At 36.6% G+C, this 144,179-nt stretch overlaps 7 protein-coding genes across 7 annotated transcripts in view; 4 read left to right on the top strand and 3 right to left on the bottom strand.

The window, feature by feature from the left end:
• Positions 1 to 2,532, top strand: part of LOC129753307 (mitochondrial import receptor subunit TOM40 homolog) — an 81,916-nt gene extending 79,384 nt beyond the window's left edge. The window contains 1 exon segment of the mRNA XM_055749109.1: positions 2,184 to 2,532. Within this exon segment, the coding sequence (XP_055605084.1) occupies positions 2,184 to 2,292 (109 nt within the window). The 3' untranslated portion in view covers positions 2,293 to 2,532.
• Positions 2,533 to 35,157: 32,625 nt separating this feature from the next.
• Positions 35,158 to 47,238, top strand: LOC129750980 (apolipoprotein D-like). Its single transcript, XM_055746212.1, has 4 exons — positions 35,158 to 35,480; positions 35,599 to 35,845; positions 45,965 to 46,051; positions 46,657 to 47,238. Exons 1-4 carry the CDS (start codon positions 35,361 to 35,363, stop codon positions 46,893 to 46,895), a joined length of 693 nt encoding a protein of 230 aa, XP_055602187.1. The 5' UTR covers positions 35,158 to 35,360; the 3' UTR covers positions 46,896 to 47,238.
• A 3,481-nt stretch (positions 47,239 to 50,719) lies between these two features.
• Positions 50,720 to 86,889, bottom strand: LOC129753306 (uncharacterized). The gene is made up of 9 exons (XM_055749107.1): positions 86,471 to 86,889; positions 86,168 to 86,406; positions 74,790 to 74,921; positions 66,193 to 66,424; positions 65,895 to 66,123; positions 65,251 to 65,395; positions 51,442 to 51,670; positions 51,158 to 51,377; positions 50,720 to 51,031 (listed from the first exon to the last, which is right to left on the bottom strand). The coding sequence occupies exons 1-9, from the start codon at positions 86,823 to 86,825 to the stop codon at positions 51,013 to 51,015; spliced, it is 1,800 nt and encodes a 599-aa protein (XP_055605082.1). The 5' UTR covers positions 86,826 to 86,889; the 3' UTR covers positions 50,720 to 51,012.
• A 1,499-nt stretch (positions 86,890 to 88,388) lies between these two features.
• LOC129753305 (uncharacterized) lies at positions 88,389 to 106,823 on the top strand. The gene is made up of 7 exons (XM_055749106.1): positions 88,389 to 88,774; positions 88,836 to 89,088; positions 91,712 to 91,933; positions 104,400 to 104,726; positions 105,993 to 106,327; positions 106,392 to 106,617; positions 106,693 to 106,823. The coding sequence occupies exons 1-7, from the start codon at positions 88,414 to 88,416 to the stop codon at positions 106,751 to 106,753; spliced, it is 1,785 nt and encodes a 594-aa protein (XP_055605081.1). The 5' UTR covers positions 88,389 to 88,413; the 3' UTR covers positions 106,754 to 106,823.
• LOC129750981 (apolipoprotein D-like) lies at positions 103,881 to 104,826 on the bottom strand. Its single transcript, XM_055746213.1, has 3 exons — positions 104,391 to 104,826; positions 104,092 to 104,329; positions 103,881 to 104,032 (listed from the first exon to the last, which is right to left on the bottom strand). Exons 1-3 carry the CDS (start codon positions 104,749 to 104,751, stop codon positions 103,957 to 103,959), a joined length of 675 nt encoding a protein of 224 aa, XP_055602188.1. The 5' UTR covers positions 104,752 to 104,826; the 3' UTR covers positions 103,881 to 103,956.
• Positions 106,824 to 114,256: 7,433 nt separating the features above from the next.
• Positions 114,257 to 115,283, top strand: LOC129758737 (apolipoprotein D-like). The gene is made up of 4 exons (XM_055756339.1): positions 114,257 to 114,651; positions 114,736 to 114,831; positions 114,909 to 115,035; positions 115,107 to 115,283. The coding sequence occupies exons 1-4, from the start codon at positions 114,315 to 114,317 to the stop codon at positions 115,207 to 115,209; spliced, it is 663 nt and encodes a 220-aa protein (XP_055612314.1). The 5' UTR covers positions 114,257 to 114,314; the 3' UTR covers positions 115,210 to 115,283.
• Positions 115,284 to 130,013: 14,730 nt separating this feature from the next.
• LOC129755038 (uncharacterized protein DDB_G0283357) overlaps positions 130,014 to 144,179 on the bottom strand; it is a 175,719-nt gene continuing 161,553 nt past the window's right edge. The window contains exon 4 of the mRNA XM_055751337.1: positions 130,014 to 135,186. Coding sequence (XP_055607312.1) covers positions 133,555 to 135,186 — 1,632 coding nt within the window. The 3' untranslated portion in view covers positions 130,014 to 133,554. The remainder of the gene's footprint in view (positions 135,187 to 144,179) is intronic.

Raw genomic sequence — 144,179 nt, 5'->3', positions numbered from 1 at the left:
CCATACAAAATAATTGAAAAGGAGGGTACCGGGTCAATTTAGTGCTCTACCAAATTTAATAAATTAGTTCCATTTTTTGAGTTTAAATGATTTGAAAAATCGAATTTAAATGTCATTTAATAAAACAAAATATATAAAAGAAAACTGCAACACTTTATTAATGAATTAAATGTTATCAACGTTTTTTTTTCTATAAGTAAAATAGGTAATTTTTATATAAAAAATGTATTTTCAATCATTCAAATCTCTACTATTTCCACCGATTTCCCTGCTAATTTCAAATGGAAATGGTTCCGATTATCATAAAAAATAATCACAAAAAAGGGGGTGTTGCGAAAATGTGCACTTTTCGATGGACTATCCTTCAAATATTGCCAATAAAATAGACTAAATGCTTTCTATAGGACTTAAGCAACATCTAAACCCTTCATAATTTATGAGACAATTGTAGATCGTGGCTTGTTACAACTTTGTTTCAAAGACAGCGACCCATTTTATCCAATCTACAACGTGTCAGGTTCAAAAAACTGCTTTTTAAAGAGATTTTTTTTACTTTGTCTGTAACTCCTGAGAGTGATGTGATAGGACTTTGACATATTCAACAAACTTATGTGTTTTGATCAGATAAACAACTTTGTCGAAGACATCAAAGCTCTAATTTGAAGAACAAAAAAGTAAGCATTTTTATCTCGCTATTGGTGGACCCCTTGGCAAAAATTTTTATATTGAAATATGCTCCATGTAAAATTGAACAATGTTGCTAAAGACATCAAATGTCTATCTCTTCATCCCTGGGCGCTATTTATTTCGTACAGCTATATTGATGTTCTGCACCACTGTGCAATGTGGTGAAATATGCAAATAAATTAACGATCCTATAGTGTGTCATAGAAAATCTAAACTTCCCCTTCTACATGCACTTTGAATCCGTTGTTTTTTTTTTCGATAGAATTAACTTTATTGACCCCAAAGATGCGAGATAAAACATTTCAAACATGTTTTTTGAGTGTTATAATTACTGATCGAATTTTGGATACTTCAAAATAGTTTCAATAGTTGAAATAGTTTCAATTTAACATATTTAATTAAGTTGAAAATTCAATAAAATAGCTCTTTTACCATATATGCGCACGTATGCAGTAAAGGTTTAAAACATGGATGGCCAACAATTTAAGCTGGAAGGCCAAATTTTAGAAATGTGATTTGTCAGTGGACTAAAAATTTCTTTTCAACACATAATCTTTTCTTTTCATACTTTCAAAGTATTTTTTCAACCCATTTGAATCAATTAAATTATGAAGAAAATAAAACGAATTAAAAATTGTAAAAATATTCCCGAGTTTAAAGGAGTTGATTGATGGTATTTCTTCTGCTTTATTTCAATATGCAGATGATATGTAAAAAAATATTAAATAAATAAAACAGATTTTTAATTATTGCTGTATTTCTACAGATAAGCAAATTGAATCAATGAATAACAAACATCTTTCAGCACCCAATGAATAATGTTTGAGAGTAATTAAAGTAAAAAACTTATTAAATTTCCCAAATTTTGTATGATATATCCGGGCAATCTGGCAAGCTTAATACAGTTGACCTGCTTAAAGATTTCCTGATAAAAAGTTTACGTTTACCAACTTTTTTTTTTAAATTTTAAAAATCAAAATTTTTTTTTTATCAAGATTCCATATCAGGATATTCAAATATTAGAACAAAGTTCAGCATGCCTTTTGTCTATGGTCCAAAATCACCTTTTTCGCAAAAAACTCTCGCATCCCGAATAAAGCTGCCAACATATAACTTTGGCTTTCGAAACCTATTTGCGGGTGTCATATCCGTACCGCAAACATACAACGAAAGCCCAACGGAAGATGTGTCTGATTCCAATTGGTTTCTTTTTTTTGTGTTCGTTTGAAGCCGCTATTGCCGCTATTCCATTAATTCTAAATTGATTTCTTCTCTTCCGGTTTGTGCCATTTCCCCCACTCCGGCATCGTACGGCTTCCCGGCTGCTGACCGATGGATCTCTCGGAAACGTACTTTTTCCCCATTATTTTTGGCCGGAATCACATACACGTCCGGAATTGAAATCTGCCCACAACTCGCGCACGTCACACACCTACACACGGATTCTCCGCACGTGTGCCGCTATGGGGGTGGCCAAACGTTCGCCACGGCCACAGGAGGTTGAAACAGATGCCGATCAATGCCGGCATCAGTCTATTATTCTGCATCCCGAAAAACACCTTTCAGGGTGGGTTTAAAATTGATTTAGACTCTAATTTGCAGTGACCGATTGAAGTGGTTTCGATGTTCGGGGTTTCTATGGTTCTCTGTTTTTTTTTGGAGCTTTTTGGATTCTGGGAAGCAGCTCGCAGAATGACCGGAAGGACGATCGGATAAGCTGTGAAAAAGTTCGTCATGAGCAGCGATTATCGCACGCCAATCGAACTGCTGATGCTGATGCGATAGCCAAATATAAGGGAATGAATAAAAAATTAAGCCTCCATGCGATGTATGGGCGGCAGTTAATGACGGATTATTTCTTCTATCTTCGATGTACTTTTAAATTTCGGATTCAATAAAGTCGTAGCACTTGTTTTTCTTAATTGATTGAAAATTTCCCATTTGTTTTAAAATAAAGGACAGGTGAGTTTTTTATGCGTTTATTCGACAAAAAAGTTTCATTATTTTATCAAATTTAATAAAAACATGATCTAATACACAACACCAAATAACTTTCTTTTTCACATGAATGCTACATGAAAATATACATAGATTTTTGCCATCATGAAAATCATCTGATTTTTAGATATCAAACCAACCTCGCTTGGCAAGAAGAGTTCACTTAAATTTCATATCAGTTGTAAGTGAATTCTACTTGAAGCGTACGAGGGGGGATATGCTCTGCTACATGCGATTCACGTAGATTTCTAAAAAAATATTGACGTAGTGTGTTTCTTTTTGCATAATTTTTTAAAAATAAAAAGACTTCTAATGACTTAAGGTGGATGTGAGCAGTCGATCAAGCTAAGCTAAGCTAATTTTTTTAAAATAAAAAGACTTCTTTTATTTAGCAGTGTGACTCACATAAATCGATAACTTTTTATCTAAATACACTAACGTTATTTACAAACATCTCACTTCACTTCAACTTCAACTTTAATTTTACTTTACAATTCCGTCAAAAAAATTGTCGAAAAACACCAACAAAGTTTCTTTTTGTGAGCTGATAGCTCTTAAATTCAAGCCATATTAAGAACTTCATTATTCCACATACCTAGATATTACGTGAATGAGCCATTCAAAGTTATGTGCACATTACATATTTAGGGTACACTAGATTTTTCTATACTTGGCGGATCACTCGACATTCACGAAAATTGAATGTGCCTTTGTTTTGACAACATTCAACTATGTAAATTTCAAGTAAAAATGAAGTGAATTTTTATAAGCTCCTAAGTGTTTCATGTAAATCAAGCAAAAACTTAACTAATGAGTGGCTACGTGAAAATCCAGGTGAATTCAACGTTCCTTTTTCGGCTGAGTGTAGATTTCAATTAATTCTCATTCGAAAACTAACTTCATTCTTATTATTATTCCAATTCCTAGAACAAAATGTCACATGTTTTGACTCTCTCGAAAGGCAATTTCACCAAAACAATGTAGATACGCTAATCTCAACGCCAATTATTTGCATACGCATGAATTGATACGCTCCGCTAGCCGCAAAGTTTATATCAAGCCCCAACATTTTCCCGCCAAACCCCGATCGCAGAAAATCATTCAACTGTATGCCATTGCTGCTAGATTGAATCAGCAGTTTAAACCCAACCAGAATAAATGTCCATCCGCTTGTCCACCCGCGCGACGTTCAATCACACGAATGAATAATTGGAAAATCGACTCATGAATCTGATACGACACTGATTTGATTGAATAGCAGCATCCATTCAACCCGAACATTGATATCGGGTTTGTTTTTTGGGATGTTTTCTGTTGCCGCTGAATGGGGTTTATTAGAGTTGAATGAATAATTTTACACTGATTTAACCGAAAAAGGTAGGTATGAAAGAATGAATTTGGAAATTATTTGAAGCGAGAAATGATGAAAAGAATTCCACCTCAGGAAAATGTTGTTCCAGGTACCTTTAAACTCTTTAAATTTGGCTACAATAACCCTTAGGAAAAAATAAAAAATTGGCAAACACCACGTTAAGTGAAAAGATACCTAAATAAATTCCTGTTCACTGTCAGAGGGTGATCACTCAGTCTTAATCAGTACCACTTAAACGTCTTCAACTTAAACATAAGGAGCTGGTTGTAAGCTAATATGGCATTCATGCATATTTTTAGTTAATAGATGATCTACGAAGTTGAAAATTCGGATGAAAACATCTACAGTTGGGGACGATGAAGCTGCATTGAAAAAAAAAAAGAGTGAGGCTTACACGAAGAGCACACGCTCGGCCATATTGAACCATTAATATTTGAAAAATAACCATAATGGCAGTTTTGTGGATCAAGCCGTTTTATGAGTTTTCACTGAAAACTCATAAAATGGGATATCAAGGAGAACTTGCATTATGGTTATTTTTCAAACATGCTCTCGTATCGCAGGTTGAAAAGGTGGAAAAAGAACCGTTTTTTTTTAAAAAAAGGGAACTTGATTCCATCCTCAAGGAATTTTACTAAAGATTTTCAATTAAATTGAATCTTTGCGCAAAATCTGTTTTATCAATGTTACCAATTTTATTAGCTACTTTGTAGTAAAAGAAACCTTATAATTCCGATAATACATTATTGAATACAAAAAAAAATGAAGTTCCAGTCGAAATGTAGTCTTTTCCGAATCGCTCTGAGATCTTTAGTAGGAAAAGCCTCGACGAAAATGTGCATCGATGAACTCACTACAGAATTTCAGAATGACTCCAGGGTGTCGGCAAATCATCAAAGCTCGCTTCGCACTCCTTTATTTCGCACTGTACATCAAACATTGAAAAGTTCCTAACTATTTGGGATGAGCTTTGCGGGGCAGCATTTTTCCACTGCTGGACGAGCCGATGGTTTAGCAGAACAACATGGTTTGTTTATGTTGTTCTCGGGGATTACTATTTCCTAATACCCCACGGTTTTTATTGCGATCTAATCGGGAATGTTTGACCTAGATGACTAAAATGGTTATTAAAGGTCATGTTATTAGCATAATTTGTTGCCATACCAGTAATCACATTTGTTCCGCCGGATCTGATGGCTTCTTGGATTAACTTCTCAATTCCACGATTGTAAACTTGTTCAGATTCAGCGGGTAGATTAAAAGAAGGAAACAACAGATCACGGATGGTTTATACGCTGCCAAATGTACAAACTCTTTTGAAACGTTTAGAAAACAACAAAACTTTTTCCCGTTCTAGTTCAACCGTTTACTGCGATTTCGATTGGAACTTCAAAAATGGATAAAAACCCAGCAATTGGTTATGTTTGAAAAATAACAATTTTAGAAGTTTCTAAAAAAAACCATAAAACGGTTCAAAAAAGGCAGAAATGGTTAGAAAAAATGAGCGTGCATCTATTTCTGAGTTCAGTGGGTAGGTAACCGGGAGAAAGCATAAAGGGTGTCCCATTACATCTAAGCACGATTTTGATACAGCCCTGATCAATACGGATGACGTTTAAACAGTAGTTTTTTGATATGTGTTGTTGTTGTTACTGTTTGGGCTCGGCCGATGGGGGGGTTCGGATTTCGGGGTATTTCTTTCCGTCTTCAGTCGACGGCATCCACCAACAACAGGAATCCGGGTAAGTCACCTACACTTAACGCACAGCAGCTGATTCACCCGATGGGGGAAGAATTTGTTTGCACTTCCTTGCACTTTGTACGGGTACTACGGTGCAACTTGATGCAACTATTTCGCTACCACTTAACTAGACCCGATTTCGGATGCGCAATATAGATAAGTCGCATGATTGGACTTTAACTAATTTATTGGAGAATAAGTAAAACCCGTGCGGTTCGTTGAACTCTAGATTCTGTTCCTTGACCGGTACAGTACCGATCATTCCGACCATCTTGAAACTGCTGTTTTAACAAATTTCGGACCAATTGATTGCGGGCTCCTCAGTCGGTTGGACCATTAGACTGAGTCGATTTGGGGTCATTTTGAAATTTCTCAAACCCTGGGGTCTTAAAAGTTTCGTCTTGCAGAATTTTAAAGTAACGTTTACATGAGTAAATTTGAACTTTTAGGTTTGTATGGGAAAATTGAATATTTTGTACTGAAAAATCAACATCACTGCTTGAGCCTCGCGAAGTGTTGCATGGAAAGTAGTCACGCAATATCTCGCTAGGCACCCTGCAGGGATGTCAATTGAATTTATTGTTTATCAGTGCGAAAAGACATACCCCTGTAAAACAGCTTATAACTTTTTATCCTAATATGATACGAAGTTATGGTCTTCGACAAAGTTGTTCAGCGGAAAATTTCCTTTAGGAATTTTATAAATTGGCACACAAATCATCAGCTGGCTCGGTTCCGAAGACGTAACAAAAATGATGTTGATTTTTTAGTACAAAATATTCAATTTTCCCATACAAACCTAAAAGTTCAAATTTACTCATGTAAACGATACTTAAAAATTCTGCAAAAAATCATGGATGAGTTTTGGACCAAGACGAAGCTTTTAAGACCCCAGGGTTTGAGAAATTCCAAAATGACCCCAAATCGACTCAGTCTATTGGACCATGCGACACGGTTCAGTCAGAGTACATGGTTGGACTAGTGTACACGGTTGGACCAAGAGACACAGCTGGCACGTCGCACATCGAGGAATCTGCTTCGGCACTGGTGCCGAATCTGTGAACACAAAAGAGAACCGGTAGACCGAACGGGCGTAGGGTAAGTTTATAGGAATGCTAATCACCTGTTCGGCGTGCTCTACCGGTCTTTGTAGCTTGAACTGCTCATCTGTGGTTATCGTGTAGACGTCTTGGCTGTTGGCAATGTGAAAGATGGCAAACCAATTCACCGCTCTGACAGCCATCTCGCGTGGCTGTCTCCCGTTCTAAAACCGGAACGATTCCATCTTGACCTGTATGAAGTCTTTTATAGGGACCTAGTGGCAGCAAGGTGGCGGAACTGATCCAGTTTTCCAACGACGACGATTGCCGCGTAGGGTCGTAGCTGCACTGAGCAGTACTGAGGCTTATCGTGTGCCCGTCTGTACCAATATGGATATCCGTTACATGTTTAGCAGCAAAAGTACTTCAACGATGCGGTAGCGGCTTTGACCGATGGAGTATCCGGAACGATTCCGTTGGCAGAACAGGTGCGTATAACTCCAGACAGGTAACAGAGGGCTGCTTGGTCAAATGGACAGCGTAGCCGGAGGATCCACAGACAGCGTCTTCTCCTTCGTCGATGACCTTGGCGGCGCTTAGAGGAGTATTGGACAGCAGACTGTGTTGAGCGACGAGGCCGACGAGCAGCGTATCGTTGAGCGCGTACCCTGTTTTGGGCTCACATGATGCGTTGAATACCACGCTTCCATTGGTGGATTTGCTGGCTTCCTTGAGCACCGGGTGATGTGGCAGATAGCAGTGTGGTTTTTAGTCTTCAACAGGATCGCCGTGGTATGCCATTCCGAATTGGTCGTTAGTTCCAGGAATGTGGTGTGTATCTCTGGTGGAGTTTCGACGTGTGACATTCGCTTCGTAATCTCCAAGGGTGGTTTGTGGATCCTTGGTCCGAGAATGGTGGGCAGGAACTCGTTAGGGATCGTTTCTCGAGTTTTATCAACGGTGGAGAGGAAGCACGCTTGCGGTGCGGTGGTGGAGCTGGAGTCCACTTTGCCGGAAACTGTCCAGCCAAAGAAGGTGTCCACCAAAATCGGTAAACCGTTACCAAGCGAATGACGTACACCTGTGTGGAACTCATGGTAACATTCTCCACCGATGATCAGGTCGATTGTTCCTGGAACGTTATACTGAGGATCCGCCAATGGAACCTTTGATATTCTCCAGGCAATTGTATCGATCAGTGATGTGGGGAGATATGATGTTGGTTTCTTCATGACGAGGAAATCGAGTGTGGTGGAAAAGTCTCTGTTCCTGGATACTATCTTGGCAGCTAACATGTGCTTGATGCGCTTCACTGACTTCCCAATTCCGGCAACTGCGATGTCCACGGGCTTTGACGGGTGGCGAGTCGGGGTCGCCAGCTTCTTGGTGATGAAGTTCGACATTGCTGCAGAATCTAGCAGAGCTCTAGCAGGAATCTTTCTACCGTATCGGTCGACTACTAATAGCGAGACTGTCTCCAAGAGAACGGTTGAATCAGAATGCACGGACAGATTTACCGTTGGGGCCTGGATTCGCTTGTGTGAGCTGTGATCTCTTGAGTGAGAACTCATTGCTGCTGCTGGGTCGTGCTTGGCAAATGCAGAAACTTGGATTTGCAGGATCTTGCCTGGTGGTTTGAGCGAAAGCAATTCCAGCAAAGGCTGTACCGTGTCACAAGCTCTCGCCGTTGGGAGCTTGACAGGTTCGAAAATGCTGGACATTGGTGAAGCGGATGTGTTCTCAAACAATAGTGGCATGGCGAAGTGCTGGATTGAGTTTCGGACGTAGCTGTGTTCACGACAGAATGGATGGGAGCTGGTTTCTTCGGCATTTGTCCAGCCACCTTGGAAAAGCTAGGCACTGAGGAACGATGCTGGAGATCGCTGTCCACGGATTTCAACATCCGGACCTGGTGGATAAGAAACTCGATGAGCTCGTCGTATTTCACCTCGTCCTTCTGTCGAGTATCTTGCTCCCATGCACTTTTTTGAAAGGATGATATGAACTATTTTCTGAGTAGAGAAAACTACATCAAATAATGGATCTTCAAAGTTGTTTATTTTGTTTACTTTTATGCGAGTTTTGATACACTTTGGCAAAGATATTCCAATCATAAGATTTGTGCCAAACATCGTAATTTTCAAAATATTGGAAGTGTCCATCTTACCCGACCCTATGGATTAGACAACCAGAAAGTATAAAAGTGATCGGTAATAGGTAAGATTCAACTGTGTTTTCCGTCGTGTAATTTGATGCTGAAGATTTTTGCTGAATGTGACTACACTATTTTTGTAGTGTTGAAGAATAAAATTTAAAGTTAACGTTTCTGAAATTTAGATTTAAGAAAATATTCCCAAATGAAGTCCTAGTAGATGTTTATTCCAATGGATGAATGCAGCATTCACTTAGCATGATAGTGTCTATGTGCACCGGATTGTCGATAAATTTGCATATACCCGGCCACAGCATAGTTCAATGCAATCATCGGTGCGTTAATGTTATCGGCATTTCCGGACGCCTAAATCGGACGCACGCTTACATACGCCTACAAACGCGGTCACTTAACCGTGTCCGTCCACGCTTGTGTGTTAGTGTATAAGTGTATTATTGGAGCCACGCACTGCATATCCCATGTGCAGCATCGTAATTGAATGCGGAATCGCTTAATGAGGGAGTTGGTAAATGTTTAGCGAAGAGCGGACGGAATCCTGAAGTTGAAGGAGGAAAAGTGGTTCAATGGGAAGGTGGAATACCTAGAGGGGTCAAGATCTGATGGGGACAATCGACCAATAATTACCACTTGGCCAATGATTAGCTGTTAATCGACTGGCGGAAACACGTTTGTATTCGGATGGCCCGCAGGATGTAGAAATTGTACCAAATTAGTTATTTCATTGACATACTTGCAAATGTTTTGCTTGTTCGTGGACTCGCCCCTGTTTAATGAACTAACATTTGCATTGGTTGTCCGATTGTACGTGGTCAGGATTTTTAGTGACTATTCTAGGATGATACACATTGTCTTGTTTGAATAAATTTATTCGGAAAATTCTAGCCGATCTGAGTAATACAGATAACAACTCATTTCGCAATTTTCAAAATATTTCTAAGCCAAAAAGGCGTTGAAATGTATGGAATTGCTCAACCGAATTCTGAGTTATTCAAAATTAGAAACTTTTAGCATCCAACCGAGTAGATAACACGTCTACTGTTATTAAGCTTGGATGGATTGTGATTTTGCCCATTTGAGTTAGCATATACTCTGTAAACATGGGCTCAGATAAAGTGTTCTGCACACTCCCCTTCAATAGTCGTTGAAAGCATAAGCTCAAACCTTGCCCTGGATCCGACAGTAAAAGTTCATGCAAAATTAAACCACTTTATAACCAAATATTCCAGTTTGTCAGATTTCCATAATTTAATCCGTAGATTATGGCTTTTCAACTTGAACCGGTTCCCAGAAGTGTTTGCCCGACTAGAAACTCAATGGTGGGGATAGGGGTGAAACAGTCCCTGGCAGCTATTTTTAGTATACCGCATACATTCCACAAGCTCACAAATTCAGAGCCCATTCGGAAAACCAACATACATGCATACCTATTTGGTACCCGAAAAAGAGTTTTCCGCATCAAAGGAACTAGTTTCCGACTGAAGCCGGCAAAAGTTTTGTCGACAAAAATATGTTCAAATCTGTTCCGGGTTTAATGTCCGTTCTCCCTTTCGGACGGACGATTAACGAAGATGAAACTTAACCTGAATGAAGGTGGAGGGAAGGAATCTAGATTGACCTCTTGGTTTGGCATATTTGAGGGATTGAGGAAAACGGTTCCGTCGTCGGTCGCTCGGACGAGTTCACGTGAAAGAGAACCAATTTGGATCATCTCATAATTGTTTTTCAAACTTCATGGCTCATCACTTTTCGGTTTTGTTTGAGATTCCAATCGAGAATTTGAAAGTGCCAAAACAGACCATGCAGAGCATTATTTGCAAAAAACAGGAAGAAACTTTTGAAGAATGTCATCAGAGTACTCTTTTTAGAATTTGTTTCACACTTGCTGATTCATTTTGTTTTAAGTGAGCTACTGTTCGATCTAAAAGTGGTCAACTTAAACTCGCCGCATTTTTCCTAATCTTTCATATGAAAACCTCAACACCCCTTCGACCTTCCACCTTCGACCTTCGAATGGAATGGTGAAAATCCGAACTACACGTACGCAGAAATAGCAAAATCGTTGAATATGGCGAAATCAATCGTCATCAAATTAATAAAAGTGCTCGGTGAACGTATTTTGACAACTAAAAAGTCGGAATATGGAGGAAATTGAAATTTTTGGCTGCTTAAAATCCATCTTGACGTACGTTTCGTCATCCATGAGGATGCATCCGTTGTACTTCGTTAGAAGCTTGTTGTTTAACTTTCGGGCACGTCCTTTGGCTACTACATTCTGCTTCTGTTGAATCTAAGCAATCGGGCAATCGAGCTGTAATTTTTTCAAGTTCCCCTCTACTAATTTAGTTCTTATCAAACCTCCCAACTGTTAACAGTTGTCTGCGGATACGTGTACATTGCAACTCTAAGTTATGAAACTTGTTTTACTTGTTGTGATGTGAAATATTCCTTTGAAATCAAAAATATTTATTGAATTAGAAAGCGATTTGTATTTTCTTTCTGATGAAATAAAAATTTCGTTGAAAAATCAACGGTGAATGTACTGAAATTGTAGTCAAAGATTATAAAATTCTCCCACTGAAGTGTGCATCACAAAGCGGTGCAATTTAAAGCAAAGTGTGTGGCCGACAGGCCAAAAATCGGCAATGCGATGTCGTCGACCTCGACGTGCTGCGCGTGTGTAAAGCCAATACGGGATGAAACAATGAAAGTCAAATGTTTCGGGACGTGTGGCTCGTTCTTGCACTTGAAATGCTGTGATGGGATAGACGAGAATGGCCTCAAATATATGGAAAAAAACCGCGGAATGAAGTTTGTGTGCAGAGATTGTCGTAATGGGCGATTGGGAAATGAAAACTTAATTGTGAAATGCAATGAGTTGATTCAATCAGTGAATGACAATTTCAATAAATGGAAAAATGAAATTGAACTAAAGTTGAAAGAAAATGAGGAAATAGTGAAAAATATGCTAAAAACTGAAGGAGAAAATATTGTTGAAAATGTTAAAAGTGTTTTAAAAGAAAATTTAACAGTGCAACCAAAAAATGTCATAAATATAGAAACCCCTTCCGGTCCGAGTACTAATTTGCGATCGAGAAAAAGAGCTCGTTTAGAAAAGGGTGATGATAAAAATCCAGAAGATGATCCCGTACAAATGATGTGTGCTCGAACCCCTACTTTTGCTGATTTAATGAAAGGAAATAATCAATTCGTTTCAAAAACACCTATCAAAAAAAGAGAGCCAATGGTCATAGTTAAGCCAAAAGAAACTGATCAGACTTCCAGGACAACTAAAGAAGATTTACGAGCTAAGATCGACAGGTCTGCCGTAAAAATTCAAACCGTAAGAGAAGGGAACAACGGTAGGGTGATCCTCGGCGTCAATGATGAAGCAAATTTGCAATCTGTTATCTCAAATGTACAAAATTTAATGGGTGAAAATTATGATGTCTCCATTACAAAGCCAATAAGACCTCGATTAAAAATAACAGGGTTATCTGAAAAAATGACGGCAGAGTATCTGAAAGAATGTCTTACCGAACAGAATGAGTACTTGTCCATAGAAAGTTTAGAACTTGTTACTATGTTTGCAAATAAATTTAAAGATTTCACACAATATACGGCAATTATAGAAGTTGATGTGGTCTCACTGGAAATCATGTAAGAAATGGGTCGAGTAAATATTGGTTGGGACAGATGTAGAGTCGTAGAAAGTTTCAGCATTACACGTTGTTTCAAGTGTTGTGCGTATGGCCATAAAAGCATAAAGTCACTCTATAAAACGTACAGGAACGAGTATTCATGTAATCTACGAAGAAAAAAGCGAGAATATATACAGCGCTCTATTGACGCGAATAAAACGAATAGTAAGGAGCTATGGAAAGTCCTCAAGAAGCTCGTAAAACCAGCTGCACCTTCAGCTAAATCAATTGAATTTGATGGAGTAGAAGAATATGATCAGTTAAAAATCGCCAACATGTTCAATGAATATTTCATATCAAGCATTGAAGAAATAAGTAGTTCCATTGAAACAGAGCCTGAGCCCATTCAACTTACAGGAATGTACACCCGAAGCCAATTAGCCAATTTCTCCCCTACAACCCTTGAATGTTTGAAAAAAATTGTCTGGACAATGGGATCATCTTCTGGTGCCGATATAGTGAACTGCAGAATATTGAAAGATGGATTTGAATTTATCGGTGATAAACTATTGCAGATCATCAATGAATCTTTGTTGACGGGAATCGTTCCGCAGTCCTGGAAAGAGTCCCTGGTCGTTCCGATTGAGAAAGTCAATGGAACATCAAAAGCAGAGGAGTTTCGACCCATTAATATGCTTCCAGTTTATGAGAAGGTTTTGGAGTTAATAGTGAAGGAGCAGTTATTATGCTACATAGAAGCAAACAAAATACTGGTTGCAGAACAAAGCGGATACCGTAAGAATCACTCTTGTGAAACAGCTCTCAACTTATTACTGGCTAAATGGAAAGGGACATTGGATAAAAAAATGAAAATCATTGCCGTTTTTCTCGATTTAAAGCGAGCATTCGAAACTATTTCTCGCAAAAAACTTATTGACACGCTTTCGAAATACGGGATAAAAGACACAGCTCTTAAATGGCTCCAATCCTATTTAGATGGCCGATTTCAAAGAACCAAATACTCCTCTGTGATATCAAATACCAAAGAAACCACGCTTGGCGTACCTCAAGGAAGCGTTCTAGGGCCACTGCTTTTTATTTTATATATAAACGACATGAAGAAAATTCTCAAACACTGTGATATTAATTTATTTGCCGATGATACTGTGATATTTATTGCTTGTGATAATGCTGGTGCTGCTGTCCATAAATTGAACTGTGATCTCGTGAATTTGAACAAATGGCTGAATTTTAAAATGTTAAAACTAAATGTCTCTAAAACTAAATGTTTGGTCGTCTCTAACAAGCATATGAACTTTGATTCAGTAAACGTTTGTATCGATGGTGTACGTCTCGATATAGTTCATGAAATAAAGTATCTCGGTGTAATAACAGATGAGAAATTAAACTTCAAAGATCACATCAACAATTCAGTGAAAAAAATTGCCAAAAAATTTGGTTTAATGTGTCGTTTACGTAAAGATTTGTCACAGTGGAGTCTAATTTATCTGTATAAAGCAATCATATCCCCGCATTTTGACTTCTGTCCGTCTATAATATGTTTCGCAAACGATCAGCAAATGGCTCGGCTACAAAGGCTTCAGAACAAAATCATGAGGTTGATCCTCAGATGCTATCGAAGGACGCCTGTTCAAAATATGCTAAATGCTCTACAATGGCTATCAATTAAACAAAGAGTAACCTACCTCACATTGATTTTAATTTTCAAAATCGTGAAAGGAATAGCACCAGAATATCTTCAAGAACGGATAGTAAGAGGAACGGACCTGCATCACTATGGAACACGTTTTGCTTGTGAAATACGATCTGCATCATTTTTATTGGCATCTTCGCAAAATTCATTGTTTTATCAAGGCATAAGACTATTTAATAATCTACCAACGGAAATCAAAAGAGAAGAAAATTTCAATCGTTTTAAGATTAAGTGTTTGGCGTTTGTAAAAGTTAATTTTAGTTTATAGTACGTGTTAAATGTGAGTAATTTATTACCAGACGATGATGAAGTCAACTGAACAAACGTCTCTGAGCCGCACATGACAAATATCAAAAGCAACGCGATCTGGGGCGCGGTAAAACCCTGAAATGGACTCATGTGTGTGTGGGAAGGGTTGAATACCCTGTAAATATCCCTTTTCTCAGATGGTCCCTGTTCAAAAGTTGATAATTAATAGCACCAAAATAAAAGGCAGATAAAAAAAGGCAATGATGGACGTACATGGGAATACATTCACAGAAAACCAGCAAAATAAAAAATCGACCAAACATGAGGAGACTGTACAAAATATCTTACAAGATAATCCAGCCCAAGATCCCATGTACGGGGGAAAGTGGAGGGCCATCATCATCAACTGTTCAGTTCAGTATCCAAGCCTCAGTGTTCTTTCTTCTACGGATTACAACAGGTTATGGGCACCCAGAACGATCCGGTTCACGGTATTTCCCAATATACCGGAGGTCCCGGATTTCATAACTGAAATTTTCGTGTTCGAGCCTTTTTTGAAGCGATGGGCGTCGACCACGTGTTGGAACTAGAAGCACCGTCGGAACCGGCAGAGGCAAGTAGATTTGCACAGCAAGGCAAGAAGCTTCATCATTGGATTTCTGGGGGACGATTGTCTGGAAATCGTCCGGGAGAAACGGATGGCGAGAACAATGTGGCAGGGACTGGAAAACACTTTCGCGAAAAAGTCTCTGGCCACACAGAACCTCGTCAGGAAGCAGATCGGAAGCCTCAAGTTGCGAGAAGGTGATTCTATGCGCTCACATCTGGTGGCGTATGAGGATCTGGTCCGGCAATTGCAAGTGGCCGGAGGAACGTTGACCGAAGCGGTAATCATGCTCTTTGGAACCCTCCCGGAGACGTATGATCCGTTGGTGACAGCGTTGGAAAATCTCGATGACGACCAACTAACACTGGAGGTAGCTAAGCAACGGTTGCTAGGACAGGAGGTGAAGGAAAAAACACGTCTCCAATCAAGTCCAAGGAAGCAAATACAGCAGCTGAATGCTCCAAAGCCAGTAGTTGTGGGGCTCAGAGGAGCAGATCGAAGTTAGCGAATGGAAGACGGTTAATGTTCAAATTCGATTCAGGTTCGAGTGACCATCTCATCAACGATTGCGGATGGTTCAAGTCGACAAGCAGCCTCGTGGATCCTGTCCAAATCAACGTTGCCAAAGATGGACAGTCTCTGATATCGAAGTTAAAATGAACCATCGAAGGTCAAAGGTGTCAAAGTTGAAATTCGTGATGTGCTCTACTTTCCTAAGCTCCGTGAAAATCTTTTGTCCGTTAAGAAGTTGGCCAGAGCAGGGATTACCGTTACTTTCTACGATAATAAAGCAGTGGTGCAGAAGCACAACGTAATCGTGGCAACGGCATTTTTGAAAGAAAATTTTTACGAGATGGAAATCGATGCGGATGTAGCAATGGCAAATTTGTGTCAAGCGGAAGGTAAAGTTTCCAGGTACTGTCGGCTAGTTTTCTCCGCCTCGAAGACATTCAACAGCTGGTTGAACACCAAATGATTGTTTCAACTACGTACGAGCCAGAGGGGGAAACTGGCGAATTCAACTCGCCCATAGTTGATTGGCACAAAGAAATTGAAGCTTGTTCTGAATGGATACCTGAAGTCGATGACGAAATAAATGATGGCGAGAATTTTGAACAAGTTCGAATTGAAGTTACCGACGAATCTCCTGCGCTCCCCTCGCACCCAGAACGCCACGCACTGGTAGAGGGCTTGTGATATAGCTCAGTTGGCAAGTCTGTTGTCTTCTGAGCCGATGTCCGCGAGTTCGAGCCCAAGAGTAAACATCGAACACAGTTGTACCGGATAAGTTTTTCAATAACGATTGATAAACTCTGTTGTATAAGCGGCAACACTCGATTCATTAGTCCTTCCCATCTCAACAGCATTTTTGTGTTCTTCGAGACGGACTTTTAATTTACGGCGAGTTTGACCAATATAAATAGCCGGGCTGCTGCTGCATGGAATTTCGTAGATTCCGGATCTACCCTCCTCAGGGATCTTGTCTTTGAGCGAGACTAGACGATGGGGTGCGTCCCATAGATGTGCAACATCGAGCCCGAAACCGGTTGACAAAAAAGGTAATTTTATATCCTTTTTCCGTAAAGTAAGAACGTTATGTGTCGTGTCCTGTAATACGTCATGTGTTATGTGTATAGTTAAAGTTCTTATGTACGTAAGCACAAATCATATAAAAATGAGCAGCGAGAAGCAGCTCAAAGCAGACTGGCTTTCTACGCCGAAGAAAGTGGATAAGGTGACAGTCTCGCCAATTTGGACAAGGTCGGCCGGAATCTTAACTGAACATTTTTTCCGTCTTTTATACATACATGTATGCCTGCCTTGTCAGCACAAATGTTGCACCGTCTTTTCGCTAACATCTGGGATACTGCAACATTCCCGGCCGACTGGATGCAGGGTATCCTCGTAAAGGTCCCAAAGAAAGGAGACCTAACAGAGTGCGGTAACTGGCGTGGCATAACTTTGATCTGTACAACCCTCAAAGTACTCTGCAAAGTGATCCTGAACAGGATCCAGGAGAAAATCGACGCTACACTCCGACGGCAACAAGCTGGATTCCGATCCGGACGATCATGTGTGGACCACATCACAACGCTACGAATAATACTGGAACAAATCAACGAATTCCAGGACTCTCTTCTGCTGGTGTTCGTTGATTTCGAAAAAGCATTTGACCGACTGAACCACGAAAACATCTGGGCTGCTCTTAGACGACGAGGGGTCCCAGAGAAACTAGTCCATCTCATCGAAGCACAGTACGAGGCATTTTCGTGCAAGGTCTAGCACGACGGTGTCTTGTCCGAACCAATCCCGGTAACTGCTGGAGTGAGACAAGGATGTATTTTGTCACCGCTGCTTTTTCTCATCGTAATGGATGAGATCTTGACTGGATCGATTGACTGTAGACCAAACCGAGGATTGCCGTGGAATCCTTCAACCATGGAGCAACTGAACGACCTTGACCTGGCAGACGATATTGTTTTGCTCGCCCAAACACAACAAGACATGCAGAGCAAACTCGACGACCTCACCGAAAGCTCCAAGGCAGCAGGTCTCAAAATCAATGTCGGAAAGACCAAGTCGATGGAAATCAATACAGAAAATCGTTCCAATTTCGTGGTAGCTGGACAACAGGTTGAGACAGTGGAGTGCTTCCAGTATCTTGGTAGCCAGATTACGCCTGATGGTGGTACCAAGAAGGACATCGAAACCCGGATCAGAAAGGCCAGATTTGCGTTTGCGAGTCTCCGAAACATCTGGCGGTCACGCCAGATCTATCTACGAACTAAGATCCGAATCTTCAACTCAAACGTCAAATCCGTATTGCTGTACGGGTGTGAAACTTGGTGCACATATGCGGTGACGACGCGAAAACTGCAAGTTTTTGTGAATCGCTGCCTGCGGAACATCATCCGCGCTTGGTGGCCTGGCAACTGGATCTCAAACGTTGAACTTCATCGCCGGTGTCATCAAAAGGCGCTAGAAATCGAGATTCGGGAACGTAAATGGAGATGGATTGGGCACACGCTGCGAAGAGATGATAACGAGATTTGCAGAGAGGCGCTTGACTGGAATCCAGATGGGCATCGAAGAAGAGGCAGGCCCAAAAGCTCGTGGCGGCGAAGTCTAGCCGCTGAAATCCGCACAGTTGACGAGAACCTTGGCTGGCAGCAAGTGAAGACGCTGGCTCCGGATCGCCAGCAGTGGAGATCTTTTATCTCAGCCCTATGCGCCGGTCAATCGCCGCTGGACCCTTAGGTAGGTAGGTATACATACATATTGAACTTAAAAAAAATATATATCTAGGTACTTTGATTTTTTTATGATCGAAGAATCGATTGACACGCAATTCAATTGGACCACTTTTTGATCCAAGCAGCTTTATGTACTTACTTAATGGTCCAGCGTCGATTCTCCGGCGCATAGGGCCGTGGTTCAAGACCTCAACTGTTGACGATCCGGAGCCCGCGTCTTCACTTGGTTCCAGTCAAGATTCTCATCGACAGTTTGGATTTCGGCAACTAGGCTTCGCCGCCAAGATTTTTTGAGTCTGCCTTTTCTTCGATGTCCCTATGGATTCCATTGAGGCGCCTCTCTGCCAGGCTTCGGACGCTCCTCAGAGCCCTACAAGAGTGGTGTAACTTTCTGCTCCGCTCTTTAAATGATGTTGTGAGCGGAGCAAGAGTGGTCAATAGGATCAGAGTGACGATACACACAGGGAGCGTTTTTCGTCACTCAAACAACACTCAAAATTGAAATGAGTACTCTATAAGTGCGTCTCCCAAAGAGCACTCTGAAAGTGCACACTTAGTGCGTCCAAGTAATGAATTGATGGTGTTGTTCGCTTTGGTTCGTTTTTTGCTGCGTTTTCCGAAGATAAATCAAATAGATAATAATGTCAAATCGGGTTTAATGAATCTAATACACTTTGGTTAAAAAATCGGCATTAAACTACAAGCTTCTTTATTCTTCTAAAATCCTTATTGACTATCCAGACCAGCGCGCTTAGGTCCGAATTTGCAACTTTAAAAAACGCCAAATTAGATTTTTTTTTCATATTTAGATTTCGTTCATTTCATTGCGGGATGACCTGCTTCAATTTTAAATTTTTTATATACTTTTGTGTGCGTTGCAACACATCATATTATGAATTCCATTCAAATTAAATAATGAAAAAAGTCTTGAAATTAAACTTCAACTTAAAATCACTTAAACTTTGCGAAAATCGAAAAAGGTGGTTCGATTTGAACTGCAAGCCAGCCAAGAAACTGGTTACTGCTATTGCATAAATAAAGGCGTTTTCAGCACCTAGATTCCGCCTTTATTTATGCAATATAAGCAGAGCTGCTTATGATTTCCATGAATCAAGAGATCTCATGAAAAATTCTGATTTTTTGCTGTGAATGATTCTGATTTTAAACGAACCAAACTCGCAACCCTGAATTGTGTTAAGATGTAAACGATCAATTACTTTACATTATAATAATTTCATAAAACCCTTGGAATATGAACCTCTGCACGACTGCTTGCGAGCTGTGCTTTCTGTGCGTCTTTATTTTTGTTACGAAAGGAAGGACGGTTGCCTAAAACACACTTAACTTCCCTCAGTGTTAACACTAAGAGTACACTCTGAGAGCGACACTTACGGAGCACACATCACTCATGTAAGTGAGTGTCGAACATTTATTTTCCGGGAAGCTTGAGCAAAGTGTGTGCGGTTTGCCGCTCACAAGAGTGTTGGTTCCACACCTCTTTGTGAAGCTTTGCTCTTGCACTTATGAGCGACACCTCAGGAGCCGTCCGAAGCCTGCTCTCTGCAAATCTCGTTCTCATCTCTTCGCATCGTGTGGTCAATTCATCTCCACTTACGTTTCCGAATCTCGATTTCTAGCGCCTTTTGATGACACTGGCGATGAAGTTCCACGTTTGAGATCCAATTGCCAGGCCACCAAGCGCGGATGATGTTCCGCAGGCAGCGATTCACAAAAACTTGCAGTTTTCGCGTCGTCACCGCATATGTGCACCAAGTTTCACACCCGTACAACAATACGTCCACACATGATCGTCTGGATCGGAATCCATTTTCTCCTGGATCCTGTTAAGGATCACTTTGCTGAGTACTTTGAGGGTTGTACGGATCAAAGTTATGCTACGTCAGTTACCGCACTCGGTCAGGTCTCCTTTCTTCGGGACCTTTACACGGATACCCTGCATCCAGTCGGCCGAGAATGTTGCAAGATCCCAAATGTTAGCGAAAAGAAGGTGCAACATTTGTGCTGACAAGGCAGGGTCTATGAGCATCTCAGCAGTAATGCAATCGATGTCCCAACAACCTTAAACCTTAAAAAATTATTATCTATGAACTTTAAGTTCACACACACACACACCCGATTGTGTATTCACAGTCAGATCCCGGCAATGTTATTCAAACCGTGTGGAGCACATCTCTCAGATTTAAGCTTTTTTTGACAGGTTTAAGCTTTTTTCTTCAGATTTAAGCTTTCATCTCCTATGTTCTCAAGGCAAAAAAGCTTAAATCTGAGAAAAAAAAGCTTTAAAACGAGATTCACGAGCACATATTTAAAAGATGTTGGTCACACGATACATAGAAAAATCGTGTAACGTTGCCGGGATGTGTCTGTTGTATGGCAAAGGCGTACCACCACACTCATGATATCTTCATGCTTTCCAATACAAAAATGCTCTAGACGTACAATTTTCACCACCTATCCTAAACTTTATCCCACGAAGCTCATCTGATGCTTGCCTGTCCGCCTGTTCTTCATTCCTTTACAAATTCTTCAACCTAGAATTTCATCTTGCCGCACGTGTCAATAAACATACTTAAATTAATAAATTTATTGGCGATTAAAACTTATCATCAATTTAAGATATTTTAAATCAGGTTAATAAATATTCTTTAGGTTTAAATATGAAGGTTCTGGCTCCCGATTTTCATCAGAACTAGAGAGGGTAGAAAAAAAATAATTAGAAGTTTTATCAAGTGTTTCACGCAAATCACTATCTGTATGATGATAATTTATGCCCTTCTTTCCTGATTTTCAAGAAGTAGAATAAACGCACTTTAATAACGCAAACAAATTTAGCATCTGGTGAATTTCTCAACCCTATATGTGAGTTTCTCTCGCATCTTAACAATCACACTACTTAACGTTTCTATTGAATCCTTTCCGACAACTGCATAAAAATGGAAATTTGCTGAATATTACACCCCGCAGCATATGACAAATATGATGGTGAAATTTATCCATTCCGGACACTTGTCCCCCGAGAGAACTTTATCCGACTTTGCGTGCTTGGCTACCTGAGATTTTTCACGGTCCGTCAGATCTCTAAATGTCCTGCCCATTTTCTTCGGGAGGATTTTTCCACCGCAGGAGAGCATTCCTGATGCGGGGGGCAGCACTTTTAAATTCATTCTAGTGGAATGGCTTTTATTCCACTTGCGTTTCCGTTTGCGGTTGAGGAACAGGACTCAAGTTATGCTAATGTTGGGATGATTTGCAATTCAAGCATGGCAACATACGAAATTATATTAATAGCGATTCGAGGGGCTTAGGATTGAGCCTTGGGTAGTAAAAATTTGAGGATTCATAATAAAAACAAATTTTAATGAAGAAATCATAAGAAAAAAAAACTTTAATCTAAACTCATTGTATCAAAATCTAAGAATAACTTTTAATATAACTGTTTTTAAGTTTATGGATGTTCCAAGCATTTGTTTTCAGATCTCACAGATTACTTACAACTTTCATTTATTTCTACTTTTACAATTGTTCCGTTATTCAGCTGATGTGAGTAATCTCTGAACCGGGTCCGTTGTTGTCGCTAAAGTTTCTCAATTTCGGGAACGAATGTTTCTCGGCTAAAAGATACACAGCAGCTTGCTCCCGCAGGACTTAAGCTGTGTTGCATAATTTATGGTAAGTACCTCGATACTTCCAAATTGCGAATGACAAAACTGGAAAATCTCTACATTGAATAGAATAACAATGAGGTTTGAAAAGTTTGCACTTGGCAACAGGAGCAGCAATTCAGCAAGATTTTTTGTCCTTGTAAAATATTCTCTCGTTTCGGCTGTTGAAAAGAAAGCGGAGAATCTTTAACTCACAATTTCTATCAACAATCTGGGGCCCGGGAGGAGAAAACGAAAAAAAAAAACTACGACTGGATACAAGCTACAGCAAAAAAGGTGAAAGATTTTAATCTACTTTACATAAATTACGCTTTCCGTCGTAAGTTTTCCTTCGGAGGCGAAAAGTAGAAAAATTGTTTGCCACTTCAGCTGGTGGATACACGTGCTGCTTTTTTCTAAAATAGGTCCTGGAAGGGATCTCTGGATATAGTTTATTTCGGTGTAACTACATATAAAAATCGCTTTGTATATCAGATAAAGGATCTGAATGTATGAATTAAATTTTATCAAAAGATGCAAGTCGATCTGATTATTACTGCATAGCATAGATTTCTTCATATATACAATTCATTATTTCAGCCATAGATTTCAGTAAGGTAAATGTTATTTGTTCCTTTTTTTTAATCAATAAGAAAAAATAACATTTACCTTACTGAAATATGTAAAATTACATTGACAATCCCTTTTTATAGCAAACGAAGATAGGGAGTGAAATCAAACAAAATGCAACACTTTGTTTTGTGAATAACTTTTGAATGCATGAATGGAAATTGATGAAATTTTCAGCGAAGTTACCTACCGTCAAACGGGGCATCAAGCAAAAGCAGAGTTAGATGCAACATTTGTATACGACAACACTCATTCAATTTTTATTTCAATATACTGAATGATAACAAATTGATGATGATATAGTTTTTAACATCGTGAAAGAGTTTTTTAAAGTTTTTTGTTTTTCATAAACGAGCAATAAATAGATGTTCAAATTTTTACATTTTTTCGATGCCGTCAAAAACTTTAACTCGTTGACGGTAGTAACGTAATTTTAACATATGCGAATTTTTGTGATGTTCTGTTAAGTTGTTTTTGAGATAGCGTCTGATGAAGAAATTTTTCGACAATAATTATTGGACAATACGTGCGCCATCTATAATGCATACTTTAAACCACAATTTTTTCAAACCTTCAAAATAACTCAAAATTTTGAATTTGGTCAAAATTATAACAACTTTAGCCGATTTTTCTCCTTCGGCAAAAAACAGCATATTTGACTTTTTAGCACTCCACCACCATTTTTGAGTAACGGCATGATTTCAGATCCAACTGAAACAGAGTTTAAACTTTATGGGACCTATTGAAGAGCCTTGCAGAGAAAACGGTCGCATTTTTCTTTGTATTTTTAGCCATTCATCCTATCAATCGTTATGAAGAATGAGTAATTTGCAGTTTCCGCAGAACGTTTGCCTTCTCAAATATTTAACATTTTATTTTTCATTTTTTATCCTTGTTTATCTCCGGGAAATACAGGCGAGTCAACGAAATGCTTTTGGTTGGAAACCTGCCAGGTGACCGCTAAAGAGTTCGTTTTGCTGTCCATTTCGAAATTTGTCAAAATATCTCTCCAGAAGCATTCCAAATATTCTGCGCACTATTTTACCACCGTATTTTGTTTATTTTGCCGGTGGACAGCTTTTCTACCTTAAAGAAATTTGACTTCATTTATAAGTCAGCCAGACGAACAAGTCGGAAAAAATGACTCTTTTTCATCACTCCCTCATTCGTATCTTCAGATTGAGCTTGAAAAAACCTCTCACATTCCTCTCACATTCCTCTCACTTTAAGGAATCAACTATCTTCACATTTATTCAAATTTAAGTTCACTATTGGATCTTCTAAGATTTCTTTATAGTTGTTTTTCAGCTGTTTTTGAGTCTCCCACTGGGACTGATCTGAATTTTTCTCGATCCTGCTCAAAAAATGTTGTCAATGAATTTCAGTATTGGACGCTATCTCAAAAATCACCTGACAGATTGTCATCAAATTTTGTGCACGTACACATTACATTTATTTATTTATTTATTATTAAATCATTACTAGGTAGCTTCACTGAAAATTTCATCATTTTCCATCAATGCATTCAAAACTTATTCACGAAACAAAGTGTTGCAATTTTTTGAATACACTCCTTATATCGTTGTTACGATTTTTATGCGTTGTTTTGTTCTTCTCGTGAGACCTATATTTCAGAAGATAAAAAAATACTGATTCTATTTACTTAATTTTTAAAAATGAAGCATAAATTTTGAAATTAGAAAGTCAAACTCTTTTTAACGAGCTACGATTTTCAACCTTTACTATCAAAATTTACAACAATCCTTTTCAACCAACTCAACCAGCCTATAGAAAACTCCTTTATATTTTATTTACAAGTTATTTTAAAATTTGAAATGGGTAATAAATTAAACAATTCAAAGTTGGATAGTTTATTAAAAGTTGCAGATATTTATGATTATTTTTAAATGCCTTGTCTACGAAATTGTTATTACAAATATCCGTGTTAAGTATGTTTTTTTTTACAAAATGCAGATAATAAATTTAACATGTAATTGAATTTTGTTTGAAAAATTCAACAAAATGTGATTTGAAGATAGATATTTTTTTTATCATTTTAAAGTGAAAAAATTATAATACAAATATTAATTCAATATGTCAATCGTTAGAAGAGAATATGAACTTCATAATGCCTTTTTCTCAAAACAATAGTTAACTCTCAATTAAAAAAAATATTTATATCGAAATTTCAATAAGATGTGATATATCAGGGAGGCAGACAGTGAAAGTCTTGGTACTCATACAAAAGTAAACTGAAAAATTTTCTATAGAGATGTACTTAGCTTGTTAGTTCAGTTAGTTAATTCAGAAAAAAACATTACTCAGACTCGAAAATTTTGAAGCAAATGAGAATAATCTTATGCGATTTTTTCCGAGACATCGAATAAAGGCTGTTTCAGCCACCGCACGCTTCGAAAAATGGAGTTATGACTGTTTTACCCAAATTTTTCAAAGAGTTCATAAAAAGCACTCAAAAAAATTTTGAAGCAAATGAAACCTACGTTGTGTGATTTTTTCTGAGGAATCAAATCACACAATAAAGATCTACCTTTTCTTAAATTTTTTATGTTCAAATCAGCTTTTTCTGGTTTTTTTTTAAATAAAAATAAAGGAATTATGGGTTTAAAAGATATTATATATATTTGCGGCGCAGTTATCCGGACATGTTCTTTGAGTATTTTCTCATAGATTTTGTACTTGTAGGAGGAAAGATATTGATTTTCTTTGTAGTTTACACAGTTTTTTATCCACTATATGCAGTGGTCACAATTTTATTTATATAAAATGAGCATCGCTAATTTTTGCACCATTCAAAAGCTGGAACTTTCCCCTTTCATTTGAGCTCAAATTTTGAATAATCCATCGGGGGGAGGAATGGTCTAGAAAAATTTATTTTTTTAAAGATTTTTCAGCCTTTTTAATGGTTTTTTCAAAGACAAAACCATACCACGCTTGTCTTACCTTTAGCGTTAACCCAACTCCATATGTAATTGATATGATTTAATAGGAAATTTTTCTGGCTACAACTTTGTAGAAGACATCAAACTGATACAAGTTGAGAGAAAAGATAAATCTATTAAAACTTCTCACTACTGATTGTACCAAGAACAGAAATAGCATTCTACCAACTTAGTTATTGATTGAAAAGTGTTGAAATGGTCAGGATGGTTTATTTACATCGTTTACACAAATTTTATCAGAATAATATGAAGTAATTTGCAATTATGGGGTTTTATTATTCCGGAAGAAATATCAAATTCTTTTTAGTCACTCTGATATTTTCAAAAATCCCGAAAGTAGAAAGAATTAAAGTTTAAGGTATTTTGAACAAAAACTCAATAAATTCTTCAATTTCAAACAGTTGAAAGAGCAAAAACCAAACTGTAGATGGGAATTATATCACGATTTTTTTTTCAAATTTTTGATCTAAATAATCGGAATTTTTGAATTTTGTGCAATGTAGATTGTATACAAGTTTGTTGCATGCCAGTTTTTGTCCAATTTATTGAAAACTTGCATAAATTTTTTTTATTATTAACTGAGAGAATATTTTCAAATAATAGTAGGTATGACATCAAATCAACCAGTAAACATTGTTGAAAACAAAGTAAAGGGTGATACGGTCAAAATTTGGTCAATATCAACTTGTCGTATTTCTTTCAATTTTGCATTTAAGAAACCTGAACACCCCTCATTTTGAGAGTGTGTGTGTGGAATGTTGCTACTATTTTGATTTTGGAATTTGCTCTTCAATTGTCAAAATGCCGTCCAAGGAAGAAGAGCAGCGTATCCAAATTTTTCTCGCGCATCGAAAAAATCCGAGCTACTCGCACGCAAAGTTAGCAAAATCGCTAAAAGTTGCCAAATCAACTGTTACAAATGTAATTAAAGTGTTTGGGGAACGTTTGTCGACAGCCTGGAAGTCTTGATCGGGGAGAAATCGAAAACCAGAAGCCGCTGAGACGACAAAGAGAGTTGCCGGTAGTTTCAAGCGAAACCCTAACCTCTCTCTCCGAGATGCCGCAAATAAGCTGGGTGTATCGTCTACCACCGTGCATCGAGCCAAAAAAACGAGCCGGACTCTCGACTTACAAGAAGGTAGTGACTCCAAATCACGATGATAAACAAAATACGACGGCCAAAGCGCGATCCCGGAGGCTGTACACGACGATGCTGAGGAAGTTTGACTGCGTGGTAGTGGACGACAAAACCTACGTCAAAGCCAACTAAAAGCAGCTTCCGGGACAGGAGTTTTATACGGCAAAAGGAAGGGGAAAGGTAGCAAATATTTTCAAGCACATGAAACTGTCAAAGTTCGCGAAGAAATATCTGGTTTGGCAAGCCATCTGGACCTGTGGCTCGAAAGGCAGCATTTTCATAGATTCCGGGACTGTCAACCAAGAAATTTACGTGAAAGAATGTTTGATTAAACGTCTGCTGCCTTTCCTGAAGAAACACGGTTGTTCCGTACTGTTTTGGCCGGATTTGGCATTTTGCCATTACGGTAAAAAGGCCATGGAGTGGTACGCCGCCAACAACGTGCAGGTGGTTCCCAAGGACAAGAACCCTCCCAACACGCCAGAGCTCTGCCCAATTGAGAAATACTGGGCTATTATCAAGCGGAACCTAAGGAAGACCAAAAAAACTGCTAAGGACGAGCAGCAGTTCAAGGCAAACTGGCTTTCTGCGGCGAAGAAGGTGGACAAGGTGGTTGTACAAAATCTGATGGCCCGGCAATTCGGATTTGGAAAAGCGAAAGCCTAACTGAATATGTTTCCTGAATTTAATACCAAATAAACTTGAAAAAGAAATTTAATTTGATTTTTTAAATAAACGATTTCTCCGATTTACACGCGTTTCCCCTTGACCAAATTTTGACCGTATCACCCTTTAGATATTGAGTTTGTAATCTTTTTTTCCTTTTCATCGAAAAAAAAAATCAATGAAAAACATTAAGTTCAGTTTGTGTACTTTTGACAAAAATTAACAATCTTGAATTTTCGCTAGAAAACTCGAATCGACGAAATTTATTTTTGGTTTTATATATGATAATACCATCTTTGTGGTTACCGTGTCTAAGGTTTAACAATCGATTAACAGTATTTAAGAAGTTTGAAAACCTTCAGAAATCATCAAAAAGGATGATAGATTTTCAACACAGATACTTCATTATGATATCCAGGTGGATTATTCAAAATTTTGGCTTTAATGTAAGAAGAAAACCCAATTTGTTTCCTTATCGCAAACATCGGTTCATGAAGTTTTCATACTAATTTAGCTCAAAATAAAAATAACTAAATTTTCAAGAAAAGCGGGAGACTTTTTTTCATAATAAAACCCCACAAATGCTCATTACTTCAGATTATTCTGAACAAATTTACGTAGGTTAAAGATTAATTTTTAATGTAAAAAAACCATCCTGAACATTCAAACTCTACAATCAATACCAAAGTTTGTAGAATACTATTTCTAGACTCGGTACAATCAGTAATGAGAAGTTTTATTAGATTTTTCAAATTAAAATAATATCACTCTGTTTTTGATATTCCTACTCTTTTCTCTCAACTTGTACCACTTTGATGTCTTCTACAAAATTGTAGCCAGAAAAGTTTCCTATTAATCATGTTATTTACATATGGAGTTGGGTTAACGCTAAAGTTATGACAAGCGTTTTTACAGTAAGTAGAATGATTTTGTCTTTGAAAAAGCCATTTAAAAGGCTGAAAAATCTTTAAAAAATATATTGTTCAGGCCCCCAGATGGATTATTTTAAATTTGGGCTCAAATGAAAGGGGAAAGGTTTTTAATGGTGCAAAAATGAGCGATGCTTATTTTCGAAAAATTAAATTTTCTCCCAGAGACACCGTGGGTTATTTTAAGAATTCTTAATCCTATCTCAAAGTTCTTTTAAAATGAGCCAATCATTGTATCATTGGAAAAAAGAGTTTTGGTATTTGTTTTGTTTGGGAAAAAAACCAATTTTGAATAAAGTTAAATTGGTTTAATCAATTCTATTCTTGAGAAAATAATATCTGAAAATTTATAATTTAAAAGGAAACTTGAAGGTTTAGATTTGCCAGATTCAAGAGGTAAAACTAAGTTGTTTTAGGTTTGACCTTGATCATCATATTCGAATTTTTAAATTAGCTCATTGATAATTGATTGTTCATTACCAGTATAATGCTGATCTACAAATTAAGATTTGGATATTTTGAGGTTTGGATATCTACAATAAACAAATAAATTGGTTAGTTACAATGAAAAAATAAATGACGCATTCCAGCGTGACGTCACAACGATTGCAAAACAATTTTTTGGTATATTGTATGTAAGTTTTACAGGTCATATCGCACATTGTTAAAAATTGCCCATTATAAGGGCAAAATTTAATTCTCTACAATTCGAAATCAAAAGTATTTGTATTGAATAAATAGTTAACAAAATATAAGCAAAACGAATCGTGACGTCACAACGCGCCTCTTTTCCCACTTTTCAGTTTTTTTTTCACAACGCCGCAATTTTCTGCTCCTCTATTTGATCAATTTTATGAAAATTTCAGGAATGCATCGATTCATTACAACCAACAAATTTCAATTTATTTTAGAGCGATTCAGTTTCGTGACGTCACAACGCACCATTTTTTTAAAGCAGGGTTTTGCAAAGCATTGTGACGTCACGAAATTTTATGATTAGCTACATGAAATAAATCACAGTATAATGCTAAAAAACTAAATAAATAATGTGATTTGGTGATGAAATCGATCCATTTATTCCCAAAAATTAAAAGAAATTAAATCTCAAAGGCCCATATAAGCAGATAAGGTTTGCAACACTGCTAACATCAATTTTATTCGAAGTTTTCTTGTGCGATCATGTGAATATATGAACGAATAAAATTAGGAAATATTTATTCGTAAAAGCGTTGAAATGTGTTCCTGAATCTTTTTAATCTTTAATTGCAAAGGAAAGGAAAAATAAATGATAATTTCAAAGCCTTCTTTTAAAAGATAATTATTCGACACTAGATCAGCCATCTAATGAAAATCTTATAAGTTGCAAGCTTAAATAGATCCTAGACCTAACACAAAGTCCAGTGCCAAATTTGGGGATTGGCCCACGGAAATAGAGGGCACAATGAGCCTAAAGTTTGTATGGAATTATGAGAAATTGGGTTTGGAAGGACATTAAATCCAAGTTATGCACCAATTTCTGAAGTCCTTATCGGCTGATTTGTTTTAATTATAGTCATTCACAAAACTTTCATTATGACAAATAGTTCATCTCAAGATCCCGTTTCGACAATGGTTTTTGAGTTTCAAAAATTAGCTCCTGATGGGTCAAATACAAAAAATACCTGAATGATCGTTAATCGACGCTAACTTTGAACGTTATAGCTGTTTTATGATAACTCTAATCGAAGCGCGTTCCTCAGATGAAATATTGTCATAATCAAAGCTTTAAAATACTCAAATTAAAAGAAAAATTTGTTGGTAAAGACCTTAACTATTGACGAAAAACGGTTTTTTTTATCATGCCGAACAAAATCTACATAATTCCATACAAACTTCAGGTGCGTTGCGCAACCCCTTTCCTTAGAATAATCTGACTTAAATTTTGCATGAGACCTTGTGCTAGTACATATTTGAATTTATTTAATTTTGTAATTCAGTTCAAAGTCACTTTTGTGAGATATTATGTGAACACGGGGTTCGATTTGGATTTTCTAGTGACATTCTTTAGGTGGAAATTTCAATAAGGGCAGTTTTCTATTAAAATAATTTAATAAATTTTATTAATTTATTTTCTTTGAAAATCTTATGAATTTTTTTATAAAAAACTTAACCCATTAAGTTTACCATGTTCAAAGATTTTTTGAATCTCATTACATTTATTTCATGGAACTTATTTTATTTCAACATAATGGCAGAAAGAAATAGAAGCTACTAGCGGTGTTTTTCATTCTAACATAGATATATGAAGAACTTGATCTTTTGTCAGATTTTTATTCAAATCACAGATAACTACCCGCTTTATGATTCACAAATATTCTTTTGCGAAATCGATGAGGATTTCATTTGTTTGATAGTTTGTTTATTCTTGAATCAAGCGTTTTAAGCGCTGTTCTATATATATTTTATTAGAAATGTTTAAAAACAACTAAGTTAATGCCAAAAAAAATTTAGTTTCTTTAAAAACTTGATAATAGATTTCTTTTATTGAAGCACATTGTTGTGTTGAACTTGTATTGAAGAAATACTATCAAAGTGTTGAAGTAAAAAGTCTTGAACGTTTTCGAAAAAAAGTAAATAAATTTTTGTGACGTCACAACGCATTCTTTACCCGGGTGCAACTTACAACCTGCTAAACCGATTTTCAATCTAAAAATTGCATTAAATTCAACTCAAAAAGTTTGAAGAGACCTCCAATTTTCGACAATACGGGAAATTTCAGTAAATCATATATTTAAAAACAGTAGAATTTTCGTGACGTCACAACGCTTAAAAATAGATACCTTCATCCAGGCTTCATTTTGCTCATCTTGTTCAAAAGGAAGCAGAGAACTTATTCGCTCCGAATAATTATGAGTTAATTTTTAATGAGCAATTTATCCTCTACTGCTGAGAGAGTGGGGAGAAATTTTTTCTCAAACGAATGATCACTCTTCTACTCATAGAGCACTGTTGGTGTGTGACTTTGAAAACATTTAACCAGGGCTACGTGTGATCAGTGAAATGAATTGCGATCGTTGATTTCTCAGCCAGTTACTGAGAAGCAAATGAAAATTTCTCCTAGCGAGAATGAGATCGAGTGACTGCGTGATTGAAATGCTCTCCAACAAAATATGGCCTGCTTGATCATTTTAAGTGTGAGAAAGCATATTTCTCCCAGGCGTTTGACAAGGAGATGAAAAAAACAGAGCCAAAATCAAGAGATTCAAGGAAGCCTGCCTTCATCAACGATTCTAGAGCGTAAACTTGCAGTAACTGTTATTTATCTTATATCATGCTTATAAGGTGGCTCTTCTACCATCATTTTGCAATAATTTTTTTTGACTTAGCTAGATTTTTGACAAAGTTATGTTATAAAAAAAGAATATTTGCAAAAATCGATTTCATTTCATACTAAAATTTTTAAATTTCAACGCTAACATACTCAATTCTAAAAAAAGGTAGCTGAAAATCTTTTAATGGAAAATGACACTCAAGAAATAACCTTTCTAACGCTATGTAATTTATTTTTGGATAATGAAAATAAAAATCGGTTCTCAAGTTGAGGGGTTCTTGGAATGGGTCAAATAAAGAAAATGCATGCAAATTCGTCCGTTTGAATAGTTTGTTATCAAAAGCTCAATGTGCAAACTCTCCAAATATTCAAGCAGTTTTCCTGGCGGACTTCTCCAGATCTGGAATCGGCATTTCATTTGGATTTCCCAGTGAGACCGTTCCTTTGTATTTATTTTTCACGTTTTTAAGCGTTCTCTAAACGATGGTAATATTTTGCCTCTACTATTTTTATGCCGTTAAACAGTATTAAATGGAATTTCACACAACTAGCAATCATGCATGTTTGGCGATAGATTTTACAGTTTCATAAAAATACGATTTAGGAAACAGTGCAAGTGATAACGTTTTTTTTTTGTATACGGAGTTGACTTCGTATAAGTGGTGATAATAGTTTTCTCTTTTTGATTATTCCAGAGTTGTTCCATACTTTTCAATTATTCTAGAAAGATTGATTTAAGTAAAGAACAATAAAGCTTTATCTATTTGAGTTAAACTTTTCAATAAAAATAGAATTTTCTATTCGTTTTGGAGGGATGGCATATTAATTTAAATCCCGATAAATTCAATTAGAAAAACTTTCCAAAACTAATCACAGTTGGTTAGTATTTGTGATATGATTTTATTTACTTTTCTTTTAGTTTTCTAGACCAATTGTAAGTTTAAAATTAGAAATATCTAAATATTTGAATAATTCTTAAAACTCATAATTTTAATGTTAGAATGTATGTTGTTTTAATTTTTTTTTATTTATGTAGGTGTTGGAAACTTGTGCCCGGAATGGTTATTTTTTGCTTTAAATTTTTACCAACTTGAAAAATTGCGATGGAAATTTAAAATAGGGGATTTTCGAAGTTTTCTTTGCTTTTGAGTTAGAAATTATGACTATTTGACAAGTAAAACATGAATATTAAAAAATACAAATTCTGAGAAGTTGAATTATTTTATGTTTTCAGAAATATTTTACATTCAAACACATTTCAAAATTTTCATCTGAAACATTTCACATTTCAAATATTGTGCAATTTGAAAGTATTAAGCTTTAAAAAATGTCAAAACTCAGGAACAGGTTAAATTCAACCTGATAAATTTTGAAAGTAAAAGATTCGATATGCAAATAATAGGGAAATGTCATATATTTTTCAATTATAAATGGAGAGGACCATCATACTGTTGACTATTATGAATTTTCGGGTCGTGTTTTTGTTCGAAATGTACTACTTTTTCTTTGAAAACAAAACGTGGCTTATATTTTACATGAAACACGATATATGTATGATGTTCACAAAGTGTAAGAAATATTAATGGAATGGCTAAAAAGAAGTTAATTGTCCTTATTCCAAATTAAATTATTATTTTTTCTATAATCACTTCAAAAACCAATCATCTGAATATAAGTTGCTCTTGTCACTCATATTGAAAATCTTAAGAATAAACTTTTTGTGTGACAGATAAGATTGCTGAAACTTGTTGATATTATCATCTGCTTTTTTTCATATAAAGTAGATCATGTCATGTGTGTTACTTTTTTTTATGTCGAATTAATAGTTATTTTTAACTATCAAATGCTGTTTTATTTTCATCTCAAGATCTGCTGTTTGTTCTCCATTTTTCTCATCATTCTATACTGATTCTGCTGCGATGAATCATTCATTGTCAAAATTCGTATATGTGCATCAGATTTATTCCTTAATTCAACAAAACGTACGTAAACGTACGTAAATTTCAGTCACTTCAAAAAACTGTTTCCATGTTATTTCAAGTTTATTTTAAAAAGTCGCGTTTTGTTTTTCTCAAAATAGCCAGCATTTAAAAATAATAAAATGTTCTGTTTGATTAGTAGTTCCTCGAATTGGTAAATCGAAAAAAATATCAGATGTTTTCAAAAATAGCAAATATTTTAACATTACTTTGTACATGCAATGAAGCTCAAAAAGAGGCAAGGAGAAGAAAAAATTAAAGAATTTTCAAAATGGTATTAATCACGAAAAACAGTTTGAGAAGTTTTTGTCGGCATTTTATTAAAAATATATTCAATTCAAAATACTGTTTTTTTTCAACCATGAAAGCCTTTTGATAATTCTTTGATTAAACAGGGATCACTGTTAGGGAAAAAGCTAGATTGATAGGGATGAAATGTGGATGGTAATAATTATATATATTTATTTAATGCTTATCGAATGCCTCGTAGAAGTAGGAGTTTCCTTATGAAATGTCTAGGAGCATAAGAGGTGTAGGAAAATACGATCGCACCATTGACCAAAATGGATCCTGATCTTTACCTTTTTCTAACTAACACAACCCCTTCCTTTGATACTTGAATATAGATTCGCAGACGTACAGACGGTTTCCATAGTTGATGATACTTACTTATTTCTGGTTCTGACTATTTCAAAATTATTTTTGGAGTATGCAGGAGCATGAAGTTGCTTGTTGAACCTAAAGAGTATCAAACTAACATTCCTTCCTTTTTCCCCATTGACTACTAGGACGTGGCCGGCGCCGTTATTAATCATTTCAAAAGCGGAGAGCATGAGTTTTGTACATTGAGAATGAACTGCTAATCCCAAGCACCATTCTTTTGGACTTTGTGCAGAATTGATGGCCTCGATTAATCAAGGAGTTGCAACCATTGGCGACGTGGAACTTGTTCTGCTTAGCCACACCAGCGATCATGAAATTCGAAATGCGCATGAATTGTTAAAAAAATAACAAAAAATCATCTTTTCTCTTGAAGTACGTAATTAAATAGCATTACCATCCCCCGAAACAATTAAATAGCATTTCGAGTTCTATGATTTAAGGTGGATATGAGTAGTCAAACAAGCTAAGCTAAAAGCTCAATGTTTATTTTAATACCTTCACGAAAGCTTACTCATGCTTTTCTGTGCATTCCGGCATTTGCTACCCATACCCTGAACAATCATTGGCTGCCAAAATCTCCCTCTTTCTCTCATATGATAAGGTAGTTGTCATTATCGTCACTTATTTATTGTGCAACCTTCGCGAGCCAAAGCTAATTGCGTTTCTCATTATCAGTGCCACAGCTGGAAAAAATTGTTCTAGTACTGATTGAAATGCAAATTTCTCACAAATCCCGCAAACTCTCGCAGACAAGAAGCGTCCGGATTCTCGCTCCCGACTCCCTGCTATAACGCATCCGATATTTGCTTACAAAGTACTTTTTCGAAGCGGAGCTGCAATTGCCAACTTAGCCACACATGCAGCAGTCGGTATTGTTATTTGGAACTGATCGTATCTCTTAGGGCTATTGTAGAAATCATCCTAAAACTTTGAGGGCGTTTAAGTGCAAAATGAAGTCTTTGCTGATAGTGACACTGGTTCTAGGATCTTCCTTTATTTGGGCCGATGCTGTTATATTTGAGAAGAATTGTATCAAACCAGATGAGTCCTACACTTTCGACGAAGATCGGGTAAGTACGTCTTGGCCGTTTTGCGATCGACAACGCAATGGCCGGTCGTCGGGGGAGATCCCCATTGCATGACTCATGATCTCAAACCGTAACCGCCATCACTGAAATCGTTTTCCAGTTCATCGGCAAGTGGTACGAGATTCGACGTTTCTACGATGCTAATCAGGCGGACCAGGAGGATTGTGTGCAGGAAGTCTACACGCGATCGAAGAACATGATCGATCTGGATATCGTCCGTTCCGTGCAAATCGGGCAGAGTGGACTGCCGCAATACTCCAGTGGAATTGCCTCGCCGAAGGTGTTCGGGAACTCTCGGGTGCCGCAGTTTTATCTCCGCTACAATACCACTAGCCCGGCTGATCCTGGTGAGTTATTCTTCGTATAGATCTAAATTTAAAAGCTACAATAGAAAAATTAAATCAGTTATCGCGCCAATTCATAGTTTGGACCTGATTCGAGTTTCGAATTTCTTCTAACAATCGCTAATGTCTGAGATTACACTAGGGAACAGCATTTTTGGTGCCTATGATTAAATAACTGTTTGGGCCTCCTGAACTCGAATCATTTGCGAGATTTTGTCCATCAGTTCATGTTGTGATATAGCGTGTGAAAATTTTGAAATTGATCGATTTTGAATAAAATTGACAATTGATATCTGATGATCCAACAAACCTACATAAAAAACAAAAACTGATTTCGAATCTTTTTATTATCTTCCTTTCAATCAAGGACTCAGATTTTGTCCAGATATTTTAGATTCAGAGATTAAAAGCTTTAAAAAGATAAACCTACAATTTATAAAAACTTTACAATTCTTACTAACATCGCTATAGAAAGTCTTCGAGTATTTTATATTAAAAATTCTTATTCATTTAAAAGCTTTATTGACGACTGCAATACGATTAGACTTATGTTTCCAAAAATATCTAAGATTCAATTGGAGTGAATTTTTTTAAAAAATTTCTTCAAAATTGCCATATTTTGCCAAATTGAAGAAAATAAAAAATAGAAAATTTACACAACTTTTTTTCAGAAGTCAAAATTCCTCGCGGGAAAGTTGATCATTGAACTGAAACCTTTAATTTCCTAATCTTTGTAATGTTCTACAGTTTGCCCAACAAGTGCTCAAATTCATTAAATAAGTTTTTAACTCAAACAAGATCTTCTAGAAAAAAAAACTAGTTTCATGTTTGAAATCAGGGCCCCCAAAAAAGTCTAAATCAGTTTTTAAGTTTTTTGAACCTCGGAAAAATGTAAATTTTGTTGTCTTGTGTTAAAGCTTAGTTCTTTTAGAAATGGGACACTTTCATTTGCTAATAGCTCGTTAACTAGTTATTGTATATTAAAAATTTTAACAGCATTTTGTTGCCTGTAAAAAGTAATATTCGACCTATTTTTTTCAAAATTTATAATTTACGCGTTTTTGAGATATGAACGATGCAAGAGAAAAAGAAAAAAATAATTTTGCACAGTTTCCTTTAAAATTCGTCATTATCAAATTGATAGCTGACAAAACCGTTGATTATTCAAAGAATTACTGAGTTTTTGTGGTGGATAAGTATGCAAACACTGTCAATAATGTCCACAAAGTTCAAATCAAGCATTGGAGTGAAGCAGATGATCGGCAACAACGGTTAAGGATCATCAAGGAATGCAAGTCTCATACCAGCATTTTTGATTTTCAATAAACGAAAAATTAAGGGTAGATCGCTAAAATGTCCAAAACAATTTTCTCCGATAAGCTAAAAGTGTTGCCTAGTGATAACTCATTGAAATCCAACCTCAAACAACCATTTTTTGATAGTTCCAAAGCTCTTAAGCTGTAAAACCGGTACCGAAAAAAAACGTTCAAAAATGTGGTCAAAAATAATCAAATTTGTTCATTTCGAAACAACTGTATCCACTAAAATGCTTCCAGTTTCCAGTTTCCAGAGAAGTATTGGACCAAAAAGTATCAGAAATTGAAGAAGGAAGGTGAAGCCACCTAAAATATAGATTTTACGAAGTATAAGTTGGAGAAACTGATCAATACCATGACTGAAAAAAGTGTGCGCCGGCCAATGGGAGATAGCAAGAATAAAGTAGAAATTTCTTTAACAAAAAACGGTAAATATTTTTTTTCAAATTTTTTCATGAAAGATCATAACATTGCCTTCTTTTTCTTCATAGAAAGTATTTCGTTCAAACGAATGGTTTTTGAGATACAGGCGTTCTTAACTGTCCCATTTCTAAAAGAACTAAGCTTTATTATATTGAAATATCGATTCCCCAAACTGTTCACTAGTATCCTAATTATTGAAGCTAAACTTGACTCTGAATATTAATTCCCAAAACCAAGAAACGATAGACTCCAGATATAAGTATGTTTTTTCTGAGTTATAATCCGTTATAAAATGTTTTTGTTTATTTGCTAGCTTAGCAAGGTCTGTTCTAAATAAAATTTTGATTGAATTCTTCAGCCTTGATACGAATTGATTCAAGTGATATTGTGAGGCTTCTCTTATTAAATCTGAAATATTTGAATCTAAAAGTTTGTTCACTTTTAAAATTTTCACTTACGCATTTTAATTTTGACTTTTTCTTTAAGAATTCCATTTTTTTTTTAAATTTGTGACTTCAGAACAAATCAGAATTAAAATTGGATAAATAAATTTGCTTATACGAATCCTTTATTTCAGCTCTTGTTTTTATGTATGTATTTGTTTTAAACGGTCGTTAAATAAAATAAACAAAAAAATATATTTATTTTTTCATGGAACTTTACCTACTTTCTACGATTTTATGCTTTGCAATTTAAAGCTTGTATTAGAGAAAATTTAGAAGAAAGCTTCTTTTTAATTTTATAATCGTTAAGGTCGAAAAAAAATTCGCTTTTCGCTAAAAAAAATCTTATTATTTTTTTTTTTAAATGTAAGCTTTTATAAATTTTTAAATTTGAGCACTCACTTTTGAAATAACGAATTCATAAGAACACTCAGTTTTAAAATAAAGAATTCATTTAACAATGTTAATTTAAAGTTCAATCGTTATTTTATAAAATTCATCAACTTTTTTTGACAATTCATCAAATTAACTGAAAGTCTTATATCCATGCAATTAAGTACTAAATACAGATGCGTTCAAAAAAGAATGAAATCGCGTGAAGCTGCGCACTCACTTCCAACTTTGACAAACTGCCATTTCTCTCTCGGTTGATATTTTTTCATGAAAATTTCACACAATCTAGTTTAACTATCCAACTAACATTCCACAAAATTTGAAGTCTTTTCAGTGACGGGAAGCAAAGATACAGCTTTTCCCGTTAAAAAGGGAAATTTGGAATTGCTTCACTAAATTTGCTGTATCTTTGACAATTTTCATTGAAAAATCTTGAAATTTAGTCAAAAGATGTAAAAAGGTTTGATCTAATACCAGGCCAAGTTTCGTCAAAATCGATGAACGTGACCAAAAATTGTGCCGGATTGAAAATGAGGTTCATTATCGCCCAGCAGACGATTTCATTCTTTTTTGGACGGATGTTTGTATGGAAAACATCTTAATCCATGTATTCTTGGTTTTTTCTTTCACAAAACCAATAGTTATCACAAAGAATGTTGTAAATTGCCTAAAATTTCATTCGTACTTTGTTTCGAAAGAGAAAATGTTTCAACAAGGTTCAAAATAAGAAAAACAGAGTTTCAGAAATGACCTGCTAATTATACCGATAAACAAATTTGATCCACAATTAAAGCGAATATTCTATTCCCTCTTTTGTTTTAATACCAGCTTTGTTGGAACAATTTCTATTTCTAAACATAGCAAGGATGAAGTTCCTATCTATTCCTATTCTTTGTAATAAATGTTGGTTTTGTGGAAGAAAAAATCAAGAATACATAGATTACAATGTTTTCCATACAAACATCCGTCCAAAAAAGAATGAAATCGTCTGCTAGGCGATAATGAACCTCATCTTCAACCCGGCACCATTTTTTATTACGTTCATCGATTTTGACGAAACTTGGCCTGGAATTAGATCAAACACTTTTACATCTTTGGACCAAATTTCAAGATTTTTCAATGAAAATTGTCGAAGATACAGCAAATTTAGTGAAGCAATTCCAAATTTCCCTTTTTTACGGGAAAAGCTGTATCTTTGTTTCCCGTCACTGAAAAGACTTCAAATTTTGTGGAATGTTAGTTGGATAGTTAAACTAGATTGTGTGAAATTTTCATGAAAAAATATAAACCGAGAGAGAAATGGCAGCTTGTCAAAGTTGGAAGTGAGTACGCAGCTTCACGCGATTTCATTCTTTTTTGAACGCAACTGTAGGTAGAACGTTTACTAGCAAAAGAAAAATGTGTCATACTCAGTTCACAAGACTTTCGTATTTCAAATATAACTAGTTGAATAATTTTTTATTCAAAAATCAGTAATCTGAGGTTAATAATCTCTTTATCAAAACGTAATGTTATCTTAATTTGTTTTTTCAAAAAAACTTTTTTATGAATTGCTACCTAACCCTGTGTGCTTGCTACATCTTCTTAAAATCACTAAAATGTGTGAAAAAAATTTCATTTTTAATTAATTTTTTGTATTCTAAGTAGCAAAACAAAACAATAACAAAGATTTTTAAAATATTTTTTTAACGTTCTTCAAACGAAACTAATATCTATCCAAATCGCTTCTTTGCAATCTTTGATGGTAACTCTCAAGTAAAATAAATTGATTGTCTTATTACGAGTTGCTCTGTGCTTTTTAACTGATGTTCTACCTTCTTTACTTTATTTTGTTCAAGGAGCATAAGTTGTCATGCAAAATATATTTCACTTAGTAATATTTGTCGGGATAATCAAAATTGCATTGTTTAAATCAATTGAGAAAAAATAGTTAAATTACCGTCTTAAGGTTGAATTGAGTCTTGGGGGTAAATGTACCTAATAATCGTTTTACCACCGGTTATTTTACGGATATTCAATACACATTTTAAGGAGTTCTAATCAAAATCTTTAAATAGAGAAGGTAACGAACCAGATTCAATCATGTAGAAGCTTACAAGTTTTAAACTGGTTTTGGTTTGCATATCATTCTGCAAATATTGCATGGCAAAAAATAGCTGCGATTAAACTTAAATTTTTAAGGAAAAAAGTCGTTACGCAACAATTAGCATACTTCTCCCCTCCCCTATGTCACAATTCGTAACGCCCCGTACCCTCTTTCCCTATAGAAGCGTTACGTAATTTATGGATGTCCCCTTAGAGATCTTTGAAATGTTTTTTTTTTAACTTGATCTGAAATTGTTTTTAAATCATATATTAAGAACAGGTTTTTAGAAACATTTTTGTCACATGTCACGTATGAATCCATTTCCTTGAAAAATTTTCGAATTATAAATACCGCAGGCATTTCTGTAGGGGGCCTAATCCCAATACGATTAGCCGATTGATATTCTTAAAAATCAATCATCATAATCAATCGAGTGATTAAATAAAATGAAGCATTTTTTTTTTAAATTTTATTTTTTTCTTCTCGAAATTGTTTTATTGTCGTTTTCTACTCTAGAAAACCTGATTTATATAGTTGCTTTTTCGGATTTGATTTCAATTTGTAAAATTTTAGTAGTAGATTTCAAGATTATATGCCTAGTTTTAGTTTCAAACTTAAACTTTAAATCGGTGATAGTTTTAAGCACTTCTTTCGATTTTGTCATTTGCCTTTTTATTTTTGGGTCACAACTCAAAATTTTCTCGCATCATTAACACGCATGCATCCATTTATAGTTTATATTCAATTGTTTTTTTTTCTCCTTTCAAGATATATTTCTTCAAGATACGGCGTGGATCTAAAAAAATTTCAGAATTATGTTCAACTTTTGGAAACTTACTAATGTTAAAGTTTACCCACGTTTACCATCTTTCGAGTGTCGAGTTAACCCTCATCCGCATTAATGTGTCAATTTGACACTATTGCAAGTTTGAATGCTTGTTACTTTTTTCAGAAGCTTCAAAAAACAAAAAATTTCTTCGGGGACCCTAAATGAATTCAAAAGTTCTTTAAAATTGCATCTTTACTTTTTTTTATGGACGAACCCTGGAAGCCTGGACAAAAAACTCAATTTCCGACTTAGAGTGTCAATATGACACTTCAAAAGTAAAATCTATCTTAGTCGTTTGAATTATTATGAATTTCATATAAAACTTATGACTAGAAACCTTGTAATGTCAGTAAAATATGTTTAGAATTTGAAAATAAATATAATATTGAATAATATACGGGTTATTTTTATTTACATAGTATTCCGTCTCACGACATAACTTGACGAACATAATTCCTAAAATTCACTCGGTCCATGGCAACCGTTCTCCAATTTCTCGGGCATCCCACGTTCCCCAGATCACGCTCCACTTGGTCTAACCATCTCGCTCGTTGCGCCCCCGCTCGTCTTGTTCCTACCGGATTCGTAGCGAACACCTGTTTTGCAGGACAGTCGTCCGGTATTCTCGCAACATGTCCCGCCCAGCGTATCCGGCCAGCTTTCACCACCTTCTGGATACTGGGTTCGCCGTAGAGTCGCGCGAGCTCGTGGCCTTCGCCTCCACACTCCATTCTCCTGTACGCCGCCAAAGATGGTTCTTAACACTCGTCGCTCAAATACTCCGAGTGTACGCAGGTCCTCCTCGAGCAATATCCATGTTTCGTGCCCGTAGAGAACAACCGGTCTAATGAGCGTCATATACAGGTTACACTTCGTGCGAGGGCTAAGTCTTCTCGACCGCAGTTGCTTGTGGAGTCCATAGTAGGCACGACTTCCGCTGATAATTCGCCTCCGGATCTCACGGCTGGTGTCATTGTCTGCGGTCACCAGGGAGCCGAGATAGACAAAGTCTTCGACTATCTCCAGCTCGTCGCCGTCGATCGTGACCTTGTTATTACTGGACAAGCGGGTTCGGTCGGTCTCAGATCCGCAGGCCAGCATGTACTTTGTCTTGGACGTATTCATCATCAACCCAATCCTTCCTGCTTCGCGTTTCAGTTTGCGGTAGATCTCCTCCACCGCCGCAGATGATCTGCCGACTATATCAATGTCATCGGCAAAGCAGATAAGTTGACTGGATCTGTTGAAAATCGTGCCCCGCATTTCGCCCACCGCTCGTCGAATAACACCTTCTAGCGCCACGTTGAACATCATGCAGGATAGACCATCACCTTGTCGAAGCCCCCTGCGCGATTCGAATGAACTCGACAATTCACCCGAAATTCGCACACAGCACTGCGTTCCATCCATCGTCGCCTTGATCAGTCCTGATCAGCTTCCCGGAAGAGCCGTTCTCGTCCATGATTTTCCATAGCTCGTTACGGTCGATCGTGTCGTATGCGGCTTTGAAGTCGATGAATAGATGGTGCGTAGGGACTTGGTGTTCACGGCATTTTTGGAGGATTTGCCGTAATGTGAATATCTGGTCCGCCGTAGACCGTCCCTTCATGAAGCCGGCCTGATGACTTCCCACGAATCTGTTTGCTTGTGGCGTTAGGCGGCGGAGTAGGATTCGGGACAACACTTTGTAGGCGGCATTGAGGACAGTGATCGCTCGGTAGTTCTCACAGTCCAATTTGTCGCCCTTCTTGTAGATGGGGCATATTACCCCCTCCTTCCACTCCTCCGGTAGCTGTTCTATGTCCCAGATCCGGATTATCAACCGGTGTAGGCAATCGGCCAACCTGTCCGGGCCCATTTTGATGAGTTCAGCTGCGATATCATCCTTCCCAGCCGACTTGTTTCTATTCAGCTGGCGAATGGCTTCCTTAACTTCACTCATCGTTGGGAGTGGCTCGTCTTCGTCGTTGGCTACGCCGGCGATGTACCTTCCCCCACCGTCTTGATCTCCTGCATGTGCACCGTTCAGCTGTTCATCGAAGTGCTGCTTCCACCTTTTCATCACCTCACGATTGTCCGTCAGGATACCCCCGTCCTTATCCCGGCACATTTCGGCTTGCGGCACGAAGCCTTTGCGGGATGCGTTGAGTTTCTGATAGAACTTTCGTGTTTCTTGGGAACGATGCAGCTGCTCCAGCTCCTCGAGCTCCTCCTCCTCCAGGCGGCGCTTTTTCTCCTGGAAAAGTCGGACTCGCTGCCTCTTCCGCTGTCGGTGATTTTCCACATTTCGACGGGCACTACTGCCGCCCGCGCGGCATTCTCTTCGTCCATCACCCTCCTACACTCCTCGTCGAACCAGTCGTTCCGTCGAGATCGCTCCACATAACCGATGACGTTCTCCGCAGCACTGTTGATGGCTGTTTTGATGGTATCCCAACAGTCCTCGAGAGGGGCTTCGTCAAGCTCGCCCTCTGCCGGCAGCGCTGCTTCGACCGATTGCGCGTAGTCTGCCGCGACCTCAGGTTGCTTCAGTCGCGCGATATTTAACCGAGGCGGGCGCCGGTTTCGCGTGTTGTTTACTACGGAGAGTTTTGGGCGCATCTTCACCATCACCAGATAATGGTCCGACTCGATGTTGGCGCCCCGACAGGATCTGACGTCGATGATGTCCGAGAAGTGCCGGCTGTTGATCAAAACGTGGTCGATCTGTGATTGAGTTTGGTACGGTGATCTCCAAGTGTACTTGTGTGGGAGGCGGTGCTGGAAAAAGGTACTACGTACGGCCATTCGTTTGGCGGCGAAATCGATAAGTCTGAGGCCGTTTTCGTTGGTCAGCTGGTGCGCACTGAACCTTCCAATTGTCGGTTTGAATTCCTCCTCCTGGCCGACCTGAGCATTGAAATCCCCGATGACGATCTTTATATCATGTTTTGGGCAACGGTCGTATTCACGCTCCAGCTGCGCGTAAAATTCGTCTTTGTCGTCTTTGTCGAAATTTGCTGTCCAAATGGATAAATGAATAAATATATGTTTCATGAGTTATACTTATGCAGTTTTTAAATTTAAAGCTAAATTCTGAATAGAAAATTGGGGCTTATTCTGCGACTCGAGTAACGTGACTCACGAAATTTCACGTCTCCGTTCTGACTCCAGAAAATGCTTCAGAAAAGAAATGTTTGTATCGATGAGCTCTGAATTCCAATAACAGCTCATCCGATCGAAAATTTCGAGGCTAGAGAGGCTATGTAAGCCAGCAAAACCCCATAGCCCCATTCACTGAACTTTAAGGATTAATAGATTAAATTAAAATTGTCTGTAAAATAGTTTTGAATTTTCATTGATAAAATTTTAATTTTAATTCAACAATGTTCATCATTTGAAATTTGATAATTGTTTGTTATTATCATCTAAAATTTGTCATCATTTGAAAAGTTCATTTTTCATATAAACAATTAGAATTTAAAATACTAAAACTGAATTTGAGTGAAGAACATTGAGTTAAAAATTCATCAAATTTTCAATAGAACTGGTAGTTAAAAAAAAAAATTGACATTTAGTAATTGAACGATTTTTTAAGTCTTAAACTGTGAATCATGTAATTTGTTTTCAAGGATGATTTTCAGACTATTTTATACTGTATTATTTATTTTAAATTTTCAGATTATGATTATTTATTCTCTTTTTCAAATTTAAAATGCTGGTAAAATTAAACAACATTTAAAATGAAAAGTGTTTGTTTTTATTTAACTTCATGTTGCCAGATTGACTGGTTCTATCCTGGTTTGCCAGAGATTAAAAGAAATTGAACTACTGTATTTTTATTCGATATTCCAGTATATTTGTGAGATATTAAATATGGTATGCAAAATAAATTGCAAAAATCTTTTTTTTTAAGTTTTGGGAAATCGAAATTATTTCTTCAGATTTTCGATCGAAATATTTTGTTCCAAGTTTTTTTTTCTTGATTTTTGTTGAGTTCTTGCTGGGTCTTATTGTGGACGTTTCGGCTTCTCAGTCAAATAATAATTTTAAAACAGTACATTTACTTGATGTCCTACGTTTCGGCCATGATCTTCGCCATCATCAGGGAAATTGGAGTGTGTACTGTTTGTGTCTATTGTATTTCTTGTGGCTGATTTTTATTGGATTTTCCGAACCTGAATTTGCAATTTGTTTTTCACTACTTTTTTCAAACAAACTGTAAAACTGTAAGGTATTTTTAATATGTCTGTCTCCTAGCGTTCACTTTCCCTGATGATGGCCAAGATCATGGCCGAAACGTAGGACATAAAGTAAATGTACTGTTATTCTAAATTATAATTTGACTGAGAAGCCGAAACGTCCACAATAAGACTACATTCACCAGTCACAAATCAACCATCGTTTTTGCTGGGTTTTGACCAAATATGCTCGGATATTGCCCAGATTTTAGGTGAACAAATTTAAAAATCAAATGCTCTGATTTTGCCAAGTTTGAAGATAGAATCACCCGGATTTTTTGGCCCGTCTATGTGCTGAAATAAAAATCTGACAACCTTTTTTTAATTTAAAAGGTTAAATATTTACTTTTTTCAATTATTTTTCATGTTTTGAGTGTCAACGATTTTTCATTTTTCAATCTTCTCCCTTCAGATATCAAAATTGATGTGGTCGACACCGATTATCGAAACTACGCCATCCTCTACTCATGCAATGCAGTGAATGAATCTATGGTGTCTGGTAAGTTCGCAAAAATCTTAAAATATGTAGGTTTACGGAATAGTTTTAGAAAGAATTTACTAATCGTCAGTTATGTATAGTAATTATCAAGCATATTAATAATAATAATATTTATTATTATAATTGGTTTATCGAACTTATCGGTGAAAGCGACATCGTTTTCAGTAAAAACATTTCAATATTATGAAATTTTATAGACGGATAGAATGTTAGAAGAAGAAAAAAGTTAGTGAAAATGAGCTATAAGAATTTTAATTAGAAGCATTTTGTTCAGAGTCAATGAGCATTCATTCGCACTGCAAGTTTCCTGTCGTGGGGCAAACCACGCTTGACCTACTAAGGTAGATTCAACTCTATCTGAATCTGCCACTTCATAGTAGGTTGACCCGAGCTGCACAAAAATTTGGTTTGTGATGAAAATGCTTCTAATAAAATTCTACTCGCTCATTTTTACAATCTTCCATCTTCTTCTAACTTTCTATCCGTCATTTAAATATCATAATCTTTAAATGTTCTTACTAAAAAGAATATCACTATCACCGATAAGGCCAATAGACCAACTAACATACGGAATAATTTAACAAAATATTTTCACTATCCCTCAGAAACGGCCATGGTTCTTTCGCGCAACCCATTGGTCACCAAATCGGTAGCAGAAGCGATCAACAAATACATCAGCAGATATTTCACCCATCCGGAGCACAAGTGGCGAGTCACCGAACAATCTAGCGCTTTCTGTAAACCTACCTTGATGGTGCAATCTAAGGCTGTTTCCGTATTTGAATCTGGACTGGTTCTGTTTTACATAATCGTCGGTGTAATTTGTACTAAGATGTTCTCCTAATGGCATCAGTTTGTTCTTAAGAATTGTAAATTTATTCCGTTTGTATTACTGTCTGTAGCTGTGAAAGGAATTCGTGTTGAATAAAATGTGTAAAGATGATTATGATTTTAAAACTGCATAAGAAAGTTCTTCTTCAATTATCCAATGGAGGAACTTGAACATAACGCTGATTTCATTAAAAAAATATTATTGACACTTCGTGGAGGGATGACAACCGGTTTAATTAACGATAGAAGTTTTATGTCACTCATTTTCTTGGTGTCATCGAAAAAGATTTAAATCACAACCTCTATGATTTCCAAAGCCAATAGAATCCACCCAATAAAGATGCACTATTTTCAGTCGACGATTATCGAAAACATGTTTTTGCTGGCTCTCGAAAGACTTTTTCGCATATAATTCGATCACAACTTCTAATGGTTTTTTAGCAAACAAGACGAACGACAGAACAGACAGAATGGGCACAGGATTGGCACGTCGTAGTTTTTCTGCTCAAAGTTTCGTCTTTCTATCTATCTATATACATATAGTTATAAACGTACTTACGTATTTGGCTCGAAAAATTCGCTCGCATCTGCTCTCTCCCCGTTTGGCAGCAAATAATTTTAATTCTTTGGAAAGTTTTGGGAAAGTTTGCAACTTCACTTTTTCCTTGAGGGGTTACCAAAACTAAATTAAGAAGCATGGGAAAATATAAAGGATAAAATGCAAGCAAACTTTATGAACATTTCTCCACAGCTTAATTCATAAGACGTAAGACGTTCCATTATAGTCTTTCTTAAAACCCAAACGTTCGTAACTAGTTTATTAGCTTGAGTATGAGATTTAAATTTTTGGTTGTAAAGCATTTTAAAGATGTTCTTGAGAAGGTTGAGAAAGATTTTAAAAGCTTTTTCGGTAGATTCCTAACGTTTGTTTTAAATTATTTCCGAGTTTTCGCGATCGTTCAGCACTCAAAGTACTCAAAGAAACGATATGTTTTTAAACCGAGTACCTTTTATTCATTTGGCTAGGTATGAAAATTAGAGCATAATACAAAAGATGTACCTACAAAATTTTCGACCGGCAACCATTTTTTTCTAAATTTGGAAACTTATAAACACTGGAAACTGGAAACCTATAAACACTTTTCCATAGCTTTATTTTAATGTAGTTTTTTGTTAAAACTGGCTCCGTAATAAGTAAGATATTTAAACCTGTATGAAATGGAAAAATTTCGCATATTTTTGAATTTGATATCGTACTTTTCCGTCCCCGCCTTTAGACGGGGTTAATGTTTCATCTCTTGTTCCTAACTTAGGACACTCCAGGTCCATTTACAGTTTTCTCATACTTTCTCTTAGCTGCAATTCTTTTCAACTGCTTGCCAAACATATTTCATTAACCCGGATTGATGAAAAAATATTGTTAAACCAACTATTCGATGTGGTTTTACGCATACCTCGCCAAAGCAGGGTGATACGGTCAAAATTTGGTCAAGGGAAAACGCGTGTAAATAGGTGAAATCGATTATTTAAAAAATCAAATTAAATTTCTTTTTCAAGTTTAGTTAGTATAAAATTCATGAAAAAATATTCAGTTCAGGCTTCCGCTTTTCCAAATCTGAATTTCCGGGCCTTACGCTTAACCCCTGTCAACAGATTTTGTACAGCAACCTTGTCCACCTTCTTCGCCGCAGAAAGCCAGTTTGCCTTGAACTGCTGCTCGTCCTTAGCAGTTTTTTTTGTCTTCTTTAAGTTCCGCTTGACAATAGCCCAGTATTTCTCAAATGAGCGGAGCTCTGGCGTGTTGGGCAGGTTCTTGTCCTTGGGAACCACCTGCACGTTGTTGGCGGCGTACCACTCCATGGCCTTTTTACCGTAATGGCAAGATGCCAAATCCGGCCAAAACAGTACGGAACAACCGTGTTTCTTCAGGAAAGGCAGCAGACGTTTATTCAAACACTCTTTCACGTAAATTTCTGGATTACAGTCCCGGAAGCTATGAAAATGCTGCTTTTCAAGCCACACGTACTGTTGGCTTGCCAAACCAGATATTTCTTCGCGAACTTTGACAGTTTTATGTGCTTGAAAATATCTGCTACCTTCCCCTTCCTTTTGCCGTATAAAATTCCTGTCCCGGAAGCTGCTTGTAGTCGGCTTTGACGTAGGTTTCGTCGTCCATTACCACGCAGTCAAATTTCGTCAGCATCGTCGTGTACAGCCTCCGGGATCGCGCTTTGGCCGTCGTATTTTGTTTATCATCGCGATTTGGAGTCACTACCTTCTTGTAAGTCGATAGTCCGGCTAGTTTTTTGGCTCGATGCACGGTTGTAGACGATACACCCAGCTTATTTGCGGCATCTCGTAGAGAGAGGTTTGGGTTTCGCTTGAAACTACCGGCAACTCTTTTTGTCGTCTCAGCGGCTTCCGGTTTTCGATTTCCCTCCGATCCATACTTCCTGGCTGTCAACAAACGTTCCCCAAACACTTTAATTACATTTGTAACGGTTGATTTGGCAAGTTTTAGCGATTTTGCCAGCTTTGCGTGCGAGTAGCTCGGATTTTCGCGAAGAGCGAGAAAAATTACGATACGCTGCTCTTCATCCTTGGACGGCATTTTGAAAACTAAAGAGTGAATTCCAAAATCAAATTAGGAGCAACATTCTACACACAAACACACACCTTCAAAATTAGGATTTTCGCGATGCGCGATCAAAATTTTGATACGCTGCTCTTCTTCCTTGGACGGCATTTTGACAACTGAAGAGTGAATTCCAAAATCAAAATAGAAGCAACATTCTACCCACACACACATCTTCAAAATGAGGGGTGTTCAGGTTTTTTAAATGCGAATTTGAAAGAAATACGTCAAGTTGATATTTTCCAAATTTTGACCGTATCACCCTTTATCTTTTTTATTGAAATGATTTTACGCACCTATTATTACCTATACTATAAACTTAAGTTTTCAGATTATCAAAATTAACCATTTTTTAAGCTTGTTTTAATTTTTTGGTATGTTATAGATAGTTATTTTACTTATTTCTTTTACTACGATAAGCATTCACTTTGTCTTGAACAAGACAGGATTTCAAAACAAATGGTTTTTTTTTTGCTACAACAAAAGAAACATCAAAAACTTTATTACTTCGGAAATTTTATTATTGTATCACGCTCAATCATTAATCTTTGCTATAAATTTTGAAGTTTTGGATTTCAATCTGTATTGAATTCAAATAAAAATTTCTAATGATTTCGAGTTGAATCTGAGTTTTCTGAGTTCTGAATTTTGAGTTCTGGATCGCAATTTCGAAGATTTACAATGTTAGAATTCTGCATATGAACTAGGTTTGATATCTTCTCACTATGAATCAAAACCTCAAGTTGTTTGCTAGGTTTTGAAAATCCAGAATCAAAATTGGCGAAATATCTTTTTATTTCTTGTTTCTAATGATGATTCGTGTAGAATATCAAGAATACAAAACTGGATTTAGAATCCGAAGTATGAAAATAGAATTACAATTAGTTTAAATTTAAAATAACTGAATTTCAATCAACATGTGGGAAAATTGTAAAATATTTCAGCCTTATTCTGGACCTGGGATTTGTTTTTGAGGTTTTGATATCAGGTCTGAGTCGAGATTGTTGCTTTTAAACAACCTTACGGGCTTACGCAATCATCAAAATTAGATTGAGAATTTAGAATTTTAAGTTTAGACAAGAATATCTCGTTTGATTTTCCTTGATCTTCATGGAGGGGGGCAGGGGCTCAACCTCCTAATTCCTCCCCCCGTGGCTTTGCGGTTCTTTCTTTGTACATTTATAGTTGAAAACCTCGCAACAGAACGTAGAAACAAATTTATTGCAAATCATAAAAAAAAACCTTGGTTCGTCACCCTACAGCTTTCCGACATCGTTCCAGTCTAGTGTTCGGATGCAATTCTACAATGAAGATTGGCCGCAGGTCTTAATGCTGACGATGATGCTAGTGATGATGATGATGATGATGCTACAATTTGAAGCTGCTTCTGCAACTGCTGTTGACGGAACTGTTTGTCGGAATTTTTTTTTCCTTCTTCAAGACAGCAAAATCTCGACCAAAGTTTTCCCGATCAATTAATCCAAGTTTTTGCTGGCTAGTTTTCGTATTTGCATCTGGAAGCCGGAGTAAATGAAATAAATAGAGAGAAAGTTTCCGCTAGAACTGAGGTAAAGAAAAAGTGTGCACGAGATTTCATTAAAATAGTTTATGCTTCTGTGGAATTTCAGAAGCTTACTCACATCGATTGGCTCTGCTCGGTGACACGCATATCTGCCCGAGACAGATGCTTATCGACGAGTTCGTCTACGTGACTGCGGACCTCCGGTTTGAGAGTTCTTTGCTTTGACAGGACCCATGCCGCTTCGGCTGACGTTGAGTCAGACAGATTTTTACAGGAATAGATGATGGCGTAGTTGTCGTAGTCCGTGTCCATGATCCAGTAGTTCGAGTCTTTGGGAGCTGAAATTGGAAAATAACAGTATTTACAATTTAGTAAATTTAAAAAGATTGTTAGCTCCCTTACGTCCACCGAAGGTGACGTTCAGTTTTCCCACGATCGTGTCGGCATCGGGAAAACTCACGACGGCCTTTCCAATCGAACAGTGCAGCGTAACATTGGGCAGCCGTTCACAGCAATTTTCCACCTTAATTGAGTTGTTTAACTTTAGCGTGTAGGTGGCAAATCCGCAGTCGCAGCCACGTTCGAAGTACTGATCGTACCGGAGGATCTCGTACCATTTTCCCTTGATGTACTGTGGAAAAGTGAGAGGACTATTATTATTATTATTATTATTATTTATTTGAGACCTTTTAACCACCCGGGTTATTCGGGTCTATTCTTAATTTTTGCATTTCATTGTGTTACAATTAGTTCTTGTCTGAGTTGCTGGTTTTACAAATTGTGTAGGTCCTTATAGCTCACGAAGCAGTTTTGTTTGTTTAAGAAAAGAAATTAATTTATCTTCATTTTCAGGTGTGTTCGAGAGGATCTCGCTGATATCTCCGTTGAAGAGTAGATTTGTTCTCACGTCGTCGTACTTTCGGCAATCCAGAAGAATGTGTTCGGTCGACAGAGATGTCCCACAGACTTCGCAAGTTGCTCTGCATCTTTCTCTGCTGAACAGACCAGAGTGTGTCAATCTCGTATGGCCAATTCGGAGCCGACAGAGGGCCCGGTTTTCTTCTCTGCTTTTTCTGTCGTTCCAGGCAAACGTTGTGCATTTCACCTTTCGAAGGAACTTTTCCTGTTCATTAAACCACTGGTTCTCCCAACTTTTCCTTATGTTCAGTTTTATTGTTCTAGATGCGTCTTGGGCAGGTATTTTCATGTCTATCGGTTCATTAGATCTTCCAGCATTGGCGAGGTGGTCAGCCTTTTCATTACCAGATATTCCGGCGTGTCCAGGGATCCAGCAGAACGTGACGTTTTTCTTTTTAGATTCCATTTCTACCGCCTGAATCCAGGGGTGTTTTGAGGAACCACTTTCGATGGCGGCGATACAGCTTGCTGAATCGGAAAAAATGATGGTTGGGACAATGGGCGACGTGATCATTGTAACGGCCTTTAAGATTCCCCAAGCTTCGGCTGAAAATATCGAGCATTCTTTAGGTAACCGTTTGCTAAGTGCTAGTGATGAAGTCCAAATTCCTGATCCAACTTGATTTCCTACAACTGAACCATCGGTAAATATTTGTTGGAAACAGTTATAGTTTTGTACCACGTGTTCTTTGAAAATTTTCGTTGCTCTTGTAGAAGAGACCCCTGCGTTCAGGGATTTTCTAAATGTCCAGTCAATTTTTGGGGAACGTAAATACCAAGGGCGGTGACCGTGTCTTAGCATAGGCTCGATGGGACGTATGGTTTCTATGTTGAGATTTTCAAGCATATTGTTAGTGCGGCCAATCAAAGGATGACTAAATTTTTCAAGTGTCGTTGCCCTTTGGTACATTTGTATGGCTTTGAGACCGAGTTGTTCTGCGTATGTGTGTCGGAAAGGTAATAGACCTGATTCTGCGTATACGGATAATACAGGGCTCGATTTGAAGGCACCTGTTATACTACGAACGATAGAGTTGTAAGAGGGTTCTAGAGTTTTTACAATTTTTTCCCCACCAAGACTGTACAATCCAATCCCATAAAATAATTTTGGAATTGTCAAGTTACGATGTAGTTTCATTAGAGTGCGTCTATTGGCTCCAGTCAAGCGGTTACCGATCATCTCAAACAGTCTGCTGGTCGTTCCCAGCGATCTTTTGCATTCTTTGGCGTGCGCGCTAAAACGTAGTCGTCGATCAATTAGTGAGAGGACTATGTATCAAATATTCAAAAACCATCGAATGCAAGTCAGGCTTTTATTATTGGCTCGAAAATGATCATTATAAAAACTTTTTTAAAGTCTTTAAGAAAGTTTTTCATTGAACAGGTTGGCAAATTTAATCAAACTGAGCATTCTTTATAACGGGTGACAACTAAAGTTTTGGATTTTTTTTCGCGGCCCCAATTCTTCGAACTGCACAAAAATCACAGTAAAATGCTACAGCGAACCTAGACCTTTAGTACCGTGCTCTTGTTAATTACGTACAGTACAGTGTTGGAAGCTAATGTTTAGGCTTATTCTAGGGAATTTTAACTGTTAATTTTCAAATTTTCTTCAAAGTTTATAGTTTTTGCCAAACTGATACTTATTTTCCAAGTTATGGTTCAATCTGAAGTAAACTTAACACATCTATGCTGTCAAATGTAAAATTTTATGTTCTTTGAAAAATTATCAACGCAAAAAATTGAAATTTTCCTCGTGTGTTTTGTTCACAAATCTTTTAAAAAAATTGTTCTAAATAGGCCCCCCGATTTATTAAATAGAGAGTCTCCTCTCTATTTCAACCTGGGTATGCTGAATTTTTCCTCGAATGATGTTTTTCGTAAGATAGCTGCACTGGATGAATCGAAAGGACCTGGACCTGACGGCATTTCACCACTCTTGGTTAAAAAATGTGCTGCTTCTCTTTCCGTACCAATTTCGATCGTCTTCAACAAATCGTTGGAGGAAGCTGTATTTCCTGGGACCTGAAAAATTGCCTCGATAACCCCAATTCATAAAGCAGGAAACATGAATAGAGCAGAAAATTACCGAGGAATTTCAATTCTGAGCTGTTTTCCGAAAGTTTTTGAGAGCCTCGTTTACGATGTGTTGTATCAAACTGTGCAACATACCATCTCTGAAGATCAACATGGGTTCATGAAACGTAAATCAACGACCACCAATCTGATGACGTACGTTTCGAAATTAGTTGGCAGCAAGGCCGGATTAAAGGGGGGGCAAAAGGGACAATTGTCCCGGGCCCCCCGGCTTAGGGGGGGCCCCCGAGGTAAAAAAAAATTAACATTACTTTAATCATCCTACAATCATACTACAAATTCATGAAAAGACTAGCAATCCAATTTGCAATTCAACAGGCTGATAGAACAACAGCGATATTTACAGATTCAGCCAGCGTGCTTCAGTCCTTAGAAATCGGAGTGAAACATCCAATAGTTCAAAATATTCTGAATCACAAAAATATAAAACACGTAACACTGGTTTGGATTCCGAGCCATATTGGAATAGCTGGAAACGAAAAAGCAGACCAACTTGCTAATCTTGAAAGAGAAGGTGAAATGATCCAGATTAAAACACCCAAAGCGGACGCGCAAAAGTGGGTTCGACAAATCATGTGGAAATCACATGGACAGAACTGGCGAAACGAACAGGAAACAGCACTTCGAGAAATAAAATCTACGACAGGAAAATGGACGGACGTCAAAAGCAGGAAGGAACAAAGGATTCTCACAAGACTAAGAACGAGGCACACGAGGATGACTCACGGTCATATTCTTGAAGCGAAAGAAGAACCAACATGTAGTGCTTGTGGTGTAGTGATATCAGTGAAACATTTATTAACAGACTGCCGAAAATACTCCATCCAAAGACAAAATTTTTCAATAGAAGGTGGATTACAAAAAAATTTGGAAAACAACAAGGATAGTGAGAAAAAACTTATTGAATTTCTTAAACAAAGTGAATTGTTCAGTGAAATCTAGTGGAATGTAAAACAGTAGAAACTTTGAAATGAGGGCGAAAGCAATTGGTTAAACCCTCTATAAATAAAGCGTACAAAAAAAAATGAAAAGGAATCAAGACTAGAAAATCGGAATGAAAACTTGAAATATAAAAACTAAAGGGCCCCCGTGAAATAATATCTAGAATAGTTTTTTGTCTTGAAAAAAGTTAAGGGGGCCTCCTAGAGTAAGCAGTGAAGGAGCTCTTCCACATTTTGCGAGCTGAGAATATCAAAATCTTCTTGACAAAACCGAATTCGAAAAAAAAGAAGAAGGATATGAGCAAAACACCTCAAAATTTTCATTTTTTATCGAAACATATCAGTTACGATATTCTGTACAGAACAGGTAAAATAAAGAAAAAACATCTCCTCATTTTCATTACATTCAAACGTCTTGCACAACAATAATGTTTGTTGTAACGTTAATATATGGTTTACTGCACTTAAAAAGCAGCTAATTTCGCTTTAAGATAAACATTTCAGAATTTTACCCGGGAAGTACCCGGGTTGATACTGCATATTATAATAACTTTTCACCTTTCAATCATTATTATTGAAATTTTTATTGGTTTATGAATTCTAAACCCTTTTTCCTCCCTATTTTTGGAAGTAAAATCTTTAAAAAAAAACAGTAGTTGCTTAAATTGGACCAATTGACAGTACAGGGTTTCTTCATTGAATTTCCAACCTAATCGCTGTCTTAGATTTGAAATTTGTTTTGGAAAATTTTCAACTGATTTAACCAAAATTACCAAACTCATTTGGATTCCTTATCTGTTTTTTTTTCAGTGATAACTGATTCTGTGTTTTAAACATTTAATCTTTATTCTCAATTTTTATTCAACCGACCATTTTTGCACTGATACTTCTTTGGTTTTGAGGGCATCGAATGAAATTTTCTTCACATTTGGAATAACAATTTGATAAAAAAAAATTTACCTGATGAGAATCATATTCAAAAACATTTCATGAAAAGATTTTTTTTGTGTTTCAAAGACATAGAATTGAAATTCACATTTGGTGCAGTTTCTGCTTTTACTCTGATTGTAACTTTGTGTCTCTTTTTTTTTATTTAAGTCATATTTTGTTTCTCAAAACTTGATTTGAAATTATGATTTAGATTTGAAACACCGAGTTTCAATTCTGAATAAAACGTGATTTAAAGTTTTGAATTCTTAAACTCTTATATCTGTATCTCTATGGAATGTGGATTTAATTTTTTTTTTATTTGTTTTCTATGTTTCAAATCTTTATGATACTTCCTAATTGTCACTACATAAATATTTCTCGAATATGCACAAACTAAACGATCAATGATGATATGAAAATCATTTAAAATGTCTATCCGGTCATTTTTTTTTAAATTTGAAAATTTTAGTTGTCAGTGTCCGGCACAAAAACGATAATCCGCTAATCGCAAATTAGTCCGCTAACTTTCGGTTAACGAATTAATTTTATCGCTATATTTTTATTCAGCTAGCGCATAAGAAAGTTCCGCTAATTTTTAGTTCCGCTAACTGATGAACGCTACCTCTTTGAAGTGTTAATTTGGCCTTAGACTTGTAGATCATAAATTCGGCATCATTCAGATTTTAAATTTTGAATCCGATCAGGTATTTAATTTTTCGTTTAAGATTGATTTCAGATGTTATTCGATCTCGATTTTGGCTGGAATCATAGGAATTAGCGTCTTTTGGATTGTCTTCACTTAATGAGTTCATGTCTTTAGCAAAAGCCTTCTTTGAATATAAAAGAGATGAAAAAGTTGTGAGAATTTGAAATTTCCAGACCAAAATAAGTCAATAAATCAATCAATCTTTTGAGCATTAATGTCAAAAAAGACGAAAAACTATTTCGGACAAAACATAACGTCTTCCTAAAGAGAATCTTGCATTAACTGATGTAAAAAATTAATAAACGAGTGAATATTTTAAAAAATTTGATTCATTTTTTTTTCCTTTTACTTTCTACCAAATACGCTTACTGAAACTAAAAGTGGACTGATGGACAGAAATATTACAAAATAAGTTTGAAAACTTCATATCATTTAACAACTTTTCTAGTCAATATTAAAATTTAAGATGGCTGCAAAATTTGTGTTTTGCTTATCATTTTCAAAACTTTCTACTATCGATTAGCGATTAGCGCTTTATTATAGATCGATAACTTTAACGCAACATTTAGCGGTTTTAATTAGCGATCGTTAACTTTGACCGAGATAGCGATCTAATTAGCGCCGCTAACTTTTCAGTTAGCGATGCCGAACACTGTTAGTTGGTGATATAGGTTTAAAAACAAGAGAATTAAATTTTGCATTTTGCAGCTTAAATCAGAGTTTTCATTTCTAAGAAATTTCTAAACTCTTCCGCAATGTTTGCACGTGATTGATTAACAATTTTTATTTGAAGATTCCAGAAACTATTTTCTACGCAGACAATTTGAAAATAGTATACTGAACTCATCTCCAGTTTTTTACACGAAATCGAAAAATAGGGGCCCCCCGAGAAAAATTGACCCCGGGCCCCCCGATGGCTTAATCCGGCCCTGGTTGGCAGGCTAGATAAACGTTAACAAGTGGATGCCGTATACGTAGACCGGATTTGGTAGTAGAAAAAATGCGGCGATTGGGGTTTCCGGACTGGCTCTGCAACTGGATAAACTCGTACCTCGTAGGTCGACTTGCTTTCGTACGACTGGGCTCTGTTAACTCGTCTCCGTTTCAAATAACCTCGGGAGTGCCTCAGGGCAGTCATCTGGGACCTCTGATATTTCTCCTCTTCATCAACGATTTTAATGCTATTCTTGAGTCGGAAAAATTGCTGTACGCCGATGATCTCAAAATTTTCCGAACAATCTCCTCGTTAGTCGATTGCTGCGCGCTCCAAAAGAACATTGACTGTCTTCTCACTTGGTGTTTTCAGAACGGTATGGCTCCCAACATAACCAAATGTACAACCATTACGTTCACTCGACAACGAAGGCCTATTAGTTTCGAGTACAACATGTCAACGACTATCCTGAACAGCACATCGGTCGTCAAGGACCTTGGTATTACTTTGGACAGCAAGCTCAGTTTTTCTCAGCATATTTCCACGACAGTAGCCAAAGTTTTTTCGGTTCTTGGCTTCATACGACGGAACACGCAGTATTTCAGTGATTTCTATAGCCTGAAATCGTTGTATTGTGATCTTGTGCGCAGCATCCTAAAATTCGGAGTGCGAATTTGGGCACCATATCAGGCGGTACAATCAAAGAAAATCGAGAAAGTACAACGATGCTTCGTCAGATACGCATTACGTCAGCTACCATGGAACAACGGATTTGAGCTTCCACCTTACGAACAACGGTGCTTACTACTAAATCTACCGACGCTGGAATCAAGGCGCGTTTTCCTACAACGCCTCTTCATTTTCGACATCATTCAGAATAACGTGGATTGCCCGGAATTGCTGTCGCTCCTACCGTTTAATGCTCCTTTAAGAACGACCAGGTCGCAGGAATTTTTAAGACTTTCTCACCAACGAACTCTATATGGTCAGAACAATCCTTTAGATGTATGTTGTGCAAAATTCAACGATATTGCTAGTGAATTTGATTTTAATTTGTCGAAATCTGTGTTTAAATCTAGGATAAGATAGTTTAATCTCTGTAAATAATTTGAAGCATCTGCAAAGATTGTTAAATAAATAAATAAAATATATAAAATAATAGGGCAGATGCCAAACTAACTCTTGCGTGTGGCTTGCAAATACTTCGAAAAGCGTCTACGCGTCGTTATCAAACACCAAGGTAAAAATTTGAATTCAAGTACTTATCATAATTTACTACTTATAGATGATATTGAAATGATTACGAAGAGAAATAAGATATGGTCCGAGTTTTAAGCAATAAAATTGTGTGTCACTTTAACGTTGCCTCCCTTAAAAGCTTAGAACTAAAGGGTATTAGGATCAAAAAGTGGTCAGACTAAATCGCGTGTAAATCGAATAATTGCTTATAAAAAAAAATCAATGTATCTTTCAAGTGCAATATGAATAAAAGATGAAAAAATGCTCAGTAAAGATTCCGGTTTACCTAGTCCAAATTAGCAAGCCTTTCGTTTGACGGCTGCCATCAGATTTTGTTCAGTCACCTTCCACTTTCTTTGATGCAGAATGTTTTGTTTAGTTTGCAAAAAACGCTTTTGAAGACACTCTTTCACGTAAATTTTCTGGTTGAAGGTTCCGGTTGCAACAAAAATGTAGTATTTCAAGCAACTGGTACAGATAACTTGCCAAACGAGATATTGCTCAGCAAACTTTGATAGATTTATATGTTTGAAAATGTCTGCCACCTTTCCCCTTCCGGTTGCTGTAAAATGATCTTGTCCCGAAAGCAGATCCCGGCAACGTTACACGATTTGTCTATATATCGTGTGACCAACATCTTTTGAATAAGTGCTGGTGAATCTCGTTTTTAAGCTTTTTTCCTCAGATTAAAGCTTTGTTTGCCTTGAGAGCATAGGAGATGAAAGCTCAAATCTGAAGAAAAAAGCTTAAATCTGAGGAAAAAAACTTACATCTGAGAGATGTGCTCCACACGGATTGTATATCGTTGGCGGGGCCTGCCATTACCACGCAATCAAACTTTGTCAACAATGTCGTATACAGCATCCGAGATCTTGTTATTGCCGTAAGGTTTTGCTTTTCATTGCAATTAACAGTAACTACCTTCTTATAAGTCGATAATCCGGATCGTTTTTAAGCTTCATGCAGGGTTGTAGACGATATTCCCAACTTATTGGCGGTATCTCAACGGAGAGATTGGAGTTTAGCTTGAAAGTGCTAGCCACTTATCTGTTTGTCACTGCGGCTCCTGGATTCGATTTCCCCCAGATCCCGGCTTTCTAGTAGTCGAGATAAGTTCCCCGAACACTTTTACTTTGGTGATGTTTGATTTCGCCACATTCAACGATTTTGCTACTTCTGCGTGCGTGAAGTTTGGATTCCCAAGTAACACAGATTATGCCAACTAGCATTAGGAAGTTTTATTATGGTTAAATTATTGCATTTTTTGTGCAGCTCGTTTTAAGGCGGTTTTATTATGGTCATGCAGAATGCTTATAATTTTTTTTCGACCATATGTTTTTAGATGGTTTTGAAAATGCTAATAAAACTTTTATTAAACATGCTGTTTTAGTTATTTTGAAAGAGTTATGATTGCTCTTTTTAAACTATAATAAAACACAAACCTAGAAGTTTGCTCCAAGCTTTCTTTTGCATGTTCTATAATAGCACTCAGTGCATGATTATTAAACCGCCATACTTAGTGACAGTTCTCGATCAAGATGTCAAAACAGGACACGCTCAGATTAGATAGCACATATTTGAATTGGAACTCCCATTTTTACACATTTTTGGTAAGTTATGCGTGTTGGTTTTGAGTTAAAATTAAAAAAATACATCTTTGAAAACTTGAAATCACCGAAAATGGTATAAATATCTTTACAATATGAGTATTGAGTGAAAGGGCCCAAATAGTAGGAAAAAAATTGTTGCTTGACGCCATCATTAATTCAAGATGGCGGCTTCCACTTTTATTTTCAAAGCTGTGAATTACTGAAAATATCGTGAAACCTTCACAATATGGTTATTAGGTGAAAGTAATAAACGATTAGAAGTCAAATTTCGTTGCCCGTCGCCATCTTAAATCCAAGATGGCGGCTACCACTCAACTTGAAAATACTGTAAATGACTGAAAATCGCATAAAACCCATATCACAGACAAACAGACGGGACACTCCGTTTTCATTCTTCGCAAAACTGAATAGCTTGGCCAGGAAGCTAGGCAATGTCGCCACCAGATTGAGCCACTTCACTGTTAGGAGATTCTGATTTTCCATCATGGTAGCCGCAGTAGTTTGTTTATTTTTCTCCTGACAACCAAAATTGCCATAAACAAATTCCATGTGAAAAGTAAACGATGTAGCGCGATGCATGAAGCCATTGCTCTATTCCGCTTAATTCATTGGCCGAAAAACGTAAGTATGTGCATTACATTTCCTTAGAAGCATCATATTGATTACAAAAAATATTTGTTTCTAGAATCTGAATATTTAATACATCATGCTGTGCGATGAAGTGGATCTGTGGAAAAGTGGAATAAATCCTGAGGTGGACTTATCTATTCCTACTACCGGATAAACTTCCTTCAATTCAACAACAAAAAAACAAACAAACCTCCTGTAACTATTGAAACTGTAGTGCTTTTTGAACATTACCAATGCATCGAAAAATTATCCTTGTTTAAGTGGAAAATTTTACTTTTAAGATTCAGTGAGGAAGCTGTATAGACTCAGAAGAAACCCCCCTTCCTCTTGCGCAAATCCCAATTTAAGTTTATTTCATGTTTAAAAACATCCAGAAATCAAATGAAAACTTGAGATGGAATATAATAAAAGAAACATAAAAAATTATGTGTCCTAAAGCTTATTTATTTTTCCATTCTCTAAAAAAATCATAGCCCACAAGGATTTCCTATGTGGCGAGACAACAACTCAACGACGAATAACATGGAATTGGTTTTCGGTAATTGATCAGTAGGGATGGCGGCGTCGTATAGCACAAATGAGCCTTTCGAGGTACAACGTATGGTTTAAGTCCGCGAAATGAAACGCTTGTACTGGTTGAGTCCTATGAGTCCTTTTGGTTTTCACTTGTTTGTTTTTTTACATCATTGAGGCCCACGTAGGTTTTTAAATTACCTGCAAAAAATGATAAATTTATTAGGATAAACTCACGAAATTAGAAAATAGTTTCCTTCCCAAATCCAGAAGCTCTGGGTTTTTTGCCTGGTAGAATAGTAGTTTATTCAGTTGAGTACGAACGATCTTCACAACAGCTTCTGAACTTCCGCAAAACTATTGCAAATACTGATATTAATTACTTTGTACTTGATTTTCTGAACTGAATTTTGGTAACTGAAGCAAAAAGCCCAGCGAAAATAAATATTTGTTTATTTACTTACACATTTGTGGCATCACGATGTCATAGGCATCCTAGATCATTTTATGAAATTCTTTCTAGTTGGTAGGCAATACCGACACCAGATGGCAATGCTATACCTTTGCGAAAAATCTTACGTTTTTTCTTCTAAGTGTCCTGTCTGTTTCTCTGTGCCCATATTATAGGGGTATAAGTTGAAAGAGATCAACCGGTAGAAGTTGAATTTCGCTATCTGACGCCATCTTGAAATCCAAGATGGCGGCTTCCGCTAAACTTTGAAATGTAGTGAATGACTTAAAATGACATGAAACCCAGGTGGTAGTGGGTGGAAGGGCTTAACGAGTAGAAGTCGAATATTGCTATCTTACGCCATCTTGAAATCCAAGATGGCAGCTTTCTATAAACTTTAAAAATGCTCTAAATCATTGAATATCGCATGAAACCTCCAAAATATGGGTGTTTGTCAATTGGGATAAGCTATAAAAAGTTTATTTTTGCATTCTGACGCTATCTTGAAATCCAAGATGGTGGCTTCAGCTGAACTTAAAAATACTGTAAATGAATGAAAATAGCATGAAACTCCCAAATATACTGTATTGGGTGCTAAGGCTAAATGATAGAAGTCAAATATCTCTTTTCGCGTTTCCCAAAAAAACCACCACAATACAGACCCCGTTCGTTTTTGGCAACATTCGATTTTGGCAACATCGAATTTTGCACATGTGCCTAAATCAGACGGTTAACAGAAACAACATAACATTATAGTTTTCGCTAGAATAAGACCAATACAATTTAAACATAATAGCATGATAGGAATAATAGAATTACATAAATGGCAAAAAAAACAAAAACTATAAACAAAACAAGAAAAGTGCTAAATGCATTAGAAACATAATGAAAAAATAATAAAAGTGATTTAAAATGATCTAAATTTTCTTAAAATAGTAGTTTTAATCACTGATGAACTGATGTACAAGCTAAGCCTTGAAAAGTGTGTAAAGTCCGACGACCGTTTTGAATCAACTTTATGTTTTTTGGTTGAGCCACCAGATGTCTCCAAGGACACCAGAGAGAACTGTCAAGAAGAAAATGAAATGTAAACAAAACAAAACAACAAACTTTTAGTCAATTATGAAAAGGTCGTATCTATTTGACGAGTTTCGATCAAATTGATGTTGAAGATTCGTTACACATTTCTGATTTGCATTATCAAAATTTTACGCTTAACGCTGTTTTTCAAATTGCTTCAAACTAGCATGAAGCACTTAATATAAACAGATATAATGCGTGAAAATGCCCGCTCAGAGAAGCCTAGAATCTGTATTTCTTCGTTGGATTATTGTTAATTTTAAGCTCAACTGGATAAAATAACTGGTTCGTGTGGCTTGTTCAAAGTTGTTAGTTAAGAATCGTGGTAAAATGAACGAGATGAATTTACCTTGCTGTGAATATATTAAAGCTGTCCATTTTTCTACGATGTTAGTTTATTAATTTTTGAGATCATATACAATTGCGCTCTTCCAAGAATCAGGTACTTCAAAAGTTGATTCGGCTTGTTTAAATGATAGCATTTGAAATTATGAATACGTTTCTGGAATTTTATAATTCAAGCTTGTATATGTGTCATTTCGTCAGTCTCTCTAGTGACAATATTATAATTATGCTATTTTTCTCAGCTGAAATTTATTCTTAGTTAATCTAATTATATACATAGAGCAATTCATCTAATTGTATTTAAATTTATTAATTAATGAGTTCAAACACCATTTCGCTCTCTCGAAAAATTCATACTTGCAAAAGAGCTATCTAGAAACAGTGCCATCTGTTGCGCCGTTCAAAAGTTACAAATCAAGCAATAGATGGCATTGTTTTTAGTCACTTTTTAACGGCTTCTTTAAAAGAGAGCACTGGAAATTTTACACAAGTTTTTGTAGATTTTTTGTTCGAGCTTGTGCATCAGTTCATCAGTGTTTTAATGTAGTATTACGTGAAAAAAAAGTTGTGTTCAAGCGATTTTCATTGATTAACAGTATTTTAAATTCAGTGGAAGCTGCCATCTTAGATTTCAAGATGGCGTCGGAAAGAAAAAAACGACTTCTAGTTTAGCCCTTTCACCCAATACCCTTATAGTGGTGGTTTAATGCGACTTTTTGTCAGCATTAAGCATTAAAAGTTGAGCGGATGCTGCCATCTTGGATTTCAAGATGGCGTCTGATAGCGAAATTCAACTTCTAGCGTGTAATTGGTTGGCTTGCGAGAGAAACGTCAAATCGTAGCTTTTTTTGGGGTCATCATTAAACCATAATAAAACTATGAATTGACTCACGCCATGTTGGTTGCAAAATCGAAGGGCACAAAATGACGCCATGTTGATGGATTCACAATGCAAGCATTGGAAAATATTTTTTCAGGCCTTTTTCCATCAATTCCATCATGATTGACCATCAGATTTGACGAGGCGCATTTATTTTAAGATACTATTTCATAAACAATTTACCTAAAATCTTTTTATAATAGCTTTTTAAAAGCTTTGGTGACCAACATTGATGACCAACAATTATATGTCTTGATGACGTTTCTAGGGTAGGGCCAAATAGCCTGATTTTGGCTTTATTAGAGTCCAGGTGATGTTATAGAACGCGCTTTAGCTTTTTATGAAGATTAATGCGATAGTCCAAACGATATTTTGCTGACCATAATAAAGCTAAAATTGTTACTTGGGTTGTCATGATCCATGTACAGAATTCTGACCACTTTTTGATCCGTACATCCTTTATCCTTTATTCAATGTTTTAAAACTTTCTTAAAGATTTGCTGAATGGTCTTCCATATAATTTTCCCTACTGAACGGTGTTGAATTACGCACTATTGTTTAATTATTTTCACATTTCTCTAGAAAACTCTTTTGACAAATAGTTGCACTTGCGTAGTCTGCCTGTTTGCTACATTCCGCATGTTATTTTACACCAAAACAAAAACTGTTCTGTGGAAATTATCACCAGGGCCAAGTTTTATGCGAAATATCGATGACAATACATTCATTTTTTTAAACCGAGAAATAATTAAAAGTTTATTCCTAAGTGCTCAAACGAGTCTACTTGCATTTTGCATTTCGTGCCCACGTCTCCTTTTTCAACTCCATACTTATCCCCACAAACACGGTTACAAAATTCAAGAATAAATTTGGATTATTTAGCTTCTCAAAGAATGCCGCGACCGAAACTTCCAACGGCTACCTTCAAAATACTTACCCGGCTGAGGTCAAAGTTTTGCACAATCGGTCGAGTGTCTGGGTCAGGGCAGGGCTGTTGGACAATCCGCTGGCTCGCGACGTTCCAAGGCGCCATCGAGGCTAGCCCGAGCAACAACACGGTCATGGTAAACGTCATCATTTCTTACTTTTGTTTTGGCCGCTACCGGTTTTGGGATGACACCCCCTCACTGTTTTTTGAGAAGCTATTCCACTGCTGAACCGAATACGATCACGTCCCGAGGAAGATTTGTCGAATACTAACCATCGATCGGGGGGTTTCGGCTTCAATGGTAATCAAATTTACGACTCTTTAATCAGCTGTTTTTATTTACATAACTTATAGAGCTACACACTACTATCTCGCAAATATTGTGAGTTGGGAAGCGATCGGTGCTATACCCCTACTTGAGAAAGCGAGCTTCGGTCTTTATCTATATACAATAGTGAACATGATGCATGACGATGCGATGTGCTACTTTAGCCGATCCAGAACGCTGAATGCGCTTCAAGGGAGCGGCGGTAGGACTTGTTGGGATGGTGTTGGAGGCACTTCCGGTTCTTTCCGGCATCTGTAAAACAGGAAGTGTGAGTTATTTTGTCATATTTACTTAAAAAAATTGTATTACGAAAAATTTCACTCACAAAGATTCACTGTGATTGGTAGGTCTGATGTGCGACGGGACAAAGTAGTGATTCTGCAGGAACTTAAGTTTCTCCGTTATGACCAGTTCTTCCGTAAGCTTTGGAGTTCTCGACAGCAGCCAATACCCTTCGATAACGGATTCCGAGCCTTCAATCGGTGTGCACGAGTAAATAACGGCAAAATTATCGTAGTCGGTGTCCACGATCCAGTAGTTGGAAATGTCATTCGCTAATCACATCAAAATTAAATAAATAAAACTCTTATTGCAGCATAAATATCGCCTAACGAGCTTCTTACCGCCGATTCCATAGGTCAGATTGAGCTTCCCGATGACGGGATCGAGCAGAGGATCGGTAAAGGTGGCAATTCCATTGAATGATGCGTAGGCATCCTTTTCCGGAAGCAATCCCTTGCTCTTGACGCTAACGGTGCCGTCGTGATAGTTTCGGGTGTAGACGGCCGTCACACATTCTAGGTTTCGCTCGAAATCCTGCTCGTACCGTTCCATTTCATACCATTTGCCGAGGTACTGAAAAAAATGAACATACGGTTTAATAAACACCCAACTTTCTTCAGCTAGAAACTATAACGAAACTCGAAATGTACGCAAATATGTTTAATATTTAATTCATTATTTAATCACGGTTATACCACTGACCATACTGACTGGACACTCGATTTCGTTTTCTGGATAATTTTTCTAACAGTACGCAATGTCGATTCCAGAGTGTGCATCGATTGATTTGAAGAAATGCTATCCCAGTTAGGAAATGCCACCCAACTATAAAAATAAAACACGCAATTTCTACGATCAAATCGAGCTAAACAGGACCGTTTTTGTCAATTTTTTCAGGTTTGCCACCTGCCGTCGGTATTGCGAACCTGCAAAATCTGACAACAAAAAATTAGGCAGAAAATGGTTGAATTTTTGTTCTAAGTGTCATAACAGTGCAGTGTAGTCAGTGGTAATACCTCGTAATTAAAACTTCCAATACGAAAATGAACTTTATCAAATTGCTCAAATCGTATAAGATTTTCCAATTTAAAAATATGCGAGACGCTCAAGAATTCTTCCCAGATTTGAACTCTATCGGGTATTGACCCTTAAAAGTAAAAAAAAAAGTTGAAGAGGTTGTGTATAAGACACGACCACCAAATTAACGTAGAATTACGAAGCAAATATGACAATATAGAAACATGTCAACTATTTTTCTTCATCTGCGTAGTAGGCCTGAAAAGGACTGTTTGTGTCTCAATCTGCATGCGAATTGCCATGCTACCATTAACCGCTCCATGCAACAACCGAATTTTCGGATTTGCTTAAATCATCCGGGCTGGTATAGGCCGGACAATAGCAGCAATATTAGGCGCCGCTGCCGGGCCAGCCGCAGCAGCAACAGTTACTGGAATTTTGCTAGTTACAAGCAAGAGCCAATCCGCCGTCCCGTCTTTTATCAACTATTTCCTCATGCAGTTTTTGTTCGACGCGAGTGGTTTTTTCTCGGGTGGTTTTCGTTGTTGCTGGGTTAACTTCGGCTCTCGCACGAGGGAAGATTTCCGTGCCATCCGTATATGTGCTGAATGAGTATTGGTGTACCAACACATAGCCGACCCAAAATGATGTACGGAAAAGATGTCCGTCAAAGAGGCGTTTTTCGTGACGCGAGATCCGTTCGCGAATTTCAATTTGTCCCCCTATAGTGTTGCCGTAAGACGTAATTCTATGTCAAAAAGGATAAAAATAATCTTAAAATATCTAAAACAATGCTTTATATATCCCGAGTTAAATCTTTGAAGCAAATACAAACTGTACTGAAATTTGCTATCCTATTACTTCTCTGTTTGAGTCTATATAACTGGAACTGTACCTGTATCGAGCCTGTCGATGCGATATCTCAGGAATGGTTCATGCTAGATACATAAAATATTCAGATGTTTTCTAAAATGAGAAGCTCAACAATCCATCAATTTAAGGTTTTTGAATAGAATCACTCAGCAAAAATGGACAATATGCTGGTTAGAGTCCTATGGACCAGGATTACTTTTTATCAATTACTATCATCAATTTTGATTTTGATTAATTTCTGTACAAAATTTCGGCTTAGGTGAAGCTTCTTATCCACATCCCGAACGGAGGCGTTCGGGTTTCGGTTGAAGGCCCCCAAATACGCGGTTGTGATTTGTGGTGCTGTACGGAATACTTTTTCCTTTACTTCTGGGCTTCCGATCGGTGGCCAATCGTTCTTCGAACCGCTTTATCACTCACAACAACGTGGAATTCGCGATTCCCAACGTTTTAGCGATGGAACGATGCGAGAGATCCTTGTTCTCGTGATGAATGCTTAAGATTTTATCACGCACGAGCTGTTCTTTCGACTTCATTTCCGCGAGTTTTGATCACAGGACTTTAAACCTTGCAGGATGTAAACAATGCACTATGAACTAAATCCACGAAAATTTTCATTAAATTCTACCCAAACCTCTAACCCTTAGAGCAATATCATTGTGTGGCAATTTCATCGAGGACACCCTTTAACCTGATAATTTAAGGAGTAACTTGGTTACTGCAGGTAGAGTAAACAATGCATCATTTGGTTGAAGTGTGATTATTTTTTTTTATTTTTTTTTTATTTTAAAATTTCTAGGGTCTAAAATTAAAAAGGAATTTTGGAAAAAACACAAACTTGTCTGGAATCTATATTCTTTTGTCGTGTATCAAAAAAAGTTAGTTCCAGCATCTAGTCCATTAATTTGGAAATTTAAATCTGCATTTCTGCTCGAAACCGTAATTTTATTACGAAATAATAAGCTTGCTAATTCATTTTATACCGAACGATGATATAACGGGTGACGTTCAGTTCGGTCTAGTCGAATCCCGACCAAATGTAGTTATATTCACCATTCTGTTTTGAATTAATAGTTTTCGTATGAAATCGTAACTTTAGAAAAGTGGTCCTTAGCCTAAAAGGTCTTAATTTTTATAATGAAACCCTTAGAAACGAAATATGGAATTTGCTTTTAACGATGGTTATAATTTTCGAATTTGTTTCAGAGTCTGGTAGTTCAAAGTTATTTGATTTGAACATGAAATAAGTTCTTTTTTAGGAAAGCTTTCAATTTCTTAAATAAAAACTCATTCTATACTCAAGTCAAAAAAGCCCAATCTTCCAAACTCTTTTGCAAGTTCCAAGTTTCTAACCTTTGATGAAAATAAATAAAATTTTCCCAAGAGACAGTAAGGGATAAAAAAAATCTTATCAAATTCGCTTGATGTAAACTTGAACTATAATTATGATTTTATTTTGAAATTTGGTTTAGAAAAAAATGTAAAATTAATAGTATTAAACAAAACACCGAGGGGGGGGGGGGGGGGTTAGTCAACTTAAAAAAAAATTGTTATGCCCTATCTGAAGGTACCGTCAAAAGGGGCATCATGCAAAAGCAGGGTTAGATGCAACATTTGTATACCACAACACTCATTCAGTTTTTATTTCAATATACTGTAATAAAATTATCATTCAATGATAACAAATTGATCATGACATAGTTTTTTACGTCGTGAAAGAGTTTTTTTTTTAAGTTTATGATTCTCTTAAAAAATTTAAAAAATCGAGCAAAATATGTACAAATTTTTACGTTTTTCGATGCCGTAAAAAACTTTATCTCGTATGACGGATTGGCTTAATGATATCACCTCAGGGCCGTAGGAAGAACCGACTCATGGGGGGGGTTTTTGTGACTGATTTTTACTTATGATTTTTTCTCAACCATTCACGAATACAAAAAAAAAAATGAAACAAATTATGTTTGTATCTATATGATTATTAATTTTTAAGTACTCATTAATAGTTTTCGTATTAAATCGTAGAAAAACGGTCCTTAGCCTAAAAGATGAGCAAAATTTTTATAATGAAACCCTTTGAAACAAAAAATGCTGTTTGTTTTCAACGATGGTTGAATTTTTTTAACTTGTTTAAGAGTCTGGTTGATCAAAGTTATTTGATTTGAGCATAAAATAAGTTCTTTTTAGGGAAGCTTTCAATTTCTTAAAAAATACTTATTCTATACTCAAATCAAACAAGACCAATCTTCCAAACTCCTTTGCAATTTCTTAACTTCTAACCTTTGACGAAAATAAATAAAATTTTCCCAAGAGACAGTAAGAGATTAAAAAATTCGGATCCAATTTGCATGATGCAAACTTGAACTAAAATTATGATTTTATTGAAATTAATTTGCGGCTTTATCGGTGAGGATTAAAGAGTTGAAATGAAAGACGGATAGAAGATCAGAAGAAAATTCTAAGGTGGTGAAAAGAGCGAAGAGCATTTGAAATAGAAGCTTGACCACATACTAAATTCTTTGTCCCGCATCAATTAACTGTATTGAAGAAGTAGTACCCAATAGAGTGTACCTCCTGTAGTGCCTCCTCTATTGGGTACTACTTCTTCAATACAGTTAATTGATGCGGGACAAAGAGTTTAGTATGTGGTCAAGCTTCTATTTCAAATGCTCTTCGCTCTTTTCACCACCTTAGAATTTTCTTCTGATCTTCTATCCGTCTTTCATTTCAACTCTTTAATCCTCACCGATAAAGTCGCAAATTAATTTCAATAAACAAATTCACGGTGATTTCTCCTCTTAAAATTATGATTTTAATTTGATATATGGCTTTAAAAAAACTGCAATATTAATAATGTTAAACAATACACCGAGAAAACATAGCATTTTGTGAAGATATTTTAGGAGATCAGGTATATATTTCTTTAACAGCAAATATTTTTCATAAAGAATCAATTCCATAATGAAAATCGTGTGGATTTTTTTTAAATATAATTTGGGAAATTTTGCATAAAACAAAACTTAAAAAATTTACTCAAATTCTACATTATATTTATGATCTTTTTCGATTGATTTTCCTCGGTGATCCTTAGTAAAAAAGGAAGGAAAAGCATTAAAATAATTATAATTGTGGTGATCAAATTAAAAAAACTTTATAGATATTTGTGATTTTATGATGATTAAATAAACTCATTCACAAACTTAATCTTTTTCTGAATTTTAAAACTAAATTCTGAGCCTGATTTCATAAATTGAACTTTGAATCTGTTTTAGAATTTCTGAAATGTTCAAAAAATACGATTTCCGAATCTTCATTCCAGATCAGAATTTTATGAGCCAAGTTTTAGAGCTCTTATTCATGAATCTTTTATTTCAATTCTGTAGTGCTGGTTTAATCTTAATTCATTTTTTCAATTTTTTATTTTTAATCTGTTTTGTAAATTTGATTTAGAATTTTAATTTCAAATGATGAATCTGAATCTAAGTTTCCTATTTTGGAGCGCCACTTAAGAGCTTTAAGTGTTTAAATTTTGTGTTAGAATAAAGTTAAAAAACTTCGAATTTGATGATAAAACAAAATTCTTTTTTTTCATATTCGGAAAACTATTATAAAAACATTGAAAATGCATAAAATTTTCGAAAAACATGATTCAAATTTAATATGAAATGCAAAACCGAATTTGAACCAGGATTTCAAAACAAATTTCTTATGATTATTCGAACTGAAAATCAAGAATCCTAATCTTGATACAGCATCAGAAATAAAAAAAATATGATGAAATACAATTTTCGTTATGGGAATATGAAACCAGAATATACAGACCTGAATTTCTATGATAAGGTTTCAAGATTGCACGGTTTTAATCGGGTTGGCTTGGATAATTAATATATCCGGTTGCCTGGATTTCATTGGAAAAACCCGAATTTTTCTTAAGTTTATTCTCATTCTAATTCTTAAATCAAATGAAATACAATGGTGTTTTAAATATTTTTTATAGTAAATTTTTGGAGCAAGTTTAAAAAAAGATTCATGAAAGTTTTTTTAAAATTTTTTTTTTATTTTTAATGAGAAATTCCTAGGTTTTGACCAAAATTGCCGGGATATTGCTCGGATTTTGGTCGACAATTTTGAAACCCAATACCCTTATTTTGCTAGGTTTTTATACAAAACAGCCAGGATTTGTCGGGCTCGGATACGTGATGATTAATTCCGGCAGCTTTATTTTATGAACAAGTGAGAAAATTTTTTTAACTTGGGATGGGTTTTTGAGGTTTTGGCATTAGGTTTTAGTCTTGATTGTTACTCTTGAATAACTTAGCGCTTTTATTATAATTTGATTATGAAAATAAAATTTTGAGTGTAGAGTATTATACTTTACTTGCTGTTTTGGACCCTCATGGGGGGGGTTTAACCCCCAAAACCCCCCCCGTTCCTACGGCCATGTATCACCTACAAACTTTATATTGCTTTCACTATCCAATATCAACACTGTTGGTGTATAAATATTTTTCGGACAATCACCAAATTTTTTTAAATAAATATTTTTGTAATTCATTTAGCTGACTGGGGCAAAATGCAACAAAATGCAAATCAGAACTAAATCTCATAAATCGCGTTTCCATATGCTGGGATATGATTGTATTGCATTATGCGTTTGTAAACATGAAAGTTTCATCCATCCTAAGATTTATCTACATGATTTAAGATAATAGAATATGTTGTAGTATTTTTTACACCTAAATGTATGCAGCAGATTAACACTTTTTTCTTAAAAACATTTTTGACAGAAAAAAATGTAAAATTTAATTCGAACATTTCCAAAAATTACTACAATTGGTGCTCTATGCGTTGTGACATCACAAATGTATCAAAAGTTTAAATTTTCAAAAAATTTCATTTAATTTTTCATTAATTACAGAGTTTGTTGTAACTTACCCCTTTTTCTTAGTAGGGTGAAAATCGCATGTTTTTTTAAATTTAAAAATAACTGGTAAAACCAAAAATTTTTCTGACTACGTCAGCTTTGTTTTTCATCAACCTTAAAACTTTTGATGTACAAGAGGTGTGATTATCTGTAAGCATTAAGATTTTAGAAGCCATTGAAGTTGAAAAGTGTTGCATGTTGCCCCAGTTGACGGTATGCAGTTAATCGATATTGTAGAGTTTATCCAGCTGTAATTTAGACGTAAATATAATTCGGTTGCTCATCCTACTCGACCGGTTGAGATTTGCGATGCCACTGACCTTAACGATTGTAGAGCTACCGAGAAATCCCCTTAATCAAATTAAAACAAACAAACGTATGTATAATTTTCAGCTCAAAAAGCCTATACGAGACGTTCACTGATGAAGATGGAACCTTTTTAACGACTTTCGAATTAGAGTTCCACCGGCAGTCGCGAGCTCATCCCCAAGAGGGAAAGGCGCCTCCGACTTATCTAATGCTTAATCGCCTAGCTTGGTTAGCTTTAGATTTGGGGTCAGATCCCTTTTGCGGTCTTCAGACCTGATCGTCGAGGGAACAGTTCACTTAAGTTATATGTGAAGCCTCTCAGACCGACGACGTGATGTAATGTAAACGTCAATTATTATCTCAAAAGTAAATGAGGTTAATTTCATTCGTTTGGTGACAGTGTGTCATAAATGTAGGTTTGAACCTGTATGAACAGTGAAGCTAGTGAGAGGGACCTGCATTAGAAAGTTTTGAACAAATGAATTTGGAAATATGCAGCTATGTAACTTTCAACCATTTGTCTCACTGTATTATTCAAAGTGGAACCATGTTCATTAACAACTTGTCAAAATGACTTTGAGAATAAGGATACTTTATCCCTGGGAATACTTGATTCCTCAGCTATATCTCGTAACTGGATTATCTGACATAGATCAAATGTTCCAGAAAAATCTGCCAAATAGAACAAAACAACAAATTCGATGTTCGATGTGAACCGATGTTGATCATTGCTAAGCACGAAATCATTAATGTTTATCAAATGACTAGTAGTTATTTATCGAAAAAATTTCTGATTAAAAGGACTCGAAAATTGCATTTTTATAACAATTAGAAAATTCCGCCTTTAAGTTTACAATAAATAGAAACGACGATAAACTTTTAGAATTCGTTTTTGTCTGACACTTATAAACTGTAGAATGAAAACTAATATGGCCAAAAAAGTCAATGGAACTTTTATTTTTAGATTTTGCCTGATTTTTGACAAAGCTTAGGGCACCCTGATTAAGTCTCCTTTAACTTTTACAATATCACAATCCCACGAAAACGCTTCTAGTTCATCTACGAGTTCATGTATCGATCTAACTTTTTGCAGCATAATAACTTGAAATTACACGCTGTAAGAGAATGCTAAAGACGGCGATCGATTTGTTTGTTGAAATTAACTGGTATTTTAGTGCTTTTTGTTCCTTCGGTAGGATGCCTTGTACAGTTAAAACGGGGTTAACAACCCAGAACTTTAATTTCTAAAAATTTTAAGAAAATTTATGGCATCGCTGAGGGATGCTTCCCAGTTTCTGATATAGAAATTTAGATTTTTTAAATTACTTTGTTGAGGATCATAAACATTTTGTCTTTTGATTTTAAACAACTACACAAACATGTTTGCCTTTTGATTGAAAATATGTACATATCATCAAAATTCCAATAATTCACTGAACGGGTGAGAAAAAAAGAAAACAAATAAATCACTTTTGTAGCATTTCTTATAACTTTCACAGAATAGGCAGATAAGTTAATCATCACATATATTTACATTACATTTTTCCGAAAAATTATAAATACGATTTTCCTTACAGATTCAACTGGCTTCGAATTGGTTGAACATGTTAATTTTATTTCAAATCAGTGTCTAATATCTTAATCTTATAACTGGAGTATCACTTCCATATGTTATTCAATGAACTTTGATTATTATTTGAAGATCTGTAAAAAAAGAACAGCCATGCTATTTGTTTCTGTTTTCAAACAAACACACCCCCTTTAAAAACACATCAAATTCGAAAAAATCTCGTTACAAACACCACACCTTGTACTTACCTTCTCGAGCAGGAAATTTTCAACAACAGGCATTTCACTGGACACCAAGGAACAGTTTCCGTCTTTAACGACGAAACCTTGGCCAATGTTAATCACTAAACTCAGCACAAAAATCGTTCCGTAGCGCAACATTTTGTAGAGTGGTCGTTAGTTATTTCAAACCTTTGACAACGGGAGTCGAAATTCAACCGGCAATGCACACCTGACGACAGGTCAACAAGAACTGACCGCGCGAAAGGTGAATCTTCTCAAGATAAAGTTTTTTATTTTTTAATTCAAACGAGCCTACGAAATCCGGAAGCATTATTTAGAAATGTATACAGAGCACGAGAAAGCAGCTGAATACCAGCCTAGTGTTTTTAGACCGGCATGTGTGCTTATATGTTGCATACCCATCGGGCGCATTCGATACTTCAAACGAAACAGAAGAAACCGAACCGTAGCTAAGATATTCGTTTTTTTACTCGTTTACTGTTAAACCAAATTGAATGACTTTGATTTTCCTCTATAGTTATTTTTAACTTATTACCAAAATATTGAATATAAAACGTAAACTCAAATTAATTGTCAATGTTTCAATTCTAAAAGAGGACGCTCAATCCAAAAATTATGTAAATATATAGTTTATCAGTTTAAAAGATTTATAAGCCTGCCACCAAAAAAATTATAAAATTATACGAACCAGAAATACCTAGACCTTATTTTTCAAGCTCTTAAATTGAAAGGATATAATTTTACATCGTTTTACATCTAGACACCTGCGGGTAGCTTAAGCTTAGGTCGAGAAAGTGAAAACCAGATCTTATTTAAAATTTATCTATAGAATGGTGTAAAATTATGAGCAAAAAAAAACTCCACTCGATAGTGACAGATAGAAATGGGGAAAAGTTGATTGAAATGTTTTTTTGTTAGCGGAATTTGTTATTATCGGAATCACAAGGCTCAATTCGTTAGTAGTGAACTAGTTTCGGGAAACACGATTCACCTAAGTGTTATTATTTCATGACTATTGGAGGAATTCAATAACCGGGTGTTCAATTAATTCCGTTAATCTGAATAACCCAGACAACCATTTGGTGGATATATCAAATCTGCAACACAAATATACGTGCAAATATACGTGTAAACAATTCGTATATAATGCAGCAAAACCAGTATATACGTATCATTTTGGAGACCATATAGGTACATTAGCACACATATTCTTGATTTAGTTTCATTTGTCGTAATAAAAACATGCAATGTATTTAAATACGATAAAGAATATGCATGGGACGCACATTGTAGGTGCATATATACGAATTTTCGTAATAAAAACATGCAATGCATTTAAATACGATAAAGGATATGCATAGGCCGCACATTGTAGGTGCAGATATACGAAAATGAGTTTAAATAACATTCATACGATATAATCTGTAAAATAATATACGACTTCTGGTTGTCTGGGAAATTTTGCTATCATTTCGCTGAAATAATCCCTGAATTCCTGTTTTAAAGTTTAAAAAAAAATTAATGAAATGCAATGTTTTGATAATGTAAATCTAATTTTACACATATTGACATCATTGATGTAAATTTATTTCATATTCTTTAAAAAAAATCTTGGAAAATTTATGGCTTCGGCCGTTTGTATCTAAATCGTGTGCAATTGCACATCAAACCTGATACTTCAGTTTTGTGCATCCAATTTGACACAAATTTACAGTAAAAATTTAAAAGTTTGTGGCCCAAAGAGGAAATTTAGCTCAATAATTATAGTAAAAATATTTATTAGAATCCTTTAATCACCAAGGTAATCTATATATATAAAAAGCAATTATCTGTATGTTTGTTTGTTTGTTTGTTTGTTTGTTTGTCCTCTATAGACTCAGCCGTCTTAAGAGCTAGAGATCTGAAATTTGGCATGGATGCTCATTAGGACCAGGAATGATGAAAAATGTTTTTAGATTTTTGGACGACCTCTTCTGAAGGGGGTCGTCCATACAAGACAAATATTGTTTTCACGTTATTGACGTTATTTTCCGTCTGATTGTGATGAAAATTTGCACATGAGTGTTTTGAGAGACGAGCAATCGATTACAGTTATCAAATTTAGGGTTAGGGGTCGGCCAAAGGGGTCGTCCATATCCACTGATTAATGTTTTTGCGATATTGACGTTATTATACATCGGATTGTGATGAAAATTTGCACATGAGTGTTTTGAGAGACGAACAATCGATTACAGTTATCAAATTTAGGGTTAGGGGTCGGCCAAAGGGGTCGTCCATATTCACTGATTAATGTTTTTGCGATATTTGCGTTATTATACATCGGATTGTGATGAACATTTGCACATGAGTGTTTTGAGGGACGAGCAATCTATAACAGTTATCAAATTTAGAGTCAGGGGTCGACCAAAGGGGTCGTCCATATCCACTGATAAATGTTTTTTTGATATTGGCGTTATTATACATCGGATTGTAATGAAAATTTGCACATGAGTGTTTTGAGAGACGAGCCATCGATTACAGTTATCAAATTTAGGGTTAGGGGTCGGCCAAAGGGGTCGTCCATATCCACTGATTAATGTTTTTGCGATATTGGCGTTATTATAGATCGTATTGTGATGAAAATTAGCACATGAGTGTTTTGAGGGACCAGCAATCGATTTCAAGTTTCGAATTACGGATCAGAAGTTGGCTGAAGGAGTCGTCCATACCCAACTTTAATGTTTTTGCGATTTTGACGTTATTCTACATTGGATTGAGATGAAAATTTCGGCATAGGAGTTTTGAAGGACGTTCTTTTGCTTTCAGGTTTCAAATCTTGACTCAAGCCATAATGTCTAGATTTTGCAACCGATCGAGAAGAAAACACTCTCACATAAATTTTAATATAAAATACCAATCAACCGTTTAATTTGAATTTCAAGTAATAGTAACAGTAGCGACTTTAAACACTGTTGAATTTTTTCCCCAAAATTGTCGAAAGAATGTTTCGAATTCATTTTCTAAACTCATTTTGACGTACCAATGATTTAAAGCGAAACGAAGTTCGTACGGGATCAGCTAGTTCTGGTATAATTACTTTACAAAGTTAAAATTTTCGTCCAGTTGGCAAGTCACTTGCCTCCTTAGCCGATGTCTACGCGTTCGAGCCCAAGAGAAACGTCGAAAACAGTTGTACCGGATAAGTTTTTCAAAAATGCCGAAACAAATATTCTACTTTTGTCATCCCCAACTTACATGCATTAAAAATATATTTTCCGAATTTGAAAAAAAAAACACAAGGCTATGATCATTTGAAATCCGAGCAGTGTATTTTGAAAACTATTCGTTTGATCGAAAAACGTGAGCATTCTAGTGAGTCTTCATATAATTTTTATCTATTTGGGCCAAAAACAATTGAGAAAAATAACAGTTCATGAATTTTCAAGTCTACAAAGGAAGATTTCTGTGAGATATGAGTGATTCATAGTCGTGTTATATGTTGCAATAAGTTAAACAAAGCAACTGGCACCTCTATTTGCCAGCATTGTCTTACCCATCACAACTGATATCTTCCTCCCTCTAATCTTCTCTTTCCCGCCAATGGGCTTTGCCACTGGCTACATCAGTTCGTCAGTCGTTTGTCTTTCGTGCATTCTAACGGACGTGCATCTTCACCGCGAAGCCCACAACAACGGTTCGCGCATTGACCGGACAAACGGGTCGAGATCGTTGTACCGGCTCTCTGGTAAATGCTGGAACCGGTCCCACATTTTGGCGACCGTGACAGGACCCAACATCACAGTGTTAGTATCCCCTAAACCGGGAAGTGAAAAAAATGAAATGAAGTGTGAGACGCCAACAAAATGGCGGTCAGGAAAGTGGGAAAATGTGCAAATGATATGCGAGTGAAAATATGTGCAAATAGCGATACCGACTTAGGCTTAAAAAAACCGGCGGATACCGGTATAGAAATTGCTATAGTTCGGCGGATACCGTCTATAGATTGAAAACCGGCGGACACCGGTATATAAATTGCTATAGTTCGGCGGATACCGGCTATAGGTTGAAAAACCGGCGGATACCGGTATATAAATTCCCATAGTTCGGCGGATACCGGCTATGGTTTAGAAAATCCGGAGGATACCGGTATATAAATTGCTATAGTTCGGCGGATACCGACAATAGATTAAAAACCGGCGGATACCGGTATACAAATTCCCATAGTTCGGCGGATACTGGCTATGGCTTAAAAAATCCGGAGGATACCGGTTTATAAATTCCCATAGGTTGGCTGATACCGACTATGGATCAAAATCCGACGGACACCGGTATTGAAATTCTTTCTTCTATGAATCTAAAAAAACGGCGGATACCGGTAAGTGATGCCAAACAGTTCGGTGGATACCGACTTAAAAAAAACCGGCGGATACCGGTGAATGAGAATCGACAGTTCGGCGGAAACCGACTTTGAAAGAAAAATAAAACAATGAAAAACGGTGGATTCCGGAGATTTCATTATAGTTTTTCAGCAGATACTGACCAATGAATTGAAAAACCGAATACCGAATATCAGGGTACGATAGCTCGGCGATTGTCGACTAAGGATTGCAAAAATGCGTGGATACCGTTGTAAAAATAAAAACAAGAAAAAAAAAGAAAGAAAACTTCAACAAAGTAACGAAAATGGGAATTTGACTTTTGATTTACTTCACGAAACCAACTATTTCTTAATGGTTTGAGGAAAAATATGAACATTGTGGCGGATACCGAATGATTGAATACCATTGTATTGTTATCTGTTTTATGCTTTCGACATTGTATTGTAGTTAAAAATGATTATGATTTCAACTTTCGACATTCCGTTGATTTAGAATCATTGTATACACACTTCGAGATCACAAAGTGCTGTTTTCGAATCCCGGTGGAAAAACCCGGTTGTTTGTAAGATCTCCATAATGATTATCAGAAGTACATTTATATTTTAAATCCCTGTAGATTTCGAAGAATATGCTAAGGCTCAAATTTCAATACTTTGGTAAATCTCATGCGGTTTTGCTCTGGGAAAATTATGCTAAAAACTGGCGGATAGGTTTTAAGTGAACAATTTGTTGCCAAGATATTGATCTCCTATGTATTAAATATTTTGTACATATGATATATGTCCTATGATATTTTCAAGCACATGAAACTGTCAAAGTTCGCGAAGAAATATCTGGTTTGGCAAGCCATCTGTACCTGTGGCTCGAAAGGCAGCATTTTCATAGCTTCCGGGACTGTCAACCAAGAAATTTACGTGAAAGAGTGTTTGAATAAACATCTGCTGCCTTTCCTGAAGAAACACCGTTGTTTCGTGCTGTTTTGGCCGGATTTGGCATCTTGCCATTACGGTAAAAAGGCCATGGAGTGGTACGCCGCCAACAACGTGCAAGTGGTTCCCAAGGACAAGAACCCCCCCAACACGCCAGAGCTCCGCCCAATTGAGAAATACTGGGCTATTGTTAAGCGGAACTTAAAGAAGACCAAAAAAACTGCTAAGGACGAGCAGCAGTTCAAGGCAAACTGGCTTTCTGCGGCGAAGAAGGTGGACAAGGTGGCTGTACAAAATCTGATGGCAAAGGTAAGCATAAGGCCCGGCAATTCGGATTTGGAAAAGCGGAAGCCTGAACTGAATATTTTCCCTGAATTTTATACTAATTAAACTTGAAAAATAGATTTATTTTGATTTTTAAATAAACGATTTCACCGATTTACACGCGTTTTCCCTTGAACAAATTTTGACCGTATCACCGTTAAGTGCAAAAATATTTTTATCATGTCCTTTTGCATCGTTGATAACGTTGATCTGTACAACCCTCAAAGTACTCTGTAAAGTGATCCTGAACAGGATCCAGGAGAAAATTGTTACTACACTCCAACGGCAACAAGCTGGATTCCGATCCGGACGATCATGTGTGGACCACATCACAACGCTACGAATAATACTGGAACAAATCAACGAATTTCAGGACTCTCTTCTGCTGGTTTTCGTTGATTTCGAAAAAGCATTTGACCGACTTAACCATGAAAACATCTGGGCGGCTTTAAGGCGACGAGGGGTCCCAGAGAAACAAGTCCATCTCATCGAAGCACAATACGAGGCATTTTCGTGCAAGGTCTTGCACGATGGTGTCTTGTCCGAACCAATCTCGGTAACTGCTGGAGTGAGACAAGGATGTATCTTATCACCGCTTCTTTTTCTCATCGTAATGGATGAGATTCTGACTGTATCGATTGACTGTGCACTGAACCGAGGATTGCCGTGGAATCCTTCAACAATGGAGCAACTGAACGACCTTGACCTGGCTGACGATATTGTTTTGCTCGCCCAAACACAACCGGATATGCAGAGCAAACTCGACGACCTCACCGAAAGTTCCAAGGCAGCAGGTCTCAAAGTCAATGTTGGAAAGACCAAGTCGATGGAGATCAACACAGCAAATCCCTCCAGTTTCATGGTAGCTGGGCAACAATTTGAGAAAGTGGAGTGCTTTCAGTATCTTGGTAGCCAGATAACGCCTGATGGTGGTACCAGGAAAGACATCGAAACCCGGATCAGAAAGGCCCGATTTGTGTTTGCGAGTCTCCGAAACATCTGGCGGTCACGCCAGATCTCTCTACGAACAAAAATTCGAATCTTCAACTCAAACGTCAAATCCGTATTGCTGTACGGGTGCGAAACTTGGTGCACATATGCGGTAACGACGCGAAAACTGCAAGTATTTGTAAATCGCTGCCTGCGGAATATCATCCGCGCTTGGTGGCCTGGCAACTGGATCTCAAATGAGGAACTACATCGCCGGTGTCATCACAGGGCGCTAGAAATCGAGATTCGGGAACGTAAGTAGAGATGGATTGGGCACACGCTGCGGAAAGATGAAAACGAGATTTGCAGAGAGGCGCTTGACTGGAATCCAGAAGGTCATCGAAGAAGAGGCAGACCCAGAAACTCGTGGCGGCGAAGCCTAGCCGCTGAAATCCGAACTGTCGACGAGAATCTTGACTGGGACCAGGTGAAGACGCTGGCTCCGGATCGTCAACAGTGGAGGTCTTTTACCACGGCCCTATGCACCGGTGGATCGGCGCGGGATCATAAAGTAAGTAAGTAAGTTTGCATCGTAGATTTCTTAAAAACACGTTAACTTGGACATCTGAAAATATAGTCAACGGAGTCTTTTACATTATCAACACAACCCAGTCACAACGCAATTTTGCATATCCAATCTCTAGGAGTGTAGCTATCATCGAAATGAAGTGCCCGAACTCTAATTGATCATAGCTTTAGGAATCAACCTGAGATCAGATATCAGATATTCAGATCCGTTCTATACATTAATTCTTTTGCAGAATTCGAAACATTAACATCTCAATTCAGAATTGAATAGACAATAATAATTCAGAAATAATGAATTCCGATTGAAACCCAAAACATCAAAAAGAAATACCAGATTGATGATTGAGTGCTCTGAAACAAATTTCAATTCTTGGCTGACACGAAATATTGATCTGAAATCTAAATTCAGAAATCGCGTTTTTTTTTATTCCGAAATCGTATCGAAACTCGAAAAAGATCCAGAATTCAAATTTCATAATAAGTAATAATGATAATTTTAAATCATTTATCTATGATCTTAATCTGTGTTTTGAAAATTAATGCTGCATCTGAATTCTGAACCTGAATTTATATTCAGAATTCAGATACAGCATTTTGAACCTAAATTCATTTTTATATTTCAATTCAGAATTCAGATACAGAATTTATATTGAAAATTAAGATTACAAATTGCAAGAGATCGCAGGCTTATAATGTTGATTGTTATTTTAATTTCAAAATTTCAAATTAGTAACCAAAGTCAGTCAGTTTTTATTTTAGGAAAAATATCCACAGTTTTTATTTTAGAAATTCAGTTTTACGAAAAGTATTTGCGGATGAAGAAACATGTAATACCCCTTAAAAATTAATAATTTTACTTATGCAGTTTTATCAAGAGCCAAATTTCAAACTAAAACTTGAATTCCGATCGAGATTGCAAATATAAGGTTTTAACCGCAAAACTTCAATAAATTATTTTATTTTTGAAAATTTTACTTTAAAATTTGATGGTTAAAATGTTTGAATTTGTTCGATTTTCGATTTGAGCATAGAATAAATTTTGTAGAGCAAATAGAAGAATTTCTTATAAAAACTTATTCTTTGTTGAAATCAAATAAACTAAATTAACCAGATTTCAGAGCAAATTCTAAAATATCATCCGATGATATCTGTGGTGAAATACAGTTAGAATTGTTATAATATATAAACTTTGTATACATTAAATCATTGGGATCAATTTGTGATCCGTTGAGATATAAGCGAATAAACAAATGAGATTAAGAATTATTTGTCAATTGATGGTTTATAAATTAAATCAATTTAAGCGACCATTTCTAGTTATGTTTATAATAAGTAATGTTTCACTCAAAACTTTTAGAAGATTTAAAATTTATGTCAACTTGTTATTGTTTCTAACCGTGTTAACATTAACTCAGAATTACGTGAAAACGAATGTGTGTGTAATGTTGTGACTCATGAAATTGTCATTCTCTCAACGATGTTTGAGAATAATAGATCTAGTAGTCCGTCGCGTATCAGAAAACATCGAACGCGAAAGAAAACCAATAATTTTGGCGTTTACCACAATATCGATGAAAGTAAACTCTCTAATTTGTTACTAAAGGATTTCTTATACAGATCTAGTTTACCATTTTACAGGTTTTCGGACAGCAGTTAGTGTAAAACTCGAAGGAAACTAAGCTGCATCTGCCCATAAACAAAAACGCTTTAAGTTTATCTGTGCTTTAAGCTTTAAGAATTGTATTTGAAAAAAATGCAACTCTTTCATTTGTGGATAACTTTTGAGCGCATTGATAAAAATAATGTTATTTTTAGTGATACTACCTAGTAACGTAATATTATAACAAAAATATTTATTCCAATACATCAATCTTTCGAGTGTAATATGAACTTCAAAATGCAATATTTTCAAAGCGATGGAAAACTCCCAACTTTTTTCAGAAAAAGTTTTCTAAAATGTTGATTATGGGTACAATTGATCCCTAATATTTGGGTACAAAAGATCCCGGTATATTCTTCTTCTTAATGGATCGTGGTCATTGCTGATTACGAGATTACTAATATTTATCCAATAGCTAATATTCATCCATCAATTATCTGAAGAAAAGGGCTAAAATAATTGATTTTCTCTTGTTTATAGAAAATGGCGCCCGTAATTATGCAATGTCATAAGGGTTGAGAATAAGCTAAAGAATTTTTATTCCGACAATTATAGATTGTGAAATGAGAACAAACATGACCAAAATAGTCAATTAATATTCTATCTTGGGGTTTTGTTTGAAATTTTCCATGGATTAGGGCTTCCTGAATAAAGGATCAAGTCTCCCTTAACTTCAAAAATATCGCAATTTTTTACTCCCACGAAAATGCATCTAGTTCATCTACGGGTTCAAGTATCGTTCTTATTTTAGGAGCATAGAAACTTGAAGTTACACGATGTCAGAAAATGTAAAAGAATGCGGGTTGCTAAATTTTTCCAAAAAGATATGGCGAAAATAAGAAAAGGGGATCAAGTATCCCCACTCTCCCCTAAGTATATATGGTAATAGTATAAGTATGGGAACATATGCGCCATCAATATTTCATACTATAAACTACTGTTTTTTAAATCAAGGCTGTTTTTGTTGACTTTCTTCATTTCCTGGAGCTTGACTTTCAGAATAACTCAAAATTATCTATTTTATCGAAGTTATGACAAGTTTAGCAGATTTTGTACCTTCTGCAAGGTAACAACGTTATTTACTTTTTATCACTTCATCACAGCTTTTGCTTAATGGCACGATTCCAGTTCCAACCAAAACAGAGTATTAACTTTGATTAACCATTAAAAGCCGCAGCCCTTAGCGTAAAGGAAAGCCTTCAAGTCTTATTAGCGAACGGTCATGAGATCGAATTCCGGTCACGCCGTACATAGTACACGTTCTGTTAGTTGGTAGCTTTAGCATTTGTAAGATGCTAACCATGATATTCTCGAAAGTTGTACGCTTAGAGTTAAGTTTAAAGGAACATCATGTTCCATTCAGATGCCGTGGGTGTGTGTGTTTGTGTTCGTTTCACAAAAAAGTCCTATGGGAGAAAAACGGTCGCTTTTGTAGGCATTTTTTGTTATATTTGGCCGTTAATTATGCCAATAGTTATGTACCACTTACCGATTTGCATCTTCCACAGATCATCAGCATGATTTAGTTCCAGATATTTTTTTTCTAAATTTTTCTTCTCGTTCTTCTTCGGAACATTCAGGCTAGCCTTTTCAATGAAAAATTTCTTACAGAAGATCTCCCAGCTGCTCGCTACAAAATTCGTATCGATTTCCTTCACGAATGTTTTCAAAATTTCAACCCGCTAACGGGTCTACTATTTTGCGCACGATTTAACCACCATGTGTTGTTTATTTTATCAGTGCACAGCATATTTATCATGGAGACACGATGTTTGGTCTTTTTTTTTTGTTTGCTGCGCGAATCAGAAAGAAAATATTATCTGCTTTACCATTTCTCTTATTGAAATGTTCAGATGGTGCTTTGTTAAACCCCTCACTTCTCATACCTTAATGGAATGAATCTTTTATTCAAATTTAAGCACCCGATTTACCACATGCATTTTAGTTGCATAATTGATTTTTAGCTGTCTCGGGGTCTCTTTGGGACTTTCTAAGATTTTAGACGATCCTGCTCAAAAATTGTAGACCTTGAGTTTATTCATTAGAAGCAATTTCAAAAACAACTAAACAGATCGCCACAATAATTTACACATGTGAACATTTCATTACTAAGTAGTGTCACTGAAAATTTATTCAATTTTCATACATCCGTTCAAAAGTTATTCATAAATTTAAATGTTGCATTTTTATTTCGAATACAGTTCATGATCCAGGGAATATTTCTTCTCGCGCACCCCCGTTTTATCCTTTTGCTTCGTCTTAATTCATGAATATTTGTCTAAGAGCCGAAAAGTCACTCCCCTCTTTAATTGGCTACTTCACATGCTAAACTTACGCTTGTGAAACTATTTTCTGTCACAAATTTGTCACTTTTTAAACTATTTTTTGAGATATTTCATTTAAAAATCACGAAGTGAAACGAATTATTGGCGATCTCAGTTTTAGCAATAGACGTACTTAGTGATCCCATGTGGTTTCTTTCATTAATATTGTGTAAACACCATGAGGTTACTTTACTTTTAAACATTTTGTATTTTCACCTGTTCTACACTAAATCACACTTTCGTTCTAAAGATTCAACTCCGTCGTCATTCAGAAATCCGGACACCGAGGGTCCAGTTGGTTGGTGATTCGGATTTCACTTCGGTCGATGTACCGTCGAATGACCGATCGAACACGCATATCGACTACCGGATCCGAGCTAAGCGTCCGGGTTCGAGACAGCAGCCAGAAACTCTCGTTGGACTGTTCCTCCGGCAATGGCTCACAGGACCAAACGATCGAAAAATTCTCGTAGTCAGTATCCAGCACCCAGTAGTTGGCCCGGTCGTTAGCTGTTGATATATTAAACGAAATGTTTAAAACTTAGATTTTTTCACGATAAATGGTTAACCTTACGTCTTCCGAAAAACGAAACATTCAATTTTCCCTGTAAATATTCCTCCTCCGGGAAGGAAATCTTGGCAGTTCCTTCTAGCTGCGTTGTAGATGAGTTGAACAGATTGTAGGCCGAATTGGTCACAGACACCGTCAGGTCATCTAACAATCCGTATCGGGCTTGGGAACAGTCGTAGTTCAATTCGAACTCCTGCTCGTAACGTTGCAGTTCGTACCAGCGGCCCAGATAGGGTTCTACTTGAAAGTTTTGAACTACCGGAGGACCAACTTCCGGGCACGGTCTGTTGTAGATGACTGCTCCAACTGTTGCCATTAGCGTGGCAATTAAAACCAACCCAAAAACTCGGATCTCCATGGTTGAGGCAAAATTAAACTTGTCTGTCGTATAAAGTGTCGGGATGATAGTGACTCAGGTGGGCACAAGCTGTCTTTTTATATAGGAAAAAGTTGCTAAAATGTAGGCGATAAAATGAATCACTTAATGATAAGGGTGCTCCAGAATCGAAAAAAAAGATAAAACAACTGCTCCCTGGTTGACTTGCATGGCAGAACAAATGAGCACTTATCGTGGATTGATCTGTGGGTATGTTAATTTCAACTTATGTAACTGGAAATTTCTCTATTGCCGAAAGTCAACAGCTTTGAATTAATTGAAATGAGAGGCGTTTCATTAAACATTCTTGTTGATTCGATCCGTCATTTGAGAAAAAGCAGGCAATCGATAACTAGAATTTTGTATTTTATCGAAAAATTTCAATTTTTACCTAATGCTGGAGATACACCAATTTTTAACTACAATCTGAGCCATTAAACAAAGTAAAAATTTTAAGCACACTATTTTGTGATATTTTTTAAGATTCTTGAGGATTTTTGTGTGAATTAGATCTAAACTTCGTCTGTGAAACAATGAATTGGAATAGTATGCGCTATATCAGGAAGATGTACGCAAAGGAGATAGTGGCCGGTTTTATTTTCGCCAAAAAATCTCCCAAAATTTGCGGCAACTAACAATAGGATAAAAAAAGCTATTTAAAGTTGTTAGGTGATATCATTAGGCCAATCGGTCATACTGGGTAAAGTTTTTTACGGCATTGAAAAATGTAAAACTTTGTACATCTATTGCTCGATTTTTTTAATTTTCTATCAGATTCAAAACCATATAAAAATTTCTCATGATGAGAGAAACTATGTTACCATTATGTTGTAATCATTGAATGATAATTACTTCCCGAAAAATTCTGAAATTTCAAAAACTAAAAATAGAAATACTACATCAACTGACATATTAATCTATTAGGCATTTTAAACATATTATTGATCAGGACTTTACATTTGGGAAATCAGAGAAGGGGGCATGGTTTATAAACTGATTAATATTCCATGTAATCAAGCATCAGTAATATATATAAATTTTTACACACAAATGTTGCCAAGATAAACTATGTCTCATTAGAATTAATACGATGCAATCAAACTTATATTCATATTTGTTTGCAACGTGAAAATAGCGAAAAAATCAATCAAAATAAATCGAAAAGATAATAGAACCACGTTACCAAAATAATCAAACGAAAGATAAAAGTGAATGAGATCGCTAGAAAATGAAACACTCTTTCCTGTTCAACTTCGACCAAAGAAAAATCCAGAAGAACACACGCGACGCCCGCATCGGTTGAGCACGAACTGAATGAATGGATGCCGGTATTATCAGGCAGATATCGGCCAAGGGTGGTTTTCCAAATTGTTATTATTCGATTAAAATCGATTCATAATCGATAGTAAAGAAGGTGCGTATTTCCTTCCCTACCGGTTATGAATGAAAGTGATAAGACGTTCGTTGAATATAAAAGCTTTGAGCTGAATTTTTGAAAAGTACATTCACAAAAGTAGATTACAATCGAAAGGTTCAAATCAGAAGTTAAATCCTCACAATATTATCCAAAATGAAAATTTCTACGACTATTCTACCAATGGTTATCCTGGTTGGGTTCTTTTACCTTCAACGAGCAGATGCTCAAATTGTCTTGCCAGGAATTTGTCCTCAGTACCCGGTCGTGCAGAACATCGACGTGGAACGATACCTTGGGTTGTGGTACGAGATTAAGCGATACGAACAATTCTTCCAGCTTGACGGCGAATGTGTAACGGCTCAGTACTCCATCAACGAGGAAGATGGAAGTGTTCGCGTCTTCAACAGCATGGTTGTGCTTCCGAATCAAGAACGTCAATCGGATATTGGCCGAGCTGTGGTCGCTTTCCCAGATGAAGTTCCCCTTCAAGCTAAGCTGAACGTTACTTTCGATGGTAGGATAACTTTAGTCAATCATAAATGTGAAGCATTACTCAAAAAACTTAAATTCTTCAGCTGCGGCTGAGGTGTCCGCGAACTACTGGGTCCTGGATACGGATTACGACAACTTTGCCGTCGTTTGGGGATGCTTCCAGCTGCCTCCCAACGAACAGGGACCCAGGCGTGCCGAAAATGCTTGGATCCTGTCTCGGGAGTATCGGCTGGATCTTGATGTCATACAAGCGGTGGAGAACAAAATTGCTCTCTTCTTGGATGCCTCGCAGCTGCGGGAAACCAAGCAGGATCCTCGAACGTACGTATTAGCAAGGTAATTTGGAACAGTGATGGTTTGAATCATTTGACTTATTTTTGAATCATTTGGTTATAACTTCTTTTGAAAACATTTTTCCATGAAATGATGTTCTAAACTTTAGTAGATACAGATCTAAGCTACAACTTTCTTGTATGTCATAAATATGTATCTTCAATGTGGTATGAATTGTAGGATTTAATCCAACCCGCTAATCCAAATGATTGTGATTACGATCATTGCTCAAAAATTTAAACTTTTCGATTTCTCATTCATAAGGCATAAGAGATACAGGTTTGTGTTGGTCACAAAAGTTGCAGCTAAGATCTAGTTCTACTAAAGTTTAGAACATCATTTCTGGGAAAAATGTTTTCAAAAGAAGTTATAAGCAAATGATTCTAAATTAAGTCAAATGATTCAAACCATCACTGATTTGGAAGCATAGTTTCTTTAACTTTTCGTTCCTTTGCAGTTGCTGTTCGGTAGAGGAGGATGTCACCACTCATCCATCCTGTGCAATCATGCGACTAAAGTCGAAACGAGTTTAAATTCGGCTGTGATGGTAGAAATGTCAATCTCAAATTTATAAATAAATCTTTTATCTTTATTCATTCGATCTTGTTGTCTGAACTCTTGTTTTTACCAAAGAATCTCGTGAATGCTGGAATCACCATGGAACGGAAATCTCTTTGTGAAAACGTCAAGCCTTTGATTAACATGTTTTGACATACAATATCTTCTATTCCAACTGTCATCACCTTGGCGCCAGGTAAGACCTCCATTGCCAGTTTCTGAGAAAATATTTTAACTCAGTCTAATCGGTTCTCATTTGAAAGTTTTTGGTTGTCTAATCCTCGCTCTTGGACCGAAAATTCATCTGTTTCTTGAATTGTCTCATTTTTTTTTTCTTCTTGGTGTTTAATAACGGCTCAAATTTAGATCTCGGATTTTACTGAAGACGCATGCAGGTCAGAACTTTTCATTTCAGAGACAAAATGTGGTTTACTCTGTGTCACATTTGTGTTGGATGCGACACTCTGAAGGCAACATCGAACAAGCAAAATGACCGTGTGTTTAAAGCATGTATTGTAGTGTAGCCGTCGAAATTTCTAAAACTATTAAGGGCATTAGAACAAACAAACAAAAAATAAGGAGTTTTCAAATGCCATTTGCATCCTTGCGCTAAAATGGTTTTTTTTTTTTGTCAAAGACAGATTTTGCAATCAGTACAACCAGTTCGTAAGGGATTGATCGTTCAGAAAGGGGAAAAATAAAATTCGCCTTCCTAAATTGTTGCACACATCAATTCCGAAGAGGTTTGAGTTTTATAACATTCATATTGCCACCCAGCTGCAGGTTGAGAAAGTGGAGTGTTTCCAGTATCTTGGTAGCCAGATTACGCCTGATGGAGATACCAAGAAAGACACCGAAACCCGGACGTCAAATCCGTAATGTTGTGGCCTGGCTTGGTGGCCTGGCAACTGGATCTCAAACGTAGAACTACATCGCCGGTGTCATCAAAAGGCAAGATTCGAGATTCTACTCCGGGAATTCGAGGATATGGGAACAAAAAACTCGATAACAATAGCTGTCACGCTGCCACCCAGATCGTCGATGAGGCCAACTCCAGGTTTTTCGAAAACTCCAGTCACGTCGCTTCATTGACCGCCACAACCGTAGACTCAACGTTCTCTGACAGCGGGCCCTAGATGGCCTCGACATCGAAGGCTTGTTGTATCTTCCTAAAATCTTCATGTTTCTCGTCCGAACTGAACCCGCCAGCGTCTCCAAGGGTTTCTTCTCCGGGGCGCAACAAAGCCAGCACTACGGAGACCTCTGAGCCCGTCGACTTAGTCGCGCTGCTTCCCGCCCTTATCTTCAGTCGTTCCGGCCTGAGTTCGATTGTTGTGACGAGATGCTTCAGTCTGATCTTATTGCTGCCGCATTACGGGTTCCATCACCGGGACGCAACAAATCTGGCCCTTTGGGGACCTCGGAGCCTTTCGTCTCAGTCGCGCCGTTCCCAGCCAGCGTCTTCAGTCGTCCCGGCCCTGAGTTCGTCTGTGGTGATGAGGCTCCCCAGATTGCCCTTACAGGCAAATATTCATCGAACTTGAGAGCGCTTCCTGCGCCTGATGTTTTCCTGCCTTTTGACAGATTTATCGATTTTCTACCACACCTTGGAGATTCTGTCCCAGCGGCATTGGCTTCGACCCCGGAATGCAACGAACTAGACACTACGGAGACCTCAGAGCCCCTCGACTCAGTCGCGCAGTTTCCTGCCAGCGTCATCAGTCGTCCTGGCCCTGAGATCGATTGTGGCAATGAGGTTCTCCAGCCAGCATACTCAGGCAAGTACTCAATATCATCTCGAACATTATTTTTGTGCGATAAATTTCCGCCCAACAGTACATCATTCGTTGGTTATCACCAAGCTGTGCTTGCTAGTACTCCAACATGTTCTTCATCGCCTCACGGAGACCCCTGTGCCCTTCGACTCAGTCGAGCTGATTCCTGCCAGCATCACTAGTCGTCCCGGCCCTGAGTTCGTCTGTGGCGTAGGGGTTCTCCAGCCTGCTTTACCAGGCAAGTACGCTGCTCCTGACTGCCTTTCTCCGCGTGATGGTATTCTCCATTTCAGTGACAATGGCTCCAGATCGGCATCAGAACCGCTTGATTTCATCATCATCTACTATCAGAATGTCGGTGGTATGAATTCCTGCGTGACTGATTATCTGCTCGCTACTTCATGTTCCGGCTACGATATTATCACCTTCACCGAAACATGGTTGAACGATCACACTCTCTCGAAACCAGATCTTTGGATCCGATTATTCAGTGTTCCGCTGCGATCGAAGCTCCCGTAACAGCAGAAAGACCACAGGTGGTGGGGTGTTACTCGCCGTAAGGTCCAAATTCAGAGCCATGCCAATCGATGATGAATCTTGGCATAATCTTGAGATGGTGTGGTCCCGTATCGAACTCGGCGACCGGAAGCTTTACGTTGGCGTTCTATATTTGCCCTCCTGATCGTTCGAGAGACGTAACCTTAGCTGAATCATTCTCACGCTGCATCTCTAAAATAAGCTCTTTCTGCGCTCCAGAAGATGACATAATCGTCTTAAGCGATTTTAACATGCCAAGTTTAAAGTGGTGCTCCAGCCAAGCTAAAGTCTGCTTCATTTAATATTGGAACAAATTCTTTTGCTCATTGTGGCGCTCCTAGTGGACGGATTTGGAAACTTTTTTCACCCACATGTCGGGAAATTCATTACCTTTCACCATGTATTTATGTCATTACACCAAACGATAGCATTTTGTAAACAACCGCCATGGAAGCCCAACGGAGAGATCAAATTGTGCACAGTTTTCTTGAAAATCCATTGTTGTCGGCATCGAAGCTAGCTAAACAGCTTAAAATGCCCAGAAATACCGTATGGCGTGTTATCAAGCAGTACAAGGAAACATTGACGACGGCTCGGAAGCCGCATTCGAAGCGTCGGAGTGGAACTGTCGACCGGAAACTGCGTGGGAAAGTCATCAAGGCCGTCAAGAGGAATCCCAATCTTTCAGACCGCGATTTGGCCAATAAGTTCCAGGCCGCTCACAGTACGGTGCGACGAATTCGTCTCCGGGAAGGAATAAGGTCATTCCGAGCCAGCAAACAGCCTAATCGGACGCTGAAGCAGAACAATGTGACCAGAATCCGTGCTCGAAAGCTGTACGACCAAGTGCTGACCAAGTTCGACGGATCTAAAGTCTGCTTCATTTAATATTGGAACACAAACAATTGCGTGTAGTTCAGTCATTTATTAACGAATTCATAATTTGTTTTTCATACAAATGTAGCATTTTCTTTACTCTTTCATAAAAAAAAATTAAAAAAATTATTCATTGCTGTTTCGAAGAAATTCTCGTACTCGTACTCTTAAGAAAACTGTGCACAATTTGATCTCTCCGTTCGGCTTCCATGGCGGTTGTTTACAAAATGCTATCGTTTGGTGTTATGACATAAATACATGGTGAAAGGTAATGAATTTCCCGACACGTGGGTGAAAAAAGTTTCCAAATCCGTCCACTAGGAGCGCCACAATGAGCAAAAGAATTTGTTCCAATATTAAATGAAGCAGACTTTAGCTTCCTGTATCCTGATCCTGAACGCTCTATTTTTTCGGCTTCTTCGAACATTATTCTAGACTCTTTGAGTACAGAAACCTTACGTCAGATCAGGGGGCCGGACATTCGGCCGAAGGCCGATAGGCCGAAAGATGTTAGGCCGAAGGTCGCTAGGCCGAATGGGTTGAAAGGCCGACGGATGTTCGGCCGAATAGGACAATAGGCCGAATGCGACATTAGGCCGAAGGTTATTTGGCCGAATATTATTTGGCCGAATGGTCATCAGGCCGAATGGGCGATAGGCCGAATGGTCATGAGGCCGAATGGTCACTAGGCCGAATGGTCATTCGGCCGAAAGGTCACTAAGCCGAATGGTCATTCGGCCGAATGGTCATTAGGCCGAATGGTCGTTAGGCCGAATGGTCACTAGGCCGAATGGTCGTTAGGCCGAATGGTCATTAGGCCGAAAGGTCACTAAGCCGAATGGTCATTCGGCCGAATGGTCATTAGGCCGAATGGTCGTTAGGCCGAATGGTCACTAGGCCGAATGGTCACTAGGCCGAATCGTCACTAGGCCGAATGTTCATTAGGCCGAATGGTCACAAGGCCGAATGGTCGTTAGGCCGAATGGATGCTAGGCCGAAAGATCGTTAGGCCGAATGGTCATTGGGCCGAATGATCGTCGGGCCGAATGGATGCTAGAAGGTCGTTAGCCACTAGGCTGAATGATTGTTAGGCTGAATGGTCGTTGGACCGAATTTATGCTAGGCCTATAAGGCCTACTACAACCCAATAGACACATGTAACCGTTATTTTAATGAGTGTGTTAGTATTTTTGATTTTGGTATGTCTAAGCAATCATTTAAAAATAGGTTAAGGCATCTCTTAGAACAATAAGTCTGTGCGAAACAATATTTTTTCGATGACTAATAAAATCAATATAAGACATATTATCGCTTTCTTGCATGTCGGGCCGCTCAGTAGTTAGGTCGATCAGTAGTTAGGCCGAATGGTTGTTAGGCCGAATAGTCATCAAGCCGAATGGTCATCACGACCATTCGGCCTAGCATCCATTCGGCCTTACGACCATTCGGCCTTGCGACCAGTCGGCCTTGCGATCATTCGGCCTTGCGACCATTCGGCCTTGCGACCATTCGGCCTTGCGACCATTCGGCCTTGCGACCATTCGGCCTTGCGACCATTCGGCCTTGCGACCATTCGGCCTTGCGACCATTCGGCCTTGCGACCATTCGGCCTTGCGACCATTCGGCCTTGCGACCATTCGGCCTTGCGACCATTCGGCCTTACGACCATTCGGCCTAATGACCATTCGGCCTAGTAACCATTCGGCCTTACGACCATTCGGCCTTACGACTATTCGGCCTAATGACCATTCGGCCTAATAACCATTCGGCCTAATAACCATTCGGCTTTATGACCTTTCGGCCGAACATCCTTTCGGCCTTGCGTCCTTTCGGCCTAACAGCATTCGGCTGGATAACCGTCGGCCGAATAACCCATTCGGCCTAGTGGCCTGTTCGGCCAGATAGCCCATTCGGCCTAACGTCCATCGGCTGAATGACCTTCGGCCGAATGACCCAGCCTCGTCAGATCAACAATGTTGTAAACGAGAACGGCCGGATGCTTGATCTTTGCGTCGCCAATGACGGGTTCCGTTTACCAACTATCGAATCAGCACCTGCACCGCTAGTTAAAGTAGGCCCACATCATCCGGCTTTACTTGTTACATTTAATATCTCTAGATTGTGTAACCCCGCTGATGAACTCACATCCTTCTACTTGGACTATAAGAACGCCGATTTCGATATCATTTCTAGCATACTGGCCACTATAGACTGGGAATCCGAACTCAAACTAGCTAACCCTATTGCTGCAGCCGAAACTTTCGCGCACATCCTCAACTACGTAATCGATCGTCATGTGCCGAAACGCACCGCCAATGCTAATCCTCGGACTCCATGGGCTTCAGCAGCTTTACGAAAACTGAAAGCGACAAAAAGGCGTGCCCTTCGAAATTACAACCAGCACAAATCTCCGCATACGAAGGGAATATCGGAAACTCAACTCCGCCTATAAAAAAGCCTGTCAACGTAGCTATCAAAACCATCTTAGTCGAATTTGGCAAAATCTCAAGACTAGCCCAAAATCCTTCTGGAATCACGTCAAAAATCAGCGGAATGAACCTGGAACACCGTCCTGCATGTTCCTGGATGGCATCATGGCGAACTCTGACTCCGGAATTTGCGATCTCTTTGCCAATAAATTCTCGAGCATTTATGATACATCTTCAATAACCGACGACCAACTGAATTGTGCCATCAGGAGTGTTTCACCACTGAGCTTTTCTTTAAACGGTATCACAGTCGAGGACACAACCATCTCTAAAGCAGCCACTAAGCTCAAAAACTCCTTCGCCCAGATGGGATACCAGCTACCTTTCTGAAGCGTTTTCTGCCTTCTTTGCTGACTCCTATCACGCTTATCTTCCAAGCTTCGCTTGACCAGGCCACCTTCCCCTCACTGTGGAAAGAAGCTTACATGTTCCCGGTTCATAAAAAGGGAGATAGGAAAGATGTTTATAATTACCGAGGAATTTCAGCTCTGTGTGCTATAGCCAAACTTTTCGAATTGGTGGTTTTAGATCCCATTTTCATGTTCTGCAAGCACAACCTCTCCAACGGCCAGCATGGATTTATGCCTCAACGCTCAACTTAAACTAACTTACTAACCTTTACCTCGTTGGTGCATGAAAGTTTTGCAAAGAAATCCCAAACTGATGCCATCTATACCGATCTGTCTGCCGCATTCGACAAGGTGAACCATGATATTTCCATCGGAAAGTTTAGGATATTGTGGATCTCTTATTGGCTAGTTCAGCAGTTACCTTACTGGACGCAAATTGACAGTTCGTACGGGTAACTGTTTTTCCAGGCAGTTCTCAGCTTCATCAGGCGTGCCTCAGGGAAGTCATTTAGGGCCGTTAATATTCCTAATCTACTTCGACGACGTGCTGCAACTCCTCGATGGGCCAAAATTGGCGTATGCCGACGACTTGAAACTGTACTACTCTATCAATGGCTCCAAAGATGTGAACTTCCAGCAGAATCAGTTTAACCTCTTTGCCTCCTGGTGTGATGCCAATCGCCTACCTTTAAACCGTAATAAATGTGTAGTAATATCATTTTCCCGCGAACGACGCCCGTTCTCAGCCGTTTATTTCCTTGGAAACGATGCAATCTCTCGAGCTCAACACGTGAAAGATCTTGGTTTGATTCTCGATGCGTGGCTGGATTTTAAGAATCACACCAACTATATCGTCGACAAAGCCTCCAGAAGCCTGGGTCTTCTTTTTTGCATCACGAAGGACTTTAAGGACATCTATTGCCTGAAGAGTCTTTACTGCAGTCTTGTTCGATCAATCCTCGAATATGCTTCTGCGGTTTGGTGCCCATATTATCAAAACGGTTCTGATCGCATCGAAGCCGGCCACCGACGTTTTTTTGAGGTATGCCCTTCGACACTTAAGCTGGCAAGACCCTTTTCGACTTCCCAGCTACGAAAGCCGCTGCCGCCTGATCGACATCGACACGCTGCAAGCCCGCAGGACCGCCACTCGTACTTCTTTCGTCGCTGATCTGCTTTCATCAAGAATCGCTCTCCCGCACTTTTGGAAGTTCTTCCACTTAGCGTCCGACCTCGTGGTTTGAGGAATCGGGATCTTCAGCTCTTCGTTCCTGTTAGACTAAACAATTACGGGACCAACTCTGCAAAAATTGGCGGCATCAAGACCTTTAACCGCTTCTCAGGGTATTTTGATTTTGACGTTTCGAAGGTTGTATTCCGAAGAAGAATTCTTAGTGTTCTGAGTTCGGTGTAGGTTTGTATTTGTAGCTAGTCTCTTAATTTTTAAATATCATTTGGATCAATATATGATCTGTTGATTTAAAAATAATAAATATCATTTGTGGAGAGACAGGGGCATCGAAGAAGAGGCAGACCCAGAAGCTCATGGCAGCGTAGTTTTGCCGCTGAAGGTAGCTAGGAAAGCCAGGTACCCTTTAACATTATTTCGGCCTAACGATCATGAAGCTTATCGTCGATACGACTTCATGACCTTTAATTGAATAAGCTTGGACTTCATGACGTGTTCGTCCTCGATAGTGTCTTTTTTAGCCTAACATCATTCACTCTCCCGATATCGGGCTCTACATTTTTCGGAAGAATATCCTGGTTTGCTTGCATTTCGAAAAAGTTATCTTCTTCCACCCTTTTTGTTCCTGTCATGAAGAATGTCATATCTGCTGAGATATCACTGCCATCTCTCATCAATCTAGTTCAGGTTCCTTTCCTTTGGTATTGAATTTTTATGTAGATTTTTTGTATGAATGTATGTTGGTTACCACCATGGGTGCACGGATTCACCGCAGTTTCTGCCTAAGTATGTTCTCACATACATTCTTAGTTTATTAAGTTTGACAAATCTCCAATGCAGCGTACACCATACCCGGACCCCATGGCTTCGTATGAACTGTTATGGAATGAATGTATTGTGTTGATGTAGGTTTATTTTGAAAGAATTAGTCAATCAGGCAAGTTTACCTACAGGTATTCCGGCATCCGTGTATATACCAGGCCAGCTGGCAACTGATTGAACATTCTTATTATATAGTCATTTATAAGAGGAAACACATCTTACCTATCTGCAACTAATAGGATTCGAACCCAAAGCCGATACCGGGAATCGAATCCAGTACGCCTGGCATACCAAAACCAGACTTGCGCCAGCCAATCCGCTAGACCACATCGGTGCTCATTGAATTTTGATGTAGATTTTATATATAGCATGTATTAATTAAGTAATATTCATTCTTTATTATAGTAAACTTAAATTGAGATTTCAAAAACTTAGCACAGAAGAATTTAAAAACGTTTAGACTTCAGCCTCATGATTGCGCAAGATGGGTGCGTGGTGACATCCTCCTCTACCGAACAACATCTGAAAAATAGACGAACAAATCTAAAGTACATGCAGAGTAGAACAAACAAATCTATACTCACGTTCGTAGATCTTGCTTGGTCTCCCTCAGCTGTGAGGCATCCAAAAAGAGAGCAATTTTGTTTTCCACCGCTTGAATGACATCAAGATCCAGCCGATACTCTCGAGACAGGATCCAAGCATTCTCGCCACGTCTTGGCTCGCCCTGATCATTCGGGGGAAGCTGGAAACATCCCCAAACCACGGCGTAGTTGTCGTAATCCGTATCCAGGACCCAGTAGTTGGCATAGGCATCAGCTACATTTGAAAATCAGAATATCAGTCACCGATAAGAAAAAAATAAACATATTCTGCAACAGAGTCGACTTACTGTTATTGATTGTGACGTTCAGCTTAGCTTGCAGGGGAACTTGATCCGGAAATGCAACCACAGCTCGGCCAATAGCCGATTTCCGTTCTTGATTCGGAGGTAGTACCATGCTGTTGAAGACTCGGACGCTTCCATCTTCCTCGTTGATGGAATATTGTGCCGTGACACATTCTCCTCCGATTTGGGAACCTTGTTCGTATCGCTTAATCTCGTACCACAGTCCAAGGTATCGTTCCACGTCAAAGTTCTGGACGACTGGATTCTGAGGACAAGTTCCAGGGGACACGATTTGTGCGTCTGTTGGCTGAAGCTGGAGTAATCCAATGAGGAAAACAAACGGTAGAATACTCAATGAAAGATGCATGATGTTCGATTTATTTGAAAAAAAAATTGACTGAAAGAATTGGTTTCACCAGTGCCTGAATAATGAATGTGCTCTCTATCTTTATTTGTAGCATTTTATAGCAAACGAAAGTCTTATCACTTGCATTTATGATCAATACATCAGAGAATATAACCAGTGCACAATCAATAATTATTGCTATTGGAAATTTTATCTCCGAAAATACCATTTATGTGAATGAAGTTCAATCTTTGGGATCGATGCACGAGCTCTTCGAGATTATTCGCTGTAGACTGACTCACTGAAACAATCATATTTGTACTCATTATCATTTACCTTCGATTACGAAAATGGTTAAAGTTTATGGTCAGGGATTCATTAATACATTTATGGAATGTGTTCAATAGAAACCATTCATTGATTATTTATTTTAGAAATATCTCAATACAAAAGATCTTTTTTAAATATCCATACACCATAACATCGAGCTGCGTTTTCCGCAAAATCTTCATCGTTATAGGGTTTAAAAGCTGGCAAGCTTTAAGTGATAGGACGTAATCTCAGTTTTAACTAAACCTTGCTACTTGTCATCAAACCAGAAAATATGAACATGAGAAAACAATTCTATTGAAAATTTCAGCGCATCTATCATATTGCGGACCAAATACGAGATATCTCTTTTTTTCGTTCGCCATACTAAGAAGCCTCAAATGTGAAAAATTTACTTAGGAATCTATATTCGTCAAAACGAATCAATCGCTTTCAGTTTTTATTTACAGAGTTTATTGAATTACATTGTAGTGCTGAATTTAGGTATTTTTTGGCTTAGATTTCTTTGCGGTCCTTGATGTGTTAATACTTATAGATCAGTCACATGATAATACCAAAGTTCGATAGCTTTGGATTTCTCGGTTGTTGATTTGTCTCTATTTTCTGTTGCTTTTGGAATTTAAGAAATATTTAAAAAAACAACCAAAATGGGAAAATCACTTATGATTAGGTAACAGTCAAAAAGTCATATCTCAATTTGAATATCTGTAACAGCTGTATTGAAAAACAAAAAAAAAGAACAAAATCATCCGGTTGTAACCGCTTTTCATTTAATCTATACCAATCTTATCACTTTCATTCATGATCGATAAACGAAACATTTAATGAATGAATCAACGATAACTGAATTAAGTAGCAAAATGAGGACACTACAGACGATCACAACATCATCATTGATAACATGTACATTCATCCGGTGGATTTTCAATTTGTGGGACTGAAGAACGAGTTATTCTCAATCGTTCGATTGTGATTGACTAACCGGAAAGAACAAGATGAAGATGACTACAAAATAATACCTGCATCCATTTTTTAATTACATACATTTCAAGAGTTGTACGTTTAATCTACCCGATCAAAATCGTTACTCAAAGCTATCTCAGCGAGATATTTATATCTTATTCAGTTGTAGTTTTGATATGAGATTTATAGTTTATGTTTTTCTTAAATAGAATTATATCTACTTTTGATAAAAACAATTTTTTCAAACGCACTTTTGGAATCTTTAAGATGAAATTTATTGATGACCTACATGAATGAAAATAATAATATTTGAATCAATGGGTTAATTTATATTTTCAAAGCTTAAGTGTTTATACTCAGTCTAGTACTATAATCAATATGTAAACTATATTTGACAGAAATATGAGTCGAAAGAAAAAGGCTGGGGAGTACTGTTGTTTTTCTCTGTTTTGATCTGCCTGCTTTAAAAGCTGCTATTGGATTTTCGGAGCCTTCCCGATCAGGAGAGCATATCAAAATAATAACTCAAACGTATCTCACCAAGATATTTACATCTGATTCAGTTATAATTAAGAACTGTAAAATTTAGATTTCAAGTTTCTCCAATCTGAATTAGATCTTATTCTGATTGACAGACTTGAATGGGGTTGAGATAATTTTCAATGATAAAGAATTTTTTCGGGTTGTCCCAAAATGAAATGATAATATCTTATTTTGATATATGTACAACTTTTTCTGAAACACGGACATCGAAGTCAACGGCCCAAACCGTACATTAATGAGTTTCGCTCAACAGATCCTTAAAATTGGATCCAATTTCTAAAAAACCAAAAATGGAACATGGTTTTAGCTAATATTATGGTTTATTGACATTCCACGAGTAATTTTTCTCGAAGCACTCATATCTTGATAAGTTATAATTTCGATAGGTTTTGTTCTGCCCAATATCAAACTATGCTATCTGAACGAGATATAATATTGAAAGGAGCATATCTAAAATTGATATAATTTAGCTATGATCGTTTAGATTTTTTGATATAATTTGAGATATTTTAACATCCTACGAGTACTGAATAATAACTCATTTAGATAGGAAAAAATTAGTATCAAAATATCTCATCTTGATATAATTTAGTTTTTCCCTCCTGATCGGGTAACTAAAGGCTTGGTTGTGTAACAATTTAGTTTAAGATTGTTATCTTCATACCTACAATTGCTATAAGCATTCAACATACTGGAAGAGTAAGTGCTGAAATGCCGAGGAAATACGCTTTAAAGTTATCTAGGTAATTGTTTTTCACAAACATTTTCCAAATAATTGGTGATTAAACAGATTCTTAATGTGTCAACCCCATTTTTGTACATCTAAATATTGCAAAAATTATATGTAGAATTATGTACAGACTCCGTTCGTTTTTGGCAACAATGCATTTTGGCAACATTCGATTTTGGCAACATCCGATTTTGGCACATGTGCAAAAAATCGAACGGTTTTTAGAAAAAACATTACCTTTTAGATTTCGTTTTAACAGGACCAATATAAATAAGACAAACACCATAAGTACGTTTTTTTGTTCTAAAATAGTGATACAATGCAACAATAAAAACCAGTTTTTTTTTAAATACTATAAAATACTCAAACATGACAAACAGATGGCAAATTCAAAAAGTTAAAAAACAAATTCAAACAAAACACTGAAAATAACAAATATTAACTAAAAAATGATGAAGAATGACAAAAACAGCAAATATGAAAAATGAAAACAAGTATTATCAACAAAACAAGAAAGGTGCAAAACGCATCAAAACCACGATGAAAAAAATTAAAAATAACTAAAAATGGTCGGAAATTGACTAAAAATAACGATTTTGATAGAATAGCTCCGTTCGTTTAAGAACAGTAATAGTTATTTTGTAAAATAAAACTAAAAAAAGTTGAGAAAAAAACTGTTTGATTTTGGCAACACAAAATGTACGGGCGTGTTGCTAAAATCGAATGGGTTCTGAACATATTTAAAATCATTTTCATTCGCACCCCTCCGATTCTGAGGATCACAAAAAGTGTGTCTTTAATTTCATTCATTTATTTCAATTATAATACCTACATATTTCTAATTTGGTTATGTTACAAGTTTTAAATATCAGGATTTGTTTTCCTATAAAACACTCAAAGTTAAAAACCATTTAATAAGTGCTTTGACTTTTGAAGTCAACTCTTAAGTATCTGAGTTTTTGTGTCACAAAACGTCTTTATTGTTTATTACGATCAAGTTTTGTAAAAGAAGTAAATTTTTAAACTTTTCTGTAGCTTTTAATTTTCTGTAAAAGTTATCTGGACACTTTCAGCAGCTTTTGAAAGATGAAAAAGTTGATAACTGAACTTCTAAGTGCTTTCCATGGAACTTGTCAGCACTATTCACCTGAAAGAAATCATGCGCCTGCTAAGGACTTTCAATGAATCATTCAAATTGCATCAGAAACCTTCAAGAGACTTTAAAGTGATTTCTCAAAAGTATCTGTCCAATTTTTGTCAAATATTCTTAGATTGTTTACATCAGCAAAACAAACAACTCGATTCTCAAAGTTAAATTGATTTGAAGCTCTGTCATAGGTTGGTACAAATTTTTTAAGCAGGATTTTCCTTTTATACATCTGGCGCTTATCTTTTTCCAGATTTGATCACCAAGGCGTAGGAAAAACTCTAGTCTGCTGAGAAACTCCTGGTAAAATCAACCTTGAAGCACCCACCAAAATGCCCAAGTAACTGGATTAAGCTATTTGGCTTTTTTGAGTTTTATAATTGTTTTATGAAGACTTTTCCATGGCAACCCATTTTTAGAACTGTTTTATTGTTACATATGAAATGCTTCATTTATCGTGTGTTTTAAAAGATCTTGATCATCGTCATCTACAACACAGCCGTCCGAAGGAAATCCGATCCAAGAAAGATATTCATCAATGGCATGGCAACAACATTAAGCTGGGCTTTTCGATCACTGATGCTTGTGAATCGGAATTCATCCGAACGCTTCCAAAAGTACAAGCCGCCGCCAAAATTTATTCAAACTCTGACCTCATAATTTTAAAAAGAATTCAATTAGTGATGATTGAATGAGGAAAATCATCAATATTTGTTTGATTCAGTTATAAAGAGCCGTTCTCATTTTGATTGGTAACCGAAAATCCGTCGAATGCAATTATAATACAAGAAACCAATAGTCGAGACATTTTGTATGGGGTCAAACACATGAACTTTTGGATTCTTTGAAGAACTTTCATGTTTTGGGCATATAGTTAAATTTATCTTTCGAAAATTGTTGGTAAACTTGTTGGGATCTGAAATGTGTAGGTTTAGAGAACAAATTCGGACAATCGATAACATTCGTAATGATATCATAGACGAACATTCGTTATAGATCAGTTCTTCTTTAGCTCAAAGACGTCGATGATAATAACAACATCTTACGGATTGAGGTGTCAATCGAACGAGATCTAACCGAGGCTACCGGCGCAATTCAATTTCCGTGAATTGAAAGATGAAATAGCTAAACACTCATAATTTAAGACAATGCCAATTTTACCTCGAGTGCTCATTATGCCACTTCTCCTACTATTTGTTTCACGGATGATACCTCCAGCGATCATGTCATCAGAATATAATTTACGCTAGATTGAAAATGAATAAAATTTATTTTAAAAATGATTAAACGAACTATTTTACATTACAGTTTGAGATTTCATTGAAATTTAAACACGTTTTGACTTAAGCCTCATAATGGCGCAGGATGGATGAGTGGTGACATCTTCCTCGACCGAACAGCAACTGCAAGGAAACGAATAGCTTAATAAACTATGCTTCGAAACAACCTTTCTAATGCTTACGTTCGAGGATCCTGCTTGGTTTCCCGTAGCTGTGAGGCATCCAAGAAGAGAGCAATTTTGTTCTCCACCGCTTGTATGACATCAAGATCCAGTCGATACTCCCGAGACAGAATCCAAGCATTTTCGGCACGCCTGGGTCCCTGTTCATTGGGAGGCAGCTGGAAGCACCCCCAAACGACGGCAAAGTTGTCGTAATCCGTATCCAGGACCCAGTAGTTTGCGGACACCTCAGCCGCAGCTGAAGAATTTAATTTTTTTAAGTAATGCTTCACATTTATGATTGACTTAAGTTATCCTACCATCGAAAGTAACGTTCAGCTTAGCTTGAAGGGGAACTTCATCTGGAAAAGCGACCACAGCTCGGCCAATATCCGATTGACGTTCCTGATTCGGGAGCACAACCATGCTGTTGAAGACGCGAACACTTCCATCTTCCTCGTTGATGGAGTACTGAGCCGTTACACATTCGCCGTCAAGCTGGAAGAACTGTTCGTATCGCTTAATCTCGTACCACAACCCAAGGTATCGTTCCACGTCGAAATTCTGCACGACCGGGTACTGAGGACAAATTCCTGGCGAGACAATTTGGGCTGCTGTTGGTTGGAAGTAGAGAAATCCAACCAGGATTACCAGAGGTAGAAAAATCGTAGAAATTTTCATTGTGATTGATCTAACGTAAGGTAATTGCTTCAATGAACTTTTCGTTTGTAATTTTGAACTCTGAATATAATGCTAATCAATTGTCGTGCGCCTTTTATATTCTACGGGTCCTGTTATCACTTTCATTTAACACCTATATGAGAGGATTAGCCAATTATTCGACGATAATCGGATTATTGCAAATCAAGATACCGTTTACGACCATATCTCAAGCAACGCGCCCAATCGATGTCGAATCAATGGGCTTGTTCTTCCAGAAACTTCGCTTGTAAATACATTCTAAATGATTAACAGGAAAGCGTGTTATCGTAAAAATTTGCACCATCACTGGTACGCGTGGTCTTTATCTATTACGTTATGATCGGGAACGTTGGAGAAGGTTCAGAGATAGCCTCGTTTCGTTTTTTGTTTTGGTCCGGTGCACCGGTTGGAAAAAAAATCATTGGACCTTGTACCTCCAATCGATTTTATCAACTTGTTAAAAAAAATGATATCATTCAAACATCGGCCAATCAATTTCTATTTGTAGAGTGATTTGGAGATTGGTGAGATACAATCATTTAAACGTGTTTTGTATTTTGTTAGTCATTAGATTGTACTTCGCAGGTTTCTCAATCGAAATGCTCTGCTAGTTTAATTAAAGCTATGAGAGAGTAATTACCGTATTTGATTAAATAATTTGTATATTTCAGTTATTTCAATAGGGGAGAGTGAGGTATCGTGGGCCTTGTGGAAAAACAAGCCACTGTCTATATCTCGGATGTGTGTTGAGATAAAAATCTCAATTCAACTCTCATCGTGGTCGCTTTGCGTAAGCATATATTTCTAAATTTTGTTGCACCCATGTCGTATCTTCTAGAACAAGTAGGTATTTATTTTGTTTTTTTTATTCGTAGCAATGATCCAAACCGATCCGGTTCACTATCAGTTCAAACAATTGAAAGGAAATTACGATAGACTTTCTCGGATTGAGTGAGCCACCCATAGGACCTATGATCTCGATAAGGTTGACTTATCTGAAACGATTAACCAAATTCCGACCACCAAGCACGCGATAAATCCCTAATGACCACGCTTCGTGGGAATGTTCCAAAATTGAATTTGTACTGTTTATCTTGGTACACGGTTTCGGTAGTTGTATAAAGGCACAACGCTCGATAGGGAATCCATCAGTCGAGTTTCTACGCTTTGCGTTGCAAGTTTAGTTAGAATCCAAATTAATCCAATATGAACATCCTAAGTTGCATTTTGCTTGCGCTTTGCTGCCTCCAGTTGGCAGTGGGGCAGGTTATCATGCCCGGCGCTTGTCCTGAGCATCCAGTGGTACAAAATTTCGACGTTGAACGATATCTGGGCCTGTGGTACGAGATCAGACGATACGAACAGCTTTTCCAACGGGATGGCGAATGTGTCACGGCTCAGTATTCGGTCAACGAAGAAGACGGAAGTGTCCGAGTCTTCAACAGCATGATGGAACCTCCGGTGCAACAACGACAATCGGATATTGGCCGAGCTGTAGTCGCATTCCCAGATCAAAGGCCGCTGGAAGCCAAGCTGAACGTTACATTTGGTGACAGTACGTTAGAGTCAGAAATACTTTTAACAATCATAAGTAACGAGTTGTTTTGTTTTCCTTTTAGCTGGATTGGACATTAGTGCCAACTACTGGGTCCTGGATACGGACTACGATAACTATGCTGTAGTTTGGGGATGTTTCCAACTGTCACCGATTTTGCGAGCCGAAAATTCATGGGTTTTGTCCAGAAGTCCTAGGCTTGACGTCAGTGCCATTCGACCTGTACTGGATATCCAACGGCGTTATCTGGATGAGGAACTTTTCCGCCCAACTCGACAGGATCCTCGATTGTAAGTTTTTTTTTCATTTCTATTTTTATTTGTGTGATGTGTATTCAACTAATTGTACTGTTTGCTTCTTTGTAGCTGCTGCTCTGTTGAACCTGATGTAACCACGCACTTGCCCTGTTCAGTGCCGCGGCCTTAGTTGCTAGGCTCTTTTCGTGATCTGAAATTACTAGATGCTTATACTAGATGGAATCTAATGACAAGTCATTAATTTTATGTTTTGATCCTAAGGATACACTTTATTAAGTCATTTACCAAAATAAATTTACCTAAATATATTGAAATTGAATGTTTTTGTAATTGTCTTCGAAAATCTGGCAACCAAAAAATTCAACTACTAAAAAATTATTCATAAATTTTAAAAGAAACTTCGTCAAAAATAGTGTTGAAAACATGAAAAATAACTAACCAGTGCCAATGTAACTTCAATCAAGTTAAAGAATTCTATCAAAGGCCCATGTTTGTGAGAAGAAAGTTGAAAATATGAATGAAGTAAGTTAAGAACTGGTTTTCTCCAGAACATAAGCTTCTTGATTAATTTATTAAACAATTAACAAATTTTATATGAGCTTAACTTATCACAAAAGGTTGTATAAAGTCTTTCATCAGTTTTTCAACTCCGAGAAATTACTTTGATTTGATTTATTTTCCGGTATACATGATGGATGATGATTGACTGCATTATTCAGATGTGATTTTGTAAAATCGATACCATGAAAGTTAAATTTAACACTAGATGGACCGGCAAATTGGATGAACCAATTCGAACCGTGACCAGTCAAAATGACTGATAAAGGGGAAAATTTTCATAACGTTGCATTACCAACTTTTTTCTTCTGATAATATTTTTTCATTATGGGTGCACGGAGCCTCATTTTGGCATAGTTGACGATTGCGTGTAAGGAATGTATTCGAAAAAAAATGCAACACTTTGTTTTGTTAATATCTTCTGCATCTATGAATGAAAATTAATGAAATTTTCAGTGAAACTACTTAATGGTGTAATGTTTACGTGTGGAAATTTTTGTGACGTTCTGTCAAGTGGTTTAGAGAAATCGTCCAATTCAGAAAGTCATTGAATACATTTTTTAGGCAGGATACAAAAAATTCAGGAAAGTCTAAGCGAGAGACTGAAAAAAATCATATGGTTAATCGTTTTAAAAATCCTAGAGGATCTAAAGGTTTGCAAATTCATACTAATTTTCACCATTCAGAAAAAAGGATGTAAAAATGTGCTAGTTCATTCAAATTTTTGCTATTCATGAAGGGAAGATAATTGATTCCATGAAGGTTAGGAACATAAGGGATTTTTTCAAGCGCAGAAATTTCAAACATGTTTTTAACTAGTTCATCAAGCTGACTAATAAACACGCCTGACTTCATTCTTGCAAGAAAAAAGCTGTCTACCATAGAAGTAAAATACGGTGGTCAAATCGTGCGCAAAATGTTGGAACCTTTAGCGGGGAGATATTTTAAAAAATAACGTAAAGGACTGCAAAACGAACTCTTAATCGGGCACCTGGTAGGTTCCAGCCAGAAACTTTTTGTTGAAAAGTCTGGCCTGGATGTTGCTTCCAAATGCGACTTTTTCCGTGAATAACACGTCCATAGATCCTACAAAGTTGATACTATATTTTGGTTGATTCTGAAATGGTGCAATATTCAAAAATAGAGCTGGGATGATTAAAAGTTAAATATTTTGTGTTTGTGTCGAAGGAGGACATTCTGCTAAAACTGTCATAATTTCGATCAAATAACTTTTTTTTAGTTATTTTGAAGGTCAAATTTAAGGAAGTAGAAAACGTTATCAAAAATAGCCTTGATTTGAAAAAGGGTGGTTCATAGTATGCATTGTAGATGACGCACGTGTTGCTCAAAAATTAAAGTCGAAAAACTTCTTCATTGCACGATATCTCGAAAACCACTTGACAGAACGTCACAAAAATTTACACATGTGAACACTTCATAACTATGTAGCACTGAAAATATCATCAATTTACATCCATGCATTCAAAAGTTATTCATAAAACAAAGTGTTGCATTTTTTTCGAACACACTTCTTATGTCATAAATTGAATAACTCAAATGATCATTTAAAATTAAAACACGAGTAGAGCAATTTACCATGGGTGTACGGATTAGCCGCCATCCATCCAATATCACCTTTTTTGTGTGCTAAAGGTAAAGAATAACGGAGTTTATAGATTCGAAAGAAAACTTGTGTTACTTGTGTTCTTCACCAGTGTTCCGAAAATCACTCATTTTCAATGAATGTTTCTGATTGCACTTCGCAACTGAACGTACAGCGGTCGGGTTTTGTTATTGATTGCTACTGCTAATTAATTTTTTTTTTTAATTTTATAACGTTTTTTAACATCAGTATGAACAAAATCAAATTGCAGTTGTGTTTGTGAGGGAAAAATGTTCACTTCCACCGTGTTTTAAACTTTAACAAGTTCTCTTATAAAATTGTTGTCCGTTGCGTTAAAATTACTGAGAATCTATGGTGTCCCGCACAACTCTTTGATTTTCCTCGTTCTGCGAAAAAAAAAATTTGAATTACAAATAAGTAAGGCAGATACTGAGTGAGCGACATTCAGAAAGGATCAGTTTGTATCTCACTCATCTCCGATAGGCGATCTTTGCAAAACCGATGATTCTGAATGATGCGACTCGGTTTGCATTGCTGAGTGGAGCGCTGATCGAGATTGCATACCAGTCAGGCGAAGCAGTTGCGAGAGGCGATATCCCATTATACAATCAGAATGTTTCCAACAAGAAACGCATCCTGAGTGTTTGTTTTGATTGATTTTCGGAACACTGTTCTTCACTATGGGTGCAAGGATTCACCGCATTTTCAAATATTGAGCATTTTGCATACTTTTGAAAAAGTATTTTGACAAATATTAACTAAACCTAACTTGAAACCATTTCTCAACATTAATTTTTAATAAACGTTGTTTTCATTATCAAAACACAGTTGTTTCCAATCGTATATTTATCTGCTAAAATGGTAACTGAATAAACACTCAAGAAATTGGAGAACCGAGTGGACCGAGTGTATTCGAGGAATTATGTGTATGGAGTTATATCGTGCGACGGAAAACTGTGAAAATAAAAGTAGGTAGTGAACCAACACTGTTAAATTGATATGTTGATTTGTTTTCAAATGTAAGCATATCAAATTTAGGACTTGTGCGGTCTGGTCCAGCGATCGGAAGCAATGCCGACGGGAAACAAAGCCAACCCAACCGGGGGAATCACGCTCGGCTCGCTCGCTCGGGTCGTACTCGCTGACTGACTGGGTGACCGACGTGCACGCTCATGACGAACTGTCGAGTGGCGGTTTAATCCATCCACACAGGACTTAACGAAAACCTCTGGTAACAATCATTCACCACAAAATATACAAACAAAAGTTTCTTTGTGCATTTTAAAAGCATTTTTTAAGTATTGTTTTTTGGTACTGTTTATTTATGTGTATATCAAATGAAATTTGAACTGATTCAAAAATATTCTCATTTTCCAACATCCGACCCAAAAATATTTCGTATTCTGAAGCAAGTTGAAAACTATTTCACTCTATTTAATTTACTACGGCGAATTTGCAGCCGTTCCGTGCACTCATGTTGAAATATCATTTAAATTTTTTAGTTTCATAATATATGTCTTCAAATATAAATAAATGAATACAAAATTCAAAACTATTTTACCCATACCTGTTTAGTATAAAAGATATGTATCACCTAAAATTACTCAAATTACACCAATGGACTTAGATTAAATCTAACATAACTTTCACAAATCTTAATGAAACTTCTCCAAATTTTGGCAGAAAGTTTGATTACCTATAGTTGAGCAACAAAACAGAGCAAAACAGAATTTTACCAGTCATATTGAATGGTCACGGTCCGAGTTTCTATGGTTAAATTTATTTCCTTTATTAAAGGAGCAGTGGAATAAAAAATGCACAGATTTCTAAAGATTGTTTGATGTTATCATCGACTTTTTTCGCCGAAAAAAGTCGATGATAACATCAAACAATTCATCGCGGCGATTAACCAGTTAATCAATTTCTAAAGATTCAAAATTCATGAAAGTCGTATTTTATGCGAATTTTTGAAACGAAGTGTTAAAAAGATATTCAACAAACAAAGTGTCACACCAGTCATTTTGACTGGTGCGGTCTTTCTAGTGTTTATATTCTGAGCATCTTTTATTCTGCCAATCGAGATTTTAGGTAAAGTGTTAATGAAATAGTTGGTATCTTAAAAAACGCTTGCCTTGTCAACATTTTAAAATATAGAAAAATTGAACAAAATAATTAATTTTATGTATAAAATGGAATTATAATATTTTAAGAAACACAGTTTTCAGTATGTTTTAGCCTGATACGATACATAATTGCATCTTTACTTAAGAGAACCGATTCAAAATAATTATGAAAAAATATTCTCAAATACTTGACGTAGCGAATCCATCAAACATGACGTTATTTTTTCGCCCATCAAAGCAACATGGAGTGAGTCAGTTAAAATCCTTTCAGCACTGAGCAAAATGAGCTTATGCTGGCGAAAATAACCGACCCAAATCGAAGAATTTTAACAGCAAAGATACAGCAAATGGAAACAAAGATACAGCTATTCCCGCAAAAAAAGGAAATTTGGAAAGTCTTCACTAAATTTGCTTTATCTTTGACAATTTTCATTAAAAGATCTGAAAGTTTAGTCCAAAAATGTACAAAATATTTATCTAGTAGGGTTAGTTGCCCTTCTTTGGACCCATTAAGCGGTGGTGTTTGAATAATCATAATTTTATCATAAATGGGCATGAGGTTTATACTTTTCAGGAAACTTATTTTTAGCTTATGATCTAATCTTCAAGTTTCAGAGAAAATTTTCAACAAAGGTTTCGCCGTTATTAAAGGATTTGCAAAGATATGTATGATAAAAATTTCCATCTTTGAACCTACTGTTCCTAGTTTGGTATTGTACTGGTTCCTATTATTGAACCTAGATTTAAAATTCCTATAAAAAGTATGATTTTTCGAAAATAAATTAACAAATTTATTTAAAATGTAATCTTTAATCAAACATTATTATAAAAAAGTACTACATATTTTTAACGATTAAAAACACTTAAATTTCTGTTATGAATATCTCAAACACTTTCACTCTCCGTTAGCTCTATCAGCAGAACAATATGTGAAACTTATATGAGGCCCTTGGAGCCAAAGGGGTATAAGTGCACGAAAGCTTATTTCGAGAAAACAAGCTTTCAAATTGTTGTTTTTTTTATTATTTTCCAAATATTTTTCGAGAGTTTGTATTTTTCTATTGAATGTAAGAGTATGTAAATAAGATTATAAAAATCCGAAAAAATCATCAAATATAGTTTGAAATGTGAGGAATCGTTTGGCATCATTAACTCAAAACCAACCATTTTGTCGCTTATACCCCTTTGGCTCTGAGAGCCTCATATGTGTTACTTACTGGTTGTATATTTGCGTAAAGCTGACAAAATATGTTAGAAATATTCAATTTTGGTTCTTAATTGTGCCCCAATCAAAAAATCGCATCTTTGTTGATTTATGGGTATTGACACAATGTTTTGGTGATGTCAGGTCTAAAAATGGAACATCACAGTCATAAGTCTCCTATTTTTGGACCCATTACAACTTTTCCGGGATTTCCATTGATTTTCATTTATTTTGGGGAAGGTAGGTTGTATGGTTCATATTCTTCACAGTGAAAGTAAATTATCTTTTAACTTTGGCTTGAAGAGTAAAAAAAAGTGATTTCCTTATTCACTCTGATTTCTTAAACCGCGTCCCACTATGTGAGCTGTTTGAATTACCACTGATTGGAAGGTGCATTTTTCAAAACGTTGAATATTTTATCTTTGTAAATTTATTTTTTCGGCATATCGGTGAAAAGTAGTTCTGAAAATTGATAAAGATGGATAGAGAAGTGAGAAGAAAATTTACAGATGTTGAAAAGAGCGAAAGAGCATTTTTGCGAGGAAACTTATTAACGTACACCATACTTTACCCTGCAACGTTTCATTATTTAGGAGAAGTAGTACCGGGATAGAGGTGGCACTACCTTAACCTATACAATGAAATCTGGTTGGTCCGAAGTCTACATGTGGTGAACACGTTGACTCCGGACGGGCAATTTTCAGAACTACTTTTCACCGATATGCCGAAAAAATAAATTTACAAAATTAATTAACGGTGGTTAACTTATCTTAAGAATATTTTATCAGAAACACTTTTTATGGCAAAAAGCGGTATGGTAGGATGCAGGAAGAATAAGAGTTCATTGTGTGCATAGTAGTATCTTTATCTTCTGCTAGCAAAACGAATTATTTTCAATTTTTGGAGTTTTAGGACTAAAGAAGGCTCTAGGTCCAAAGTAGGAGCACTCACCCTACCTGGTAAAGTTTAGCCAAAATGGTGTCGGGTAGAAAATGAGATTCATTATCGCCCAACAGACGAGTTCATTCTTTTTTGGACGGATGTTTGTATGAAAATCATCGTTATCTATGTATTCTTGGTTTTTTCTTTCACAAAATCAAAATTTTTCAGAAAGAATGTTGTAAATTGATAAAAATTTCATTCGTGCTTTATTTAGAAATTAAATTGTTAGATTGACTCTTCTGTCTGTCTTCTTGCTCTTCCAAAGTTCCCGCTTCATTATTGCCCAGTACTGCTCCACCGGGCGCAGCTCCGGACAGTTTGGCGGGTTCATGTCCTTTGGAACACGGCAAAAGGCGCTTCTCGAGGCTCTCAGATCTGTGGATCTCGCCATTTACTTTGCCCTTTGTCACGAAAGGCTCACTCCTCAGTCCGCTAGAGCAGATGGCCTGCAAAATGAGAAATTTGGAGGCGAACCTCGACATTTACTTCTTCTTAAATTTGTAGTCCACATCGAACTTGCTCTTGCAGGTGAAAAACTCCAACCCCGGAATCTGCTTAAAATCGGCTTTTATATACGTTTCGTCGTCCATCACACAGCAGCCAAATTTTGTCAGCACCTTCTCGTAGAGCTTCCATGCTCGAGTTTTAAGGCGTCGTTTATTGCCGCTGATCGCGGTCTTATTCATATTTTTCATTCGGTAACAAAGTGTGTTATCTTACTTGTTTATTTAAAAAAGTAAATTAAATTATACTTTTCATCAAATAGGTTATATTTAGCTATGTCCCAGAATTTTCTGAAAAAATCATTGTGCTTATAAAAGACTCATAGAAAAAAAATTAATATAAAATTATCATCTGAACAGACATTTCTATCATAGTGAACTTACATTAGTCGGGAATAAGTTGTGTAAATAATTTGACAAGTCACTTTCAGTGATTCGCATAATAGGACCTTAAGACACTTTTTGTGGTAGAAAAATCTATCAAATTTGCAAACTGAAAAGAAATTCGAACTATTGTACATTCGTCCAAATGGTCTCTCGAAAGAGTTTCTAATACCGCTGGGTGTTTCCAAAGTAAAGTGGTCACTAATCTTATCAGAACCAATGGTCACTTCCAATAAAACGCATTTCCGAAAACGAATTATATGGCCGGTTCCTATTTGAGTCTTCCGACTTTGGAAATAACGCCAATTACACTTATAAAAACTTCTATAAGAGTCCACTGCTATTTGGAATTATTTTCAGTTGCACGTGTTTTTTCTCCAGAAGAAGGCGCCATGAAGTGTTTGTTGGCTCTGTTACTGTTCGGATTGGGTTCGACCTGGGCCCAAATCATCACCAGCGGCCAATGTCCAACGCCGCCGGTTGTGGAAAACTTCGATCTGGATGCGTTCATGGGCGAATGGCGTGAGGTGGCCCGTTACGCGCATCGCTACACTCAAAATACCCACTGTAACTCGGTCATCTATTCGCCCAACGAGCATCCGGTTAGAAACGTTTGGGTAGAGCATAAATACATCGTCTATCCTGGGGCGGTCATGATGTCCAGCTATGGAGTAGCCATGCACAATGATGAACAAGGAGCCCGGATGAATGCCAGTTTCAGTGGAATGCGTAAGTAGTGGCCTTTTTTCAAACAAATTTGAATAATAAAATTAAAAATATTTTCTATGATTATCGTTTCATATTTGATTCCAGCTGATCCATTTGGAGATTACTGGGTAATCGACACAGACTATACCAACTTTGCTTTCATCTGGGGATGTTTCCAAGTTTCCGATAACATCAAGGGAGGTAAGAAAAACGTCCCCCGATATACGACTGTTGCTTCGATTCGAGCCAATGGATTATCTTCAATTTTCAATTTACAGAATACTACTGGCTCTTGTCAAGAGATGAAGATGACTTCTCAGCTGATGTGCAGAACCGTGTGAATGAGTTGGCTGAAGAATATTTGATTGCACGTCACATTGAAACCACTCGACACGATTTGTTCTAGTAAGTTTTAGATAAGCTTCTTGTTTGATTTGAGCAATCATTCCATATGTTTTACTTTTTTTTAATTACAGCTGCGTGAATCGTGTTGAGCCTGATGGCAATGCTAAAGTTGAGGAGGGCAATGTTGTCGAGAGCAAAGTTGCAGAGATGAGGAGCAAACGTGTGAACGTTTAATGAAGATTGTTGTCTGTGGAACCAAGAAAAAATTAAAATAAAATATGAAATCGTGTTTACCGGAAAAATAAAGAAGTTCCATTCCGACGAAAGCCTCTGTTAGTTGACCCTAATCCACTCTTGAGTGTCATTATGACACTATTGGATTGGTAGTTTGGCGGCTTATATCTTTATTCAGGTGCCAGGGGCTTTCCACTAAAAAAAGTGCTTTCCATTAAAAAAAAACTCTTTGGGGACCCTCATTTAATTCATGAAATCTTATTTTGCATCATAACTTTTCTATGGATGCACCCTGAAAGCCCAGACAAAGAACCTCACTAATAAGACCTTGAGCCGGCGACCGTGGCCTTGAGGATAATGTTCAAGTCTTCTAAACCAGAGGTCATGACATCGAATCTCTGTCACAGCATATATAGTAATCTTTCTGTGAGCTGGTGGTTCTAGTATTTGAAAGATGCTATCCATTATATCGTTGAAAGATTTGCGCCTTAGAGTAAAGTAGGGGAAAAGTTCATATAACGCCCCATGTGGCTAATACGCGCCACCTTTGTTTTGAAGAATCTGAAACATTTTAAGCCTGCAAAATATTACCAATTTGTTTTTAATGATGTTATTGGTCATGGCAAGCATGATTTTTTCCTTAAAATGCCCCTGTGTCGTGATAATTTCACAATTTAGGTTTTTCTTCATTTCGATCTAAATTTTAAAACACTTTCAATAAGGTGTCACCAAGCAGAGAAAAACGAATAAGACAATATTTTCCGACACATCGATAGAGGAGTATCTTAAGTATGATTTTATGCTAAAAAATCATACTGAACTCGCTAAGGTATGCTTTTTATGGGTATGTTCTATCACGGCCCATGCGCTCGTAATAACGCGCCAATCGCAGTAGGCTGAAAATAGCATTAATTTTTCAAAACGGCCAATTTCCATTGGAAATAAAAAAAAGTTAAAATCCATATTTTGAGCGTTAGTTCAGCTCATAAAATATACTTTTCATTTTTTTTAAATTTTGATTAGTCCATTTTGAATTTCTTTCCAGTCAATTTGTGTCTGTAAGTATTGGTGTGTTTTCGGTCTTCGGCTGCTTTCGGGTGTGTTCGGTTGCTAGGCGCGTATTGAATACACAGCGGCGCGTATTTGCTACACAGTTTTGTTCTGTGGCTTTGAATATGGTTTTTAAAAATCAAGTTTTTGAAGAAACTATAGCAATTTGAGTAATAAAAAATCATAGGCATTTGTAGAAAACACTTTTCTTCAACGATTACACCCATTTTTAACACAATTTGTACGTGGAATACATAGAAAATCAGCGATTCGCTCAGGTGGCGCATAATAGGGCATGTTCCCCTAGAATAGATCTTTTCTAGGAATCATGAAGTTTCACGGTGTGTTCGTTTGTTAAAAAAAAAATTATAGTTTCAGAATCCTCTGAATATAATTCTCAGACAATATTCAGCTTCAACAATTCAATTTTCCGTTATTCAAAGCCTTAGAAAAAAAAACCAAAAAATATGCTACGGAAAAAGACTGTGGATGAGCTACGAAGCTCTGAATAAAATTCATTATGTGTTCATGAAAGCTAAAGTAAGTAAATATAGGGGAGATAAGGGCATAATGGCCACCTTAAGGAAAATGCTTATTTAACCATAGAGAATCATTTCCATCTGTACCGTTGAGCCGTCAACACGTACGCCGGAGCATCGTATCGTATATTACGCAATGTCGTCGTTGTCAAGCTTTTTGTCACGGCACTAAAAATTGTAGAATGAATGCCAGATGCATGCTTTGCGGCTCATTCGATCATGAAAAATCTAAATGCCTTTTTGGTGGTGATAAACCACAAACAGAATTTTTTAAGTGTGCGAATTGCGCAGGTAATCACTCTTCGAATTCCATAAACTGTCCCGTTAGGGCAAAAATTATTGCTTCTAGGAAAAATCCCAAAGTTTCTAGAAAAGTTTCTTCTCCTCCTTCCTCTTTTTCGTCTTCACACGTCAGGCCGGCAAACAACCTGCCTGTTCGCGGTCAGCTCCGGCCTACATTGGAATTACGGCTGGGTAATACCCGAAGTGTTTCTAATGTTACCTGTGCTGATTCTGCGCCACAGACTCGTTGTTTATCGTTCTCAGAGGTGGTTGAAAATGGGTTATCCCCTCCAGGCATAACTAATAAAAATGGGAAAAAACCAAGTCTCAACGTTCATGCGAAGGCTTGGGAAAGTCCCCGAAATTCAAATTCAAATACCTGTTCTTCTCCTTCGTTTTCTGATCCTAACAATTTTGTTGATTTGGGTGAGATTACTGAGGAAAAATTAAAATTTTTGCATCAAAATTTAATGGAAATGATGCAACTTATGTTGAAAGCAAATTCAATGTTTGAAGCTTTCCAAACTTCTTTTAATTATGCTAACAAAATTATTATGACTTTACGATTCCCTCATGGATCCAAATAGATGGTTAAATATTATGAATTGGAAATCTAGATCTTTGCTGGCTAACCAAGATGAATTCTTTTTATTTTTGAAAACTCAAAACATACATATTGCTGCCATCACTGAAACTTTTTTAAAGCCAGACAATAACTTGAAAAGCAATGCTTTCTTTAAAATTTTGCGAAATGATCGACTTGATCGACAAGGTGGGGGTGTAGCTATTGTCATCAATAGTCGTCTCAAATTTAGACTTCTTCCTTCTTTCAATACAAAAGTCTTAGAAACAATGGGAATTGAATTAGAAACTTCTTTGGGGAAAATTATATTTATTGCCGCATATTTGCCTTTTCAATGCAGCGGTGAACAGAAAAATTTTTTGAAGGGAGATTTACAAAAACTCACCAGAAATAAATCTAAATTTTTTATTATTGGTGACTTTAATGCAAAACACCGATCTTGGAATAATATTTCATCAAATTCAAATGGGAATATTTTATTTAATGACTGCTCTGCAGGTTATTACACTGTTGAATATCCTAATGGGCATATTTGTTTCTCTTCAATTAGAAATCCCTCCACAATTGATTTGGTTCTAACGGATTTAGGCGAGCATTGTAGTCAATTAGTTACTCATGCGGACCTCGATTCAGACCACCTTCCAGTAACTTTTTCTTTATCACAAAGTCCCATTGAAAACCCTTTAAAATCAACTTTTAACTTTCAAAAAGCTGACTGGGAGCGATATAGGAATTATATTGAACGTAATTTAGATGTAAACGTTCCACTTAATTCAATAGAAGATATTGATTTGGCTGTAGAAAATTCGACAACTTCAATAGTCAATGCTAAAGCCGCTTCAATACCCAAAGTTAAACATAAATTTAATCAACCTTTAATTGATGATGATCTTCAGTTTTTGATACGACTGAAAAACATTCGTCGACGCCAATATCAACGTACTAGGGATCCTTATTTGAAATTTATTTATTGCGACCTTCAAAAAGAGATCAAACGTCGTTTAAATTTCATTCGTAATGAAAATTTTGCCAAAGCAGTAGAGGACATAAAACCCTACTCAAAGCCATTTTGGAAATTAACTAAAATTCTTAAAAAGCCCCAGAAGCCAATTCCCACTTTGAAAGACGGGGATAAACTTCTTTTAACTAATGCCGAAAAAGCTCAAAAATTAGCCCAACAATTTGAGTCTGCTCATGATTTTAATTTAAACGTTGTAAGTCCAATTGATGCTCAAATTTCCCTTGAATTTGATGATATTCTTTCTAAACAAAATGTATTTGAAAGTTCTTGTGAGACAAATATTGATGAACTTAAATTAATTTTCAAAAAATTAAAAAATATGAAAGCCCCGGGGGAAGATGGGATTTTCTATATTCTTATAAAAAAGTTGCCAGAAAGCACTTTAAATTTTTTAGTTAAAATCTTCAATAAATGTTTTCATTTGGCTTATTTTCCCAATAAATGGAAAAATGCCAAAGTAACTCCAATTTTGAAACCTGGAAAAAGTGCTTCAGAGAGTTATTTTGAATAGAATGATGATTCACATTAATCAGCATTCTATTTTCCCTGATGAACAATTTGGTTTTCGTCATGGACATTCTACTTCACATCAACTTTTGAGTGTAACTAATATGATTAACGCTAGCAAATCTGAAGGATATTCAACTGGTGTTGCTCTTCTTGATATTGAAAAAGCTTTTGACAGTGTTTGGCACAAGGGTCTAGTAGCTAAATTAGCTCGATTTGATTTTCCTGTATATCTCACCAAAATTATTCAAAATTATTTGACTAGCCGAACCTTACAAGTAAGCTATCAAAATTCATGCTCTGAAAGGACACCCATTAGAGCTGGTGTCCCTCAGGGTAGTATACTTGGGCCAATTTTATACAATATTTTTACTTCTGATCTTCCTGATGTACCAGAAGGAAAGGGTAGAAGATTGTTTGCTGATGATACTTTGCTTTCAGCCAAAGGTCGAAATTTACGGGTGGTACGCAGTAGATTGCAACAAAATTTAAATTCTTTTTTGAATTACTTGAAAATGTGGAAAATTTCTCCTAACGCTTCCAAAACTCAACTTATTTTATTTCCCCATAAGCCAAGAGCAAAATTTTTAAAACCTAATGAAAATCATTCCATAACTTTTAATGGGGTTTCATTAGAATGGTCTGATCACGTGAAGTACTTGGGACTTACACTTGATCGGAATCTTACTTTTAAAAATCACATTGAAGATATTCAATCTAAATGTAATAAATACACTAAATCTCTTTATTCTCTCATCAACAGGAAATCGAAGTTGTGTCTGCGAAATAAGATTCTTATCTACAAACAGGTGTTCCGTCCAGCGATAATGTATGCAGTTCCGATTTGGTCTAGCTGCTGCGCGACGAGGAAGAAAGCCATCCAGAGGATTCAGAACAAGGTTCTGAAAATGATTTTGCGGCTTCCACCTTGGCACAGCACCGAAGATCTTCATCGGATTGCGGGCATTGAATCTATCGAAGAGATGGCCAACAAAATCATCTCCAACTTCAGAGGCAAATCGATGCAGTCTTCCATCGCAGAGATGCGTTCTCTTTACAATTAAGTTAATTTTTAGGATATAGTTAAGGCTTAAGTTTATATATAAATATTTCTTTTTCTATACAGGATATTCTCCTATAAATCAAATAATTTATTGCTATAGCAAATTTAAATCAAATAAACAATGTTTAATATTTACTAAATTAAAGAGTTGAACTGATCATAATTGATCTGAACACTTAATATACTGTAATAATATAGCTTGAATGTAATGATAAATAGGCTAATAAAGACTTATTTAAAAAAAAAAACATAGAGAACAGCTATAATATGCGAATAACATCATTGTTTCGTAATCAAACACTCAAATAGTCTATTGCCTCATTGGATGAAACTTGAAAAAGTAGATAAAAACGTTTAAAAATGCATTTTACACTTTTTTTTGCCGAAAGCTGAAAACCAGTCACTGTAGGGGCATAATAAGAACCCCCTGGGGCAGTATAAGCACCACTAATCGAGGCACGATGAGCGTTTTCTGCCGGGGAATCTAGCAGCGAATTCGACTCGATGAAGTCAACTGAATAATAGAGCTATAGCTGGACTTGTTTCATCTGATGATTTGGCCTATTGGTAAGGTGTCGGAAAGGTATCAGTAGACTCAAGTTCGATTCCTGGTCAAGGTGATTTTTTTTTATTTATCATTCATGATCGATGCATTTTGCACTAAACGGTGAGGCGTAGATTCATCAAACAAAGCAATAACAAAATAATCTAGGTCTGTTTGGGGCCGTTCAGATACCACGTGGACAGAAAAATGAGATTTTTGACCTCCTCCTCCCCCTCCGTGGACAAGCGTGGATATTTGGCAAACCCCTAACCCCCTCCCCGGATGTCCACGTGGACATATTTGAAATAGTTTTTTTTTAAATACCTATAATTTGACAGTTAGAAAACACCACTTTTTGCCTTTTTGTTATAGAAATGGCTGAATTTGATAAAAAAAAAACCGAATAAGGATTTCCTGATATATATTTTTTTAATTTTAAATTTCTAAATTATCATATTTATCACTTGCTTTCAAGTGGTTACTAATTGTTTAAACATAAACTGGTAAGCTTTGTCATTAAACGTCTTAATATTTATTCACCTTTAGAAAATATTTTGAAAGTAAGTATGTCCACGTGGACATGACCCAAACCCCTACTCCCCTCTCCGTGGACAAGCGTGGACATTTTCATACCCACCTCCCCCCCCCCCCCCCCCTAAGTTGTCCACGTGGTATGTGAACGGCCCCTTTGCAGAATTCAAAGAATTAACACATGCTCATACATTATGTTTCTGGTGTTTTGTTTGACGGATGTTGCTACTTTATGATGGTGAATATTGAGAAACAATGTGTTAATCATGTTGCAGTGCGTACAGCTTATTTGGTGGTGCTCAAAAATTATAAATTTTTCGTCTCTTGAGAACCTAGCTGGTTATTATTTAATATTTCTGTAAAGATGAAAAGCATATTCCTTTTTTGGGGAAAAATTAATACTATAGGTCGTACGAAACAAATCCTCATGAAAATTTGTTTAAGAAAATACGTACTTTTCTAGAAAAAAGGAGTCCTTATTGTGCCCTGGGTGCTCGTTATACCCTTACCCCCTTACGTTGCGCACAAGAATATCTTTTTATTGTTTTTTCAGATTGTAAAAAAGGGGTGTAATAAACAGTACTTTTCAATCAAAAAATTGTTTAAGTCATAAAAGATAAATTTTGAAAAGATGATTATGGCACATTTTCGCATCTTTAGATTTTCAAAATAAGAAACACCAAATTTTTAAAGAATTTTCTAAAGTATGGGAGAGTGGAGAATCATGGGCCATTTGTTTTTCTTAGCTCTATAACTTCTTTTTTATAATCGATATAATCGATACAATGAAAAAAAAATAATGGTGTGGTATTTTTACATTTCCAACGTATCATTAGGAATATTTTTTAAATTTTAATAAGTAATTTCTCTCAAGTTCTGACTGCTATATTTTTTTGGATTTTGAAAAATGGTGGGGAATTGGCCACAAAATACAAATTTACCAAATAACATGCAAAGTTTATGAGTTGACCCAAAAAATGTAATTTCATAATTCATTTAATTTCGTTCGTTCGTTTCGGCAAAATTCTTTATATAGGATGCACAAAATATTTTTCATAACTCTTCATTTGGGATAGGAAAATTTTACAGAAAGGAAAAACGTATTTTAAGTTTTGAATGTGTATAAAAACATGAAAATATAGGTGGCCTAAGATACCCCATAAATTGGGCTCACGATTCCGCCCTAGCTATAATTTGCAAATTGGTTGCGTTCGGTAACTTTTTGATGCTTTATCCAAAATTCCTTTTCCACGTGAAAGAATTTGTCATGACTAAGATCATAAGGGTATGCGTATATTTTTGTTATGAACTTTAGGTATCCCATCGATGCAATGCTTCTTTTATTTAACTAGCAATGAATTATGAAATTTCAGTTTTGGATCAACTCATAAACTTTACACGTTATCTAGTAAATTTGGATTTGGTGGCTCACGTTTCCCCACAGTTTTTCAAAATCCAAAAAAAAAAAACTTTTTTTAAACAGTCAGAACTCGGGAAATTAGCGTATTTGCAAAAATAATAAAAAATGTCTAATGATACCTTAGAAATGTAGAAAACCTTTCCATTTTTTTAATCTTTTCTAATAAAGGAGTTATGAAACAAAGAAAAAAAGTAGCCCACTCTCCCCTATTTTTTTTATTTTTTAAGCTCGATAAACAAAAGAAGCATATGATGCGTATTTAAGTCAACAACATATAGAAAAATATGCTCACGCAAAGCGACGGCGATGACAGTTGGATTGAGATTTTTCTCTCAACACACACCAGAGTGGCCCACGTTTCCCCACTCTCCCCGATATATAGCGCACATGGTGCCCAAAAATTATAGTCAAATTTTTTTTTTATTAAGCGCTATTTTGAAAACCACTAGACAGAACGTCACACAAATTTTAACATGTAAACATTACGTTATGAATACACACCTTATATGACATTTCAATCATCTCTGACACCGCTGAAGAAAGTCTTCGAGTGTTTTATAAAAAAAAGATTGTAATTCATTTTAGAACTTTATAGAAGACTGCAAAACGATTGGACTTATGGTTTTTTAAATAAGAAACATTCAATTCCAACTACATTTTTTTTAATTTCGTAAAAATTACCATGTTATGTTAAATTCGGAAAAATAATCAATAAAAAATTCTATAAGTACTTTCACAGGAGTCCCTTGATATCCAAATCTGTGTACTGTTCTACAGTTTTTTTTAACAAACTGATAAATGAATTTTTACCCAAGTTCCAAAGGAAGTTCGAAAATAGGAGCTGTTAGAACAAAAACCTAATTGAATATTTAGAATCAGCGCTCCCAAATTATTTAAAATCAGTTTTTAAGTTCTTTACTCCTCGGAAAATGTAAATTTTGTTGCCTTGTGTAACATTGCAACTATTTCTTACATCATTAAAGATAGTATGTGAGTATGATATACCAAAGATTTTATACAATAATCAGCTATGTTGAATACTGGTAAACAAGTTGACTTATGATTTAAAAAGTATCTGAAATTTAATTAAGTTCAAAACTTCTTTGAAAATGCGTCAAAACTCCACGATGTTTTTCTTCGACCGTTACTCCAATGATTCTAGGTAATTTGAAGGCGGATCAAAAAGAAAAGTTGTGTACAATGTTTTGTGCAAGTGGGCAAGATTTTGCGCCCGATGTGTAGGCAATGTAATGCACATGACGAATCACATCAAAAAATGCTTCAATGTGAGGGGAAGTGTTCTCGCATTCGGCTCTCGAGTCGGTACCTACCTACAACTGAAATGGTTAATAAATGTATCTAGAATGTATCTACGTAACTAATCGATCAACTTTAAGGGCTATATACGTTAGTCACATAGTATGGAAATCAAAAATGTAATTGTAATTTGATTTGTATTTGTAATTCTACCAAGGGTTTGAACCATTATGTTGTAAAATATTAATCTTTTGAAGTCATGTTTTAGAAATCCCCAAGCATTAATGTTTGTGGTTATTCTTTATGATTGAGTTGAAAATAAAATCAACCAAATAAAGCATTTAGCAAAGGTATACCTAAATGACACGGTATAAATATATAAGGTAGGCTACTAACACGAGTAAACAACTCGTTTGAATGTAAACAAATGACGTCATTACTATCTGCCTATAGCGTGCCAGGCAAAAAGTTTTGCGCGCGTAAGATAATGCTGCATACACCAAGGATCACTAGATGGATTGTAATGACGACACTATCGGGAAGATATCACCTTATTATATTGTTCACCGTGCCTAAATGATAAGATAGTTGAATTAGAAACCGTTATTGGAATCCCCGTATCAGGCAGAAAAAAATGCCTCCGATAAACAAAAAAAAAAAAAAAAACAAAACAAGTTAACCTAATAAAACTTACGCTTTTGTTTTATTGAAACGTTAAATCCAAACTCTTTACTTTATTATACAGTGAGAATAGAAGATCTTGATGCTGATTAAATAAAAATGTCATATGGACGCATTCGCGGTTACATAATACACGGAAATGCTCGAACTTGTATGAAAATTTAGAACTTTTCCTAGTCGGTTTACTCTTGAATTTTCACTCCGTGGGAAAGTTTATCATAAAAAAGAAGTTATTTGAATTGCCGTTATGTTAATTCAAATTGCAATCAAATTGGGGAACTTTGATCACCGGGGTAACATTGATCAACATGTAAATTTTGCAGATAATCATCATCAAAAAGTCAAAATATCTGAAAACTGTTCACTACGCTTAAAATCCTATAAATTGAGTTACAAATAAGCAAAATTTGGTTTTAATTAGAAGATGTTTGATATCACTTTAACTATAATTTTAAAATCTAAAAATATGTGGTTTTTCGAAGGCTTACAAACAAACATCTCTCCTGATCAAATTTAAGCATGATTCATGTGAAAGTTAAACTTTTTTCTTTGTTTAGGTTTAGTTTATGTGTTATTTTTATGGTCATTTGGTGATGATTTTTGGATATTGAAAAAAAAACGGCGATTTTTCATGAGAAATCTCCTTTAGTAAAATGGCTAAAACCCTATCAAACGGTTCAATTTGAAGAAAAAAAGAACATGGGAACAGAGCGAGAACCTAGGGAATTGCATGAAGGTAAAATTTTATTTGTTTTTGAGGCAAGAAAATGTGAAATGTTTATAATTTCTACCCCTAGATGTATGCAGCAACATTGTCCATTTTTTTATAATAAAAGTTATGGAAAAAAAATCGTTGAAAAAATCACTTTAATCCTATCAAAAATTACTGTTATTAATGTTTATTCTTTCTGTGCTAAATGGCACCATAAAAGTAGTTTTGAAGATGTTGAGGTACCCTAAAAACCATATTGATCAAAGTTACCCCGAAACTCGAAATCCGGTTTTGTAATAAACATTTAATTATAATCACCAATGTCGTTTGAATTTACTGCAATCAATGAACATGTTTTATACTCCTCGCCTCAGTGAGTTTTTAAAACTTTTAGGTATTACGAAAAAGCAACCCCTTCCAAAATATTCAAAAATGAAAGAAAAAAGTGATCAAAGTTCCCCCAGTTTACGGTAACTAATTTCAAATCTTGAAAACCCCAATTAGTTTCGCTGTAAAATGCAAAGAAGTTCAGTTTTAAGATTGCATACCACTTCGGCTCTACGAAAACTTTATCGTTTAAGAAATTTTTTTACCAGTGTTTTTAAACTGCATAACCACATGGGCCAATTAACTTCATTTCAGTACTTTTCCGGTTGCAAATGTTGAACATATTTGTCGATTTTACTTGGTTTTTCCTTACCCCGCTTTTCAACGGGGTTTAGAATTTATCTCTACTACATTACATATTATCATTTTTTCCTTAAAACATCTTTAATGGAGTTTAGTTTTAAACCTAACTAGAACCTAGCTCTTTATGATCGTAAAACACATGAACCAATGTTTTTATGCTTTACTGCGATCTTGAAACATTCTGCCAAAAAAGTAAGTTTAAATAATGATTGCTTTGGGTTAAAGGTGATTTTGATTTTTTTTATTAATAAAGTATGTAACAAATTAAAAATAGACATAACATGGAAATTCCAGTATTTATTTTGTTCTTTAATAGGTATAACTGCAATAATATTGTCAAATGCGTAATATTCGATTTAACTTATTTAAATTTGCCGTCGACCATGGTCTAGAGGATAGCGTTCAAGTCTCCTAAGCCAGAGGTCATGGGATCGAATCACATAGGCACACATAGTACTCTTTCTGTGGGCTGGTGATTTTAGCGTTTACCACATGCTTGCCATCATATCCTCGAAAGATGTACGCTTCGGTTTAGTAATTAGATCTCTTCAAAGAAACATGAAGTTTCACTGAGATTCTGTATGAGTGTGTACGTTTAAAAAATAAAAATAAAAATAAAAAAAACAATTTTTAAATACCACTTTGTAATTCAGAAGAAATGACAGTGGATTTGAAACAATGAATTTTTTCAAGTCCATTGATTTAGTGACTTGTTTTTTTCAATTGAAGCAAAGATAAAAATGAAAGATTTTTTTTCGAATTTGCCAAAAAGGCTTATTTGTTTGACATTCAAACATAAGAATCAACCAAGTGTAACAATATTGCTCTTGAATATTAACGGGTATGACTTTCCTGATTAAAATATTATTGATCGTGTGAGCAATTTTAGATTGATCATCGACATGACTCAGTAAAAAGTTTCAAAAAAAAAAAAAATGAGTACCGTAAACTGGGAGAACTTTGATCACTTTTTTCATTCTTTTTTGAATATTTGGAAAGGGTTGTCTTTTCGTTATTCCTAAAACACTTACTGAGGTGAGGAGTATTGAACATGATCATTGATTGCCGTAAATTCAAACGACATTGGCGATTATAATAAAATGTTTGTTTCAAAACCAGATTTCGAGTTTCGGGGTAACTTTGATCACTATGGCTTTTGCGTATCTCAACTTCTTCAAATTTATTGTTTTGATGCCATTGAACACAGAGAAGACTCAAAACATCGAAAACAGTAATTTTTTGTTGGGACTCAATTGAATGTTTTGACGTTTTCTTACCAAAACAAATATACTCAAAAGATGGACAATGTTGCTGCATACATTTAGGGGTAGAAATTATAAACAATAGTTTCTCAATATTTTTTGACCTAAAAACAAATGAAATTTTACCTTCATGCAATTCCCTAATTTTTCGCGCTGTTTCCATGTTGTTTTTTTCTTCAAACTCAACGTTTGATAGGGTTTTTAGCCATTTTTTCTATACGGGCTTTTTCGTGTAAAATGACCTTTTTTTTCAATATCCAAAAATAATCATCAAAGGACCATAAAAATAACACTTAAACAGAACTTAAAGTTGAACTTTCACATTAAACAACCCATACGCTCCTAAATGCTTAAATTTGATCAGGAGAGATGTTTGTTTGTGAGCCTTAAAAACCCAGATATTTTAAGATTTTCAAATTACATTTTAAGTAATATAAAAAAACCTCTTTATAAAAACCATTTGTAACTAAATTTATAGGTTTTCAAACGTAGTTAACAGTTTTCAGATATTTTAACTTTAATCTTAGTTAATGATGATTATCTGCAAAAATTTCATGTTGATCAAAGTTTCCCCAGTTTACGGTACCTAACCTATCACCTCTATTTAGTGCTATTTCTTGTGAAAATTGTTTAATTCACCAGTTTTCGCTGAAATCAGAAAATTTCATTGCAAAGAATACAAAAAAAAAACAGACATCACAAACCCGCTTGATTTGGATATAGATGATTTTAATTTGTTTTACAACTTTGTTGAAGACTGCTTACGTCATTTCGTTTTGAAAGTTTTTTGAAAATTCGCCAAATTCCTGGATTTTTGTAGAACTAAAAAAAAAATCCAAATAAAATCTTATCTTTCTATTTTTTTGAAGTCTATATTACTCGCAGTAATCGAGAAAATTAATCATTGATTAAAAACCTTTATTTTCAACATTTTTTTATATTTTAGACTTTTAGAGTATCCGGGGTAAATTTTTTTCACTTTTTTTCAATATTTATCGATTATTTTTTCTGTTAAGGGGAATGTGGCACGTTTCATATTTATAAAACAAATACTGGACTCCCATGAACGTTAAACACGGTGGCAGAAATTGAAAAGACTTCCGTAAATTTGATCTAAAAATCGATTTAGTCTCGGTTTAAAATTTGATGCTATGGGGTAACATTGATCAGCCTCTATTTTGAAGGTTTCAACGAGTTTTCTTGATCATAAAGGATACAAAACACCTTCTAAATTTCTGTGTTTCTTGGTTTAGATTTCTCTGTGGTCCAAAAAACAACATCGCAGTCCTTGATGTGTTAAGGCCGAAAAACAATTAAAATCAGAAGATGGACAATGATGCTGCATAAATTAAGGGGTTAAATTACTAATAAAATTTTACCTTCAGAAAAAATGAAATTTTGCCTTCATTCAATTCCTTAGGCCCTCGCACTATTCCTCTTTCATTTTCTCCTTCGAACTTTACCATTTGATAGGGTTTCTAGCATTTTCTTTTAGACTGGCTTACTCTTGGAAAAAGTCCCTATATTTTAAATATCAAAAATTTACCACAAACTACAACAAAAACTACACCAAAACTATGCAATATCTATGGAAAAGTTGAACTCTCACATAAATCAATAAGTTTGCTTCTTAACGCTCTGATTTCATCAGGAAAGGTGTTTGCGAGCCTTTGAAATAAAAGATATTTTAAAATTTCAAAATTACATTTACATATTATAAACCTTATGGGAGCTACATTTCAAATTTTGCAGCGGTCTTGTATTCATACTTACCATATCAACAATCCGAAAATAAAATTTTTGTTGAATGAACATCATATTAAAGGAAAAGAAGTTGTTGGACTCAAATTAACCCAAAATGGCAGCCGATGTAATGTTAGTAGTAACAGGAAACTCAAACCAAAATTATTTTTAAACTCGACATACTGATCAACTGTCATCAAAGCAGGAACATCATGTGTTTCGGATAGGATGCACAATTAAAAACGCTACAGCGATTTCATCATCAGTTGATATTGTTTTCAGTTTTATTATTATTTCCGTTTTGTTTCTCTTGGGTTTTTCACTTTTGATTATTTTCAAACGGTTTGCTCTTCAACAATGATAATAGTAATAAAAATAATATAATTATTATTTACAAAAGCACGCATTCACACAGGCTCACGCGGGATGTGATGGCAGCCATATCAGCCGGGCCGATGCAAATCAGATAAAATTGTAATTCAATCATTCCGGGATCATCGGGTTTTGGCCTGGGTGGGTTCGCTGCGTTCGGATTTTAATTGTTACAACATCCATCGGGTGTGGCGTGGAGATTTTGCTATTGCTGAATAGTCGGTAAAAATGGGTGATTTTATAATTGAAACGGGTTGTTGCGTTGGGAAGAAAAACAACTCAACCAACCATTATAATTGAATTGGCGAAAGATAGAACGTGGGAAGAGAAGAGAGAACGGTGGTGAGTTTAAAAAAAAAATGAATGCAAATGACCGAGTATCATTGCGGGATTTGCCAATTAATATCCGAACGCCTTTTCCACGTGATATCGATGGGCGAAATTATATTAAACGAAATTAATTTCCAATTTATTGAAACTGAACGGGACTAGTGAATGATGATAACAACAGTGCGCTGCAGATTGTCTGCAACGTTTTTTGTTCTGAAAGGTTTTTATTTTCTCATTTGTTATTCTAGCTTCTGAAAGATGTGTGTGATAGTTTGTTTTTTCGCTTCGTTCAGATTACTCTCTTAAGTTGGAATATTTTTCTTCAAGATTTAGTTTCGATCCGGCTTTTTGTTTCTATTAGATTCCTACTAATCCGTTTGGTTATAGTTATTGTACTGAAAGAGTTTCTATTTACAAAGTTTAGCTTCCTTAAACATACTTTTTACAATTTCGGCTGACGCGTCAGCCGGGAACTTTACAAAGTTTTAATTTCTTTCATTTAAAATTTTCTTTTACGTTATCATAATGATATGGTTGGTATTGATTATTATTGTTGTAGTTGTTTGTTTGTGTTGTTGATTCATGCGATTTTTGCTTTGTTTCCTAGACAAAAGTTCGATCTGTAGGAGCTGCTGGATGTTCTTATTGATTAGATTAGGGTAAAGAAGTGATTTCCTATTTTTGCCTCTTTCAGGATGGGGATTGGAGTTGTCAGAACGGGACTTTTGAACAGGTACGATTGATAAGAGATTGCGATTGAAGTAGAGAGTAAGCTACTATCATTGTCCGGAATTGCTAGATGATTGTTGTCAATTGACGAATCTATACTACTGACTGTCGATTTGGCTAACGGGATTGACGTTTTCTGCTAGTTCGTAGGAATATTTACAGTGATTTTCGTAATTTTTGAGGACCAAATCGATAACACAAGACAATTATCAGGTACGGAAGAATAAAAAAACGAAACTAAAATTCAAAAGAATTTGCCAAATGAATTATTTTGAATCGAAATTAATAATATATTTATTCTAAATCTGAATTCAGAATATCAGCAATTTTTGGAAGTACAAGAGAAACTCTTAAAAATATGGATTGCATAATTGCAGCCGATTAATTTATTAAAAATACATGTCGTTAAAACCCCTCAATGTATGCAGCACTTCGATCATTTATTTTATTAGTAACAAATAAACGGAAGAGATTTTAAGGGTTTTAAAAGAACATCGCAAATTTGTTAATAAAATTTTTCGGTTTTCAACCCAGAATTATTTGGAAAGTTTAAATTTCATTTTCGCTTTCAGTTCCAAATTATCAAAATCGCTTTGATATTTATCAATTGTTTTCCCAATAAATGATGATCTACCACCATAAGTCAAGCCATCACGTTTTACAAATGGCGGCATGAGATGGCCGGTAGCATTTTAAAAATTGGTAGATTTGCCGAACTGAACCTAGAACAAAGTCATGCGGGTGGATCTAACAATGGCTTGGCTGAGAACGAATAAGACACTACGGCTTAAAAAAGGGGGGGAGCAGCAAAATTGAAGCGCAATTTTTTTTCACCACTTCTATGTTGATGGGACCAACAAAAGCGGGAACACAATAACACAAAACATCAACAATAAACACAGTCAGGGGGACCAGGGCAAACGAAATGGGCGTGGCCTCCCGGTAATTGCTGTGTTTAGTAGTTGGTGGCGTCATTATTACTGGTTCTGGCTATCCGATGTTGTTGTTTTACTGTTGACTGGATCCCTTCTGCGATCGTTCTTGTGGCGGCAGTTTGCGCCCCCCTTTGGCTTTTATTTCGGTTTGTCGATAGTTTTTTCGCCTACAGCCAGACAAGAGAGGAAGAGGAGCGAAAACACATGCTACCGGGCCGAAACGTTGAAGGTACTGAAGAGTAGAGTTGTGGAAAAAATCGACGAAATTTGGTTTTTAGAATATCAAATAGCAAACGAAAATAATGATGGACTCGGTCAAACAAGTTTGGCAGATGGTGAGCCCTTGGCCAATGCGGGTCTAAAAAAGCGAATAAATTGAGAAGGGGGCCGAACATTAGCAAGGATAATGTATGTATGTAGAAATTTTGGAAACACAATTGATGTTTCGGCAAAGGGTTGTGCTCATCGAACCGATCATTCGACAATTGGTTTAGTAAGGTTAAAAATGCTACGAAAATATATCAATTAAAGTTATGCCTCTCTTTGACTTTCAATGGACGTCTTAAAAATGTTTAAAACGTTCAAAAATTGAATCTTACTCTTAATTTGAGAGAAAAAACGGAAATATTTGGTAACTGGTTCGAAGGACCAAAACATTCCAATCGACTTTTATATCGACTAAGTATTTATGAAAGTTTAAGATGATTTAAATTATAAATGTCTAAAATCGATAAGAATTGACTTACAATGTCAAATCATGGTACGAAAATCAAAGTTTCTTAAGGATCATTCATTTTTGGATAATTAAAAAAAAACAAACATTGGGATAATTAACTTAATAATCTTAATAAATCCAAAAATCCACAATTCCTTGCAATCAAATTCATCCAAATTATCTCAAACACCGGAACGAATATAAATAAGTCGCTTCGACTAACTCCAACCGTTTGGTTTGTTGTGATTTTGTTTTCTTTTTGTTTTCCGTTTTTCATGCTATACAAATTCGGACTCCTTCCGAAACATCGGCGTTTCTGGGAGGTCCGGGAAATTTCACCTAAATTTTAATTACAACCGCTAGAGTACGTTCTGTGTTCTTTGTGGGAATCTATAAGGTTCCATCGAATTCTATTTAACAATTTACGATTTTACGGGGAAAGGTGTTGTTTAATTTATCACTCTCAACTTCTTTCTAGGTTTTCGCTTCTGTGATTTCCGTTGCCTACCCAAGGGCGCGTTTTGACGCAGCCGAGGGCGGAACTTTTTCGCGAAGACGGCACTCGTTCTAGGATTCAGATTTGTGCTCTTAGTAACTTTTTTTTTTGTTCTTTAGATTTTAGTTGCTGCTGCTCTAAGTACCTAAATTCTAGTTCACCTTTGAAAGGTTATTTTTTCTTTGTGTAAAATACCATCCTGATTCCTCTAAATTGTTACTGTATTCAAATTGTTTTTTTTTTGTCTGCTCAGCTAATGATTTCAAAATTTGATACTCCTACTACTAGTGTCTGTGTAGCTCGATCTTTGTTTAATCTTTTCATTTCGTTTATCTAAAGATTTTTTTTTCTTTAACTTATAGTCAGAGTTTAGGGTAGAGAGGTTCTTCTTCTAAAAAGGGTACTCGAACTTATGAATAGGTAACAGTCTTTCGCCGGAAAGCGTGATGGATTGATTGAGGGGGACGATAATTTACAAAAGTGACTCTCACTCTCACACACTTACAATCGAGGGTTTTGGGGGTAGTTCTTACAAACTTATGATATTTTCATGGGGGGGAGGGGATGGGGAACTATTTACAGGATTAAATTAATCAATTAGAATAAGAGGGGCGGCCGACGGCCGATTACTAAAATTAAAATCACATTTGTTGGTCTCTTAGCCTACGCGAAAAGGTGCAGCAATAGGGCGCGTTCGTTTTTCGGGAAGTTTTATTTGAGTCCCGGTCTCAAGGTAGAAGTACATTTGTTTTTCTTAGTAGAAGAAAGAAGGGGACGCGCTTCATTAGATTAGAATTTTCCCGTATACGAGCTGCGATATGACTGTGGTTTTCTTCGTTGTGGTAGCGATCACTGCCGGAACCGGCCCAGGGGAAGCCTGTTCTCAAGAGTCCGTTCCGGCCGTTTGGGCGTCGCCGAGGGATTGGGGCTGCTGGTGTTGCTGCAACGCTTGGAGTTGTTGGGTTGGTGTGGATTTTTGCTGCTGCGGAGTCAACAATCGAGGCCGGCACCATCCGGTGCTTCGATTGGATGCCTGCGTGTGCTGACTGTAGCCGGAATCCGAGCCGAAACTACTGTCCCGAGAGTAGATGGCTTGAGGGTGGCCAGTAGGTCCAACGCCGTTGCCACCCGAATGGTTCCGGAAGGTGGTGAACTGGGGTAGGATGTAAGGATAGGCGGGACCAGCGCTGCCACTTCCGCTGCTTCGATCGCTGTAGGATAGGCAGGCATCGTAGATGAGTCCCTCGTGAAAGACCGGCTCGTGATAGATGTACTGCGAGGGGTCCTGGCTGGATATAACGGCCAGATTGCTTGCCGGACCGCCGTTGTTGTTGTTGACGTTGTTGCTTTGGATGTACCGCCGCCTATCCAGGGAGCGTGGATTCGTCCGGGATCGATTGGAAGTGTGATGATTGTGATGGTTGTGGTGGCCGACGCCATTGTTGTTGTACGGTGGTCGCCCGTTCCGGAAGATAGTCGAAACTCCCGGCGGCGTGCCGACGCCATTCATCGAGGCAGCCGACGCGGACAGTTGCGTGTTGATTCGGTTCCGCCTTTCGACCGGATCGCAATCGTCCTCGATGGTGCTGTAGTAATTGCTTCGCGTACTATTGTTATTATTATTATTCAGACTATTGCTATTCACAAAACTATTGTTGTTGAGGCTATTCAAATGATTGGAACCGGCCGTTGTCGGTCCGGCAGCAGCAGCCGTTTGGTACGATGGCGGCAATGTCATCATGGCTCGCTCGTCATACGGCATCGCCATCATGGCCATTGCCGCATTACTGGAGGCCTCCGTCGGCGAACACGTGCTGTTGCTGCTGGTGGTCAAGTGCTTATTACCTCCTCGCCCACTTCCGAGCGTTGCGGCTTGTTGCTTCCTAGAACGGAACATTCCACCGGCGCTATTATTGGTTCCGGCAGCAGCATTGTTGCCACTATTATTGTTCCCACTCGCACTGCTCGCACATTCCGAGCTGGAGTTGGAGTTTCTATTAGTATTATTATTATTGTTATTGTTGCCACCACTAGAATTTGTGATGCCGGAACTGCTGGAACTGCCGGCCGCTCCCCCCGCCACCTGCCTTAGGTTATTGTCATTCCCTGACGATGACGACGAAAGCAGCGAATTCCGTTCCGTTCGATTCCGCTCCATATAAGGATCCGTGTTGCTGCCGCTGTTGGTACCGGTACCATTACTACTTGCGGCACTGCGGTCATGGTAGATTGTGGCCACCGTCGTGCTGCCGCCACCTGCGCCGACACCGACGCCCCCATCGGACGATGATTTATGGAACGACCGTTCTCCGGGCAGACTCAGCTCATCCTCGGCGAAATCGTCATCGGACTGGACCGGCGGCTCCGAATCGGTGTCCCTCGGATGTTCCAGCTCTTCGTACACGTTGTCGTGGGACCGGTACGGATCCGGCCCTGGCGAGGAGCAAATGAACAGCGGCGGTGACCGGGGCATCGGATAACCGCTCGGGTAATGGATCTGCTTCGGATGGTGCAGCTGTAACGAGAAAGGGGAAAATGCATCCATTAGAATAATGCGTATGCTACCGAGACGAAATGAAAAGGGGGCCCGAAAACAATAACATCAGCGATTGTCACACCTTTCGCAGAATTGAGGGGGGAATTCAACTTCATTCATCAATTTTAGCGCGCTCACTCACATGGTAAGGTATCTACGGTTTCTGAAATCAATCTCTCCTAAAGTAACAAAAACCGTTCGACTTTCCCCTTTAGGCCTTTGAGTGTTTGGTATTGTTGAGCGCTCCAGTTTTGTGTTGCTCTTAAAATAAAAGAATAGAATGCCTGCCTATAGAATTTTGCAAAAGGTACCTACATATATGCTTCTGCAATTCATTGGTAAGTGCAGTTCAATCGAGGAGAAAGAGGTGGTGAAGCTGAATGATGGAAGAAAAACAAAACCAAGTACACACTCGAGAGGTGTTAAAAGCGTCCTATCAGATTAAACCCGTACCTACTGTAAGGGGAACGGAGGTTTTTCTTCTGAGTGTGGTCCAATTCAATCTTGTTGAACAGGGGTTGCCCTTCAAAGAGTGTGTGAATTTTTCAGTCGAAGCCCTTTTTATTGAAAAAAAAAAATGTATAGAAATTCTTTTATGGCGACCGGCAGAAATTGGTTAAAGCTCAATAATTAATTAAAAGCGCCTACCGATAGGCTAAACTTGAAATGCAACTGAAAGTGAACATGTATAAAAAAAGGAGTTCATGCAATAGAATGTTTTTTCCTGAAACTCACACTGCACGTGTGACAAAGGTGCAGGAAAATGCCCAAACCCCCTACAATCTTCATTTGTCAAACACAACATCGACACATAACATATGCGCCATCCAAGCTTCTGGCAAACTTGGCTATTTGGGTGGTATTTTAGCTCCTCTACCTTTGCTTGAGTCTCCTACGCAAACCACCTGTTTTCCCCACCATCTTCATGCGGCAGAGCGATTTCTCATCTAAGTATGATGGCCCAACATCATGTGTGGAGGGATTGGCTCGATGTGAATCTTTGCTCGGTTGTTTGTCGTCCGAGTCGAGCGAGAGTGTATTTAAATGTATTTATTTAGTTATTTGGATACGTTTGTTATCCAAACACACTGGCACTGGCACTCGTTTGGTCCGTTGAATGGGTTGGCTCCTTTCTTTTGCCATGCGTATCTCCTTCTGCTTTCCTAAACGGACAGTTTTCAAGTGCTGTTTGATCACCATGATTTTACAGCGATCTTTGTCTCCTTCCTTTTCTCCTTTCAATTTCCACTTGACTCTGTCAAAAAACGAAACGGTTCAAAAAGCATAGAGAAAGATACTTCAGGAAAAAAGTACCCTTGGTTTCATCCCGCACCGGTGTGTGTTGGATACAAAATATGTTTCCTTCATAGATGGAATAATCCACTTTCTTCTTGGCATAGATACATACACCTATATTGATTGTGTCCATACCCAAACAGTACCCGCTCCTACCCCATTATTATTTTTGTTATTATGTTGAGGCTCTTCGAAGGAATAGAAGTAGGCTCCAGTTCCGAACGACGTTGTTTTATTTTTGTGTAAGCTCAACTCATGCTTTAGGTAAACACTTTGAAGATACACATACCTCAACCGGAATGATGTTGGTTGATGTTGTTTCTTCTCCTTGGCCGGTTGTTGGATGGAAGTTGGGATTCTCCGATGCGGAAGATGCGGGTGTAGCTCTAGCATGAATGTTTGATCAAGAGCTTTAAAATCTCGTTGTCTGTCTTTCGAGGGGGTGCGCAGAGTTTAAGTTTGTGATTATACACACCTTGAGTACGGGGACAAGACCACGGTTTGAGGGTGACAGCACATGTCTAGTCTTGAGAAACTTGTATGTAATTCCAATAAACTTATTGAGATACCAATAAATAATTTCAAATCTAACGAAATTTTTTATATGATTTTCAGTATATCGTTGAAATATGTTTTTTTTTAATAGTTAACGTAAAACATTCAATCTAAGTCTATCGATTGCCTATCGGTAGGCGTTTTAAGTTTAGAAATATATTTAGGTTAGTCTAGGGCTACCATATTTTGCAACGGCAAAAAGAGTTCGTGCGATTATTTTTCTAAAAAGTAAAGAAAACCAATCCACATACATTCATTTAAGTACAAAACCAAAACATTTCTGCCATAATTGTTCAGTCTTTTTTTTTATAAGACTTTAACATAGCCATTGATATATTATTTTTAAAATACACTAATCTTTAAAAAAAGTTACAATTCAGCTTTTCTTAACATTCTTAAGGAACTTGCTGTTGCATTGCATACTCAAAGGCGCTTATTGCCGTTCTAATACCGTATTTGTTTCCTCCCCTCGATCAGTGTTCCACCGTATCCGACAAAAACAAACACAAATCGTCGCCAGTGTATTGCTACCTCACTCACTCACACGCTCTCTCGCAACACTGACAAAATTTTCGGGGCACCACCGCCCGATGGCAGTGCAACACCAGGTCAAAATCAGTGCAACACCGTCCGAATAAACAAACAGTTTGACAGCACCTAGTGGTGCACCAGTGCAACACTAGTGCACCACTCGGCATAAACAAATACGGTATAAGTTTTGTTCGAATCGTCGAAGAAACCGTTATGAATATTGGATGGACTGTAGAACCCCACTAATCCGAGATAGTCGGGGGAAGGACCACTTCGGATTATCGGAAACCTCGGGTTACACGAATTTCATTGACACCCCTATCATTTTGTTCTGGTTTTGCATATAATCTGGGCGCAAAGCTCAATAAATACATGGAACTTGTATTAACATGTTGGCTTGCATAATGAGGAAGCTCGGAAACCTGGAGCTAGGATAAGCCGGGTTCGACTGTGTTTAAGCAAATGGCTGGATTTCACTTTTAGAAAAGTATTAAGGGAAAACTGCACAAGACGCACTAGCTGGGTAAGATTGCTCATGTCATTCTTTCTCAAAAATACACTAACCTATGGCTTCGAATGATGTTTTTCTTCATTCAAATGGTAGCAAACAAGCTTTTTCGTCATTTGTTAGATGAAAAGTTCACAAAAACGACTTTAGTTCTTAGAAACAGAAGGATTAATGGAATCAGCGAGAAACCTGTTATTTTTCATGATTAACATTTAAGGTTTTATGGTAAACTGGCCTGGTCAATCTGATGAAACTACAGCTGAAGGTTGACGAAAGAGAATTTGATAATTTTCTGGCCTTATTGTATTAAAAAATGGAAACTTCAGCAGCAGACAGAATGTTTATTATTTGTATGTTATGGAACAACATTAATCTAGAAGGATTGCAAATGACATTATCGAAGAATAAGGGGGAAAAAAACTATTTCTTGTTTTAAACAATTACAACTGCGGCTTCACCGGAAAAGTTAACATCATCAAGGTTAGATTTGTATTCTCAAATGTTTTGTTTTACATAAACAACAACAAAATAGTCGTGCTTTACGTGAAATCCGCGATTGAGTAATTATCGAAATTCCACATTATCGAAAGAGGTCATTGTTGTTATAAGACTAAATGTCTCCGGCAGCAGGGCTCGAGGGCCTCTCACAGGCGCCTCGGAAGATTATATATTATAGATTATATATAAATTTATAGCAAGAAAAAAATACTCTCAAAAGTACAACAGGAGCAAACTTGTAGAAAATTATAAAAAGTTGAGAGAAATATGAGTTTATTCAAAAATGGATTCAAGAACACAAAAAGAGAAGACATTGGAGAATCCGCGGTATGTATGAAAGGGCAGTTTTACACTTAACCCTCTAGAACAAAAATTTTTTGCACTGGAAAATTCTCAAAGGCTCAATTTTATAATCAAAACAACTTTGGTTCTACGAAAATCTGTATAGATAAGACATTTTTATTGACCTCGAGACATGTTTGTGCGGCCCGCAAAGCTTATTTCAATTTGAATTTAATTCACGATTTTTCTCTACGATAGATTGTTAATTTTCATTAAAAACAGTCTACTAAACCAAAATAAATGATACATCCATAACTTAATCAACTATGCACGTCACTTGTTTGCCGTTGTTGTCCTATAATCAACCAGATAGTAGACTTTTTTGTAGGTTTTAAGCTTTATATTGAGTTCTTTTAAAGGCATGGATGCAATGTTTTTTTTTATTGGAAAAACGTAAGATAGGAGTTAGTTAGGTCATAATTTTTCATTAAAAGTAAAGTTAAAATTGTATGATTAAGAGAGAACTATTTTTGTTCTTGATTAATGGAGGAAATAAGGAAAGGATTATAGATTTCTTTTCAACATGTCATAACATGTAATTCTGTGACTTGTAATTCTGTGATTCAAACCAGAAAGTTTGTAACGATTACACAAGGGATCTTGTTTTTCGTGCCTATGTTTCAATAACTGGTTTAGTAAGATTTTGGCGTCCTGAATTCAAAGCATTTCACAGATTTTGTGTTCTACTTGCGTGTGGAAATTTTTAAATTTATCAGTTTTAGGTAAAATTGATCTTTTATAACTGATTAAAACATAAACCTACATGAAATCCAAAAGCTGACCCTTCAATCAAGGACTCGGATATTGCCAACATATTCTTGTATCAGAGATACAACGCTTTAAAAAAATTGAATTCTTCAATTTATAGATATTCCAAAAATAAGATTACAATTTCTTCTGACATCATTGAAGAAAGTCATTGAATATTGGATATAAAAATTTTTAAATCATTCAACTACTTTGTTGAAGTCTGCGACATGATTTTACTGACGGTGTAAAAAATAACAAAGATTCAGTTTAGTTTAAATTCCTCTTTTTGCAGGTTTGGCAAAAAAACAAACAAATACACTGAATATAATTTTCACTTAAAAAGTAAGTGATATAGGTAGTGAATTTTCGCCATACGTAATTTCAATTGAATTTTAAGTGACTGGTCAAGTGAATTTTATAGAACACCACTTCTATTTTAAGTACTTACATTACGCTTTCACCGTAAATTTATTGATTGAAAAATTCCATCGTAATCCCAAGGCAGATCGGTTACTGCGGATAGTGCGACTTCTGAATCTTCCCTGCTGCAAACCAGAGAATCTGTCCAGTCCAACCCACAAGCTGAAACATGATAACACCTTTAAATAACTTTTTCTTAAATCACGTTTAACACAAATGAAATGACATCGCCCAGTAAAGAATTGGGAAAATCCAAATCCAGCATAAGCTTGAAGCGCTGCTCTTTAGAATTTGCGGCGCTAACTTCAAGTTCAAGTGACGACTGAAGTGAATGTGGATGAATTCACTTGAAATTTAAGTGACTGCCAAGTGAAATGTATATGTCGCACTTGAATGGAACAAATCACAGGATCCTTGTTTTTAAGTGAAAAATCATGTGTATTTTAAGAGTGAATTTGGGTATAGTGTAGAAAAATCCATAACTTTTTTCTCAGAATTCAAAATTACTTGCGGTCTTTGATTAAGTTGATCATCGAGTCAATCGGTATTTGTATTTGACAGTTTTGTTAAAAAAGTACACAAACAGAATAAAAAATTTATTATCTTTTCTCTTATTTTTTCTCGAAAACTGCAAAAAAAAAAATAAAGAGAAGAAAAAGCTGACAACAAAAATAAACTATTTGGATTCAGAGTCCCCGAATGCGTCAAAATCAGTTCTGAGATTCCTTGCATCTCGGAAAAATGTGAACTTTGTTTTTTTGAGTCATTTTACTTCATAACTAGCAATCTACATTACCTAAGTCATAAGATTTTCATGATCCAGCCTTAGAAAGTCTATCTAAGAGGTATCTAAATTAAGTTAAGAAAAATTTTGAAATCTATAAAAACATTTTAGAGTCAAAAATCAAACTGTAACATTGACAAATGTCTTTAAAAATCTGTCAAATTGTGATTTTGAAACCTTGCTCAACATTTCAATGCAATGATTTCATACGGAACTTCAAATTTAAAAAAAATATTTAGAAAAAGTTGGTTTCACGACAAATTAAAAAAAAATGTGAAAAAACTATTGTGACTGGTTTTTATTGATGTGGTATTGATTTTCTTTTTGAAATCGGCAGTGCAGTCTAAACAACTTTTCGACACAAGACTAAATAGCTGAGGTTAAGCTCCATTAAACTTTTTAGTGGAAGTGATGACGAAAAATACCATAGCATCGGTTAGAACAAAAAGGGGATTTTCTCATAAAACGGTTCAAATCTTTTTACGAACCACCTAATCTATAATTTTTTTTTTATCAAAAATTTAATCCAAAATTGTGGTAACACTTAGACCTTACTTCAATTTTTTTCTAATCGAAAAACATATGGACCAAGGATTTCCGAGGCTACCAAATTGATATTTTGGTAAAATCCAGTTTTCACATGGTTTTCAGCTTCTTTTATCTGTAGCTTTTGACAACTGCTTTGCTTATCAAACTATTTCAATTTAGTATGGACTGTAAGATTATAGATAAGATAAGCTTTTTTGGAATATTCTGCCCAAAAAGTAAGAAAAATTAAGGATTGGCTCTGATATCATGCCGATTTTAGTAATTCCCTCTAAACGTGGGGTTGGTCTTTAGAGGGGTGAACCCTTGAAACGTTTGAATCAAGAACGTTCAGGTGAAAATATGAGAAATGTTGAACACGGTTGGCAAATCACTGAGAAATTCCTAAGAATCGATTACAGGTTGGTAGGTTTTTCCTATAAGTCTCGCGAATGTCAATCTTTAATTGTTTGATTGACTTGTTTAAAATTGAATTGCATTGGTTGTCCGTACGATAGGTTTTATTCCAAAGTTTTCATCAAAAATTTCTTCAACTTCTCATTAAATTCCGTTAAAGAGGCAAAAGTTCACAAACCTGAATTCAAGTATAGTGAAGTTCTTGGATGTTTTCAGAGCTTATATCAAGGTTCCTGAGCAGATTTTTATGGAAAAAAAATATAGCAAATTGGGTCTGAGAGTAGAGTTGCCAGATGTCCTGATAAATCAGGATTTGTCCTGATTTTCGATTTTTTTTTTAAATTATCCTGTATTTTCCAGATTTTTGAAATAAAAGTTTTTCAAATGTAGTGAACTGTCCAGATTTTTACCTAGTTAAATTATCAGGATATCGTAGAAATATGTATTAAAATAGTTAAACTGATAATAATGTTCGGTTCACTTGATATTGAGATAATGTTTTTCCATATAAACTGCAGGCCTCAGTGCATAAACTAAGGCGTCTAGAGTATCTGTATTTCGCCTTTATTTATGCAACTTAAGCAGAATTTGTGGTGTCCTGAAAAATCCTGATCCTGATTCATCATGTTGTCCTGATTCTGATTCATTATGTTCCTGATTCATCATGTTGTCCTGATTTTTGACAAATTGCCATGGCATCCCTGCCTGAGAGCCAAATTTGCTGTTATTTTGCTTGACAAACGGAGGTTCACAGCAAAAAAATGAGAGCATCATACTTGGTTAGCAAATTGATACCGAATTTTGCTTTTATGCGATCAAAACGCAACCTCTTTGTTCATATGTATTGAGAGCACAATAATGCCAATATAAGCAAATAATGCCAATATGCTAAACAAAATGTTAGCAAATTTGACTCTCAAGAAAGGTTGCTGAAATCACAGAAAAATCTGTAATTTCACAGAATTTAGAGCAAATTTACATCAAAGAATCTGTGTCACAGAACACAGAATTTTGAAAAATTCACAGATTTCATAGAAATTTTAAATTTTGAATTTATATCCAAAATTATAATTTTTTTGGACAGTATCAAATTTAGATCTCTTATTTTGAATTGAAAAAGTATGATAAGATTGGTAATGATAATTGATTTTACCCAACTAAAATGTGAAAAGACCCAATTTATCATAAATATTCTAAGAAACTCAAGGAAATAGCATAACAGAAATCCATCACAGAATTTTTGGGTAAAATCACAGAAAATCAGAATTATTTTTCTCAAAAACACAGAATTTTTTTCGGCAACCTTGCCTTAAGGCGTGCTAGCCAAATTTGATATAATTTTGTATTAAAAATATGCTCGAGCTAATACTGGAATATTGAAACTAGAAATTCCTGGTTGAATGAATTGCTGTAACAGATTATCAATAAATACGATAAATTAAGCAATCAGCAAAGTTGTATCAGAACGTTTTCCACAAGGCTGCCGCTTGTCTCCCGTAATGTTTAACTTGATTACTGCGAGAACATTACACCATCATAACTACCCATGAATGTGTTATCGTAACACCACTGGACATCGACTGTGTTATAATATTAATTGTTCAAGCCCACCTTTTTCTCTGTAATGAGAATTTAGTATTCGCTAAAAATTGTACATTCTGTACCTTCCTCGTTTAACATAAAGTTAGGCCGATTCCTGGCGATACAATCTTTCGGTATGTTTTTCTTAGCGAATTTCAGTGGCTGGAATTTCATTAAACTTAACAATCACTGCTGGTAGTTCAATATTCGAATAGATTCAAGTCTCTGGAACAATATTTAAATAATCAGATACATGTTCCCATCAAGGTACAAAAGAACTCAGAAAACATATTAGATTGTTTTCGTCGAATTCGAGACTATTTAATGTTAGGAAAACACTTGAAGCTATCCCACTTGAAGTCACACCACCATTCACGAAATGTTCGAACACAATAGAGAAACACACTATCCAAAATGTTTGAAGTATGTATTTACTTGCTTTCTTCCTCCTTCCCCAGGAACATTCCCAATCGAGCCAACTTCAGTCAAGTAATTCCCAAAATAAGTCGAGTCGAGAGCTTGAGGTATGTGTTTGAATATTTTCGGAGTTCTCTAGGCCCACACCAAAATATCTGACTGACTGACTTCTAGACTGGCTCCTCATTCGAGAACGCGTTAGGCCATTGTTGAATTATTGTTTGAATAAACATGATTAATTCAAAATTCATTGAGTACCCGGGCAACTGGAGAGGGCTGACGATGGTCAGTCGGTCCCTGAAGCCCGGGTGGGGAAAGGGGACATGTATGTTTTCAGACTGTTTCGAA

Source organism: Uranotaenia lowii, chromosome 3 (genome assembly GCF_029784155.1).
Source record: "Uranotaenia lowii strain MFRU-FL chromosome 3, ASM2978415v1, whole genome shotgun sequence".
Taxonomy (NCBI): Eukaryota; Metazoa; Arthropoda; class Insecta; order Diptera; family Culicidae; genus Uranotaenia; species Uranotaenia lowii.
Note: the sequence above shows the minus strand (reverse complement) of the source record. Positions and strands in the feature narration are given on the sequence as shown.

Excerpts from the sequence above, each read along its gene's own strand:
- LOC129750980 (XM_055746212.1), top strand. The coding sequence starts at position 35,361 with ATGAAGTCTTTGCTGATAGTGACACTGGTTCTAGGATCTTCCTTTATT. Across the intron at positions 35,481-35,598 it reads ACACTTTCGACGAAGATCGG|TTCATCGGCAAGTGGTACGA; the intron begins GTAAGTACGTCT and ends ATCGTTTTCCAG. Across the intron at positions 46,052-46,656 it reads GAATGAATCTATGGTGTCTG|AAACGGCCATGGTTCTTTCG; the intron begins GTAAGTTCGCAA and ends ACTATCCCTCAG.
- LOC129753306 (XM_055749107.1), bottom strand. The coding sequence starts at position 86,825 with ATGGAGATCCGAGTTTTTGGGTTGGTTTTAATTGCCACGCTAATGGCA. Across the intron at positions 86,407-86,470 it reads TGTTTCGTTTTTCGGAAGAC|CTAACGACCGGGCCAACTAC; the intron begins GTAAGGTTAACC and ends ATATATCAACAG. Across the intron at positions 65,396-65,894 it reads ACCAATCACAGTGAATCTTT|AGAAATGATGACGTTTACCA; the intron begins GTGAGTGAAATT and ends AAAACAAAAGTA.
- LOC129753305 (XM_055749106.1), top strand. The coding sequence starts at position 88,414 with ATGAAAATTTCTACGACTATTCTACCAATGGTTATCCTGGTTGGGTTC. Across the intron at positions 88,775-88,835 it reads GCTGAACGTTACTTTCGATG|CTGCGGCTGAGGTGTCCGCG; the intron begins GTAGGATAACTT and ends TAAATTCTTCAG. Across the intron at positions 91,934-104,399 it reads CCGCTGCGATCGAAGCTCCC|TAACGTTCAGCTTAGCTTGA; the intron begins GTAACAGCAGAA and ends TACCATCGAAAG.
- LOC129750981 (XM_055746213.1), bottom strand. The coding sequence starts at position 104,751 with ATGAAAATTTCTACGATTTTTCTACCTCTGGTAATCCTGGTTGGATTT. Across the intron at positions 104,330-104,390 it reads GCTGAACGTTACTTTCGATG|CTGCGGCTGAGGTGTCCGCA; the intron begins GTAGGATAACTT and ends TAAATTCTTCAG. Across the intron at positions 104,033-104,091 it reads ACCAAGCAGGATCCTCGAAC|TTGCTGTTCGGTCGAGGAAG; the intron begins GTAAGCATTAGA and ends GTTTCCTTGCAG.
- LOC129758737 (XM_055756339.1), top strand. The coding sequence starts at position 114,315 with ATGAAGTGTTTGTTGGCTCTGTTACTGTTCGGATTGGGTTCGACCTGG. Across the intron at positions 114,652-114,735 it reads TGCCAGTTTCAGTGGAATGC|CTGATCCATTTGGAGATTAC; the intron begins GTAAGTAGTGGC and ends ATTTGATTCCAG. Across the intron at positions 115,036-115,106 it reads ACTCGACACGATTTGTTCTA|CTGCGTGAATCGTGTTGAGC; the intron begins GTAAGTTTTAGA and ends TTTTAATTACAG.